The sequence below is a fragment of the Pezoporus flaviventris genome, unplaced genomic scaffold (genome assembly GCF_033815535.1).
Source record: "Pezoporus flaviventris isolate CSIRO_AGI_PZ_B2104156 unplaced genomic scaffold, CSIRO_AGI_Pfla_v1 ptg000007l, whole genome shotgun sequence".
NCBI classification, from domain to species: Eukaryota; Metazoa; Chordata; class Aves; order Psittaciformes; family Psittacidae; genus Pezoporus; species Pezoporus flaviventris.
The window spans coordinates 67041364-67185542 of record NW_026892555.1 but is presented as its reverse complement, the minus strand read 5'-3'; the positions used below and the strand labels follow the sequence as shown (position 1 = coordinate 67185542).

Below are 144179 nucleotides of genomic sequence, written 5' to 3'. Positions count from 1 at the left end.
CTGTGTGCTCTCCCTTTTCACACACACAGAATGGTTTGAGTTGGATGGACCTTAAAGCTCATCCAGTTCCAACCCTCCTGCCATGGACTGGGACACCTTCCACTAGACCAGTTTGCTCCAAGCTCCATCCAATATGGCCTTGAACATTTCCAGGGATGGGACAGCCACAGCTTTTCTGGGCAACCTGTGCCAGGCCCTCACCACTCTCACAGGGCAGAATTTTTTTTGCTAATATCTAATGTAAAACTTTCCTCTTTCTTTTTAAAGCCATTCCGCTTCGTCCTGTTACTACATGCCCTTGTAAAAAGTCCCTCTCCAGTTTTCTTGTAAGCCTCCTTTAGGTGTTGAAAGACTATATATGCACTATATATATATGCTATATGTGTTTTTAAAGCATACATATGTGTATATATATATATATATATATGTTGCTTTCTTGTTGAATTGCTACAGTTGATTTACCCCCATAGTACTTCTGGGACAAGAGACAGGATCATTGTCTGCATTTCACAGGCAAGCTAAGCATCTGCGCAAGGTCATGCACAAAGTCAGGGCTAAGAGCTCAACCTGGGCATAAAAACAACCTTTGCCTGTTGAGGGAAACCCCAAAATGTTCATTTTCTACCTCTTAGTGAGGAACAGGTGTTTCACTAATGTAGATTTGATAGAGCAATCTATGCCAGGAATTACAATAAGATTGAGATCCAGGCCAGGACAAATCGTGTCCTGCTTACAGCTGTCAAGGTAACAATAGCCTTAGGCATTCTAGCTACAGAGGAGCATTGGTAACTCCAAATTCTTCCCTTGAGGAAGTACTTCTTGGCTGTTTTACTCTCACTGTCCCAGGTGAGTGGCTCTGTGGTATTTAGTTGCCAGCTGGGGTTAAATCACAACATTCACACTGTGATGTACTCATTGATCCTGCTCTGAAGACACTAAGTATGTTCAATATGCCAAAGAAAAGCAGCCCTGTTGGGAAACAGCTCACAGAACCTATAGCATAACTCAAATACCCTACACGCTGAAGTGAAGAGTTACATGTATATTTGAGAAGCAGCACAAATGAATTCTGAAGCCTCTCCTAGTCCTAGCACTGCCCTCTGTTTCATTTCTCATCCCATGACACAGACTCAGCAGGACACAGATCAAACAGTAGCTAGGACAGAGCCGGGCTACAGCACTGCTATTAACCCTGCAGCAAGATAAAACAAGACCAGGGCTGACTGTGGGATGATGGTGCTCATGCATAACACCTTGTTCATCCAAACCACATGGAGTATGGGAGAGGTCTACATCACAGATAGGGCAGTTCATAAGAAACAGGTTTTATTCAGAAACTGCCATACCCCACGTTCCCTGACACCCATACAATGAGACAGGACAGTGATGCTACTGGAGAAGAGCAGTGGTTTTCTAGGTCTGTTACTCTCCAACGGGTAGTATTTTCTTATTTTTCTTTTCTTTTAAATTATTATTTTTTTTATTTTTAAACTCACTGCATTCACCAGAGAGAGAAAATGAATTTCACTTCTGTTTCCACCTACTGTCAACATACAGTCAGCCCCCTTTGTGCTTTGGGTTTTCACACAATCCAGGGACATGCCTGCATATTTTGTTTATCTTAAAATGAGATCTTTTTTTCCCACCATCAGGCTTAATATTTTTTACAGCTTATTTATACAAGTTGTTAACGATGGGTGAGATCTAAGCTGACAGTGTCTCCTTAAGCTAAGGCTAGTTAATTCTACAGTCTAATAAACTTCAGCATTCCTATAAATATATGAACGTCTCCTTCATGCCAAGACTACTTTGACTTTGACAGTCTTTGAGAGAAGGTCATCAAGTCCCGTCACAAAGCTGATACAGGAATGAAGAGCCATACAAAAGCTGGACCACACTTTGAAGGGGATTTCACTAATATGATGAAAAGCAGCTGCTTTCAACTCACATCAGTATGAATGTCTCCTCCTCTATTGCCAATGCAATGGTAGTAATGCTAGTAATAACATTCTTTAAATGGACATAGCTCAGCAGACCAACAGGGAAACTGCTGAAACAAAACTGGCTTAAGATCTAGCAAGATGCTGACTGATTAGGCATACAGTTACCAAGATAGAGCTGCTGTTTAAATATGCCTAAAGACAAACTTTCTGGGAAATACCTTTATACTGCTTTCTGTTAACAGGCTCTTAGTTTACGACCATCATCACTAGCAATGGCATTATTACATTCATCCTTCATCCATGCACCTTTGACAGAGGAAGAAACTGAGACAGATGGGTCATTCAAGGCCAGCATCAGCAATATAAACAGCCTAAGTACCTTGTGTCTTCACTCTGTTCTCCATCTGCCTGGTTCACACTAAGCCTCAGGTAAGTGCAAATAGGAGCCTGAGTCGGGTGGAGGGTGCATTGCCTTTCTTTGCATCCAGTCACAAAGAGTAGAAAAGCTACCAGGCAAATATCAAGATGCCCTCCTTGGTTATTTGGGCATAAACGGTTCAGGTGACAGTGCTCTTTGGCTGAGACCTGGTGTTTTTGCATTCTTACCTGTCATTCCAGTCTAAATCTTATGTGCAGCTGCCTACTTCAGAATGAATGGTGTATTTTAACTTTCCAAAAATAAGTATTCACATCCTTTAAAAACATCTAAGCTGTTTGCCCTGCCAAGGACTTTCCCTGTCTCCTTGACATGTCTTCCTGCATTGGGATGTAAGATGAAATTCTCTGCTCCTTAGAAAGGACTGGAAAGAGCTAAAATGCAAGGAGAGGAAAGGGAGTTTCATCTTTTTGCTTTAAAGGAGTGCCCCCCAAGTGTCTGTAATTTGTCCTCTGGTCTGTCCTTGCTCTTTGCTTCCAGTCCCCTCTGGCTTTAGCAGAGCTCTTCTGGAGAGCTTCCAATCATTACAGGAATGAAAAGTTTAAAAATAAAATAGGAGCTTTCATCAAGAAAGAAGTTCAGCTAGGGAGGAAAAAGGGAAATACAAGCACTGACAGCTCAGGCAGAAAGCAAAGCAAATGCAGGTTCATTATGAGCTGACAGACATTTCTATGCCTGCTTGCAAAGCCAAAACCTTCCCTGCTTCTTCAAAATGCTCTGCAGACATTAACAGTGAAAAAATAAGTTTTGTTTTCACCTCTGGCTTTTCTCTATGTGCTATCATCCTTTGCTTTTTTCTTGTTGCAAAACGTTATTTTGCAGGAGCTGCCAACTGTAGCAAACTGTGTATGTGCGTGCACATGTATGTGTATACACACATGCACTACAAGCATCAGTTCTTCAATTTCTGTTTGTTCATAGCCAATTCTCCCTCCCTCTCTTCCATATATTTATTTCTTGGTTTGCAATATCCATACAAGCTGCTGCTAATGAAGATATCTCTTCACAATTTTTTATTACAAAGGAGGTAACAAAGCCAACATGAGAAGTCAGAGTACGAGCCTCCTCCCAAGTTTTTCATGATACACACAACCTAGCACATTTTGGATGACAAATTCTAAACGCCCAAAGCAACCCCCCTCCAAGCATCTTGTTTGTGTTTTAGAAAAAGACTGAAAAAGGCTGCTCAATGCATGCAGTCTGCTTCATTCAAGACCTCCAGAAAAAACAACCAGTGCGCAGGGTATAAAATCACTGCCACATCAATTAAAAGCACAAGCGAATCAGAGGAATATTTTCCACAAAGTCCTACAACTACAGGGCTCATGTGACTAATTCTTTTTTTTTCTTTCCTTTTTTTTTTCCTTTCTTTTTCCTTTTCCTGTCTTAGAAATTGTTTTTTGATATTGAAAGGCATAAAGCACACATAATCCAAAATGAACACACTGCCTTTCAGAGTCCTGGTCTTGAGACCCTGGAAGGGTGCCCTTTCTTCAACTTCAAACATATGATTTGAACTGTGATTAATTTTATGCTTAGCTTTGTTTTTTTTTTACATCGCAATGAGAAATTTAAGTTACAAGAAAGCAAAACTATGGCAAAAATATCAAAGAAAGCAACTACAGATGCTGGAAGCAGGCGCTTTTGAGCAAAACCACATTTCCATTTTGACAATTACCTTTATACCCCAAAGCAAACTCTTGTTACTCCATATGTAAATTAAGTCAAAAATTACATGTGCCTGCTCTGTACTATGTATTTGGGGAAAAAAAAAAAAGTTAATTATTGTGGAAGCATAATCTATTTACATAGTTCAATATTTGCTATTTTAAAATCCCTGCACGCATACATATGGATGAAGGGACACAGAGTTCTGTGTTTTAAAAGCAGAAATGGCCACTAGATCATTCACTTCTATGTGCTATACAATAAAAGTCCATCAAGCCTGCTTCAACCCAACCACTTACATTCTGCTATGATACATCTTGCAACAAGGCATCAAATTCTTTCCTGAAAACTTCAAGAGCCTGTCAGTTTATCCCAGCAGTTAATCACTCTCCCTGTTAAAAACATGTGCATTGTTTCTCAAACTCAACCAGTTCTCTCTAGAACAGAGTTTATTTGGCTTTAACTTCCAGCTTCTTGTAATGCTTCTCTCTGCAAGATTAAAGGGCCTTTTAAGAATCCAGCATTTTCTTCTCATAAAAGTACTTGTGAATTTCACTCATCTGGTCAGCTGTCTGCACAATAAAGCTAAGTGAATGGAGCTCTGGAAGTCCTTCACCAGAAGATGTATCTTATAGTTTTCCCTTTGTGCTTTCTCCGCTTTCTTAATGTCATTCATGAAGTGTACACAGAAGAACCAAGCAGGCCATAACAATCATCTGAGTATTAAGCCATTATAATCGTCCATATGCCAATACAATCCCACCTATTTTAAAAGTGAAAAAATGAAGTCACTGTACAGGATTGGCTCAACTCTTCAGAGAAAGTATTAGAATCAGGATACAAGAATAATCTGCTCACAGACCTGATTTTCATACTTTTTATATATCTAAACTCATGTCTCTTCTACAGCAGCTACCAGGTAATCAGGTACAGTAGTGCTTTCCAGCATTTCATGGGTCTGTATTATGGATGGTAGCAAAGCACTCACTGAAATAAAGAGTGAATGACTTTCTCTCCTTACTTGGCTGCTCAACAGAAAAATGAGAGACCAGCTACACTGAGCTGGAGTTCAGGAGCAGTTAAAACAGGCAGTTAAAACCAGTACTTTATTCCATCCTCCAGCAGGTGCCAGTCTCCAGCCTTCCCCTTCTTGTGCACTGCTGAGGAGATCCTCAGCATCTCCAACTTCCTGCTCCCCCAGAGCAGGATAAGACACACCACCCTGTCACATTCATCTTCGTACCTAGACCCCACCAGATTTAGTCACCTATATTTAATCAAGAGACAACCTCAAAACACAATGAAAGCAAGCCACTTTCAAGGAGATTTGAATGGCAGTCATTCAAATCTCACTCTTATCTCAATTTTTCACACAGTACAGAGGAAGTTTTCCTAATAAAAACGCAACTAAATGACTTATAATTCAAATATCAGAAAAATACCAAGTAGGAGGGAGGAAATTGTGAATGGGAAAACTCCAGCCTAACTAAGTATCCATTATAGATAAAAGCGAGGGAGTCGCAAAACACATCACAGACTGTCATTAGGCTCAACTCTATTGGGTCTAATTAAGATTAAGGTAACAAGGAAACTCCGTATGTGTAGACAGTTGCAGGCAATCCTGCTTACTGCCTGTATGTGACCATCCAAGGCCTGGTTACATCCACATGCTGTTTCTGTTTGGATCTGGTGGCTTCCACAGGAGACTGGAGGTCTGCTAGAGGAAGCTCTCCCAGCTGAAGGACACTACCCAGCTCCTGCACAGTGTTACATAGGGTCACTAATGCAGCATGTCAGATTCCTAGGGCAATAACACTTGATTTTTCATGGCTTTCCTTCAGCAGAAAATGATATTCAAAGGTAACAGTGCCCTGGTGCAGGAATAGCCAGTACATGCACCCACTGCACTGGTGCTCTCATTTTCCAACAGAAGTGATCACACCAAACAGAAATTAATTGCCAACCAAGTATGTGCTTGCTGGCTACAATATTAATTCCTGAAGCTGAGCATCCTTAATACTGGTGGGGTTGCTTGGTGTTTGGGTTTAAAAACAAACAAACAAATGAAAAAAAACCACACTTGGCCAAGTTTTCATTCCATAACCAATAACACGAGAACGTACATAATATTCTCACTACCTTTTTGCTACAGGCACTCACAGCCTGTGTTGGTATTTGTGGCTGTAGTCCAGAAATTGCTCCTTCAGCCTAACCATCCAGCTCCACAGAGAGCCGATATTCAATTTACTTTCAGCTCACCCTGGAGGATTCTTTACTTATAGCTATAGTAATTGCTGTGTGAAAGCTAGAATGGATCTTTGCCTCCCTAGATGTCTACTCCACCCTTCCCCATCTCTCTGGCACATAGAGAACATGGCTGAATCCTGCAATTCAGAAAATGTTGACATGGGCTGTAGATTTTGGGGTGTTTTTTATGGAAGTGCATCTGAGGGGTGGAGATAAAGGCATTTAGAAGACCATTAGCTTCCTCTTCCCTTTAGAAGTCACAGAATCATAGGAAAGAGTCTTGGGAGTTCATTACTTGCAACCCTGCGATGGGACCAGCACTCCAGGATAGCAATAAACATATTTGTAAGGCAGTGCAAGCCATGAAAATTCAACCTTCTGTCAAATGATGTGTGAGAAATATTTTCTTAGGGGTCTTCAGAGAAGAAAGTAAAGCATGAAGCAGAATATGCCACTGCAACATGCTACTCGGCCTCTGAGAAGCAAAAGACAACCCATTAAAAAGAATGTCATGACCATAATGATGTTTCAGTTGAAAGTTCACCGTTTAAGACCTCTCTCTGGTTGTTCTGACCTCATTGGTACTTGTTCACAGGGTTCAGTAGTCATAATATTCGATGGAAGAAAACAAAATCCTTCAAATGTGTTTGAAATTACCTCCCCATATAACTGCCTCTAGCCTAGGAAGGAAGCCATGTATTCTTTCCCAATGTACACTACAGACCTGTATAAAGGCCTCTGCAGAGCTCATGGCACTTACACAAATAAAGGCTTGTATCTGTAGGCCAAGCCTACAGACCTGCATATGCTACTAGTCTGTGTGTGTGCACTGCTCCAGCCACCATGCTACACCTTGCCAGAAACTGAAGCTATTGTTTATGTTACAGCGTTCAAAAATATGCTGGCCACCAGAATCCCTAAACTTAGAACCGAAGTTTAGAGATACATCCTCCATGGGCACCCCACACATGAGAGAGAAACCCTGATCTGCTACCATAGTTATGTTAGCTCAAGCGACAGAAGCCTAGGTCAGCTATGCTGTGGGAAAACATGGCATGTTCTCCTAAAACCAAGGGCTGTGACTATGCAAGTTGATCCATGTTGGAGTAAAGATTGTACAAGTAACATTTCCTCTTGCATTCACAGTGTTCAACTATAAAATTTCAATGTTCTTTGAAAAGTTATGATGTTGTCCCAAGGACACAGGTAATCACCTCAGAGCCAAGTGTTTATGCTTCACCTATTGGATTAAATTGTATTTCCATTTAGGCCAGGTAGTGACATGTGGATGCAGTATATTTTCTCTGTCTCAAAACTAGCTCTTCCTTGCACCTTGCAGTAATTAGCAGACTCAGCAGAAGAGACCAGACCTACATGGACCATGAAGATTAAACTAATTAGTGCTCCTAAGAAAATTCTGTAATCTTTCTCTTCCCAAAAGGCATGCTTACACATTTGTGGATGAGAGAAACTCTTCTAGCTAATCTTTTTCCACAGCGCTATCCAAAGGACAGCTCTTACCAGCATTACATCCATACTGTTAAATAAAAAGGAACAAGTGGTGGTGTGTGCAAGAATTGTCATTAGTGCAAGAAGGATATTATCTTCTAATTTTTAAACCATATAACAAACAGAGCTGCACAGTAGCTGGCAGCCAAATTACTCAAGGAGTATTATTCTGCGGCTTGAAGTTACATAAAGAAGTTCTCAAAAGTTCTGGAGGTGTCCTAGAGCAGCTGCAGAGACATCCTGATGAGATCTGATTAGCCAGAATCAAAAAAGAGAGACCATTACAGGATGTAACTGTCACAAAATACATTGACTAGTAGAGATATATGCCGATGTTGCAGGTTCACCTTATTTTTAAATTCACTGCAGAAAGCTTTTGAAAAAAAGAAAATTTTGCCCACCAAAAACATCTGACTGATGTCAGGCTTTGTTTCATCCGTAAGATCAACAAAAGACAAATCATAGAATCATAGAATAGTTGGGGTTGGAAAGGACCTTAAGATCATCTAGTTCCAATCCCCCTGCCATGGCCAGGGACAACACACACTAAACCATATCACCCAAAGATCTGTCCAACCTGACCTTGAACACTGCCAGGGATGGAGCATTCACAACTTCCCTGGGCAACCCATTCCAGTGCCTCACCACCCTTACAGTAAGGAACTTCCTCCTTATATCTATATCTAATCTAAACTTCCCCTGTTTAATGTTGAACCTGTTATCCCTTGTCCTGTCACTACAGTCCCTAATGAAGAGTCCCTCCCCAGCATCCCTATAGGCCCCCTTCAGATACTGGAAGGCTGCTATGAGGTCTCCACACAGCCTTCTCTTCCCCAGGCTGAACAGCCCCAACTTTCTCAGCCTGTCTTCATACAGGAGGTGCTCCAGTCCCCTGATCATCCTCGTGGCCCTTCTCTGGACTTGTTCCAACAGTTCCATGTCCTTTTTATGTTGAGGACACCAGAACTGCACACAATACTCCAGGTGAGGTCTCACAAGAGCAGAGTAGAGGGGCAGGATCACCTCCTTCGACCTGCTGGTCACGCTCCTTTTGATGCAGCCCAGGATACGGTTGGCTTTCGGGGCTGCAGGTGCACACTGAAGCTGGCTCATGTTCATTTTCTCATCAACCAACACCCCCAAGTCCTTCTCCACAGGACTGCTCTGAATCTCTTCTCTGCCCAACCTGTAGCTGTGCCTGGGATTGCTCCGACCCAGGTGTAGGACCTTGCACTTGGCATGGTTAAACTTCATGAGGTTGGCATCAGCCCACCTCACAAGCGTGTCAAGGTCCCTCTGGATGGCATTCCTTCCCTCCAGTGTATCAGCCAAACCACACAGCTTGGTGTCATCGGCAAACTTGCTGAGGGTGCACTCAATCCCACTGTCAGCAACAAAGACATTGAACAAGACCGGTCCCAACACCGATCCCTGAGGGACACCACTCCTTACTGGTCTCCAGCTGGACATTGAGCCATTGACCACAACTCTTTGTGTGCAGCCATCCAGCGAGTTCTTTATCCACCGAGTGGTCCATCCATCAAATTGATGTCTCCCCAGTTTAGAGACAAGGATGTCGTGTGGGACAGTGTTGAATGCTTTGCACAAGTCCAGGTAGATGGAAAAACAACAACTGCTTGTTGTTTTTCATGTGCCTTAGCATGCCTTCCAGAAGAATCTGCTCCAAGATTTTGCCAGGCACAGAGGTGAGACTGACTGGTCTGTAATTCCTCGGGCCATCCAATTTCCCCTTCTTGAAAATGGGGGTTACATTTCCTTTTCTCCAGTGGTTGGGAACTTCACCTGACTGCCATGATTTTTCAAATATGATGGACAGTGGCTTAGCAACTTCATTCACCAGCTAAATATATTAGCTGAGTAAATATATTCAGCTTTCTTTCCAGAAAGTTAGCTGTAATAAAAAAAAACCAAACAAACAAAATCCACCACTGTAGATGAACTGCCATGTTTTAACCTAATTTATTTCTATGGTCCCTAACCGTAAGTTAGACTATCTTCCATCCCACCACTGATCTTTTTCAGCCTGAAGTACTCCAAAGCCTGTGGCTGTTGTTTTGTATTTAATCTATTACTTAAGTTGCAAGGTGGCAGTGAAAACAGAGAAGTTACATTTCTGCTTCAGGTACAAATTGCTTATTGATGTCGCAACACTTCCAGTACATTCATAACTGCTCTGAGGTAGACATGATTTAGACATGAAGTTCATTATCTCACTTCCATTCAACTAAAAGTAAGTATGTGAGAAAAATCAGCGTACTTCAATGGATGATTGGTGAGTGGTTCACTAAGGGTTGTTGCAGTTAAATTGCAAAAGCGCCAACTTAGATTTGCACACGACAATTCAGAAAGTAAACAATATTGATTTTAGCTCAGTATCTTCTTTCCATCAAAGAACAGAGAGGAGTGAGACTTGAAAGATTCTGACCAAATCAATTCAATGCAATTAGCCCTGAAACATCTCTTTGCCGTCACAATTGTGTCGCGATCGTGGGAAAATAAGACTGTAAACTAAAAGGATATTAGAGGAAAAGGTGGTCATGAAATACAGATACGTCCATCACAAGTAGATATAGCACTCGAGTATGCACTTTTAAACAGCCACATAGTTATCTCATCTACCTGTCTGTCCTCTCCAGAATAGGGTCAGAAATACCTTTGAAGACAGTACAAAAATATCTGCAGAGTGTTTGCAAAAAATTGATGCTTCACCCATCAGATTTGCCAAATGCTGGAAATAAATACTCCTGCACATCTCTTTAAAAATGTATGATAATAATCTATGTCCCTCATTCTGACCTTGCCATAAGAATAATGCTCCAGACTGCAATAGAAAGTGAGGGGGGACAAAAAAGGATTTATTTTTATTGATCTCTAATTTAAGTATGTTAAGACCAAACTAATACACAAGTCCAAATACACATGCATGATAAACTGTGCATTCATCTTCATTAGAAAAGTCTGTCACTGATCACTTGTCTTCCCCCTCACTTGCTAATATTGCTCTCCATGCTTTCCAATCATGCATGTCATCCCAGTATCCAAGTGTAAATGCTGCATGCAAAGAACCTAATCCTAACGGTCAGTGTGGCAGAAGCTGGGTTGCTGAAGGAGGAAACTTAAGGCCAAGTCTGTCCATAATGATTCTTAACTTTTGCCACATATCTTCAGAGCAGCAGCAGGCTCGACATTCAGATGTGAAGGTATGGGGGTGCTGGAAGAGCCTGGCACACAGCTCCTGCTGTTGAGCATGCTACTGTCTGCAGAGCCGCACTCTGAGTCACTGCCCTCACAGAGGCAGAGCCCTTCTGAACAGACAGACATTACAGCCATGTGTTCACACAGGGCAAACATGCCCATTTCTCCCAGCTGAGCTTCTGAAGCCGAATTTGCAGTCACAGAGGGACAGCAGCAGCTTTTTTCCTGTCAAGGGGAGGATCACCCTGATGACAGCACTGCTTGCAGGCTCCAAGAGAGGTACTTAAAGACACAGCTGATGACAGAGATTGCTGTTTGGTTAAATATTCTCTTTCTTCACATTCACCGCAGTGCAAAATCACTTCCCCTTGCCTTAAGCTCTTTTATCAAGTGTTTCCCTAAGGAAATATTTCTAATTTCCCAAATCAATATCTACTGAAGTGGATTTAAGAACTTTGAAGGCCTTGATGTTTGCTATTAACAACTTCTATAGCTACTCTGTTAAATGCATATGCTTTCAGCAAGAGTCTGTGTGGCCTGGCTAGCGAATTTATTTTTCATCAGAATATTCTGTACCAGCTTCTAGAAGGTGTCACTGAATTGTCACTGTGGCAGAGAATTGTTTTATTAGTATCTAAAGTGTTTGCCTGAAAGCATTAGGCTTCTTTCACCTACCCTCTACCATCACCCTGAGACTCCTATCTACTTTTGAGATGGTGGCATAAGTAAATCATCCACACTGCCTACTGGATCATCATGAAGAATTGAGAATAAAGAAGAAAGTCACAAACATTTTACATAAGGTAAATATCACATCTTTCTACATTTCAAATGAAGAAATACCTCAGAGACCTCTGAAAATGTACACTTTTTTTCTTTGTAAGCTTCTGTTTACCTGACAAACTGGATTTGTGCCTACATTTTCTCAAAAAAAAAAATAAAAAGAACATTTTGAAGAATGTACACTCAAAACCAGTATGCCTATTAACTCTGCAAACTTACAGTAATAATACACAACATCACTAATACCTAACTCTAAAGTCATTTCCCATAAGATGCACGCTGTGTTCACACCTTCATGCATCTTTCTTCATCAATGAAAAGACCTAGCCGCAGAGAGCATGACCTAAAATCTGAACACTCCTGGCTGCTACTGAACTCCTATGATTGCAGTGCTCAACATTTCACAGAACTGAGATCTACATCTATATCAATGGTTTTAACAAAACAAATGCATCTGCAACAAGGCATCAAGGACTAGCTATATACAGGCAAGCACACACTGAGGCCATTCTATAGCTAGGAAAACTTTATTAAGCTATATACATGAATAAATACTACTTAAAGTATATATTAAGAGGTTTTTTTGTTGCTTGTGACTGTACTGTGCCCTTTTCTTCTCCCATCAAAGGTAATAAAGCAGGCTGGATGAAGAGGCAACCCTCTTAGTTACAAAAGGACTACCATGCTCATTTATCTCTACATCACGTATCCTAGGCAAAGGTGTCTCTGAAGAAAGTAGCTCATGACTGAACCAAGGCATTTTTCCTTTCTTACCAGTTTCATAATATAATCTCTAGTGAAGGGATATTTATAACTTACACATAAAAGACTCTCAAAGCTAAAATCTTTAAATAGAAAAATCTCAACACAAATGTTATCTAGATGGAACTTCAATAACTTAAAATCAGGAACAAAATATTCTTCTTCAATTGCATTGATCTGTTCCTTCACTTCAAAACCTGTTCTAAATGAAGAGTCGGGCTACCCAGTAAACAGGTTAAGAGAAAATAACAAAGATCCTGACTGCAAAAACACAATTTCTTATATCAACAGTTAGCTCCCAAGAGAAAGAAAAATCTGGAGTGATTGTGGATGATTCACACACCACCCTCTGGAGAAGCAGCCAAGATTGAAGTACCTTTCAGCTGACATTTTGTCAGGCAGCATGTAACTTGGTTAGTCCTACAACCACAAACTGCATTCTTATATTCCAAAAACCTAAGCTCTTCAATATCCTGATTCAGAGGGATGATTACAAATAAGCAGTTATAGGCACCAGCTGCATTCACTGAAATGGAAAAATTTGCAGATGTTTGACAAACACACAGATGTAGTTATCACTTCAGATTTTTCAGCTCAACCTGAAGAAATTCTTTACGGTCTCTGAAATGCAGGCACAGATACACAATAGCTCTGATATTCCTTGGACGCTGCCCTCTGCTCATCTAATACAAAAAATTACTTTATTATTTTGGATAAACATACCTGATACTTAAAAATTGTCTTCTCATCTATTTCACTGCAAATAATGCAAAAAAGAATAATCTAATCCGTGTTGTTCTTAGATTTCTTGCAGTACCATAACAAGGCAAGAGAAAAACAAAAGGAATTAACATATGTTTCTATTGAGTTCACCTTTGTTCCACACCTCAGAACACCCCTTCACTGAAGTACAGGCTGAATTCTATCTTTTCTGAAAGCAGTACTGAGACCTCAAGATTACCATACAGAAAGGATATATGTTAGCAGCAAAAAGCCAACTCTCACATACAGTTATAAACATACACATACAGCATACCACACAGTTCTTAAATAACAGCACTAGGACTTCATGGGGAATGTTGCAAGCAGTATTTAGAAAAGTTAGAAATTTTAAACTTTCACACTACTAAAATCTAACTATTACAAAGCAAATCCAGTGGTTTCTTAAATTTTCCTCTTTATTCTTGTTAAAACAGAAATTACAATGCAAAGTTACTGCATAAAGCATCTACATTTCTGTGGTTTGCTATCCCTGCAAAATATACTTTCCCTCTGTTTTTTCCAAAGGTAACACCTGAGGGCTCAGACATGCAACCAAATTACCATGGGTCCTATAAGCACTAAAAATAGCTGATGGGCATGCTCTAATACCAGGGAATATGCAAGGTAAAGCAACTCTGCTGAAACACCTTTTATTGAATCAACTTCCCTTGCATTTGCCCAGGGCTAAAAGCACACATGGAGACATACAGAAATGTCATAAATTGGTCCTAACCCTGAATGCTTGGCCTTGACTGTGTGACTATCAAACAGCACCATGTTAACTGGAATCAGAGACTGAGAAAAAAGGCATATATCTCTATTCCTGCCCTCCACCTACAACCCCATCAGCAAACAGGCTGGGGTCTCTGTAGGTACAGCATTTCTTTACTGCTTAAAGTAATCGTTGGAGAGAAAAAGCCAAAATCTGTAGCCTGTGTCTAAAGCAGAGAAGGACCACAGTACCTACCTGCACAAAAACTTCTCCCATACTGTTAGGCTCAAGCACAGAGTAGGACTCTGCTCAGGGTTAGGAAAAGCAATGGTTGAAGAGCACTTCCCTTTTCTCTAGTGGATCTTCCTTTAGGGATACATCTGAACATGCAGACAACGTCACCTTTTATATTTCCTTCTTATAAATCCGATTAAATCACATTTAGACATGTACAATCTTGCTCTGACTTACTTTCCTGAGAGGGCCATCTATAGCTTCTGGAATCCTAACTGGTCTTCCTCGGGACACAGCTAAGCTCTCCAAAGGTCATCCCAGACAGGACACTATTCAAAAGAAATTTCTCTGTATCATTTCAAAAACACCTACTAAGCAGTTCATGTCTTCTCTCCTTTGCATCTGTTCCTTTCTTCCGGGCAAAGACAAGACAGACAGTATAAAACAAAGCAGTAAAAAGTTGCAGCAACACCCAAAATTCCAATGAGAACTTCAACAGTTAAGCAACCTTTCTGTGACAGACTTAATGAAACTGGCAACAGTGTCACATTTTCTATGAAAAATGTGCAACTTGGGGCAGAAATGTTCAGTTGCCAAGGGAATATATGTGTCTATATGAAAAGCTGTACAAGAGTAGACTGAACAGCTGCCAGCTCCATTATGTACGTGAAAGCCATAGGTTAGATTTTTAAAATACTTTTATTAAGACGAGAAATAAAAAATTACTCAAATGCATGCCAGCATTATCTGTTAAATGCTAAAGCTTTCCAGTGACCTTTACTTTTAGATGTTAATTATGCACCGGAAAACACAGTCTCCCAAGTTCCTGCTAAGACAAAGCAAATCAATACAGATACTTTCCCCAAGAATAACAGCCTCACTTTACAACAGTGTAAGTTTGCTGACAGCACTGCATACTAAATTCTGAAATAATCCACTGGAAGTAGCAGTTTCTCCAACACTGTTGGCTTAAGAGTTAGCCAGTAATTGAACCTGATGAGGGTAGCATACTCAGCTGTTCCCAGGAGGAAACTACTTGCTGACACTAAGGATCATGAGATTATTAGCAGTATTTATCAAGTGGCAGTAAGATAAAACTGTAATATATGCAAATACAACACATCTCTCCCAAAGTATTTACAGTACACATTAGAAAGATAATACCACAGTGAATAATTAGATAAACTCACTTCAAATCAGGATCTTTTCCTGGGGAGTCACTGTTTGTTCTAAAAATGCAGACACCAGTCTTGCAAACCACACTTCTCCTGAACCAAAGGAAATACTTTTATTTTCTAAGGTCACTTATAGAAGTATATTAAATATATAGTAGACTTGGAAATTCCTAGCTTGGTAGACTACTACAATGAAGAGTATATTCAAATTGTTTCTTGTTTTTTTCCAAATAATCTATTTGTCAGCTAAGGATAAGAGCAATAGCAATACCTTTACGCAAAAATAAACCTGTTTACAAAGTTCAATGCCTATTTGTTGCTTTGCTGATCCAGTATCTTTTCGATTCCAAGATTATGTTGGTTTCCCCTGCAGCACAGTTCTGTTAAGGAGAAAAATATACCACAACTGCAAACTAAGGTAGCTTTTGATTAATGCTATCAGAAAGTGATAATACTGACTGGCAGTAAGGACTGTGAATGTGAAACACAAGCCTTAAGAGGATTCTTACAACATCACTTGTATCTGGTTTTATTTACTGAAGTCTCTGCATATTTCTCAATCTACATTTCTATAATCAATCACATTACATACACCATTTCATATCAAACATTCAGTTCTTAAAAGGGGCCTATAAAGAAAGATGGGGAAAGTCTTTTTAGCAGGACCTGTTGAAACAGGACAAGGGGTAATGGTTTTAAACTAAAAGAGGGGAGATTCAGGCTGGATGCAAGGAAGAGATTTTTTGCAATGAGAGTGGTAAAATCCTGGCACAGGCTGCCCAGAGAGGTGGTGGAGGCACCACCCCTGGGGACACTCAAGGCCAGGCTGGATGTGGTTCTGGGCAACCTGATCTAGCTGAAGATGTCCCTGATCATTGCAGGAGGGTTAGACCAGATGATCTTTGAATGTCCCTTCCAACCCATTTTATTCCATTCCATTCTATTCATTGCACTAATCATATGCTGCGCTTACAACCTTTGCTTACAAGAAACTCCACCTAACACACATAACTATTCATATTTAATTTGTAATTAATTTATTTTAACAGTTCACCTAAATACTTCTTTTAGCTACTGTTCCAGGCTGGTATGGAAAGGAAGGCAGTCTTGAATGAATTTGCTGATTTATAAGCATATTTTAACTCTTTCTTTACTTGACCACGCAGTATTAGCCTAGGTCAAAATTATCAAGGTGGAGTAAAGCAAGCACAGAGTCTTGAAATTTCCTTCTTTCTTCAGAGTCTGCTTTAGATTGTCATTTAAGTATGAAGCTGTATGTAGAGCATCTCTCACATGGTCAACAGCCACTATAGCAATACACAGTACCTCTGCCTAGTGCTGGCACTGGTACTGCTCCTCTGGCTTAGAGGAATACTCCTCTAATGGAGTCATCTTAAGGATACACAAAGTAGTCTGAAGATAAACAGACCCAGAATAATCCCTAGGATCTTCCTTACCACAAAGGACTTTCCACAGCAGAATCAATGAGAGGTTTGACTTTCCGCTTCATGAAAGAAGCAGCATACTAAGAAACACTCTTCCACGTCTGAAGGGGGCCTACAAGGATGCTGGAGAGGGGAGAGGGACTCTTCACTAGGGACTGTAGTGACAGGACAAGGGGTAATGGGTTAAAACTTAAATAGGGGAAGTTCAGGGTAGATACAAGGAAGAAATTCTTTACTGTGAGGTTGGTGAGGCACTGGAATGGGTTGCCCAGGGAGCTTGTGAATGCTCCAAACCTGGCAGTGCTCAAGACCAGGTTGGATGGAGTCTTGGATGATATGGTCTAGTGTGAGGTGTCCCTGCCCATGGCAGGGGGGTTCGTCCTTTCTAACCCTACACATTCTATGATTCTATGATCTTTTTTCTGTTGTTGAACATAAGACAATATGTATATTTTAATCTGTTATGCCCCACAGCATAGCAGTGGTATATTTTTCTTTGCTGGACTTCTCTGTTTATTCTCCAATGTCCTCTGAACTTGGGATAACCAAAAATTATCCTCTAAGAAACTTCTTAACTGTTGTAACTGTTTGGGTTTTCCCTCCTCCCCAACAGGAACATGAGAATTCCCAGTAAAGATTTCAGATACCTGATGAGGAATATTCAGTTATGGGTTCAATGATAATTATGGGTTCAACACAAATATAACTTCAATATTCAGCTTGAAGAAAAAAAAGTAATTCCAAAAATCAATGACAGATGAAAGCAAGTTTTAATTTAGTTTTCAGTAAAAACACATTTTTGTTTGGCCATTCCTGGTGGAAAATGTTTACATTTTCACTTTGTGCTGTTTTCCTTTGGTTTCACTTCCTGTTTCAATTAGAACTTCATCTTGAAACATCTAAATTCTTTGCAAAAGCATCATTTATTCTAAAGAACTGCAGTTCCTAGAAAGAACACAGTCATCAGCACAGCTGCAAACAGGACCATTAGAACCTGTTAAACAGAAAGGTCTTGACAAGTTTTTGCTACAGAAGTTGCCAAGCAGATCTTCATTAGGAATTTAATTTTAAGCTGTGCAGCCTCACCCCACTATAAGAGGTTTTAGAGGTTTAAATAGGGTATGCTGCACAGCCACGGCTACCATGCCATTGCTTTTTTGGAGAAACAGCTATTACTTGAAGAGCAGCATCTGCTTTTCATGAAGTTTTATCCCATTCAGGAACCTACTAAGCAGATATTCTGGAAATGGCAAGTTAAATGGACAACTGCAGATTTCAGAGTCACACCCTTCGAGGTATTTTCTTCCATTCTCCAACGCAGACAGACATACTCCGAACAGTACCTACTGGATGTTCATGGCAAAGATGTGTTTTACATTTATTTTCACTGGTGCTTAAGCACCCTTGCTTGGCACCACTGGGGCAACAATATCTGGTTTAGGATTAAAAGCTTGGGACCTTCATCTAAAACCTCATTTCTGATGGAGACCAGCAAGGAATAACTCTTTTGTTCTCAAGCAGCCAAAATGAAGAGGGTTGTATCCAGCCCCATTTTACCCAACTGTCAAGGTTTTGAAGACCTGGCTGAGAGGGTTCAGTACTCTTTTCTGCCTGAAACTAAAATGTTACTCTTTCCTCCTCACTGCCGTCTCCATCTAGAACTGTGAAGGCTGAAGCTGTTCTGTTGCAAACTGAATATTTAAATAGCAATTAAATCAGAGCAAGCAGCAGCAGCCTCTAACCTAGGTATAAAAATAAGTCCACTTACTTTATGTGAGGTTGCTACCAGAGCAGCAGCAAGCAATTAGGATCCTCTTCCACACAGGCTGCTCTCAGGAAGACGTGCAAGCTGAACTTGCATCCCAAGTGAATATTTAGGCCACCGGGCTAATTTACAAGCAGAAAAAATCCTGTATCTAATGCTGATATGGGCTGAGCTTTACAATACTATGGTAGTCATTTCTCTGCTGGACCAGGAGCCCAAACCCAGACACGTAGAGTAGGTCTACTGAGAGTACGTGCACTTAACAGATGCAGAGGAACAACACCTAGCTACAGGCTCAGGAGAGCTCAGGTACACCTCTGTTTCTGAGACGGGTTTCTAGGCTCACCCAAGAACACAGTAATAAAACCAGTAATCCTACAAAATTTAGCTACCCAGAGGATTAAAATGAAATGAACAGTTCAGCATAGCAATTATGATATTTGGCATATAAATCCCAGCTCCCTTTCCATAGCTGACCTTTAGCCTGTGCCTCCATTCTGTGTCCGTGTGAGTTGTGTGTATCAACACACAAATAACAGCTTCCAACACACAGATCGCAGCTTCCCTTGCTAGTCGGTGTTTTATACTTGTTGGCACTCAAACATGAAGGGTTGCCTGGAAAGAGGAACAAAACCGAAAACATAATTAACACCAGCAGTGGTCAGAACCTCCAGCAGCTGAAGAAACCCTGATGCAGCAATAGGACTTCCAGCACCATCAGCAGAGCCATCATTACATTTTAGCCTTTCAGTGGGGAAAAGGCAGCTGCAAATGCAACCTGCAGTGAGCAGCAAAGGATATTCAGTAGTTTACAACCGATGTGAACTTTTAACAAGCTCACAGAAATCACAAGGTCACCCATTGAGCCAAGAGATGAATCCAGATCAAACCCAGGAGGGGTATATCTGCTTCCCGCAGGCAGCTCGGGCTCCACAGAGGAGAATGCCGCAGGGAGGCAAGCAGACAGGGAACAGGAGGCAGCCTGGTACCCTTCATCACCCACTGGGACCCCTCTCCCCTCATCTACACACCCCACACAGTGATAACACCTCAGGCCCCCGTGCCCTCACTAAACCTGAAAAGGCTTTAGTCCAAATAATCCAACTGAAAACTAATTAGAAAGTTAACTAGCCATTAGTTGAGGCAGTGCAAAGCTTCCAGGAGGGCAAGGCAGGCCCCCAGGGCAGAGGGAGGGCATGGGAAGCACCTCCAGCCACGCACACCTCAGGGGAGGGAACAGCAAACAGGGACATGGAGGTGGTTGGGCTTGAGACAGAGGCTTCATCCTGTTACAGCTGGTGGGCTCCTACACCCCCAGTAACACCAACACCACTCAGCTTCACCTTCACACAAAGCCACGTTACCTGCTGTTGGAGAGGTAACGTCCCAAAGGATGTTTCAGGTAGGGCAGCTTTGGTGGTAGCAGGTACACACAGATGTAGCAGACACATGATGGACCCTATTTACAGGTAGGGCACATGGGGAAACAGAATCCTTGATTCCTTTTACTGGCTTTCTTGTTCTTCAGTGCAAACCACGCAGAGTGAGGGGTTTCAGAATCACTTGGTACATTGGTTTGACTCAGCTGCCACTGAAGTATCCAGTTAAACTCCATGGTTTGTAGTGAAAGCACAGTTAGATCAGCTCTGTTTATCCCACCCAGAATTTCCCACCACCTCGCTTTATCTGTGAATAATAAACAAGCAATTATCAACAGTCTCCCAGTTCTCAGTAGGCCAAGATCTGTTAACAAGTTACCCAAACAACCTCCTTTGGAAAGAAGTAAAAGAACTGTCTGGCAATAGGAATAGCCATCATTTTTCATTAAGAACTCCATCCATCAGCAAAAATATTCTTTTTATATATATGTATATAGAATACTGGGATTATGAGGGGAAAAATGTTTTTAAATATTAAAAATTACTCATAAGCAAACAGGACATGAAAAGAGTCAATCTCCTTACAAACATAGCACCAATGCCTTGCTATCACTTAACTACGGTAAAGAGACTGCAGCCAGCAACAGTTTACCCAGTTCCTCTTCTGAACTGGATTTCATAGGGATAGAAACACCAAAGCCAACAACAAAAAAAGCAGTCAGTGCCAGTGGGACTTTCCTGTACTTTCACCAACTCAGCAAAGCTGCAAGGTCATTCTTGAGCACCCTCAGGCATTATGGATTAGCTTGCTCCTCTACTAAAGAGCAATTAATACTCAGAGGATAAGTGGGCACTACATGCCGTTCCAGAAAATGTACTGACTCTGGAACGAAATGAAGAAGCACTAAGCAAGAAAACTTGTCAGCATTTTCCAGCACCAAACGTTACTGCTAAGAGAGATCAAGGCCAGGCATCGTTTTGTTAAAAGCAAGGCAAAAAAAGCAGGATGTTTTTTCACTCAGCTTCACAGATACTTATTTGGAAAACGTCAGTCAACAAGCTAACATCAAAGTAAAAGCACACAGGGCTGAAAAATTCAGCCGGTTTCAACATGGCTCGTGAACCCATTTCCACTCCTAAATCCCCAGTAAAATGCCTTTTTGCATCCACCATTTTTGTGTTATAATAAAAAGACGCATTAAAGGACAAAGATCAGTAGAATGTAAGGAACACGAAATGTCAGGTGCTGGTCTCACAGCTGGCAAGACAGCAGGTTTTGCTTATCTTTGCAGACAACTACAGATGCTTTAACTACATGAAGGGGTTTAACAGAATGAAACGTTTCCTATTTCAAGTATTCACAGAATTTCGTGACAAAGGGATTGTCCTACCCTGTATTTTCCATCCTACACAAGAGAGACCATTGGATTTTTTCATTCAGAAACTCAGCTGCCCTAGACGGTGCAATGAATTATTTTAAATCCTCAAGGATGATTAATACCTTCGTCAGTGAGATTCTTCCGTTGGTTAAAAAGTGTTAAAACATGTGCCTTAACTATAGAGCAAATTTGTTTAGAAACAACTTCCAGCCATCTGATTCTGACAACTTTTTCCTACTTGAAAGGAGAATCCTTTGATTTTTAAATTTGCTTTCCTTAGTTTGATCAATCCACCATCAATAACCCCTTTCTTGGCTAAAACGCAAAGACGGGGTTTCTTTAATCTTTCATTAGAAGGAAGATTCGTCAGGCCTGAATGACCCTTTTCTCTCATTTCAGAACTTTTTCTACTATCCAAAATCCTTTTCCTGAGCCTCAGGACTAGCCTGATTATTTTATCAGTTCTTGTATTAATGTCACAGACATATACCTGGTGCTATCTTTTTACACATCCCACGATCGTATTTGTTTTAACCCTCACCCAACAGCAGGAATTTTCATCCTGTCAGATATCTAAGCTAAACCATAAATGCTTTAAGGAACATTATAATCCTCATAGCAGATGTATAATTCTGAATGCACCACCTTGCATTTGGCTGTATTAACATGTACATTGTTAAAATGAGACCAGTTTGACAAGTAACCAAGATTTCTGAGGATTTCCTACTTGTCATTGCAAATGCTGAGGCTTATTACATTTAACCTTCAAATAATTACAATTTTTCTTCCTATCTTGATATACATCAGCAATACTGTGACAGACCAAGAACAGTTTTTCACAGGAACATACTGCAATGCTGTCTAGAACAAGTATTCTCATTTATGCTTTCTGCAGGCACTTGACTAGTTTATAATCTAAGTTTTCACTTCTGTGTGTTACCAATTTCTCAATCTTGATGTTATTTTGACACGGTGTTTATCAGCTCTCACAGGAGCCTACCAGATCAACAAAATTCTTCACGGTCCATATAAATGGAAGTATTTCCTTCGCTAAGACCTGCTGTGTGCATGACTGCCCAGAACCCAGGAATCCCCTTTATCAAGGGAATGCTTCTGTTTAGCTAGGGAATGATTTTTCATGTTTTATTTAATTCTTAAGAACATTCAGAACTCTTCTAATTCGAAGGATAGGACATAACTGTAGAAATAAGCTGCTGTATCTAGGAAGAAGTGAGTGTCTTTGCTCTGTGGCCACAGATACGAAGGGTTTTTCCCAGCTGGAAGAACTTAACCTTCAAACAATTTTCTTCAAGTGTGTATTCCTGAGAGATAAAGAAAGTAACATTTGAAAGTGCACTGAGAAGTCTCTGTTTAGCTGCTTAATAACTACCAGTGCAAGGTAGCTCACTCTGACCAGAAAATTAGATATATTGGAAGACTGTCACCACAGGACATTCATTTGCTCTCATAAGAGAGCAGAAGTGCTTTGAAGGCAAGCTTTCTAATGCTTGTAAACCAGTGGTGATGGCAGGCAGAGGTCAGATTAATTGCCATCTCCACAGTTTTATTAGGAACCCATACGATTCATGCTTTCTCAGATAAATTTGGCTAGGAGAATTTATAGGACTTCATCAATTTGCAATAATTGGCAATAGTCAAAAGAGAAAAACCAAATCTATTTCATCCTTGAGACAAAAACATCTTTAGTTTAAATTTCCACAAAGAAATTGACTTTACAGCATAGAGGCATCTTATAATTTGTCAGGATGTATCAAAAACTGGGAGTAGAATAACCACCACTAAAATGATTGCAATAGTACAGCAATGACGGTCTAGCTACAACTATCTGCTAACTGTATTTCATAAAGCAAAGAAATAACTTATTACACGTCAGTTACAGATCACCGAGAAGCATACAAGAAAATACTTGACATTCCTAGTGTGTAAGCTTCTGAATTCCCCTGCCACTGTCTCAGGTCTTAAAAGGATACAGCAAAACCAGCATCTGATGAAAGCCAGCAGCCTTGCTCTTCACTGAACAGAATTTCTTTGAAAAATTCTGCAGATTATTAAGCTGAAAGGAAAAAAAAAAATCTATCTAAAGAAAGTCTGACATTGCTGCCTCCTGATGGGGATGGATTCTGCTTATAGGCTTTTACTCAGACATTTGAGCAGGAAGCCGTGGTTTTCTACCCAGTTGAATTGAAATGAGTAGAACTGAATGTCATGACTAAGAAAAAGTTCCAGAACACCTCAGGGAAAGATGACTTTTTATAGACCCCTTCTTTGACAGGGATCTAAGCAACTATTTCCTTTGATAAAAATCAGATCTAGATTCCCTTTCTGAATTGTACAAGCTGGTTTTTTGGAATGCACCACATTTAAGCAAAATCTGATAACAGTAACACAGTTCTCTTGGAACATCATACTGTTCTCACTGCAAGACCAATACCGCTCTTGGCACAAAGTACTGCAGCAAACTCCCAAACAGCTAACATAAGATAAAGTTACCCTTTAACTATCAGTCAGCATGACTTAAATCTTTTGCCCTATTTTCGGAAATCCACAGACCCATGACCTGCATGTGGACACTATTTGGGAAATGCTAAGCCTTGGACACATGTTATCTTGACATTTAGCCTATAAACCCTTCCTCTCATCAGTCCTATACCAACATCCCTGGGATGGTTCTGGCTGCCAGGGCTGCCATCTTCTGGCTTTGCCACCATTAATTCGAGCTCTAAAGCTACTAAGGGTAGGTCAGTTCTTGAAAATAGTCCTAGTTTGATAAACCTACCTGGACAAAGTCTCCCTTAAATAGTAATTATACACATAAACATCGTTACAACTCATTGACTATGCTATCTTAGAAAAGATTAATGATTTTAACTACAACAGGCCAGTTACCTGTGTTGGTAAAACAGAGGCAGTAGAGAATTACATGGAAATACTTCTTTGCTACAGTGCTTCTTGTTAATCAGGTGATTATTAACCTGTTTGTGCCGTTCGGTACTCATTCATTTCTAAATCAAATTGAAGATTCAATTCTGTATCTTCATATTGAATGCTCTTAGCCTTTCAATCTGTAATCCCAGACTGGGGGCAGCAAATTTAATTCACCAGCATAAGGGTGAATGCCCTAAGAAACTGCTAAATTTCAAGCAAGCCCAAATTACCCATGTATGTCTTTTCTAAAGAAGCCCAGCTACATTCACAGCCATTACAATGAATCTTTCTCTTCTGAAAACTAGAGACACAGATTAAGACACAAAACTTGCAACCGAACCTCTCTCCAGTTCTTAGAGCAATCACTTTGTGGTCAGCAACAGCAGTGCTTCAAAAAGGATGCGCTCTGGAAGGTCATGCAAAGGTTTTACATTCAACCTTTTCCCGCATTAAAAAAAGAGAAAAGGCCTTAATTCAAGCCAGCCAAGGCCATGTGTGAGTTTCCCTAAAACCTGTCAGACAACTTCATGTGAAAGATACTTACCAACAGATTATGAAATCATCAAAGGTTAAGTTTTATCACAATGGGCTTTTCTCTGCTGTTCATCTTCTGAAGTAAACAAAAGCAGGTGTTTGCCCAATGTAATTTTGGTTTTATTTTTAATTATTAAAAAAAAAATAGCTTCTGGTAAGAAAGGCAAAATGAAAGCAAACAGCCTGTTCTAGTTATCTAAGTCAAGAACACAAGTGTGTGCACTGTTCTAGGTCTACAAGAAAGAAAACTCCACAAACCCTACCCCACACAGTAGGGGCTTTGCTTGCTTAGGGGAGTTGCCTGTTTAAGACAGGCAGTTTCAGCCCTAAATGAGGCTGTGCAGTCCACTGCCACCAGTAAATCAGTAACCCTTGTGGCTGGGTGTAACTTTCAGAAAGAAATACACCCCTCTTGTGTTGAGCAGAGCCATGAATTCACTGTTTCCTACCACTGGGCACCTGTTAAATGCATTTTTTGTGCCTTCCTTAAGCCATCTTCCACACACCAACCCGACCAAAATGCTTCCCAGTGAGCACGCTCAGATCATCAGGAGAGTGGAACGAGGTCCTCCAAGAAGCTGTTAGGATCTATCACAGCACAAATAACAGCATTAATACAGTAATTTCAAAGATTACCTCATATGAAGTAAAAAAAAAGAAAGGAACTACATGCTATGATAGGAAATGTGAACTTCCTTGTGAAGAGTGATTCACTTGGAGCAGCCCTGATATAGGATGGTAGAAGAAAGGTATTCATTATTTCATACAAAGCCATGTCAAAGGATTTCAATATCCTACAGTCAAAGGTAAGAATAAACTTAATGTTTCATTTGGAAGCTCAATTCATTTTACATTTGATATGTTAGGATTACATTATGTATTTCAGTTGCAGCATGAAATTCTATACTGCAGCATGAGATACCATCTCAGTGTTCTTTTGAACTGCTTTCATTTTTCATACTACTTTCTTTGATATCATTCACTGTGTGAGCAGATTTCTGTCAACTAGATACACTTGAATGTCTAGGGTATTTTTTTTTCTCAAAAAGCCAATTGCTATTTTTGTGAGTGGCAAAGCCAAAAGACTGCAATTGCCTTGTGAACAAGGGACTTTACTGATCATGAGATTAAAAATAAATGATCTTACCAAATATTACTTTTCAGAGCTGTTTAATTAAAAAGCAAAACTTAATTGTATCACTACAGTCTTCTGAAGCGGTAAGAATAAAAACAATTGAAAGGAATCTTTGGTTTCAGTGAAAATTTCTGTTTTTTCCAGACAAAAGGCATTGGCTGTATGTAGTCACTGTCTAGGAAGACATTCCAACCTTACAAAGCAGACATCTCCACAGCTAACTGCCCAGGCCTGGAGCTTCATAAAACTGTCTCTTACATCATCAATCTACTCAAAACAAATGCACCTGAACTGTATACTTTTGACTGTACGTACACATAAACATCCATAAGCATACAAGAGAGTGCATTTTGATATAGGCAGACATGGCATTTACTACAGCAGTTGTTGGCTTTGGCCTCACCCAACAGGGAGAGGGAAGTCATGCGTTAACTGCTCATCTGGAGAATTTTAAAAAGATCAGAAACCAAACTAAAATAAAACTTTGTTCCAATTTATAACACATGCAACAATAATTATTTCAGAATACGTGAAGAAATGTAATCTATGGTAAAGACTACTCTTCCGGTTTTAGTTTCTACCAGTTCCAAAAACCTGACAGATTTATCTTGCAAGTAGAAACCAGCTACTTGCCACAGATTTCTCTTCACATTTTAAATGTTAACAGCAGAAACCATCTGATGGAGGGGCTTTCACCACCCTTTTGCCAGCAAGATATTTTAACACGCTAAACAAATTGCAGCAAGCAGAACTGAGGAGAGAATGGAGGTGTAAGGCCTTTAGTGTCTTACATATATTCAGTGACAAAGTGACTCCTCAAAAGCGACAAAGGAGTTTAACAAACACTGCAGCCCCGAGCAGTCAAAGTTGACTCCGCTCTGAGACTAAAGGAGAGTTGTAAGGTTTATTTCTTTTTAAAAGAAGGCCATCAGGAAGATAAAGAAATTAATCTCAAAAAAAATCTACTACAGAATAAGTATCTGTACCAGAAACACCTTTGCTTAGATTAACAAGTCAAATGAATTCCCCAAAGAATAAATTTGTAGTCTGGAAGTCATGATATCTTACAATGAAACAATTATCTTTTAAATTAGATCTCTCGTCATGCTCAAAATACATAGGTAGTGTAATTCTTTCAGTACATTTTTTGCCTGTGTATCTCCCAGTAACCCTTTTGTACCCTTCCACCCCCTAAATATTAATGATCTACATTGTACATGCAACCTCCTGAAGAAATAGTTGAGACTGAGCAAACAGGCTTCACTGGTGCTACATCCTTATAAAGCTTTATCTGCTGTGGGTGCTGAACAACTACCCATTTTCTATTAATAAAAACACTGTATCTGCACATTAAAACCACTAAACCACCCAAATGAGAGCAAAGGAGTTCTCACAGAAGCACACGTGCTTTGAGCTGTCTCATCGCAAATGCATTTACTTTGGTTCCAACTTTAGAGGAATTCTGAGCATCTTGGAAGACCAAGATTGCCTGATACGGAGAAATTTTAAAAGAAAAAAAGTTTAAAAAGAAAAAAAAAATTATGCTACTGGCATTAATTGCTGAACCTCCCCCAGCATGGATGCACTAAGCAAGGTTTGATCCCTTTGGAGAATGAAAGGTATGTTAGCTAAAATTGACTGTGCTGTATGAATCATTTCAAGGCGATGAGCCTGGTCATAGAACAGTGAGAGGGAGGAAAAGCTGAACATCAGCCATTTATCTCTCAAAAGGTGTGAGCATTCATGCAGGGAGGATTTGATCACTTTTGCTTTATAGTCAATAGAACGATCTAAAATTATGCTCACACACTAAACAAGCATTTCCATTTCAGAGAGTAACCCATAATGGAAGTAACTTGAATTACCTACAGCTGCCTCAAGTAAGCTTTTGCAGGGTATGAATGCATGGCTGTGGTCCTGCAGGCAGTGTAGCCAGTAGCCAGATGTCAGCTGAACTATAATTACTGTTGAGGCCCATGCCCTTCCTTACCCGGTGGGAAACAGCTTCTCTCAGGGAAGTAAGTTACACACACATTTGTACTTTGTCTGCAGCAAACCTGTTATTTCACCAGATTAGCTGCAGCCTTTGCGGTTCATTCAAAAGATCCCATCATTCAAATTAAAGCCAGTTTTCTTTACATTAACAGCATTTTATTTCAAAATATATTAAACATTCTGTGCTTACAAAGGACTGCCGTGTGAATACAATATTAAGTTAAAAGCTTCTCAGACCTGCTACAAAAAAATGTTTTTATTAGGAAGAGGACTGTGCATACAATCAAAATTATTTAGTTTAAATACCTCTGCAGTCCACACAAGCACTTCTCAATTTTAACTCACACGTTTTTTCCTGCCACAGATGGACACAGGGGTTATATTTTCAATATTATACATGCAAAACCAGGTACCATACCAAAACTAATTATGATAACACCAATTTTGAACACAGTTCCACTCTGAAGATATATCACATGTACAATTTAAAACAAAATTTGTGTCAACAAACAGTGGAAGTTACTGCTCCAGATTCCCACAGGTCCTGGGTTGGAATGCACGCTTTAGAACAACCCACGCTCTGTAATGCAAAAGATCTGCTGCTGGGTTTGAGTAGGGTCTAGCCAGTCTTAGGACGTGGTGTCAAAGCTTTCTTTGGATTTGGTTTGGTGAGATTTACCAAAGGGAAAAAACCTTCTCTATTATTATGAACAAAACATCAAACACCAGTTAACATATATATGTATCTGTATAGGCAAACACCTAACTATTAGTATAAAAAGTTGGTTTCCAACAATCATTGAAGCATAGAAAACTCGTTTTAAAGGTAACAAATCTGAACAAATTGTATGCTTGCAGAACATACCAGTGATGACAGATGTTAGAAACTGAAAACATTGATGAACACAGCCAGGAAGTTATAAACACCACAAAAATATTTTTTACTGATACTTCCTGAAAAAGCTTCAGTTTCCAGCAGAGACTGGCAGAAAGGGACCCAAAATGTGGATTTTAAGTCCCCCCAACCCCTACCTTTATGGCCTGGATGTCAGTTTTTAAGCTTTGTGAACTTTTGTTCTGTGGCTGCTTTTTGGCTTTCTGATTCCTCTTGCATTCGATCTACTCCAATATCATAAAAAGTTACTCTGACTTTAGGTCCTCATTGGATCATTGTATGTAACAGTCAAGTGACAAAAATTGAGTCTAGGAAAAGAAATTAACCTTTTTGCTTCACACCATCATGATGAAAATTCTTCTGATATATGTGGATTTTAGAGCACTCACTCTGTCTTTATGAGCTTACAAATGCTTCCTGCTGCAAGCAGACATACTTTGCTTCTAACCCAACTCTAGCTTTGGTATCATCAGTGCTATATTCAAAGAATAATCTCCAATTCAATGCAACGTGAATTACGTTTATCCAAGTCCATCAAAGATGCATTTACTTGCCAATTAGCAATTCCTTCCTGAACTGGACGTACCATTTCAGTATGGACATTCAAAGCATGCTTTTCAGGTCCTGGAATCCATCCCAACAGAGGATGAAGCAATACTCTCATATACTTGCATTAAAACAGATTTGAAACAGAATACTAGACTAGGTGTGGAAGAGCTTAAAAGAATAATGACCCATAAAGAATAATTTCATGACCCATAAATTTTGGCAGCTCTTTAGCAGATGTGTGCAAATACTTCCAGGAAGAGTAATCACTTAGCAATGTACTACTACACGTAACAACAGCTTTTCCCAACTTTGTATTAACTACAACAGTTCAAGTCACCTTACCAATATTTGATTTGCTTCCCCCAACCTTTATCACGTATCCATTAAGAAAAATGTTGCTTGTTTTCACTATATACAGGCACTATTTTGTTCTCAGATATCTTAAAAGAAGATAAAACAAAATTTCAGTTGTCCGAATAGGCTAGAGATTGCTCATATTTATGTAATGCTGTATATCAATATATACATTTACAGACCTAATGTAGAATCCCTGGATATGCTCATCATTTCTGACTGTTTGTTAACAGTCAATTCTAGTTTTGTATAAATATAAATGAGAAGAGAATTGCCAAAGTACACTTTACAAAAAGTGTAAGAAATAATGGTATGGGGAAACCCTTTGAAATACAAGCCAAGACAGTTTATAAAAATGATGCATCCATGAATTTACGAGATGTCAGCTGTCACTCAATAAACGTTATTCAACTGGGAAATCAATTTTCTCCTGTAAAACTGAAAACTTCAAGGAAAACAACTGCATCTCTAGAAGAAGAATGCTACCTCCACTATTGGACATAATGAATACTAACTCCAATTCTAACACCTTTCAGCACCTTCTAAAGGAGGTTGTGGCTGTTTTCAGATGTAGTGTCCACAAAGGTGGTGCTCTCTGCAGTGACAAACTTAAGCCACGAAAACATGAACAGAATGTGTGAATAAAGGCAGTTATGGGACCATCTTCTACCCCTGATACAAAGCTACAAAGTCAGTAGAATAATGGTATTTTCCCACCCTTAATCTATGAGGTCCATATGGGAAGGCAGCACTCTGCAATATTCTGTCACCAGTATAGGGATCAGAAGCACAACAATACTGCTACGGCTTTCACTGGGGAACAATTTTACCCACTTTTGTATTTTTAGGCTTTCTGAAAACAAACATTTAACGCGGCAGCCATACACCTGTTTCAGAAGTTACACTGATACCCACAAAGTACAATACTGGAGATAGCATCCAATTTTCCTACACAATGCTTTTTTATTATTTTAATTAAACAGATTAAGGATTTCCTAATCTAGTAATCACTGACAAATTATACATATCTTCTCCCCAAAGTTTTCAAGAGAAGCCACAGTCAATGAAATCATCAAGCCTACATGTACCCTAGATGAGCTGCAAATACATACCATTGTACATGAAAGTATCTGACTGTTGTCTCTGTTATTAGGTATGTGGGTATCAATTTATGAAAAAATGTGTGTTGTACGCATAATGTTAAACTTTATTTTTTTTTAAAAAGCAGTCTTCAAAATAAGCCATTACTGCTCCCAACTGGTCGTGGAGCATTTGTGCTGAAAGTTACCATACTGCAGTTATGCTGGCAAAAATAATGTGTGCCAGATTCTCACCCATTATAGTTTGTTGCTTCATGTATGCAATTAAGCCAGCATTTGCAGTGACCCAAAGTTAACATGCTGGGCTGTAAAATGGCACACATGCACTTCTGCTGGTTCTGCTATAGCACAGGAACATTCAATTACGGTACAGGAAGGGGGGGAAGGGTGAACTTTGACTCAGCACACGAGGCAGTTACCACTAGCCCTTTGGCACTCCACTGCTTGCAAGAAGACTGATTTGCTAAAAGACAACGATAAAAACCATCACAGTTGTATTTCACAGTACCGTAAGACCACACTGTCTTGGTTTACCACAAGCATTCCCTTCTGAATTCTAATTGGTTTTGTTCAAATTAGTTTTGTTCAAATGGAATACTAAATATACTAAATACAAGTAAATACCTGCTCCTGGAATGATTCTTTACAGTAAAGCTGAAGGCCACCAACTTCTTGCCTTTAAGCACAATGACAAGATGGTCTCTCCTAAGAAAACTGTAATACCACTGCAGAAAAGGGGATATGAGGAGTTTCCCATCCTTTTTTTTTTTTAAACCCACAAGCCATCTAAAAGCTTATGCCGCAGAGCTGCTGGTTGCTTTTGCAGGTGAAGCAACATAACCAGGAACTGGCATGCTACAATGACCGCAAGTCAAAACGACTGGTTTGATTATTTTCACATTAATCTGTGAAGATCTAAACTAAACTGTTCTTAAAGATGCTAAGTCTTTTCAGAAAAGAATACAGATTGTTAAATATGCAAGGACAAGTTCTTCCATTTCTACTGGTAATTACACACTTAAACCCTTAAATAATCAAGGCATGCTTTTTCATAAGATAGGATTTTGTGGGGTTTGGGTTTTTTGTTTGGGGGTTTTCTTAAAGCATGGCAAAAGCCAATGAATATTTCATATTCTAAGAAGGTATAATTGGTGGTTTTGTTTCTTCTTTATGACAGTATACTGTTACTGTACCACCACTGAACCATACAATCAGTTCCTCCACCAGGCATGGCACATGGCATGAGCTCCTTAAGCTACATTTACTGAGAAAGACTGTACTATGGATGGCTCTTCATGGCAAAACTTAGCAGAATTTGAAACAGGAAGTGTCAATATAAAGCCTCATGGCAAAGGAGGGAAAACTAACAAGACTACATCAGATACAAATTCTCTATACAAAATGGTTTCTCTTTATGTTGGGAAAGGCACATTTCATAACAAGAACATATCTTCTCAGCTGATTTTACTGATTTGCCATTACTAAAGCTGTGTCTGAAATGCCATTTTAAGTTTTCGCAGCAGAGACCCTTCTTTGATTTAAGGAGGTCAGGTGAAGTGGGAGGGACAATAAGAAAATTTAAAAACAAACAAAAGAATGCTTTAAGATGACATTCTTAAATTACTATATTGAGTACTATAGCAATCTGAAAGATTGTCTCAGACATAACTAGGATAGCAAACGTGGACAATACAAATGTCTTGACCAGTGAGCAAAGCGGAGCAATGGAAAACTGGAAATACATTAAAGATGCATATTTCTTGCTAGTAATCTTCTTTAAATGTTGTCTACAAGAAGCTACAGTGAGAACACAACATTTCAGTGCAAAACTGTGAACTACGAAGAAGTAATATAACAAAGAAGTTTCCCAAGTATCACAGTATTCAGGCTGGCTAGAACGTTGCAGAAATACTTAGGGACACCCTTGGGTTCTTTGTCATCCTCCATCCTAGCCAGCAGCAATCATAAGAATGCGTTTCATTGAAGATTCTACATAAGCCACAAAACCAAGGAAATAAATAAGCACCGGACAGTTACTTAGTTCAAGCAATATATCCTTCCTATTCAGTTAGCTGGAATTGATGTGTAGGTCTTTCAGAATTTAAAGTATTAAATGGTATGTTTACATATTTCAATGACTTGAGTCAAACCACTAAATTAAGCCTGAGTCTGTCATCCGAACGCATACCTGCAAGTTTGCAGGTGTAAAATCATCATACTCAAAACCCCTCATTTAAGCATAAAATTTCATCAGCGAAACTGCAGCAGTTAATTTTGAGAACTGTAGGAGTTGGCTGTTTGTGTCTTAATAGGCAGCCTGTTTATTGCAAACCTATAGCAGCCCTTCCTTGCTTAGGAAGTATCAGAGTACTGTCCAATTCCTTTCTATGGCAATGTATTTTCAGAAATAATGAAAAATACATGCAATATCATTAAAATAAGAGCCTTCCAAATCTACCAGCACTTCTGCAACTCAATTAAAACAAACACCCACATTATCAAGAGCTGTTTGTTCACATATCTTAGACATCCTTATCCCTAGATAAGAACAGATTTTTGCTCCAACAGCTGCATTACCATCAACAATAAATGCAAGACTTGCCTGGATCTTGTATAACTCTTTTATCAGTCAAACTCTGACATAAATTGAAAAGACATTACTAAAACTGGAAGGCGGTTCTTTGGTTAAGCATGTGTGTCTGCTACTTTGTACCCATGGCCCTCACTGTATTTGTGGAAAAGCTGTTCAAGTATGAAATTTCTACCAAACCCCCTACTTCCTATTTATAGGAAGGACACATTTATAAAGATCCATTGTGTCAAAGTCTTTCAACAATCAATACAACAGGCCTTAAACGTCTAAAACTGCAATTTAAGCAAAATTACATATGAAAGAAAAGCACTAGAGGAGTTTGATGCTGTGACCTAGGTAACACACCATTTCAGGACTTTAAGAACTCCATTTATTATTGAGATTTGTCTTAATATATAAGATATATCTTATCATGATATTTGGCTAGGGGCCTACAGGGGGAAAAAAAAAACAACTCAAACTAAACTAAACCAAAATTCATGCTCTTTCCCCTTCCTCTTTGGAAATAAATTTGTTTGAAAAGTTTGAACTCTGCCACAGAACTTCAAAACCAACATTCAACAATCCCCATTCAACTTCTTCCTATTATTGGAAGCAGATGTGACTTCCAGATGAACAGATGAGGTACATTACCCCTGCCTGAAACATTTAAGGTCTTTGATTAAGTTTAGCTGACCAGATGACTCCATTGGGATGGTGGGTAAACAGCAAAATACAACAGATTTCACTGCAAATAAGGAAAAGATTCAAACCATTTAAATAAGTCTTCCTATTGCAATATGAGGAAAACTCACATTTAACAATTTGCATGTCTACTAATTTCAGGAAAACATTAGAAATATCAGCCTCTAACAATATTAAATTTCAGTGTGTATAGTGTTATTATGAGTTACAGATGATGGTCAAAGCCTCTAAAGAGAGGAGCAGCAAATAATTATACTCTACTTTTATTTATCAATAGTGGTTTATACCTTTTTTTGCCACCAGATTAACTGAAAATAAATTATTTTGGAATCAGCTTTCTTTAAAGCTACTACAATTTAATAACACAAATAGCCCAATAAATAAAAGCCAAGTTAGTCATTTTTGCAGACAAGATTACTACTCCAGTGGATATACCTGTCCTCTTAACTATTCTTTTTATGAAGACAAAAGTCTTTGAGGCGTTCAACAAGGCAGCTGAACTGTGTGTTGGTATACAAAGCCATGGGAAGTAGACATTCTCTCCTGAGGAGGCAAAGTGCACAATAACATAAGGCCAGCTCAAGAAGTTTAAGTAGTACTTTCTGTTAAAGCCCAAGCTCTGCTGCTGTGCTTCCCTGTGAGCTGCCCCTAGGCACAGCTGGAAAGGGACAGAAGGCCATGACTGTTGGGTACTCCAGACAGAAGACAGTGATTCTCTCATGCTGAAGAGATGCAGCACAGCACCTTCATCACTCTGCAGCCATTTTAATCTCTTCAGGACTCCCTCTAGATGACCTGGGGGGAGGGAGGATAAAGAAAAAATAAAATAAATCCGTTCAGTGATCTGATCTAGTTTCCTAGAAATTAAACAGGAATCAAATACACATGCAATTTTTTCTGTGTACTTTGGGAAGGTCTATCTATGCAATCTTGGAACATAAATTCTACAAGTCAGAGACTACAGATAGGTCCAATTAGTATTTTTCCTCTTAAGTTACTCATATGAAAGATGACAACATTATTCATGTGAATAAAGCAAAGGATCATTTTTGACAAGCACAGAAACCTCTTTAAGATGTATGTATAATGAGCTAACCTATGTAATTGAACAAGACAGTAGAGACACTAAAATGGCTACTGTCATTAATAACTTCACAATATGAATTCCAACTATAATTATTCAACTAGGAGTTTATTCAGCCCATTCCTTAACTGTAGTTTAAAGATATACTTCCATATTCCACATTTGGTAATTTCAATAAAGAGATTAATCAAGACCATACTTTTAATAGAATAATGCAATATAATATTATCTCATTTGTTAAATTCAAGTATGCTTATTTAGATTTTACAGTATTGTACAGTAACAAAAAAATGCAGTATTTATAGGCAGACCTCTTAATAATAACAATGAGTACTAACTACTAGATAGCCATTCAGAACAGTTTTACACAGAAAAAAGGATGTTCTGTTATCTCCTGAACTTTTTGAAAGAGAGTTCCATAAGAAGCTGAGTGACATTAAACAAACATTTCAGGTTTACAAGTTCCAGTGAGTATTTTACTTTACCATAATTTTTATTTCTAGAATATGGGATAGATGAATCCTCTCCAAATACTTCAACAGGCATGTACATGTATATGCACGCTCATATATAAAACTCAGGCACACACTCTCTTTACCTATGTGGACATATGCTGACCCATGTAAAAACGTAACACATACATGTAACACATTTTGTAACTTACCGGTAAATCTGTAATGGCCACGCTGATTGTGATGGAGTGGGCACTGAATTTGTTGGACTCACCAACATGGCGCTATATATGTTGGAAGCAACCACAAGTATACAAAGTAGAATTGGTCCTATGATAGCTCCTTCCAGCCCCAGGTAGTATGCTCCACCAGCTACTGCAAGACCTGTCAGGTAAGGATGGCCACCTCTGGAATGATGGCGCAAAAAGAACAGAATTAAATTAAGAACAACAAACAATACTCTCAATTATGAAATGTGAATTAATCACAAAATTTTATTAAGCTTAGAAAACTACACAGCTAGCTATAGATACCGTAGTTTCACTTATCTGCTGTTTGACTAATAGCACAAATATTCCCAGCTGTATTCTGTGTCCTATTTGCACAACAGATCAAACAGTGCATTGTAGCACATAATGCTGGTAAATATCCACAATGCAGCAGCTACTTTATAGACATCTGCTGAAGAATGTCTGAAGGACTTAATGGCAAAAACATTTCCATTTCGAAAATGGAAAGATGATGATTACAAAGACTGTTCATGCCTTATGGTCAAGAATTGTTAAAGACAGCTAGAAACATGCACTATGAACGCCCCTGAGAAAACACATTAATTTACACTATGATGGCAACTTGCATTGCACCTTTCAAAGAGCAGTGAGCATACATTCTTTAAATACATAGTCATGTCTTCTCATTTTGTTATAAAACACCCTCTCAGACTGTTTGTTATCATTAGGCTTTTAATGTTTTCAGATGAAAAACAAACCCAGATTTTTATGAACATATTTACTGGAAAGCTGGGGCCACTGGAGCTTTTGGTATGAGCTATTATGGCAGCAAGTAAGCCATGCACTGTTCTTTTCCATGTTACCAGTTCGGATGTGCCACATGAATCCTATCAAGAGCAGTTACACAAAACCTGCTCATCATGCTTAATCTTTATAGTTAAACTAATTATGCTAATATGGAATTATATAAGAAAAGGTACAGTTGAAATTTAGCACCCAATTTTCAGGAGCTTGCTCTAAATTCTGAGTGTAATGGAGTGAAAATACCAGCTAGTATAGAGCTACAGCAGTCTCAGCCAGATTCCTACTATGGTCCTGACTTCTATTCAACTCCCACACTGGCAGTCTTTGCCTTCATTGCAATTGTGTGCGGAATGAGACTTGTAACATCATATACACCTCAATCATACCTTACCTAGATCCAATTTAACCTACTGGTAATGCCAGATTGTTTTTCTGAGGGGACCGATTTCTCCAGCAGTAGACACATGATTCGTTTCTAAACTTTACCCAGCCTTTGCATCAGTTTAAACATTCTTCTGGCTAGTTTGCTAAACTAAACAGATCACCCAATGAAATAGGACTACAGTATAAGTTTAATGCATTTGGAAAACCCCGCATAACCTAATTATAGCTATTTAAAATATATTTAATCTAATCTGCAAGACAGCATGATGCTTACTGTTCTGTTTAATGAGAAAAATACAATTTTGCTCCACTGTCAGAAAATCTATTCCTGCCACATGTATTTTCTGGACAGTAAACAGAGCCTGCATCCCCTACAGTCAAAAAATGTATTCTAATAATAATAAGAATTATTATCTGGTTAAATAGCTACTAGTCTAAAATGTACCTACAATTTACTGTCGGAAAAAAAGCCCTAATTTGATTATACTTCATCCGTTAGCTTTAATTCATGCAAAAGAACTAGTGTCATAGCCAATGAAAATAAGTATTAATATTGTACATATTATCATTAGGTCTCTCTGTTCAGTGTAATCATATCTCGTGAACAAAAATACTAGTTTCTAACAACACAGAACTGAAGCACTTAGTGTCCTTATTCTACATTACTGTAATAAAAATCAGCACAAATCATTTGCCAGGACTAGTACTGGCATATAACTAAGTATGGACCACAAAATCCTCAATTCAGTTTACCAGAATTGTTTCTGATGATCAAGGCTGAAGCAGTAACTAGAGGAGTACAACTTTCTATCTATTCTGTACATGGCTGTGAACATGTGTTGCTCTGCACAGTCTGGAGTTTGTTTTTCTGTGCACAATCTCAAAAGCTGAAACCAGGAGACATTTCATGTCAATAGAGGCAGCCAAACACCTAGGAAGATTTTTCAAGCAATCCGTGCCTACATCCCACAACAGGAAAACGGCACTGGCTTCTGTCTCTGTAGAAGCCTGTCTCCAGTTTTGCAATTTTATCTGTCCCAACACATTTAAATATCAATCCATAACCAATAGCCTCTTACACTGGGGTGTGGCGACACAACACAAATGCTGGTTTCAAACAAATCCTCACAATCCAGTCTGAAAAACTGAAGTGTTTTTTCTCAGGTCTCTAATTAGCTCATGAACTTCTTGTTTGTTCTGCAGCATCATCTGGCAATAGGTGAGTTAAAGGAAATACTGCACACCTTTAGTCAATGACTAGATAAATTTCGAAGGCATTCTTAGAATTACTTTGCCAACCAAAGCAGTTGATTTTGCTGACTTTGAGAACAAGTTCACAACTTCAAGTGACAAAGTCCACAGAAAAGAGGTCTGGCAAAGTAAAGGCACTTAGGAAGAAAGACTTCTTACTATATGGTGATTCCTATGCTTGGAGACACCGTCTGCATATTTCAGAAATTAAAGTGTCGATAATCATTAATCATTTTTACAAAAGTAACTTTAAAAAGCCTCCAATGTACTTACCCTGATATATCTGAATAAATTGCTGTATCTACAAAGTAGGTTGGCAAGAGGTGAAAAACCAAGAGTAAAATGGCTTTGCATCCCTGTCCTTGCACAAGCCACAAATCTAGGACTGCAGGGACGGCTGCCCAGTATGTCCCCAGAAACGGCACTGCTCCAAGGATTGCTGCTAATGCTAGAGCACACAGAAGCAAAGGTGAGAAAAAAAACAGAGAAACATATTTCACAAACACATTTATAGTTAAATTCTGATGCTTTTGCCACACTGGTAGTCCCACTTCTATCAACTGTTGTAAGTAAGATACTGAAGGAGTGCTGCGTAAATCTCTTGGTATTTTATAGCTGTTGTTTAAGGAAAAAAAGAAAATTATGCTATTCCCCGTACCAAAAAGCTTTACCAACTGCCAGTCATAAGGAGTTACTTCCAAAAGGGGCACCAATTCAGAAAAAATGACAGCTATACCAGTCATACACATTTCAAACTTTTATACAGTTACAAATTATCAACTGTGTGCAAGAAAACATACAAGCAAAAGTCTCCTTGTACTTACCACATCTCCTGCATTCAACCATAATAATGCAGGTAGGACTGCGAAAAACCACACAAATATAAAATCCATGACACGTATTTCTGTATACACATGTGTACACACAGGAGTATGCCCTTCTAAACATATAAATTATACAAATACCTGTTGAAATCTAAAGTGATGCTGTACTGCTGTCATTCTAATTTAATGCAACAGGAATGAACATAACATAAATAATTAAGAGGTTTTTCCTCTTTTTTGGTCTCATTAACCAGAAAGCAAAAACTTCTAAGATTTCATATGTAGCTGAAAAAAAAGAACAGTTGCCTTCTAAGTAGGTATAACGACAACCAATGCCTTTAAGTAGTTGCACTTTCTAACAGAGCCATTTCTTATTATCCCGGGTTTTGTTGCTTTATGACTTTCCTTCTTGTTCCCTTGTACACAAAGCTACAGCATTTCAAATTTACTATTATTAGATTATTTTTAGTGGAAGAAAAGCAAAAGAGGAACAGAGAAGATTTTTCACTGAAAACTGTTCAGCCATTTCTAAACCTAAGATTAAAGAACAAAAGAAAACCAGAGGCTGATGATACAGTCAGGCAACAGTACTGAGAATAAGCAGCATGCCTCCATAATGCATTTTCATGATACCATGTCCTCCTGAATTTAGGCATCTTGAAAAATCAGCACCTGTCTACTACAGAAGAAACAAAAAACAAGACATGCAGAATGAAGTTAAAACCTGGAAAGACTTGGACTGAACAGAAGGAAGAATTACATCCTGCAAAAGGAACAGACAGAAGTAAAATAGCTGGTAGGGGACGTGCTGTGAAAACAGAAAAAGGCAAGGCACAGGGGTAGGATAGCAATCAGGAACTTCACTCTGCACATGGCTACTCCTAAAAATAACTTCAAGGCTAATCTTATCAGCAATATTTAATCACACTTATCTTGTACAATATGTATGTAATCATATTATCTAAAAATAATTATAATTGTTCAAATTCTTACCAGATGGTATGAAGACTATGTTAATCCCAAATATAGTGTGAGTCAGCCAAGTGTAGAGTCCATAGAACCCAGCCATTTTGAGGGAAGCATCAAACACACCTCTAAAACAATCAAAGAAACTCTGTTAAATTCTATTGGCAATAAGATTCTAGAACTATAAAGATACACACAAGCTGGTTTTGAAAATTGCAAAGCCATTAATGCCACAAATAACACAGCTGACACAAATAACTTCTGCTGCACTAAAGACACGTTTGCTCCCACTAAACCCTTATGCTTTTGTCAAGCCAACTTCCACGGCCTTGTTGGTCTCTTAGATCTTAGACCTGTCCCATAGAAATCCCTTTGCACTATAAAGAAGGTATCTCAATTTCTGAAACTCTTCATTGTTGACACCAAGTTTCCAACACTTTAATGTGACTTGTCAGGTCCTTTCAAAACAAAACCAAAAAGAGAAAAAAACCCGAGCATATCCAGAACAATTTGTTAGAAAGAAGCATTAAATGTACATTTTTGAGTAAATCTTCTTCCTATCAAAAAAAAACAGGAACTGTGGCACAAATACATCTCAGTTGTCAGAAATATATAAACATATCCTTATATGTTATACCCTTAAAATATATAAACCTGTCCTTAAGTATCTCTTTATATTTCCCATAAAGATGTTTTCTCTACTGCAGTTAAATTAACAGGGTCTTAACAACTTCTATGAGAATGCCCCAAAACTACACATCAGCATACAGGAGGTGAAACAGGCCTCTGGCTTGAGGCAGGTAAATGAAGCATCAGCTTCACCTGAAATTAAAATACGTATCTACAATTACAGGAAAGACTTAATCAGTTATTTTAGATTTTCCCCCAGAGACTATAAAAGAAGGGAAGACAGTCTCATTATGGTAACCAAAAGAAAGACAACAACCCCAAAAAAAAGATACCAACAGCCAGAGAAAATTGCTGTGAATTTAACTATGTTAGGGTATAACTGCAAAACTGTCTCTCATTCATAAGAAAACATCCAAAATTGCCTAATTTACAGTTTTCACATTTCATTTCTGACAAGTATCATTTTTTTTTATCCTTAGCTGAATTTTAGTCAATTTTAAATTCAAGTTCTGCCATGTCTTTTGCTGCTGTAGTCATGCAACTTGTAAGAAAATTTTACACTGTTAAGACCATTACTCCTTACAGATGCACTAAGTGAGCAACAAAAAAATTCATCATGAACCATCAGGGATGGCCTGGTTTGATGTCATTCTGCAAGTTGATACATAAAATATTTCAATAGCAAAAAAGCATGTACCTCTGAAAGACGTAGAACAGTACAGCACCTCTCTAGCTCCTTGCATCTAGCACAAACAACTAGTAAGCTGGAAGGAGAAGGCATTACACAGCGCTGAGCAGCTGTGAGGTGCCAGTGGTCAAGCAGAAGTGAGGAGGATATACCTAACATAATTTTCCGCCCCTCTGCACTTTTCTCTGTCTATTCCAACTAGCCAGAAAAAAAAAAGCACAGGGGATTCTAATTTGTGGCGAGTGTGGCCCAAGAGAACTCCCTTAAGTCTCTGAAGACTCATGTTTGTTACTTCTGTAGGAAAAAAATTAAGAACCATCCCTTAAAGTCTCCAGACTGAAAACACTAACCAGAACTTTCATCAACAGCATGCTTCCGCTACTCTGCATCTTCAAGATGATGTAGTATGCTAGTGCAAATGCTAAATGAATTTATTACCCTCTGTAAAATGGAGACCTTCCTGGGGCAATTATGACAGTAAATTCATTCCATCTCTTAATACATTATTGGCATACATGCAGCTTCCTGGTATATACAAGAGTAATTGTATGTTCCAGAAATCAGAAAATCCAATTGCTGCTCACATCTCACTTTGGCACTGTATCTGGATGAAACACTTTACCTGCAGGAACTGTCATCTGCAAATGTGTAATTTATGAGCACTTTGGTGTAAGGCATACTTACACATACATATTCCATTTTACTAAGCTTTGAAAAGCGTATAAATAAAATAATAAAACAACAAAAGAGGACAAGGGTCATACTTCACACTATTCAGGTTAAAAATTAAGAAACTTCTGTAAAATTGCCAAATGTTTCGGCATAGCTGGCCTAAGTATTTTTTGTTGTTAAATTTCTTTCTACTTCATTGAGGAGCTAGGGAATTTTCCTGTGGATTTCAAAAGGGAAAGCACCACCTCTTCATTTTATGGGTTTTGTGAGTTTTAGTGGATTTTTTCCCCTCTTTACTGATCTCCCATAAAAAGTCTACAGCTTCCCCTCTGCTCCTACTGAAGTTTACATTCATCTGTGTCTACCTGAATTCAGGTTCACTTCACAGAGTCTGCAGGCAAGGTCTGTTCATCATCAGCAACACAGTGAAATTTCAAAAATTCCAACCCAATGCTGCAAGAAGCCCAGGTGAAAGGAGCTCTTCAACTTACAGTATTCATTTTTTGACCTCAGAGTTAATCTGATTTTCTGCATCTCTCTGTTCTCTAGAGCAATGGAGAAAAGCAAAGCATATGGGCTTAAATGATAAGAACTGGAGTTTCCAGAAAGATTAGAGTAAGCATATCATAAGTTCAGAAGAGAGTTACTGGTTACTATGCGAAATTTATAATGAAGGCATATTGACCCTGGCTGCTGAATAGGCATTAGAGTAAAAACTAGTCAAAAGTGGTATTTATCTTTGGAAATGTTTGCAAAAATTAACGTTTCCCTAAATACCCTACAAAACACTTCACAAGCCACACAGCAGTTTACAGTCCAATTAAAAGACAAGTCTGGTAACAGGAACACTCTAGGCCAAAAATTCTATTAGAAAAGACAATTTCACTTTTTTGTCACCTTCTTTACACAAGTCATGTTTGTTATTCTCCCATGTTCTCTAAGTAGACATCACAAGGATTGTACCACATCCTTGTTGCAAAGTCTTCCTGTATACAGAGCTAACTAATTTGAATTGATGCTGTAAGCAACTCCATTCAACTTCTTTTGAAAATCATAGAATCACAGAATCATATAGTAGGGAATCATTATAGTTAGGGTTGGAAAGGACCTTAAGATCACCTAGAATAAAACCCTTACATCTTAAAAGTAGAGGGTTCAACATATAAGGGCAAACGCAGTGTGTTCCAAACTTCACAGCACAGTTTCACAATTTATTTCAAATCAGGTTAATTCAAAACTGCCACAAGAAAAGAGCTCTCCCATTCCCCTGTTCTTGAGCATTCATTTCTGCCTCAGATCACCCTTCCTCTGCGACCTGACAGCATGATCTCCTTTACATGCCATGATGTTATTTACAATGAATTCACCTAATAATTGTTTTTTGCTGGGTTAGTTTTAACTAACCAGCTCAGCTCTCTACTACCCATCCAGCTCCTAGATCAGTGGTATAAATAGCTGTGCTCCCGCCAGGAAAGAAGTTGGCACATTTGCAGCTGGAGGGCAGGGACTCATCCGTGGACAATAGCGTTGCCTTATTCTAACTGAAACTAACCACCATAACTTCAAATCCAAGTAACTCATTTTCTTCCTTCAGACACCACCAAAATCCACTGCAAAGATGAGCTGCCACTGACAATCAAAGGACAGCTATTATCTCAAAAAGGACTGAAGTATTCCTCTACAATGATCCCCCCAAATTTCAAGCAATCACTGGGAGAATGCCAACAAATTAAATGACTCAAAAGAGTCCTTTTGCAAAAAAACCCTTAAGCTCTTGATTCTCTTTACGGGTTCTGTTCTTTCAGGAATAAAAAAGACCCTCATTATTTTTCAGTTTCAAACCATACAGGAAAAAAACAAAGGGCACTAGACATATTCCAGCTATGAATAAAGCAGAAGTAAGTGTTTCTTGACAGAGCAGGACCATCTCAGGAGCAATATAAATATGCAAATAATTCTCAGAGATGACTCCATGACAAGATTTCAACAGTTTTGCTGTTGAAATTAATTTCTCCTTAGGAACAATACAACTGAACAAAGACAGGTAACAGCTCCAACATACAGAGGCCAGCACTAACACTAATCAGATCAAGTGATACAGTCTTGAACAGAGCATAGATCCTTGAGATGCTGTAAATGATACAAATATTGCACCTCTCAAGGAAAGACAGGGCTCCAGTGAATGTACAAAAACTTTAGACCTTTGCCCTTTGGCTAGTCCAAAGGACACAGCAGCAAACAGGCTTGCTTCTCTAACAGAGAAACATCTACATTCTCTGAAAAAGAACAATTAACATTTAGTCCAAATTGTAAGAAATTCTACATTTGATTATTTTTTTGCAATTCAATTGCATTTGATCTCTTTTTATTCATACTATCTGTAATTATTTTTAATGACTATTTGAGCCTGTTGCAGTCACACAGACCACATAAACTTATAATTATTCTTCTGAGGAGCGTGTTTGAAAGCATTAGTTATTTCTGAATCAACTGTTTCTAACATTTCCAGTTTGTTACCACGAGCAGACCATAGTGCTTACTAAGTGAAACACCTAACTATTCTTTAAATGGTTCTTGGAACATAAGGTATGAAAAACCAAACTAGTTCAGACCAATGGTCTGTCCAGTCAGCATTCCATCTCTAGTAGAGATCAGAAGCAGACATTAAGGCAACAAAATAGGACAAACATATTGAACAATCCCCCTGACCATTTTCCAGACACTTATTTCCACCTCAGAGGTATCATAAAACCTATGCAGACTGCCTGAATCATAGAATAGTTAGGGCTGGAAAGGACGTTGAGATCATCTAGTTCCAAACCCCCTGCCATAGGCATAGACACCTCACACTAAACCATGTCACTCAAGGCTCTGTCCAACCTGGTCTTGAACACTGCCAGGGACAGAGCATTATTCTTAGCCCTGTCCAATTCTGCAAGTTGCTGCAACTTCAGCATTCTTTGGCAGGACCTTCCCCATGTCACAGAATCATAGAATAGTTCGGGTTGGAAAGGACCTTAAGATCACCTAGTTCCAAACCCCCTGCCATGGGCAGGGACAACACACAATAAAACATGTCACCCAAGGCTCTGTCCAACCTGGCCTTAAACACTGCCAGGGATGGAGCATTCACAACTTCCCTGGGCAACTCATTCCAGTGCCTCACCACCCTTACATGAAAGAATTTCCTTCTTATATCCAATCTAAACTTCCCCTGTTTAAGTTTTAACCCATTACCAATTGTCCTATCACTACAGTCCCTAATGAAGAGTCCCTCCCCAGCATCCCTATAGGCCCCCTTCAGATACTGGAAGGCTGCTATGAGGTCTCCACACAGCCTTCTCCTCTCCAGGCTGAACAGCCCCAACTTTCTCAGCCTGTCTTCATACAGGAGGTGCTCCAGATCATCCTCGTGGCCCTCCTCTGGACTTGTTCCAACAGTTCCATGTCCTTTTTATGTTGAGGACACCAGAACTGCACACAATACTCCAGGTGAGGTCCCACAAGAGCAGAGTAGAGGGGCAGGATCACCTCCTTCGACCTGCTGGTCACGCTCCTTTTGATGCAGCCCAGGATACGGTTGGCTTTCTGGGCTGCGAGCGCACACTGCCGGCCCATGTTCATTTTCTCATCAACCAACACCCCCAAGTCCTTCTCCGCAGGGCTGCTCTGAATCTCTTCTCTGCCCAACCTGTAGCTGTGCCTGGGATTGCTCCGACCCAGGTGTAGGACCTTGCACTTGCCATGGTTAAACTTCATGAGGTTGGCATCAGCCCACCTCACAAGCGGGTCAAGGTCCCTCTGGATGGCATTCCTTCCCTCCAGCCTATCAAGCGAACCACACAGCTTGGTGTCATCGGCAAACTTGCTGAGAGCACACTCAATCCCACTGTACATGTGAGAGACGAAGATGTTGAACAAGACCGGTCCCAACACTGATCCCTGAGGGACACCACTTGTTACTGGTCTCCAGCTGGACACTGAACCATTGAACGCAACTCTTTGTGTGCGGCCATCCAGCCAGTTCTTTATCCACCAAGAGGTCCATCTATCAAATTGATGTCTTTCCAATTTAGAGACAAGGATGTCGTGTGGGACAGTGTCGAACGCTTTGCACAAGTCCAGATAGATGACATCAACAGCTCTACCCCTATCCATCAGTTCTGTAGCCCCATCATGGAAGGCCAGCAAATTGGTCAGGCAGGATTTCCCCTTAGTGAAGATACACTGGCTGTCACCAAAAAAAAAAAAAAAATAAAATAAAATCTGGAGCCAGAGTTCAGAAAAATAGTTGTGGGAGTAAACTCTATTCACAAAAATAGTCTAAAACAATGCAAAATAGTTTCTAGTTCAGCAAGGCAAAACATATGTTTGTGCTGCTTCTGTCCATCATTTCATGAGTGTGGCTACCGCTTTGGCTTATGCTCAGTAATACCTTACTCGCCAGGTAGGCCTATTGAAAACTGTGAGACAATGTGGGGAATAGCATTCTCAGTATTAGCAGCAGCAGAGAGGCTGTCCCTTTGTCAGTCACCTATAATCTGTGCTTTTATTAAAAGTAGTTTGAAGAGTTGATAGCTGCACTGACAGTGTCCAGCCCCGGTGCAGCAAACCATTCGGTTTTAATGTTAAGTGCCTGTTGCATGAACCAACACACTTTTCTGATTTTTTAAACCTTGCCTTTAGTGATCCCAAGATTTTATGCTGGAAGAGACCATGAGGAGTCATTCTTTTCATCCTTTCATCCTCAGTCATCCTTTTCACACTGGTTCTGATCTTGCAAACCTCATTTATGTAACACTTTTTCCAGGCTGAAGAGTCCTAATCAGCTCAGTCATTCCTCATACTGAAACTGATGCTTATCTTCATTCTTCTAACCGGTTATGCTACACTCTTAAGCTTTCTGAGATGCAAGAATCAGAATGGCATACAGTAATTCAGGGGACAGACAAACCACAGATTCACACAATGAAAGTAATATTGTGTATTTCTGTTGTCTGAGTCTGTTGTAAGAAATCTTAATGATTAATATACCTGCAGAGGTCTTTTAAGTATAACCAGGCATTGAGCCAGCATGCCTACCTGAAAATACAGCTCCCAGGTGGTAACAAGACAGCACAGAGGCCATCTGTTTATGTGTGAAGTTAGGCTTGGTTTTCACCCTCATTCATCACTTGGTATTTCATAAGTCATTTTATCCCCCAGCAGAAGACACTGCTGTCTTCTAACTGAATTTATCTATAATCCTGCTGCAATTCCACAATCAACCCTTATCTTTACTAGCTCAAACTAGTTTACCAGCACCAGTGAGGCATCCCTCGCTATTTCTCTCCCAAGGCAATTATGGATAGATGCAATAGCAGAGGTCCTTACCTCTGATGTCCTTACCTCAACATCACCATTTACTCCCTCTGTTTCTTATATTTTAAATGATTATTTATCCCTGAAGAAACCTTCCCTGTTATCTCATCACTACTTAATTTCCTTGAAAGTCTTTGGAAAGAGATGTTGTAAAATGCCTTTATGAAACTTCAGTAGAACATAACAGACAGATCAACTTCTTAGTGGTCTTGCTTGCTGACCTCTTAAAAAACCATGAAGAGTAAGGCAGACTTCTCTCTGTGGAAACTCCAACTAAATCATATTCACCAGGTGCTGGTATGTCCTTAACTTTAGTGCTTACTGAGTTGCACTGTACTGATGTTCAGCTGACATGTCTGTACTTCCCAGGCAGAAAAAGAACATTGCGTTTTTTAATTTTGGCCCTGAGCTTAGCTGGGTGAGTCAGTCTCATCCACTCTCAGTAATTTCCTATTGTGCATTTTCTGTCTGTTTCTTCTACAACCTCTTATACAGCCACTTTAATTTCCGATTCTGCTGCAGCTGGCCATAAGAAGGCTTTTACAATGTGACTCCCTCCACTCACCTTCACAGCAACAAACAACACAGCATCCATTTACCTCCCCCCTGCAACAGGCTGCAACAGCCCTGTGGTTGCTGAGTATTCTTGTCATCCCTCAACCCCCGAATGCTTCTGGCTCCTGCTGCATATGGAAAAAGGTGTTTCGGTTTAACAGCATTTTGTGGAGCTTTCAGCAACTGGATCACCTCCCCCCTGCCCTCAGCCTATTTTTATTTGCTAAAGTTGATGATCCGTTTTCTTTATTTAGCTAAAATGGCAGCTTTTTAAAGGGTAGCTTCTCATTTCCTTGGCCTCTGTTACTCTGCTGTTCAGCTATATAGTCAGTCTTCCCTCTTGCCTTGCTCAAGCCTTTCTCAGCTTTCAGCATGCGCTGGGCACAGTACATTGAACATTTATTATTCTCCACACTGCTTGTAAGGATGCGATTCTTTTAGATCCCCATTTCAGCCTGAAAAGTGCATGAATGAGAGAAACAGCTACCTGGACTCAATAAAACTCAAGATCCATTTCAGTCTTATCTTAAGAAACTCCCAGTCTGTTCAGACTTTTGCTATTATAAGATTATGAATCACAGGCATAGAGAAGAGCGCATTCTGATTGCTTATGCTGGTGGAGTGAATAAATAATGGATTGACCTTATAATTTGTCATAATATGACAAAAAAGTGAAAAGCTAAAGCTGTGATGTTAAATCTTTAAAATGTCAGGAAATCCTGCAGTTTTATACTGGCCTCCATGCTGCTTTTTTACATTACAATAAATCTGTATTTTAAATAGCAGAAATCTAACCAAGGTTATAATAATATATATTCCAATCTTACATACACACAAAAAGAGTTTTTTGATATGTGAGCACAGAATTCTGCAATATATTATACTAAAAATAAATCTCATAGTATCCCTTTATTGTTAGAAAGGCCTGGTAGAAGACCTCTTCCCTATAAATCTAACAATTATTTCAGCAACCTTTGTCTTTCCAGCCCTCCCAGTTACCTTCTAGGCCTGCCTTAGAAGCAAAGAGAGAAACAAACTGGCTGAACTGAATCTGCGATGCAAATTAAGTGTCACTGGTTTTGCTGATACAGTCTATGTCACACCAACTAAGCTTTAATTTAAATACAGATTGTAAGTTCTGACATACAAATAACTGTTTTAAAAAGTTGGGTGCTGCAGAAGCAGCAGCATACCTATGTAATTCATAAGTGCAATATGTAATTAAAGGACTAGTTATCTAAGACACTATGTAGTTACATTATTTGTAAAGAGTGTGGGCAAATGTGCACATACACAGCCAACCCACATCCTCTATGTGTTTACAGACACCTTCAGTCAAACAAACTGGACAGTCACAGAATTACAAACTACAAAAATGCACTGACAGAAACTGCTGTTAGAATATACAGAATGCGCCATCTGGAATATGAAAGAAGTGAACAGCAGAATATTGGCACTGCCTCATATAAAACAAGGAAGCCCTCAATATCCTGTCAATGTGTTTGAAAATACACTTGCTATATACAATGTGCATGGCACAGAGAACAGACTGTTTGTTACAGCATCTGATTATGCACTTACATAATCTCATGAATCAAGAGTAATAAACTGTAAAATTCCTACAGACTTTGTGATACCCTTGACCCAAATTATGTGTGTGCAATAATGAATATTTTTTCACAGTTTCAGGTAAATTTGGAAAAAAAGAGTGACGATTAAGCATGAGCACATCCATTATTTTCTGAAGTATTCTTTGAATTATTCTTTAACTTGTAAAAATCATTTGTATGCAAAGCAATACACAAATACAGATGTGTTTAGTAAGAACAATTCAGTATAAAAGAAAAAGGAAATACCTGTAAAGGCAAATCTTTTTTCTGCACAGGACAATATTTAAGACTAATACAGTGCTACGAGCGAGTCATATGGTTATTGGGTTATTGCTACTAAAACATTCAGCTGATAAATACTACAATCTGTCCCACTAGGATAATAAGGTTACAGTTACTCTCTGGTTCTGCAAATCTACTGAAACATTGCATCATTTCTTCTAGATTTATAGACTACACTCTACCTTTTTTTTTTCTCTCTAGTAGCTCAGTTGAAGCTTTCCTTTCCTCCACGTAATTAAAAAGTATATGTTGTTCCCAGTTTTACACTAGAAAATTATTTCATTAAAGCAGAATAATTTTCATTTCTATTCCCATCTCATAACATATGCAGTAAGTAGAGCTTCTAAAATTTCAGGAAGGTCCTGTTAAATGCATTCCTGTGACAAAGGAGATTTCTGCAAGAGATACTCTTGCTGCTAAAGAACATACAAGGCATGCAAAAGTTCAGTCAAAAAATCCAGTCAGTTAACAGTCGTCTTGGAAAAATTAAGCTGAAAGACATTATTATTCTTGCAGTAAAACAAACAAAATCACACATTTTGCTTTTTCTAAGCATTAGCTTAACATGCTGGAAGATTATTGTTTTGGGAATTGTATCACCACCTCATTTTCTCCACCACTACTGCTGGGGTGCCAGAGCAAACCAGCTAGATGCTTCAACAGCTTTTTTGTTTATTTGCTTGTTTGCATGGTAGTTCATTTTAGATCTCTTTAAATATTAATAAATAAAAGTTGGAAATGCATTAAGAACCTATTTCAGCCATCAAGGCACCATAGGTTTTCTTCATACTGAACCTCTCTTTGACTTTCTGGAAAATTTCAGTTAAGAATATGAATAGTGTGTCCTCTGCAGAAACACCCAATGTTTGAAATTACTTTTACATAACCAATGAAGAATCTAATCAAATTTGAGGTGTATGTGGCAAATGAAGAAAATGAAGCAAATAATGATAACCCTTCTCAAATTGAAAACAAACGGTACTCATCTTCCTGGCATTACAGAACAAACTTCCACTAACACGTGTTTCAAGACATCACTCAAAATACTGATCTCGGTTTAAGACCATTTCTCAGTGTTAACTAGGCCCCACCAAAATTGAAAGCTGCAGTAACTTTAAGCCACAGCCATACCCGTGTGCATGCACTCATGTGAAAGTATCGCACACACTAAATTGCACTGAAGCCGTGAGAACATGCAACTTAGTAATGTGCAATATCTCCACCAGAGCAAGCAGAATGGGAGCTTCAGGGAAGAAGGGTATGGTGCATTCAGGAAGAGAACGACATGCTGCTTGGGGAAAGGAAAATGGTTCAGGCAAAGGTATGCATGCCACTACTTTGGAGACCTGTGAATTGGAGGTTTATAGTGGTTCATACATTCGGGGAGAGAGGGAGGACTCCAGACAAGGGCACCATCTCCCTATTCCCAGGGGTAAAGGACAACAATTTTCCTTCTTACGAAGTGAGGTAGGTGACTTATGAACTAACTTGATTTTACAGAACCTTTCTGAACAAAGCAAATCTAACACTGATATGCCCAGGTAACAGCTCTCCCCTGACCCTCAAAATACTCATTATTCATGCAATAATGAGTATTTTATACTCTCAAATACATATTCAAAATACTTCATTATTCATGCAATTATAATTATCATGAAAATTTTCACTAACTAGTACTGAGAACTAAAATCATCTAAATAAAGTAAACTGGTCCAAGTGCTTCTCACATTTCTAAAGGAAGTCATCTTCCTCACCCTGACTGAGAGTGCTGCTGAAAAAATTCCTGCAACCTACTCTAGGATAACCTTTCTGTGACAGTCACCAGTCCCCCTCCTAACAAAGGGATTTCTTTCCAAATTATCAGTTTCCCTTCAGTGCCAGGTAAAATTAGGGAGGTCATTCTGGGAGTTATTAAAAAATGCCTGAGAGACAATGCAGTCATTCGTTTTTGCCAGCACAGGTTCACAAGGGGAAAGTCCTGTTTAATTGAAAACAAACTCTATGGACTTCCCACAGTGCTGGGTGTTCTCTAAAGTCACCTTGTCCTTCAAGGGCCTCCAAGTGATCTGTCTGTCATTCACTGCTCTGCCCTTGCACCATTAGGCTACCCAAGCAAGTCCTCAGGTCAGGCATGGCATGACTTGCCCTTGCCAAACACCTGTTGGTTTTTACCACTTGACACGTGCTGCTGGCATTTTGACTTCCTCTGTCCTGGATGAACAGATTTCCTATCAAAGGTATTTCATAGGAGGGCATTTCATCCCATGGCTTGGAGCAGGTAATTCTCCTATTCCCGAACTTCTTTAAAACCCCTGCAGTATCACCAACACACTATCACCTTTTTTTCTTCCTCTACTCAAGCACAAATTAACATCTGAGGTACTGTGTCAGATTCAACACCTGGCCCAAAATAGGCTGGAAATCTGTTCTTACCACAGTACAGCTTATAAATCAATCCACGTGCACAGATAACAGTCACTGTCTTTGAAAACTCATCACCAAGGGAATTAGAAAAATATTCATAAAATCTATAGCTATTTATAGTCCAACACAATAAAAATCACAACACAGCTCCAATGACAGAAACTGCAACAGGAAAAGGTCTTGGCTTGATTAGGTACTTCCTAATATAATAGCTTCAAGTTAAGGAATTTTTTGAGTTACAGAAACCATTTGCTGATTGCCCTTCTCTTCTTCCCCTTCTCCATTCTCCTCACAAGTAGAATCATAGAATAGTTAGGGTTGGAAAGGACCTTAAGATCATCTAGTTCCACGCCCCCTGCCGTGGGCAGGGACACCTCACACTAAAACATGTTACCCAAGGCTTCGTCCAACCTGGCCTTGAACACTGCCAGGGATGGAGCATTCACAACTTCCCTGGGCAACTCATTCCAGTGCCTCACCACCCTTACAGAAAAGAATTTCTTCCTTATATCTACCCTAAACTTCCCCTGTTTAGGTTTTAACCCATTACCAATTGTCCTATCACTACAGTCCCTAATGAAGAGTCCCTCCCCAGCATCCCTATAGGCCACCTTCAGAGACTTGAAGGTTGCTGTGAGGTCTCCACACAGCATTTGCTTCTCCAGGCTGAACAGCCCCAACTTTCTTAGCCTGTCTTCATAGGGAAGGTGCTCCAGTCCCCTGATCATCCTCGTGGCCCTCCTCTGGACTTGTTCCAACAGTTGCATGTCCTTTTTATGTTGAGGACACCAGAACTGCACACAATACTCCAGGTGAGGTCTCACAAGAGCAGAGTAGAGGGGCAGGATCACCTCCTTCGACCTGCTGGTCACGCTCCTTTTGATGCAGCCCGGGATGCAGTTGGCTTTCTGGGCTGCAAGCGCACACTGAAGCTGGCTCATGTTCATTTTCTCATCAACCAGCACCCCCAAATCCTTCTCCACAGGGCTGCTCCGAATCTCTTCTCTGCCCAACCTGTAGCTGTGCCTGGGATTGCTCCGACCCAGGTGTAGGACCTTGCACTTGGCATGGTTAAACTTCATAAGGTTGGCATCAGCCCACCTCACAAGCGTGTCAAGGTCCCTCTGGATGGCATTCCTTCCCTCCAGCCTATCAACCGAACCACACAGCTTGGTGTCATCAGCAAACTTGCTGAGGGTGCACTCAATCCCACTGTCCATGTCACAGAGTAAGTAGGAAAAGACACAAAGAACAGACTTCCTTGACTGTATCCAAATTGCCCAGTGCTTTTCATGAACCCATTTTAAGTAATAGAGCAACAGAAGTAATTGACAACATGGAAGAAGAGTGTTTTCATGTCATGTGGTCCCTAAGAAATAGAGATGTAACTGCATCTCTTCCCAGAAGTATCCCTGCGCTCTGGAGAGGACTAGCTGTCCTAGAAGTAGGACTAATAGCCTTAGCCTTGTGCACATGCTATGTCCTGCTGAAGAGTGATGGGAGTGGAACACAGCTGGTGACATTCAATATTTATAACCTGGTCTTTCTATACTTTTGGTCAATTTGAATGCATCAGTGTTTTGAGGCTGGATTCAGGTTGTGTAATTATGCAACAGTCTAATGATAAAATTGACTACAGAAGGTTCATTATTTGATAATACATGAAGAAACAGCTGGAGCCTCTTCCTCCCATCACATCACCAAGCATTAACATCCATTTTGCATACCTTTTATAGATGAGGTGAGCAAGACATTTTTAGGTTCCTGCCCCTCTAGCAACAACTTATCTTCAAAAACAAAGGATAGCTGCTGCTTTGTGACAAACACAATGGCTTGCAGTGGCAATTGTTTTTCATATGGCACCAAATTCCAATTAGGCACCAAATACAGGCTAACACAAAACAAATAAGAATGAGCGATTCAGGCTACCTTAGTGAACACAGACTGAGTTCTCTTTTATATGACAAGTAGCTTCACATTCCACATTCTCCAGATGCTTGCTTTTTCTTATAGTGCCTGCAGTTGCTGATGCTTGCTGGCTCTTTCCTACTCATTTTCCTGTGGCTTCCCTAACATCCTTTTTTTTCTTTCTATCATTCAGAAGTCTAACAAATATCTTGGGTCACCTGTGTCCCAGACCTATAAACTTAAAATTGCATTTAATACAATCTTCCTTGCAGAGTACCTGCACCCACAGAAGCCATGTCTATTTTTGCCACTGTCCCCCTCTACCAAGGCTAAAAAGAACAATTTTTCAGACAGCTTTAGTTTCTAGATTTGCTTGCATTCTCCAGAAGAGACAGAACTGAGATATTAACCATGTGATCAATAAAAATTCAACAGCAGTCACTCAAGTGAAGGGCTATTAACATTTTGGCAGATTTCCAAATCTGTTGCTTTGAACCTGGATTGCCCCTTCAATTCAACTGACTACAGCAGTTACCATTGTTATTCAAGATCTTTCACAGCATGATATAACCTTCTCATTGTCAAAACATATCCAGAAACAGCTTAATTCCAGTAACAGATAACAACACTTTCTTGTAAAGTGTACCCAAGAACAATGGCGAACATTTGGCAATGAGTTTGGGAAGCAATACATTGTTGGTTTAAAGTCTATTCTTGTTGTGTATGTATATGCAGGAAGACACAGAAAGCAGCAGTGTGAGACAACAGCTGCATAGAATTTAGCATGGAGTCTGCTGTCTTTGCCCAGTCCATCAACTTTTTCAAAAAAGCGACTGATGACTTAAACACCGTATTTAAAATCCATTTATTACGTTACCAACATGTTAGTCTCAAGCTGCTAACAGGTGAAAGCTGACAGGTTCATTCATCTGTGGTGAATGAAACACATTACTGTACCACCCCAAAAATTGCTTTATTGTGAAATCTCAGTGAACCATACTTAAACACACACACACAAAAGTCCTCCTTCAATTACTGTAGTAGTTTAAAGGTGAAACATAAGAATGGCAACTAAGCATGAAACACTGTGGATGCACTCTGGAGGTGTAGTACAGCACTGCTGTAAGGGGGATAAGGACAGCACTCCCCTGTTGTTCCCTTTGGTGTAATTTGGCTCATGGAGATCATGAACTAGATTTCTTTCAGATGAAACAGAACTGGAAAATGCACTCCAGGACCATATTTAATACACTTCAGCTACAATTGGGTACTTAGTCCCCAAGATTAGACTAAAATTAGTTCAAACTAAGTAACTCTGAAATGTGAACAGCACAGATGTCAGGTCTCCGTTTCAACCGTTTTGCTGTATGAATTTGCTCCTACTGAGCTGCGTTAGTTGTTAATGCCACACAGCTGCAAACACACTGTGGTTAGGGATATCATTAAATACTAGCATTCACTAGTACTAGTTTTATGAAACACTAGTATTCACTACAGCACAGACCTCTGAAATTTTTTTAAGCAAGTCCAATCAAATTGCTCTTTTAACAACCAAGGGGTAAAATAACCAACTCTAGGTTCTTGAAAATCTGTCGAGATTGGCAACTCATCTTTGAAACACAAGTTGTTGCAATTCGAAGTATTTATAGGTAAACTTCAAATTTAAAAAAAGCAGTTTTCTGGAAAGGGCAAGAAATCAACAACATACCTTATTGCTTCCTCCACGGATTGACCCACTATATTTGAGGAGGGACCTGGCTGAGACAAAGGTGTCAGGCTAATCACCCACTTTACTGGCTTGTAGTACTCATCACTGGAGCTCAACAAGTAGAACAATGTGGTCAGAAAAATCACCTGCAAAACAAATTGGAGTTTTAAGTTAAAAGGCAATAAACACTTTCCAGAACTACAGTATGCAGCTATGCTTCAAATACTGGACATCCTTTGAAAGCTACAAAACACTATACCACAAAGTTGGATTTAGAAAAACACACAAGAGCTAGAAGAATAATTTTCTCCCCTGCTCCACAAAGGACTTAACAGTTACAACTAAACATTATAAAACTTTCAGCCCTGTTCAGGCTCAAGTCACACGGAGATCAAACAAGTAGAATGCTGCATTTTTTATTATTTTTCCCCAGCATGTTTAGCAGATTGAAGAACTGCTGAAGAGTAAGAACAACAAAAAAATAACAACCCCAAAACCCAAACCAACACAATTAACACCACCACTATCACTACAAAGCCAAATAAATCAGAGTTGTCTCAAGAATCACTACACAGCTGCGTATCAGATATGAATTAAACACAAACTCACAAACAGAAAATCTGTAATATTTATTAGGCTGGCAATCCTGAATATACTCCGTGAGTCTGAAGATGAGTCTCAGCAGAAGTGATGGCAGTTCCACTGTTTCAGTTTAAACACCAAAAAAAATACAATCAGATTTTATTAGCTTCCTGAATGTTGCAGTCCAATATGTTTTCCTTATTTTTCTCTTGGTGGGCTCAGCAACTTCTGGGACTAACCCTACATCAGTGTGTCCATCTTGAAACAGAATACCTCAAACAAGGAAAATCCATTCCATATGCTCTAGTAATAAACTATGGCTTATATTAGGTTCATCTGCAAGCTTTAGATTTTCCTTCTTCCCAAGATTAAAAAGAATTTTTTCACTTGCCTTACTTCCAACCTACTCGTATGCTAGGATAAACTACATCTTAATCTTTTGACAAGCCAAACAGCCTGGCCTTCATAAATCTTATCTTCAAGCTTTTTATCGAGTCTGCAGACACGTCATGCCCTTTTTCTCTCTGAACACACTCGGAAAAAAAACCCATGCAAACACCACAACATGCAGTATTCCATCACCAGTCTCAAGAATGTCATCCACTTGTGTCTGTTTCCAATTCCTTTCTATTCCGTAAAATGTTATTACTGCTTCCCACCATGCTTCTAGCCTTTAACTTGGAAGTCTCACACTGCTGTTCACCTACTCTGACCTCTTTCCAAAATGTCATATACAGGATGAGACTGTATTCCATCTTCCCAGGTGTGTAACTTCTGTCTTGGGTGATAAACCAATCTATGCACTAAAACAAGTCACATGCTACAGATATTACTTCCTACTGAATGTTTGGATGGAAGGTATATTTTTCAAAATGGGGACTCTGAACAAAGTGTCCATTATTTCTATGCTTTAAAGCACATATATTTAAACCACTTATCAACTCAAAATTCACCATTTTAATTTTTACTCAAGATTACTCAAGATGGACTGAAATGCAATCAGCTGAAAAGCTAACCACTTCAAAAATTATCTTGTTGGCAAATTTAAATTAGTTTGTGATGCTTTTAGCTAGTGAAAACCTCTTCTGAAGCAACTTAAGAATCCTACAAAACAAAGACTGCAAGAGTACAATTAAAGCTGGAGCAGTGCTTTCTTTTAAACACAGCTCTACCTAGACAGAATTTAAGCAAGCTCCTTCTGTTTCACATTTAGAAAAAAAAAAAAAAAAGCCTTCCCAAGGTAGCCCATTATCTTTTGTAAGAAGAAAGATCTGGCATTTTCAAGAGAGTCAGCTTTCTCAGCTGACACTGCTGGCTGGACCACAGCAACACACAAAATGTGCTCAAATGCTGCCTACCTAGCTTTAGGGTTGTCTATTCAAAATGTAAAAATTCCATTCCAAACCTCTATTAAAAGACAGGGAGATGGGTAAGGATATTAGGCCAAGCAGCAGTCAAAGATGCAGCAATTAAACTAGATCAAAAACTCTGAAACTATTTGCTTTCACATTCCAAATTAACTCTATACAAAAGCTCTTTCTCCTTACCAAAGAATAGTGAGAGTTCTCCCAGGAAACTCTAAACTTCTTAACTTAAGACTTTCCAAAAAGAGAACTTAAAGAAAAAACGGATTGTTAAAGATACCCATCTTTGGAAATCAAAGTATTGAAAAAACATCTCACTACAGCAAAAGACCTAAGTATGCTTTGAGACCCCAGAAGAACAAGAACTGTTAAGGTCACTTCTGGCCTTCTCCTCCTGACTTGAAGGATGTTTTTCTCTAGCTCCGAAGGAAGGAACATGAATAGCAGGTAAATCTAACAATGATATAATACCAAATGGGATTCGGTAACAACGCGCATGACACTTTAAGAAAGCTGCAGTGATTTATCCTACGGTCACATCTGGATTTTCTTGGCTTATTACATTAAGCTATTGCAACAGGTTAAGAGGAAAAAAAGCCCAAGGAAAAATTAGGAAGCAGTTACATTATTTCTACATGGACTCCATGACAGTTCAGTTAAGCTAACCTAAAAAGTACTTTTAAGATTCAACCAACCAAATTCTCACAGCAACTGGCATTTTCATTTACTTATTGCCCCAAATAACAGACTGCATTATCTTAATTTAGTGCAGGCTATTCACTGAATGTCCTAAATTTACATCCTTTCTCTTTCAGTCATAAGCTGCTAACAAACGCACACTAAATACTATTGAAACAAGTTCCATCAATTTACCTTTTCGTGTTTTAAGAAAATCTGTTTAGATTTTGTAGCAAGATACTTTGAGAAAGACTGTCATAAAGATAAGAAACCATGCCTCTGAATGGACACAACAGCCTATGAAACACATAGTGCAAACAGGACTAAGTTATAGTGCTCTCCCACAACATTAAAGGGTATTAATAACTACTACTTCAATGCAAATTTAAATGTCTTCAAAAGAGGTACCTGATACACTTACAAGAACACCAATACTTAGAGATGACATTTTCTGTGCACAGAAATGGGAGGTAAGCATATCCCATTACCTTGGTGCATTTGAAGTATAGTACAATACAGGACAAACACAATCAGTATTTCTAATTTATTAGTTCTGCTGTTTGCATTTCAAAGACTACCATTATGAAGAATCTACAGAAAGAACCTGAAAAGGTATTAAAACAAACATTTCCTATATATATAAGATCACTTTCATACTCTGCCCAAAAGGAGTGAAAAATGGAAGTCATGGTCAAATCCAAGAGACCAAGAGTACAGTACTGGCATGTTTTGGTGGAGAAAGCTTTACATGATCATTTTAAATAACATGTTCAACCTACAGCAGAAGTAGAGGAAACAGATTAGCCTTTAGGGCATCTAATCTTTAAAAGGATTCCAACACAGTGATATCCCAACTAGCTCTGCTAAACCAGCTGGCTGCACAGTGCCCCAGCAAGTGGCAGAACCCTGCTGACAGACAAAAAGGCAGGATCATGCATCACAAACAGCATGTAATGAACTTGGCGTAAATCATTAGGCATCTAGGGCTAAATTTTGTGTCTGAACAATTAAATGCATTCAAATCATCTACATTTATTATCCAAACTTGTCATTTTTAAGTATACTGACTTCTCAGATACTGTCTTCAATATGTCATCATGGGTGAAGTTGTGGACTAAAGAAGAAAAGAAATTATATATTCCCATGCAATCTTTATTAACTGAGAGATAACTAGAGAACTACAAAATTAAATGGCAGTGATTTTCTTCAGCTCAAGACAGCTGTTCCATTAAGTCTTATTGTGAACCGCTTGTTCTTAAGTATTGAAGACAATCCACACAGCTGCCTTGAAATGTTAAACATGATTTCAATTTTGCAGTTTGGTCTAAAAAGACCTCCCTCCTGAGCAGGCATCAATGAAGGCAATGAAGTCAAACTGGCAAAACACTTTGCTCCCTAACAAATGTTTTTGGATCCTGAATTAAAAACAAGGATGTAGATTTCAGTCAAGCTTCCAAGATTAGTATTCGTTTAGTTAAAACAGGAAGAAGTCACAGGCCAATGTTTTAGATTTTAAGTAGTAGCTGCCACAGTGAATAAGATGAAAGAAGCTACCTCTACCATTATAAATTATTCCAAACAGCTGTGGCATTTAGAAACAAAAGAAACTATAAACTATGTAGCTCCCATAATACACTAAAAAGTAGACTCGTAGAATAGTTAGGGTTGGAAAGGGCCTTAAGATCATCCAGTTCCAACCGCCCTGTCATGGGCAGGGACGCCTCACACTAGACCATGTCACCCAAGGCTCTGTCCAACATGGCCTTGAACACTGCCAGGGATGGAGTATCCACGGCTTCTTTGGGCAACCTGTTCCAGTGCTTCAACACTCTCACAGTAAAAAATTTCTTCCTTGTATCCAATCTAAATCTCCCCTGTTCAAATTGGAACCCATTACCCATAGTCCTATTGCTACAGTCCCTGATAAAAGAGTCCTTCAACATCCTTGTAGGCTCCCTTCAGCTACTGGAAGGCTGCTATGCGGTCTCCATGCAGCTTTTCTCTTTCTCCAGGCTGAACAGCCCCAACTTTCTCAGCCTGTCTTCATATGGGAGGTGCTCCAGCCCCCTGATCATCCTCATGGCCCTCCTCTGGACTTATTCCAACAGTTCCATGTCCTTCATATGTTGCGGACACCAGAAAAGTGTCTGAACCAAGTGTGGCCTCACTAATAACACCCTTTAAAGAAAACACCTTTAACAAAAAGGTTTCAGAGCTACTCTGTGGGCAATAACATTAATAAGAACTTTGTGTATGAAGCATTCTGCTATTAAGAGCTCACAGCGGTTAAATGAAAACAACCCAACAACCCTTTTATACAGATTTGCTGAAGACACTTCACTAAATATAGGATATAAGGAAATCCTTGTAAAATAAATACTTTTGCTGACATTTCCCAGTAATAATTTTTTCCATCTTCTGAGAGTATTGGCTTGTTTATGAAGACATGCCATAAGATTTCAGTGGCTGTGTAGGCTATTGTTGTGGTTTAAATTCCCAGCAACTAAGTACCACACAGCTACTCAGTTACAGCTCAGTATCTTCAAGGCCAGAAACAAAGAGTTTTCCATGAACAGATTGATAGGAAGACTGCAGCTCCTTCATATGGAATTTAAGGACACAAATCTTGTCCTTTGCCTAGAATGCCTCTCAAAGCAGATTTGAAAGTTTCAAAATAGTAAAAGAATTTTGGTGTTAGATAAATTTAGAAGATCTTTTCAATGTTTGTTGTAACATGCACAATTAGGTTCCTTCAGTAAAATGGACCATGTAAACCGATGACATACTACTTACCACTGAAAGCACAAAATTGAGAAGAGCTGTCCCACTATAGAAGAGGATTGTCACTAATGTTGTAACTGTAGTAAACAAGAGGCTCACGTTGCGACTCATCACTATCCACAAAGACTCCAGGATCTGGAAAAGGAACGGAAGTGAAGACAAAGTCAGATATCAATGGTCTTATGAGGAACAGCTGAGGGAGCTGGGGTTGCTGTCTGGAGAAGAGAAGGCTCAGGGGGCACCTTATCACTCCCTACAGCTACCTGAAAGGAGGTTGTAGTGAGGAGGGGATCAGTCTTTATTCCCAAGTAACAAGTTACAGGACCCAAGCTAATGGCCTCAAGCTGCACTAGGGGAGGTTTAGATTGGATATTAGGAAAAATTTCTTCACCAAGAGGGTGCTCAAGCATTGGAACAGGCTGCCCAGGGAAGTGGTGGAATCACCATCCCTGGATGTGTTCAAAAACCGTGTAGATGAGGCCCTCAGTGACATTGTTCAGTGGTGGTCTTGGCAGTTCTGGGGTAATGGCTGGACTTGATGATCTTAAAGGTCTTTTCCAACCTAGCTGTTCTATGAGTTTATGGTACTAACTAGGACAGAAAAATGCTGACAGAGTGATTCATCTCTATCAAGCCATATATACATGATATTTTCTTAAAAAAATCATCTTCCCTCATTCCTAAATCACAGCAGGTAATATCAAGTGAAAATGTCCATTTTACCAGAGACAAGTTTGTAGGCAGACAGTTACAAGGGTTTAGACTTTTTCTCCCAGTGCTCAAATCACTTCATTACGCAAAATCACAAAAAAATCTAGATGTGGTGACACTTGTTTATTGTGATTAACATTGGCATCAAGTGAAAGCAGATCTTGGGAGAGAAAACATCTTTTCAAAAGCAGAAATGCTAAAACACAAAGAACAGGGAGTAACATCACAAGGTAGAAATAAATCTGAAAACAGCTTCAAATCAAATACTAGAATTACTCCTTTAATAAATGTTTTTAAAACGTTTTATGGTAATGAGATATATAATTTTTATGATGCCTGCAGACAACTATACAAGTGGTGATTTGGAGTAGGGATGTATCAGTTAGAGAATTAATTATGGAAGACAAACAACGCTAGACAATCTATTAAATTTTGTACTGGCTTAGGGAACTGATTGCTTATTAGTTACAGACAGTAAAGAGCAGGTTTGAGACATGCCTTTAAATACAGAATACCCACTACAGCCAAATTAGTTTATGTATGGATGCAGGCACATCAATCTGAATAGGGCAGCAACTTCACGAGACATTAAGGACATAAAGGCATGGCACAGTACACCACATGAAGGCATCCTAAAAGCAATGCACAGTTGTTTCACAACAAATACTTCATTCAGAAGGAAAACAGTAAGAACGTATTAGCCAAATTGATTCAAACATATAAAAAAAGCAAGGTTACAGACAAAAAGCCGTACCTTCTTTCAGGCAAACTAACTGGAAAAATTGTAAAAGTTCTGAGACAAAAGCCTTTTCTGCAGGTTTTAAGCTGTAAGTAAAGACTTCAAAACTAGCAACAGTTACTCTTGGTTTAATGAATATCTTATGCTGAAATAAATTAAAAAAAAAAAAAAACCAAAACCAACTAACAACACCCCCTTCCAATAGCTGGCATATATAAAGGGGAGTAAGTGCTGGAATAAGTGAATTGAAACATACAGTAAAACCAGAAAGACCTACTTAGTTCATGCTTCTCACTATTTAATGGAAATTACTAATTTTAAGGCTCATATTTTGAACAGATTTTATTAGCGTCTCTTGAGTTTTCAAGTGAGGTTAGCAGCAAAGAGGATGTTCTTCCACTGGTACGTGTTCCCTTCTATGGATTAAGAACTAAACCTGAGGGTACAGTAGTGGTATAAATTCACACAGCCACCAGGTAACTCCATTAAATGTACAGTACACTATGAGCACTGTAAACACAGAGGACAGTGATTTTTTGGGGGAACAGTCTGCAGTTAAAGCAGAGCCCTTTCAGTTAGCACTCAGTAAAAACAGTACATAGTAACAGGCCATAAGCTGTAGGCTAACTGTGCAAGGCTCCAGTCCAGATGTTTAAGCCTGTTACTAGAACTTGGCATGTGAACAGGAGCTTGGTGCTACACGTCTATTGATATGATGTGGAGTTTAATCAGAGAACAGCAGCAAAAGCCTTGAAAATATGGACACAGATGAAAAACAAAGGCCCCTGAAACACAAGCAGTTCCTTGAGGAAGAAAGCATTGAAGATGTACAATCTTAAGAGCTAGGAAAAAAATGCTTTTCATTTAAGAAAATGCAGCAGCAACTAAGGAAGTTGGGAAGAGAGTAGCAACAAAAGCAGGCAATCAACAGGACTAGGCACCTGCCATGACCCGTAAAAGCAGTGTCTCTCTAAGTGTCACACAGCATGTAGCCCAGGGTAGAGGTCAAGGGGTGGGAGCTGTCCAGAAACAATCAAAAATACAAAAGGACAAGCTCCTTCATTTGAGCAAAGATGTCCATTCCTGTTCCAGCTCTCCAGATTTAAAAGCTCATGAACCTGCTCACTTTGACTTCTGTGACTCAGACCATCAAGGACAGCAGCTACTACCGGTGCCAGCTATTCAGCATCAGCATGATTATAGTCTATCCTCACAGCCCATGTAGGATATGATTGTTAAGTACTGACCACTTTGATAATAATAATAATTACTGGACTGAAAAACAAACAACTAGCATGAAGTGTGCTGTTAATGAAAGTTGGGCTAGTAAGGTGATTTTTTTAAGATTTAAACTGGGCTGATTTATCAGTCTTCTGAATACTAATCACAGCAATCATTAATGCCCTCCCTTGCACACCATTACTTGCAAGGCAACAGCTGAGCAGATGATACTGGTGACAAAGAGAGGGGCTTGTTCTACCTGTTACCAGAGATTGTACATTGACTTGGGGGTGTTGGTCAATGAGAAAATGAACATGAGCCAGCTTCAGTGTGCACTCGCAGCCCAGAAAGCCAACCGTATCCTGGGCTGCATCAAAAGGAGCGTGACCAGCAGGTTCAAGGAGGTGATCCTGCCCCTTTATTCTGCTCTCGTGAGACCTCACTTGGAGTATTGTGTGCAGTTCTGGTGTCCTCAACATAACAAGGACATGGAGCCGTTGGAGCAAGTCCAGAGGAGGGCCATGAGGATGACCAGGGGGCTGGAGCACCTCCCATATGAAGACGGGCTGAGAAAGTTGGGGCTGTTCAGCCTGGAGAAAGAGAAAAGCTGCATGGAGACCTCCTAGCAGCCTTCCAGTAATGGGTTTAAACTTAAACAGGGGAAGTTCAGGTTAGGTATGAGGAAGAAGTTCTTTACTGTAAGGGTGGTGAGGCACTGGAATGGTTTGCCCAAAGAAGTGGTAAATGCTCCATCCCTGGCAGTGTCTAAGGCCAGGCTGGACAGAGCCTTAGGTGGCATGGCCTGGTGTGAGGCACCCCTGCCCATGGCAGGGAGGCTGGAACCAGATGGTCTTAAGGTCCTTTCCAACCCAAACCATTCTATGATTCAGGCTGGGAAAGTTTCCTTCAAAACAGTACGTTCCTCCAGTACAGGCTGTATTTGTTTGACATTTTTCCTAGAAGTTTTAGCCTCAGGAGCTGACAAACCAAGAATATACAACAGCAGTTAGCTTGAATGCAGTTACCAAGTGGCTCAATCAGTATCAGGTTCTCCTAGAAGGACACCCTTGTTAGGTAGAATCACAGATCTGTTGAACTAGTTATCACTAGCATTTGCTTTCAAGTACATCTCTGAATGATTATGTTACTAGGGAAAAATAAAAAGAAAATAAAAAGGGATGGTAGTTGAATTGTTCCTGAAGAATGGAGTGTATAAGCCATAAGTTCAGGAGATAACTTGAAAAAATCCTCAGGCCAGAGAAAACATTAGGAGATGTGGTAACTCAGTGAAATATTTGAGAAATTGACTTGATTTGGGACACATCAATCCTGCTAAAGGCACAGACAGAGAAACCAAACTGAGCTGAAGGTCTCTGTATATGTCTTAATGGAAAGTCTTCTGTCTTCGTGTCTGGGACCTCTCTGAATGAGATCTAGCTGCTGGTGGAATGACGAATATTCTTGTGCAAGAAGTGAAAAGACCAATTTAAGGAGACATTAGCAAGGGATTTCTGAGTCATCATTCACAGATTTAGCCAGCGGTAATTTACTTTTCAAGGTTTCAAGCCTTCAAGAAATGGAGGAAAGTGTATGAATGGAAAAACATGTGAGTGGGGAAGGAATGAGGCTTTACTTTTCAGAAATTAAATCCCAGGAGTCCAGCTATGTATTGCATATTTCAGTCACCAGAAAAACTACCTTGGAGTAGAGCATGGGGTGCAAAGCTTGAGGCATGAGTGAGAATCAACTCTAGTCCTCTCCCCAAACTAAGAATAGGATGAAATGAATCCCACTTCAGAAATACATCACTGAATAACCTGTTTCATAACACCACTGATTCTAAAGAATACTGGAAAACTCTTAAGCTGAAAGGCAGCAGTATTACTAACACCAAAGCTTTTAGGAAAAGAAAAAAAAAAAAAAAAAAAGCAAAAAAAAAAAAGCAAACTGATGATTTAGAAAAGCTCCCCCACAATCCCCACCATAGAGAATACATTTAACCCCAAAAAAATAAATCCCCAAGTCCCACAAAATATAAAAAAGCAAACAAAACCCAGAACAAGTCTGTCAAAGGCACCCACATAATTTAAATTTTAATTTTTAATTTCTATATTTATACTTTAAATTTTTAAATTTAATTTTTATTAACCTTTTCCAATTCAGTATGTCATTCTAATAACCCATCGTTCTTCAAAATACCAAGATAAAGACTTTCATGCTCTGATAAAAGCATAAATCCCAAACAAAGTAAGGTTCCATTGTAACCTAGGGTAGGCAAGCAGTTCTGAAATACCAGACTTCAGTAAAAATCATTCTTATTTTAGAATCATAGAATAGTTAGGGTTGGAAAGGACCTTAAGATCATCTAGTTCCAACCCCCCTGACATGGGCAGGGACACCTCACATTAAACCATCACACCCAAGGCTCTGTCCAACCTGGCCTTGAACGCTGCCAGGGGTGCAGCATTCACAGCCTCCCTGGGCAACCCACTCCAGTGCCTCGCCACCCTAACAGTAAAGAACTTCCTCCTTATATCCAATCTAAACTTCCCCTGTTTAAGTTTTAACCCATTACCCCTTGTCCTATCACTACAGTCCCTAACGAAGAGTCCCTCCCCAGCATCCTTATAGGAGCCCTTCAGATACAGATGATTTTCATCATCTCCAAGTTTTAATGACCTAAACAGGCACAGAAATCAGATTTTCATCAATTTTAATTTGACTTATCAGTGTCAGATTTATGCAAAGCATTGTGGGTGAGCAAGCCAGCAAAGAAAATGCTACCTGGTAAGGATGTGAAATCAGGATTCAGAGGTATGCTGACTGGTTTAGAGACTGTCACTAAGGATATGAGGGTATGGAGAAATAGGACAGGTGTTTCCCTACAGCTGATGAGTAATGAGCTCATGGAAATAAACAGGAAAGCAAGTCAACTGCTGGCACTTTTCTTCCTGAACTTCTAAACCAGATTTCAGCAGTAAAGCAAAGCATGCTAGCTAGATGGAAATTTTAATATTAATGCATTTGTCTTAAATATTTATTCTCTTTACACTATTTCCTGCATTATTCTAGCCTATTTAGATTACAGAAACACGCACAGTTTCTAAGCACTGTGCGGCAATGCTGTAAATTACATGGCTAGCACCTATCGTGTAGTTTCTCCTCCTTCTCTCTCTTGCCTAAAAGAAAACTCTGTATTTATTTTAACTGGTGATGTGCTGTTTATTGTTATAACTCTGCCTCAAGTGCACACAGTCAACTTCAAGAAAGTATTAAGCAAATTTCACTATTAACTGAAAAAAGGTTCAGCACAATAAGAAGTTTTAACTTTTTCTTGACTCACATCTTCTATGATAGAGACTGTAAGCATTTAAGCAGCAGTTAAGGGAGGACAGGAAAAGCACACGTGCCCATCAGCCTAAACAAAGAACTGCCCTGAAACAAACAGTAGCTTTCATTGCATCCACGGAAATGTTACGTTGTGAATTAGGTATAAATAATATTCTTCCAAAACAGACAAATAGTAACCTGAAGATACTTCTAGTTTATGCTAACAGCTCAGATCAAGAGATTAACTGTATCAGGGATTGACTCTGTGTATATTATGTAATTCAGCAATCAACTGATTGACTCTGTGTATATTAGCAATTAAGCAATTCAACATCATTTTTTTTAGGGAAATGTAGTTGCTTCAGTTTGGATTGTTTTCAATGCTTTTTCTTTTTCTCCTCATGAGCTGAAAGGTCCACTGTATTAATTCAGGAACTCATACAGTGTAAAATATTAATTTGATTCTCCACAGAACTTTAATAAAAGAAGAGAGAAATAGGCTGCTTTCAACACAATGAATAATAATTTGAGGAAAAAAATGCAAGACTACCAACAAAATTTTGTTTTCACAGGATCTTGCTCAATAGTTTCCTCAACTATAACCTACACAAATTGGTCTCTATTTTAAAAGAAAAAGACTACATGACAGAAAGTATTTAAAACCAGCTTGCTGGAAAACCTACAGGTAATCCTACAGTAACAGCCTCTCTCAGGAAGTAGTGTGGGAAGGTAGTATTAATGAAGGTGCTGAAATCTGGGGGTTTTCTTCATCACAACCAGTTCTGTTTGTATCCAAAGCAGGACATAAACATCCTAAGCAGGCTTACAATAATTGCTAAGGTAATTCTAAGTAACACCGTTTCCATAATTTTCCATGTACTTGAATCCACAACCTTAGTGATAGTCCAAAGAAGAATTGCTATCAGTTAAAAATGAGACTGATTCCGTAATAAGGGCAAAAAATATACCGAAAGAAATGTTTCGATGTTCTCATGAACAAATGATGCAACATCTTGCCAGTCCAGGATATCACCAAGCCAGCTGTTTTGACGGTTTATGTGCCATTTGTGTCCTTTGTGTCTTCCAGAATGTGTTACATTCTTAAAAAGAGAAACAAAGATGTAAAGAAAACAGACATTTGAATAACTTACAGATGTGAGAAAGCTGAAGACTAATGTTTTCTTAATGATGAACAGATCTAACATGCATCTGAATACTTAGAGCTGTTTTAATTGGCATCCTCAAAAATACCTCGATGTACTCTGTACACTGGAAAAATTGAAATCTGACAGAAAACCATAGTTAATTACCCCATATAATTACAGTTCTGTATATTGTACTGATTCACCTCAGTTAAACATTAGCTTTCCTGCTTGACTGATACAATGGCAGCTATCTTGCTTTTTATGAAAGCACACAAGAAAGAGGTAATTATTTGAGTTACTGCCTACATAATTTACTGTTTGCAACATACAACTTTTCCTAGTACAACCCACAAAGGAAAATGCAAGCAGAAGCCAAAACAAGTAGTTCTCTCACAATTAGTGTCTACTGCTCCACTGGCAATGTTCAGTCATGCAAAAGCTAAAAGTTAACCTGGAAGTATGGTGGGTTTCTTCTGACTAAATAGCTTTGCAGCTGCAGCACAGCAAGACAACAGGAAATGGACATTACCGTAACAGCCAAGTCCTTGAATGGCTTCCCCCTTATGAATTTGGTTATTGTCCAACTGAATCCCACTTGATTACTGTCTAGCACGAGACTGTTTAACTCAGCCTGGGACTGTGACAAGTGTTTCAGAGGATGACAAAATTCTACTGTAAACAAATCTAAGCAAACCCACTGACTACAACAGATCTCACCTTAACCTTTGACAGTAGCAGACTTTAAGTTCTCAACGCTGATGTTTATATAAGCATAACTTCTGTTAGAATTTTCCAAAAGCTTTTAACTGTAACAGCCTGCATTCAAAATGACAGTACCTCTTTTGTCATACATGGCAAGTAGTATTCCAAGTGAAGTCCCTGCACTGGTTTATCTAAGAGCATTACATTTTCTGCTTATTACCAGTTCTCCCTAGATCCACTGTTATACTTTGTCATACATAATTAGCAATGTTCTTTAACAATCCACAGCAACACAGGGATATTGCTTCTGAGCTGGCAATTTATTTAGAGCAGAAACATTACAAGTAGCCAAAAATGTCTCTCCAATATGCCTTTTGTATTTGTAAACCATATCAAGAACCTATTTTGTGCTCATCTAGTTCTATTTTCAAAGGCAGGTCTCACAATTAACTAGCAGAATTAGTTATCATTTGCAAATTTTGTTAACATTCGTTACTCATACACATTTTAAGTTCATTGATATTCAGCAATTGTACTGTTGTAGCACCTAAGGCCTCAGGTGATGATAAATAAGGGATATGAATGGTCAACTGGCTCCTCTTCAAAAAACTCACTAGATCTTAAAAACAAATCCTCACACCTAAATTGACTAGGAAGGGGAGATTCTTCTTCTCAAAAAAGACACCTTGATTACAGAGTTATACCATCATCTTCCAAGTTGTTTATTATTCTGTTACTGTTTTACTTTACTGGGTACATAGATGCAATGTATGTGCATCTATGTTGTTGTGCACATATCTATCGCAACATCTCTAGAACCTATTAAAATGTATACCACTTGCTACCTACTGATCTTCACAGAAAGCAGCAGTTAAACATTGAATTCAGATTCCACCAGCAATTCTTCCTCAATTCTACAGCTTTCGTGGAAGCAAATAACCTGAGCCTGGGCTCTTCAGTCACCTACAGACTAAAGCAAAACCATACAGGCCTCAAAATGAAGTGTGATTATTATGCTCATGCAGCTGAAATAGTGGGGAGCATGAAAGCTGTACTGGGAGAGTCAGATATAGTGCAGATGTCCTCCACACCACACTATCGTCTAGTTTACTAATTTTCAGATAAACTGAAGGATCACACAAGGCTATTGTAATATTACAGAAGGAAATAGCCAGGTGGAAAGCACCAAGATATTTATGTGGATATGGAGTGCAGCAGAAGGAGCAAAACTAGAAATAGACTCTGGAAGCATTACCTGCAACTGGCAGGTAACTGGTTGCAGCCCAGCATGCCAATGGTAACACAGAGTGTCTAGTATGCAAACAACAGCCAGGGAAACAGATTTGAAGATTGTAGGCAACAAGCATCAGTGCATTCCTGGAGCTCTTCCTGCCATTTTGACAGCCAGAAAAGCTGTTTCTTGCCCGACAAGAAGAGCATCTACAAGGAATAAGCCTCACAGTATTCCCTCCAGTAACAGATGCAGGAAAGAAATCACATAATGTAATGAACACAGAGGGAAATTGTGCTGCATACTGCAGCAACAAAAGTACTTCTAAAGCACATGCAGTAACACAGGGCCCTACTGAATGATACAGTGCTACTGACCATCTCACACACAGGTTATACTGGTAAAAAAAAAAACAGGTTTATCAGTATAACTGTATCAAAAGTTAAGTGTTTTTCTTGGTCAAATATTTAACACTGACTATTCCCAAGTGCTTAAGGCCTGCAAAATCTACTGTAGATACAACTTTAATTTCTTACTAGTACTCCCATACTCCTCAACAGCACCATGTTATCTCTCTATATCCTCTTCTACAGCACTCTCTTGTCAGAAAAAGAAACTGATTCTTTCTCCTTCTATTTTGATTACTGTACTGAAACTCTCTCTTCTTTTAACAGAGATCTTCTTGGAACATTAGAGGTACTTTAAAAATAATCGTATGAAGAAAAATGTTAAAATACTGTAATTGCAATTATTTAAATACACAGAAATATGTCAGGGGTATGACTTCTGGATTTTGGTATTTCCATTGCATGATGGCTAATGAATTGCTTTACTCTTTAAAAGGCAAACAGGACTGGCGGCATAAAAATTATTTAACTCTTACAAACTTTTCACAATTCAGTCTGCAGAACCCATTATGGGAAGGCTAGTACAGCTGGCAAAAATGCATGGTAAGAAACATAGTGAGAGGACAATTCCTTTCTCAAAATTTCAAATTAATCAAAGTTACACAAATCATGCAGAATACCAGTTTCCTTTTCCTAGCCCCTCAAAATGACAAAATTTGAGGGAAAAGCTCTGAACTATGAAACACTAAATATAAGAAACAAGGAAAGAATAAATTAAATGTCATACATATACCCAGAGATAACTAAAGTGAAGGATGTAGCTCTGGCTGTACTCACACTGTGACAGCAGAACCATCTTATACACTTGAAATTTTTATTATTATGAGCTTTATTCAGCTATTTGCTTGTCTCTTTCTCATAAGCACATGCTTAGCATAATTATCTCAAAGTACAAAATAACAATTTATATAAATGCCATTTAAATGTTACTCACCTTCACAAACCAAGAGTGATAAAGCCTGTCCCAGAGCTCCAGCACTTGTTTTTCAATCACAGCAGTGTTATTCACTTTTTCTCCTAAAATTTTATGGAGCTAAAACAAATGGAAATCTTTTATTGTACAGGACACAATGAAGCTGGCATCTACTCACCAAGTCCAAGCTAGATGAATCACATAAGACTGTCAGTAAAGGTATGGCTCAAACCCAAATGAAAAGCTGAGTATCAGTATCAAATGCACATTTCAGACAACATGGCTCACAACATGAGCATTTTGTCAGCAGAAAAACATTGCGCTGCACTGAGGACTTCCTTCTGCACTGAAAAACAAATGTTACCTCTAAAATGCTTAATCCACATCCCTTGATCATCCTTAGGGTAAATATTTCAAATAATTTGAGATGTGCACTAGGTATCAAATGAATCTTGTCAAATTCTCCTGAAGAAAGTTAACTTAAATAATTATTAAAAAAAAAAAAATCCAATCTACCACACAGCCCACACAGAAATGAGAACGCTGGTGGGGAAAAATAGTTAAAAATAAATAAAGTCTTCATTGTCTACAATTGAGGAGCTAAAGCTAGATGAAAAAATTAGTCATCTTTATCTGATGTGTTTTCACTGGCAATCTTACTAAAAGCGATGACAGATTTTTCTGTTCTTAAAAATGAATACCCCTCTGAGCAGAAAAGACTACTGAAATCATTCCCACCCTTCCTTCAACCCCCAAAACTAGAGTGAATAGATCTGTCAACAAAACAGTTAACCACATAGAAAAGAATTGCTGACAAACATATTTTTCTTTCTCCTTACTTTTATGAAACACAAGAAATGAAAACGTTAAAAAAGTTGGGGGAACTCATGCTTACCTTATGTGTAATCCATTCTCGGCCATATTGGTATACATTATTAACTGCTGAATTGAGTGCCTTCTGAATAACCTGGGCTTCTGGGAGCCAGCTGATTTTTTTGTTTTCAAAGGAGGAAAACAAAGTTAAATGCTCTGTAGTTTACTCGTCTCATTACACCCAAAACACATTACAAATTAACATTCTGAAACAACAACAAAAGCATTTAAGTTACATATAAACTAACTACAACTAGAATATTTTCTCTTACATATGAGAAAAGCTGTTCCTTGATAAGCAAATCACAATTAAATCTAAGGCAAGTCATTGCATTCGGAATTCTCCAAAGTTCCTGAAACCTTAGTAAAATTGGTGTCTCAACCTTTCCAAAGAGATCTGCTCTTTAATCTGTATGCATGCTATTCACACCACATTCTTAGAAATTTTCCTAGTGTTCTAGTTCTGAAAATACTATATGAAACAGTCTCATTTTAGCTGCAAACACAACCTTCTGAATTACGAGCTGAATGTAAATTGTTAACATAGTTTCCCTGAAAAAGCGACCAGATGAAGCAACATGTTTTAAGTTGATTTTCTCTATATGCACTTCTCAAAATCTTCTCAACCCCTTGATAGCTGCCTTGGTGTTTGCTTTAATCATTACATAGACTGCAACTAAGAAATTTCCCACACTATACAGATAAGATTCACTTAATAGGAACAGCCCTTTCCAGCTGATTAATACCAAACTCTCCCCATCCACCATTCTTCTTTCCACTCGTGAAATGTTCTTCAGTTCACTCCAAAAACATTTTCTTCAGCTCCTATTCCCTCAAAGGAATTCTGCAGCCAGCTCTCCTCATTAACAAAATATCTCAGCTCTCATCTTGCAACCTCCTACAGACAGCTAATTTGCCATTACTTTACTTTCACAGGTAAAAGGGAAAATAATGTTGACCCCTCTGCTCTCTGCACTGTTAAGTTTTCCATCCAAAACTGAAACTAGAGAAGTTTATACAGCTGTACTTTGTCACCAAAGTCCAACTAGTCCTCAAATGAGATACTACACTGACAGTCCTCCACAGTAATCCATAACACTACTGCTGCCTGAGAGTTTAGCTTTTACATCTGCCTGTAACTGTCACTCCCATTTTTGTTCAGCTAAGGGATCTTTATATTAAAAATTATACATAAGAGCACCTGGAAACTTGTTCACCCACCCTATACTATTCACTTAACTTCAGCATTCTTACTTTGCCCATTCTGGGTGACTGGCTACTGTCTCATTGATCAAGCTGCTTGTGACTTGAATCATGTGAACACTCTCTTGATGTACCTAAATTAAATATAGAAAGGAGAAATGTTACATAATGCAAACAGGAACTCTTCCTACATTCAGAGAGACTTCTTTTTTTTCCCCCCTTTTTTTCTTGGAGGGGGAGGGAGGGTGGGAAGGAGGAACACCACCAGTTTGTACATTTCAGGAAGAATTCTTCCACCACAGAATTGGAAGTTGGAAGTTTGGTTAACCCAATGAAAGAGTAGGTGCCATTAACCCCAATAAAGCAGCCAATACCATAATCATCAGTCTGTTCTGACAATTTTGGTCACACACTGTGTGACTAGCAATAGCAAATGGAAATTTAAATTTTATCAGTGGAAAAAAATTTACCAATACAGCAGTACAGTCAAGGGAAGCACTAAAAAATACAAAGCACAGTTTCAGATATACCCTTTTAAGCCATGGATCAAAGAAATGTAAAAGTTAATAAATGCTCAGCTCTAACATGACCAACCATGCTATGAAGCGCTTCACCAAATTAATTCTTCAATAAGAATGATGAAAGACACCTTTTATAAATACATTAATGTTCCTTTTATGAATATAAGGAAGCTTTAGGCAGGAATGTTTGCACAACTTTTAAAGCTTTCAATTTTAAGTACTCAACATTATATAAGCCTACATTTTGGAAAAAGGAGGCTGCATCAGAGCCCATTGATTTTTTGTTCTGCAACTGTATTCACGTCAAACTTCCCACTCTTCACTGACTGCTTCAAGTATGAAACAGCCCCATTAAAAAAAAAAAAAAACAAAAAACACAAGGAGGAAAAAAAGAAGTACATGAGTGACCTCTTCTGGTGAGCAAAAAAAAACCAACCCATCACCCAAAACCCAACCACAAACCAAAAATCAACTTCAGAGAATATGCGATCATAAACCTCAGCACATTTAAACTCAGAACAGGATACCATGAGGTTATTACAGGCAATTACACAAACAAATTGATAAATAAACCTTAAGCATTTTGCAAATATATTTCTGATCAAGGGAAATTAAAAAGAAAAATCTAAGTAACTCTGTTGTTGACATGGAAAGTGTAACAATGCAAACCAAATCTGTTCCTATAACATATAAGCTAGTATTTCTTTTACTAGAATAAATTTCATATTTCAAAATGCCTATATTTACATATATGACAAAGCGAGTATAAACATAAAAATACAATATAGAGATTTTTATATGTAAGAAATCTTGGAACGGTAACGCCTTCTACTACAAAGCATTTAGTTGCTAAATCACAAAAAAAGTCCTCAAGCTACAAAATTTTGCATAAACATCAGTAACCTTCATTCAGCATTTAAAATGAACTCACATGATTATGTTACTTAGCACACAGTACCTTTGCAGTAAGGAGCAGGGCTAGCAGAAGGGTTCCTATTACTAGCAAAAATATTATGAAAATGCTGATAATTTTATCTAGCATTTTCTCCAACCACACGATCATCTGTGCAGAAAAAAGAAAAACCAAATCATAGCATATAAATCAATCTTTCATGAAAGCAATGCCATACGCTACATGACAGTATTGTTATCTTTATTTACAATCACAGTGCAAAATCAGGCTCTAAACAAACCGCATTTATGCCCAAGCTCGGAGATGAACAATTAACAAGCGATGTTAGCATGATTAAGGTCATGGTGTGACAAGTGATTTTGCAAACGACATTTACACATTACCACAAGACATAGCAAGCTCTCTGCAAAGCAAGCAAATAATTCAACATCTACTTAATAGACCTAAAGAAACTAGCATTCATGTCAGCTATGAACTTCGAAACTTGTCTTTGTTTCTTGTCCTTCAGCAACTTGGAAACTCACGGACACTATCTGCACAGGACTTGAAATCTATCAAGGTATGCTGTAAAGCACAACTTTGACTTTCAAATCTGACTAGCTTAGATATATCTAAACAAAAAAAAAAAAAGGGTATTTCTAAAAGTAACCAATTTTTTAAAGCTGCCTATTACCTTCTGAACTGGAATGGGGCTAGAGGTTTTCTACATTACTGAACATCAAGCCAATTATTAAGCACCAACTATTACTATCCACTTTTAATCTCAAAAAGGATGCTCAGCATTGAACATGCCTCAGCTAAACCTACTGATACAGGAAACAGGCATGTATGTTGTTCCGTTAGTGTATGGAAAGGCCCATTCTATATATGTCCACAAACAAACTGGTATACCACTTGAGACTGGAGAAATTCTGGTAGTATTATTCAAAACAACAAACCTGCACTGCCAGCACTCTGCAGAGGGCTTTGGAATAGTGCAAGACGAGCTTCATCTTGTACAAACTGGCCGTTTACATAAAAAGCTGTGAAAGCCCAAGCAAGTATCATCAAATACAATTTTCTAGCTTCTATGGTTAAAATACCAAAGTTCTTTCTACTCCATCTGACGTTACTGCAGGAAAAAGCAGCAGGACAGCTGTAAAACTTGTGCTTTAAGAGAACTGAGGTCAAAGCCAATGTGCAGTAGATAAAAGTATTTCCGAGTGACTACAAGTCCTATATTCGGTCATTAGGCTGGTAACTTTTTAGTTAGAGAGCTTACAAAACTATTAACACACTTGAAGATGGTTTACACTGGTTCTTTCGTATCTACCCTATCCCCACATGTGCAATTGGCCCAGGAACTTCTGCAGACTGCTGTAAAAGAGTTGAGCTAGCTAACCATGAAGTTCTATCTCCTACTTGGAAAAAATAAAAGGCAAGGATTTGGTTTTTGGTGCTCATCCTGTAGCATCTCAGCAGTTAATATATATTAAGCAATTATTTTTAAACTTCTTTTACAACTAGCTCCTTGTTGATCCAAATTAACATGAAGAGTATATTCAGCATTTTAGAACTGCTGTTCAAATCCAAGAAAGCTGGAACAAAATCCTTTTAAAAGAAACAAGGTGTTGAGCCAGCAAATTTCTGTAACAAAACCTGCACCGTGTTATGACCTGCAGAAAGGAATTCAGAGAACCTGACAGAATCTGCAAAATCTTTTCTTTGCTATTTGGCATTGCTGAGATATTTCAGCCATCAGAAATGCTCTGCCAGTGCTAGAGGGAGCTTACCTGCCTACAGCAGTACTACAGCTTTCTGAAAAATTCTGAGTAGCCTCTACATGAAGCACTTTAGAAATAAGACTGTAAACAGGATTTGTTGTGCCCTTCCAAGCCCCACATATATCTAAGGATTATGCAAGAGAAGCAAGAAATAAAAGGCCCTGCTTTAAAGGTCAGAAATCAAAAATATCACTGAAAAACACTGGATGGCCTAGGGATGGAAATTTTACAGCATGGACTTCAAAATGAAGCTATAAAAAATTAAAGCTGCCCTTGTTATTTCCTCGTTAACAAAGTTCAAACTAATTGCTATTTAGCTTCTAGGTTAGAGATAAAAGAAATCCACTAGCTAGTCTTGCATATAGCACCTTATTCAGACTCACTGAATGCAAGAAATGGAGGTAGTGTCAGAGATTTCAAACAATGCTAGCCTCAATGTTTGCGTGAATAGTTATGCAACAGCTGAAATCCCAGCACAGCTAAAGCTGTATGGCTTAGGTGTTTCACCATGGTAGCAACTACTAGAAGATCAAGCACCAAAAGATTAGGATGAGGACTCTCTCTGAACTAGAGCATGATGAACAGGGGATCTTTCCTTGACACCCCTTACTGTGGGCTGGAGTATGCCTACACTGCTATTGAGGTGCAGGTGCGGCACATGTGAAGCCCAAATTACCTTTAAACTAGTTAGTAAAGTAATGGCAGCTCTGATGTACTAACTAGTACATGTCTCAGCCATGCAGGCACACCTTAAGTTTATTTACTTGGGCAGGTAGCCCAAGCAAGCCAGATGAAAGCCAGCTCTGGTATGCCTACAGGTACTGCAACTACATCTCTCACTGCAGTCCTAAGGAGATCCAGGTTACGTGACTGGTACATACATATCACAGAAGACTGAACTGGACCGAGTATTGTATAAGTAAAAGCAGATGCACAACATTCATTTAGGGCTATATTTACCATTCCTTTAATTTGTTTGCTATTAAGCCTCCCTTCCTTCCTCTACACTTACCCATAATACTTTCTTCAGAAGAACTCACATTTGCACACTCATGCTAAATACTGCATAGGTGCTATGTTACTGCAGGTAAGCTAGTCTGCTAAATCCCTGTGTGCTTGTACTTACCACTGAAGCAGGTCCAGACTTTGTCCTTACCCCAAACCTGCCAGACCTCCCTTTACATCCTCCCTGTAAACCATGGGCATGCACACAAAGACAAACATATACTGACTAAGCACCAGTCATTAGCCAAAGATCATGAAGTTTTAAATTCAGTTCCAAGCTTCTAATCTAAAGGTTAGTCAACAGCAGAAAGCTCATGTTGCTGTATCATCCAAAATTACACAAAGGTAAAGGAAAGACAGGCTCCTAAGCTACAGAAGGTCACACTTGTAAAACCAACTGAAATGTTCCTTATTTGTGATGTCCACAAAAAAAAACTATCCTTAATTGTCACAGTTTTAGAAGAGAAAGGTAACAATTTTTAATATTTTTTTTAATTAAGCTCACTGTAAAAAAATGTTTTTGAGTTGCATTCCATTAAAATGCTTCTCAATAATTTCCAAATACTCCCTGCTTTCAGCTTTTAGGTGATGATACAAAATCGTATGTAATACAACTGACTATAATACCACTACAGTTCATGCTTAACAATCGGAAATCCTGCTATCTAGACAGATTCTCCATGCTATGTGTATAAGAATTCATGTTTCCATCTTTCACACTGCATAGCCATCAGAGCACTAGTTTTTCTAGCATGTTTTATTTACTGCATTATCCACATGGTGAAGCATACCTAGACATCCACTTCATTTTCAATTAAATCTACATAAAATTGCCAAAATACACTATTTTCTTTCTTCAGACAGCTTCACTATCTATCAGGATATCTATCTAAGCCATTTCTTAGACTTGCTGACATTTCCTTTTAGCTCAGTTAATATTTGAAGGTATCATCTTATTAATATCATCTGATGAGAATAAGGGGAGGCCTGTAAACAGGACACATCTCAGGGTTCCGTTGAAATGAGTCACATTAGTAGGCAAATTAAAAAAGATAGAGAACAGGCTATATAAGGTCTCGGCCTACTTACACCAGTGTCCCCCCAACAGCTACAACAGAATCTGGCAATTCTCTCCAAAGACTTGAGCCGTAAACAATGTTATAAAGAACAAATCATGCTAGCCCAAGTGAATCTATTGTATGTTTTGGGCTACGTATACCTTGCTAAACTATTTGAGCATATACTATTCTTGTTTGCCAGAATAATAATTAAAAAAAAAAGTTTTAAGCAACTCTGACAGAAACTCTTAGAACAGGAAGAAAAGAAAGGGTTTCTCACTATCAATCATAATCAGCCATCATTCCAAGCTGCAGTCTCTAGGTGGTGTATTTTTACTTTCTTGGTAGAGTAACAGAAATTTGTCTTGGTGTTCTCACAGTACTTCACTTCAGAGACCAGCAAGAAGGAAAAAGGTACAAAGGAATCAACCTTTTAACTGCATCCAGTGCTCTGTATTACAAATCTTCTTTCTTTGCCTCTGTCAAACTACGACTGTATTTTTTAATTTAATCTAGGTTGTTTGGTTTTCAGGTTTTTTTTTTTTTTAAGAAAGAAAAAAACAAACCCATAAGAACCTGATACAGTTTGCTTAGCATTTTTTTTGCCTTTTTTTTTTGCGGGGGGGGAGAGGGGGGCTGGTTGTTTTGGAATTTTTGTTGGGGGGGTTTTCCCCTCATCTTGATTATAATATTATTACTACTCGCTCATGCAACAGAAGTCAGCATTGCATGAAACACTATAGGACCTTCAGGACCTCTTCCTATGATATAACATAGAACAATAGTTTTTAAAAACAGCTCCTAGGAATCAATAAATAACTCTGGTAAGAAACTGTATCCACAGGGTTTTGCCTAGTAATGCAAATAGCAGCTCAAAATCCAGACATTTTAGACTTCAAAGCAATTACAGTGAAATTATTTTTGCAATCTATCAATATTAATTAAAAAAAAAAATTAAAATCCACATTAATGAATTTTCAAACAAGAAAATTACAAACTCAGAGCCAGAAAAAAGGAGACTAAACTTTCACCTGCGGCTCACTGAACTCAGCTCTTCACCTAAACCGTGCCAACAAACCAATACCGAATAAAAAAAAATTTTATGTAGGGTTATGGTTGCACATGTTTGCTAATCGTAACTCACTCCCATAACACAAACGCTTCCAAGTCAGGAAATAAAAATGTCATCTTAAAACAACAAAACATTCAAAAAATCCCCTCTTAATAGACAGATACGACTGTATCATGAACTGAATTCACCATTTAAATACAACTCAATGATGAAGTGAGCAACTCTTAAGTTCTTGTTCAGGAACACAAAAAGCCCTCCCCTTCCCCCTCCCATCTCATAATGCTGAATTCCCTCATCAAATTCACTGAGTTTAATGAAGATCAAACCTTCTAAATTCATTATAGCTGCTCAGCCTGGACACTACAGGCCGCATTCTTGCCCATCTGCCACCCACAGCAGTAACAGCTGTGCAGCCCCATTTCATTGTTTTCAAGAAATTTTTAGAGAGTTGTGTCAATGGCCCCATGCTATACTCTGTTCCTTTTCTTTTCAACACTGTTCAGAATGACAGTATTTTTGGTGTCTTCCACAACATGCAAGGCAGATCTATAGTTTCTATTGTACTAGCTACTGAATGGCAAGGACGGGTTGCTGCTTATAAAACCATAGCAACTATTCTGACTTTCCCACTAATACTGATGTGGTGAGGATAAAAGTTGGTGCTGGAAACATAACTCATTTCCAGATACTGTATTTGATTTTTTTCTCTTTCACTTAATTACTTTGTTCCCATATATTTTATCACATCCTAGTCTTTTCACCTTTAAAACTCTGAGGTCTTACAAATATACATGTTACAGGCATCGTTCCCCAGCTCTGTGCTTGCTTGAAGCAATGACACTGCCTAAGTCCCAGGGAAGTATCACTGCATTGAGTTGTCCAGATTTCAATTACATGTGAGGCCAAACATGGACTGAATCAGTTTTAACTTCTGTTGAGATGAGAGAGGAGAGATTTAGATTAGATATTAGAAAAAAATTCTTCACTGTGAGGGTGGTGAGGCACTGGAACAGGCTGTCCAGGGATGTTGCGGCTGCTCCATCCCTGGCAATGCTCAAGGCCAGGCTGGACAGGGCTTTGAGCAACCTGGTCTAGTGGAAGGTGTCCCTGCCCATGGCAGGGGGGGTTGGAACTGAGTGAGCTTTAAGGCCTCTTCCAACAGAGACCATTCTATGGTTCTATGTCAGTTCTCAAAAATAGAGCAGTTAACCCTAGTTGGCTCAGGTGAACCATGGGAACCAAGGAGTATATTTCTTATAAAACACATCACACTTTTAAAGCCACACAAAAGGAAAAAAATATTTTACCTGTACTAACTCCTTTATTTTTTTTCTTTGCTAGCCCTCACTTCCCTTAGAACTGTCCTTAGATCCAACAGTTCTGAGACTGTCCGTATTCTCATTTTGCTCCTGCTACACTGAATATCACTGAGCATACAGGACAGTTTGACACTTCAAAAGTGAAAAATTAACAGCACTGACTGAAGCCAGCCAATGCACTATTGTGATCACTTACATTCACTGCTTTACAGCTGCACTTCACCTTCATCACTCCCATGTAAATTCAGTTAACTGACGCTTTCTCCAAGTAGCGGACAGCTCTCCAGTCCAGGAAGGAACTGGAGTTGTCATGCATACAAGTGGGGAGCAGGTGGGGATCAACTGTTCGTAAATAAAAGCGCCACTAAATCAAACTGCTGCTTGAAATGCTAATGCAATATTCTGCTGTACAAAACGTTTAACTATGTGCATTCATTTTACAAGACAAGAGATCACGTAGAATTATGACCTTCAGTAGCTTATATCAAGAGCTGGATGAGACACTTGGGAGAGAAAACTAAAAAGCAAGGCACGTTAAGTAGTGTTCATGCTGCAAAAACACCAAAAAGCCAAAGAACTCCCCAAAACCACAGAATCCATTAGTTGGAATCACAAGTTTTCTGTTTATTTACCTTCTTATTAAGCCAGTGCCACAGCTTGTCAGTGGCAGGGGGGGAGACGGAAGAAAAAGAAAAAAAAAAGACAAGAACACAGTGGAAAATTATTGAAAAATGCAGTAATAGAAAAGGGGGAAAAAAGCAATGAGAGGCAGGCAAAGTCATTGACAATGAAAATGAAATTGTTCCAGACACAAAAGGTAAATTGCAATAGGAAAAGATCACAACTTCTAATGCAAGAGTCTAGATTTTACTATTAACATGCACTATTTGAAACAAAGAGGGATAGAACAAATAACAATTCATATTTAATGGTATTAACAGAGCCATCAGCATAATCTGGGCAATTCCAGTTTAATTATACTAAGAGCTAACATTTCAAATTTCAGAGCAGGACCTGTAAACATACTCTGAGAAGGGCACTTTAGCGAAACATGAAGACTTAACATGAGATACTTGTTTATTTCATTAGTGCTCCCATTCAGGCTCTTTCCTGTGTATTTCAAAACACTCCTATTATGTCATCTACAATTAGACAAATTTTGGCTGGCTTTTTTAGTACCACGTTTATTACAACATTCACATTCAATGACAACATCAAATATGTAATTAAATCTGATATACACAGCACATTCTAGATCAAATAAATACATGGATTTCACCTAACTTTACTGGTCATGCAGAAGGCTCTTTGCACTTCTCAACAGTCAATTTCTAGTTTTGTACTACAGTTATTTTTCTTTACTAATTCTTACCCATATTGCTCAAGTACACTCATTTTAGGAACTACTTTATGTAGGGCTATACTGTTAATTCTAGCCATTAGTATTCAGTTAGCAGCAAAATCAAAACTGTGAAAAGCTTTAATATTGTTAATCATCTGTGTTAGAGGTTAAGATCAAGCAATTTGTTTCTCCCTGAAAACAAGATCATTGAATGCTCAATAAATCTAGTACTTTCACCAGTTGCCAGAAATGACATTACCTCCCAATGAAAACAAAATGTAGGAACATTTCAAATTAAAAAAAAAAAACTCAGAAAGTTAATTAAGTTATATCAGAAGCAAGAAGCAGATTTACAAAGAAACATGAACATCAGGAAACATGAGAACAAAATGTTACAGAGCACCCACTTTCATTAGCTTTTACTACTCATGGAAAGAATCAGTCATGGAAAGCAATGACAAAGCTTCAAAAGCTTTAAACTGATACTGCAGAATTTGTTTCTATTTTACCTCTTCACCTACGGAATAATTTATCAGCGAAAAAAGGTGAAGTTTTTCACCAATTCAATAATCTACTTTTGCCTTTAACTTTACTTCTGCGTATTAAAAGCCACTATGCATTAGGTTCATTTGGGGAAAAACGTAGATCTCATAGCCAAGTACCTCCACTTTGAAAGTCCAATGCAACAAAAGCTAGAGCTCTATTGTTAGCCTGAGATTTTAGCAGAATATGAATAGAAATCTTTGGTATTTTTCTAGAATTTCAGGCTCCTCAAATCAGATGATAAATACAGTAACTATGAAACAACATTATATGTCAAAAATATTTTTTTATTAATGTTTAAGACAATATCTGGGAGGCTCTACCTGACTGCTATCTTACCAATACTGGTGTAAAAATAAAATTCCAGTACACTATACCTAGAAAAAGCATATAATAATTACAAGATTCACTGAAGTCTACCAGAAAGCATGCATGCAAAATACTAGCACATTCTAATTAATAAAATGTCTAGTGCTTGCACTTGAGCAACTGCCTGTGCTGCTGAACTCCCTCACAAACCCTAATCAAAATAAAGCTACTGTCACCATATGAAAAGTCTTCTTTAAAAAAAAAAAATAAATATTAGTGAAGCAAATTATTTGCTCCTGACTGTTGTAAGAACATGCACAATGCCGTATCTATTAAGTTTTAAGATGAGTGATGGATGACAACAGAAACCTCTCTACTCTTTCCCCAGGAAGTCTCTCATATCTGAACTGTTCTGTCTGCTGGCTCCACGGCACTAATGCACCACTAGGGACTTAAGAACATCCTATTTCCATACTCCATATTTAAAGCAGGCCTGCACATATAGGCAGGCACAGCTTGACACACTGCCTATACAGAAAATTAAAAGGAATGCCCTACTTTCTTTCCTCTTGATCAGAACTTCAGTTCAAATTTTTCTGCATTTCCAAGATAACCATAGGCTGATAAGTAGTGGGAAAGAACATTCTTTTGTTCATGCTTTTATTTAAGAAACATAACCAGCAAAACTCAAAGATTGGCATGAGCAGTACTCTCCCATTTCTCACAATGGATTATTTTCCAGACCATCTACACTAGCTTCCTGAGCTTCAAGAAGTCATGCTACTCTAAGAGGTCTTCTTGATTCTCACTATCTTTTACTCAAAACCGGAGCTATTTCTTAATCAGGCATACCACTTTAGAAAGATCAAGTAGTACCACCAAATATGTGTGACACAGACCTTTGTCAATGCCTTGTTGTACTTAGCAAAAAGCCCCAATACCTTCTGATGCTGAGATTCAACCTCCAGTTAACTCGGTATACAAAGACCAAAACCAAAAGCAGACTCAGTTCAGGAAAAAAAAAAAAAAATATATATATATAAAAAATAAATATTCAATTGCAAAGGAAATAATCTTTCAATCTTGGTTTCTCTCACGCACAAGCATAAAATGTAATCTGTAACAATTTACTCCATGGATTTCTACTTTGTGTTTGTATATTTTTTACTGCTTCTTTAACAGTGCCTACTGAAGCCAAAACGTTTGGTAACCCAACTTCAATACACAGCTCATTCTAAAAAACTCCCTAAAAAAAAACCTTCCTACAGCTTCCTAAAAAAACTGGCAAGGATGCTACTTTCTTTCCTCTCCTTTCCCCGTCCCTGCAAATATCACAACTGACAATATCCCATGGGATTGCTTCCCAAATTCTCACAAGGTAAGATTCATCCATGATCCTACAATGCACAGAATAAGCATATCCAATAGAACTTTGAAGATATGAAAGCATTAGTGTGATAAGCTTTGGATAAGTTCACCCATGCTAAAGCCAGGTGAACTGTAATTACAATAGGCACAAGCAAGTAGAATCATGCAGACTATCAAATGTCTTTATAATGGCTAGAAGAGCTTGAGTTGCTTTAATACACACAGCACAGACTCAGAAGGCATATGACTGTCACCTAAAAAATGGGGAGGGGGTATATGGAGAAGCGAGTTGTGCCAACACTGTTCTTTTGTTTAGACAGGAACAACACGGATATAAACTGACCTTAAATACATTTAAACTGAACAGTGGGAAGTTCTGTTGCCATTATGACAAAAGCCCTACCTTCTTTAAGGAGAAAAGACTTGGTGGTATTAGGAAGGATATGGCACTGCTTAATTATGCAATACAATGATGCTAAACAACTAATGAAATACATACAATATTGTGTCTAGAAAGTCTTATTACTTACAAAATATTTTCATGAAAAGCTTTGTATAATGTAAACCTTTATCCCCACGTTAATACTTCCCACTACCTTTAGAAACCCCTTTTATCTTGTTCATAGCTGTATTCTGTAAGGCTTTTCCTTTTTCAAATTCTTCAATGAATGCTGTGAGATCGTTACTTATTTCCTACAGCCATTTTAACCCTTTTGTTGACCTTTTGACATCCATTTACCGATTAGATTTGGGCTTAAACTCTTCCTTTTCTTGTAGAAATTCAAAGCTATAATCTGCTGATGGATCTGCCAAGATACAGATGCTCTGACAAATGTACTTCCAGGGTTCAGCTCTTCAGTTATAGAAACTCTGAGGTAACAGCTTTTTCTAAAGCAGAGAATACTTCAACACACAGTTACAGAAAGCACATTCTTGCACACTGACATAGTTATTACAAACAAAATAATCTATCAGGTTAAGGCAAAGCTCACAATCCTAAATGGAGGAGTCTTCTTAAATTTTATGGAGCCTTCCAGCTCTGCAATTTACAGTGCAAATGTGGGTGCATTTTGAGTGGGGGAGAGGGGAGGGGAGGACACAAGCTTTATTCTGTGGTACCTCCCAAATACCTTACGCAACATATTTCTTCTTTTACAAAGGAAAGCCTTCCTTCTGTATCAACATGCCACTGTGTTCAACAACTATAATTCTACACAGTATAAACAAGTGTTTGATCTAGCTCAGGCCCTACTTACAGAATAAAATGGCTTGGTTTTTTAGATTACATTTTCACAACAGAAGTAGGAACATCTCATCTTCCAGATTAAAGCTCATCAAACTTAACTTCAGTGTTTTCTGTAATCAGGTAAGATGTCTGAACCACAAGAAGTTTGCCTTGCTCAGATATGAAATCTCCAAAAACTAACTCAGCCTTTAAAAAGTGACTTCTGTCAAGCTTTGCATGTAGTCATTTAACAAATTTTAAACGTGTACTTTAAGAGTTAACAGTGACAGAAGAGACATGGTTTAAAACACACCATAAAACAGATACAGTTTCACATGAGAGACGTGTCCATTAGTGACAGACATTTATTTTTAGAATTAAAATATCTCAGCACAGACTGAACAGAGAATAAAAAAAATAAAAAAATCAAGTTGCTTAATGAAGTAAGTGGAAATACCTTACTGTCAAGCTTTAACATGACTCTTCCAAGCCCTCTGATGGGCCGTGGAGCAAGGGCTTCCTGACGTTCCTTCACAAAATTTTCAATAAGTTGCCACCAACTTTTGCAATGGTTTGCCATGAAGTTCAGAACTCCAAAATGAACCACGAGCTTTTTAAGTGCCCAAACTGTAACCACAAGAAGGAAATTAAGTATTAAGAGATTTCAGAGGAGCACATCACAAGAACTATAAAAAGAAAAAAGGATTCTTGAGTTTTAGTTCCCATTAGGAACCACTTTCAAAATTTTCAAGTGGTTTTAGTACTACTCTCTTCACACACTTTACAACCATACTTGTCCATATGGAATCTGGATGACACCAGAAGAAAGGTGCCTGCACACTACCTATTACACAGTTAACACATTTGAGCAAGGCCTGGGATAAGCAGGTATCATGCCAGGATTCCAGTTCAGTGGATTTATTGTATCTTCACACATACAACAACACCTCAGATGACTACACATCAAATACCACATTCAGAACTTAATGGTTTATTACACATATAATAAAATTTTCAGCCTCAATTCTTACATTCTAGGCCTTCTATACAGCTCAAGCTGTATCTTTCCTTTAAGAACTGACAGTAGATTGTGTGTCATTTCACAGTAGTGTTCATTTAAACCTTCAACTACTGAAATACAACTACTGATTAATTTTGCTTTTAAACATCAAAAATATTATTTTGAGATCAGCCTTTTATCTTGGCTTGAAGATGATCACACAAAGCTTCAGAAAAAATCCACACTGATCCTCAAAAACAGATAGACAACACAAGAAATATTTACAACTTCTCCCCCAAAAGAAGAATTTTGTTACCAGAAAGAGATTTCTCCAACACTTCTAATAAATCCACTCGAAAATAGTTTCTCAACAACACTACAAATGTCTAGCCTTATATTTACAGAAATATACAGCTCATGTCTGCTTAGCTGTCATGAAATAAAGCCCAGAGAGATTTTCGCATAAGGCTCGCGATTCCAATTTTGCGGTGGCAATGCGCTCGCTTGCTTACTGAGCGTATGTGCAAAACTTGTGAATCATCACAATCAGGAATGTAAAAGCAGAACAGCATGATACATATGAAACTTCCCTTGGAAGCTAACAGACCTTTAACAGTCATGAAATATTTGCCATATTCTTTTTTTATTCAATAAAATGTTACACCTCTCAAATTATCTACCTTCTCATCACTGAGAAGAAAACAGTAATCTTCCGAAGATACTAGCATATTTAACATCAGAACACAGGAGTTAATTCACATAATAAACAAAGATTTGTATTACAGCTGATTTCACTGAAGTATTGATGCAAACATACCAGTCACAAAAAATTACAAGATACATAAAGGATTACGAGATTACAGGATAACAGACTAGAAAGTCTCATAACCCAGTCCTGCCATTAACTGATACACAAATCTTTAAACAAAATTATGCCACATCCCCAAACAGTGAAAACTATGGTTCTAAAGGAAAACAAAGTGAAATTACTAGCCACAGAATCATGTAATTCTCCAAATTTCTCCCCATTTTTTCTTAAATCAGAATTTAGTAACAGTGCATTTATTAAAGTTCCCCACGAGCCTATTATCTGTAAGCCACTTGTGCAATATTTCACCTTCTTGTTCATAGAGAGCCCATGCAACAATTTGCGAACGCATGGTTTACTTACCCTCTGGCACCACCATGTGGCAAATATGCGATTTATTCTTTTGAAGAAATACTATTATTATAATACTCTTTCTCCTAAAGATCATGTTGCAAACGTACAAAATAGAAGAAAATAATAACGTGTGCCAGCACCTAAGTTACAGCTTGAAGTTTTATATGATGAAATCCAACTCATGGTAAATACACAAACTGCTGCTCACCAAAACAGGGCAAGCTTGCACTTTACAAGGTGAACAACATTCCTTAAATGGCTTTCTAACCTTCTGCTATTGTTTAAAAGAATTTAAATAATATCTTCTAAAATAACTGAGTGTGCACTCGTTGCAAAGGTGACGTCAGGAGGCGCACCAATCAATCACACAGTCATAATTACGTCAGGTTAAAAAGGGGAAGAGCGAAAAAGCTAAAGGAGGACTGTTATTACAAGGTTGTGAGCAAAAGAGGAAGGCTGCATAAGACATTCCAAACATCTCCAGGAAGCAGAAAATTACCTGAAGACAAACACAGAATTAACAGTATGAGGCAACAGAACAAGCAAAGTAGTAAATGAAAGCTCTTAAAAAGAGACAGTACCAGGATTCCCAACCTCACACCACTGAACAAAATACTACAAATGTTCCACAACCTAGCTTATTGCTTAATTTTTGAATTCAAAAGTCATTGTTTCACCATTTCATTTTATGATATAATTATGGTATACTTTTTCCACGCTCTACATAAAGCAATTTTGAAAGAGCTTCTAATTCTACCAAAGTACAAATGCATTCAAGGAAAATTGTTAATGGTACCAAGATATTTCTAATAATCTAAATTCTACTTCATGTAAGTCCTGTCTACAGACATAAGGAATTCTGGTGAAACTAATACTTTTTTATTTAAGGTTTTAGAGAGTTATTTTATTTACATTCTAGAAGCATTATCCTTAATGTCTCAGAAGACCTTAAAGTTACTAGTGTCCTTAAAGCTTGAACAGCTGCAAGGAAACTTGCTTTATAAGCTTTCCTATTTTCCACTACTAAGTATTTTTAACGCCACCTCTCTTTTAACAATCCATCTTATCATCATTTCATTCACCTTCTGACACTTAATGTGTTCCCTCTCCTAAATCTGTATTCATCATTATACTGCCTTTTAATACTATTTTTGTGATGATCTAGCTATATTCAGGTATATGCCAAGAAAAAGCACTTAATGGTCCAGTGTCACGGCTAAGGCAACAACTCATAAATATTCTCATAATCAATTTCTATACTGGCTTTATTGTTTGGGTAGCTATTTTAGACCTAATGAATGGCACAGCAGTATTCATCCATTTCAGTTACAGATGTGCACTTTCATCTATACTCATCTGGCTCAAGATTAAAACCATTCACTGTTGTCTGCCTAACTGCAAAACTATTGCATCCATTTTTTTCTCCCACCCAAGTAGGTGTTTTCAAACAGTGGCAGGTCATAGAATCATAGAATCACTCCTTGACTTTTCTCTTCAATAAAGTTACATAAGCTCTACTTCTAGAAACACTAAAATTTATTTTCTAATCCGTTTATCATTTTATGATTTATTTATGAGCTACATCCAACCTGCCATCACCATTTCCCATGATGTTCAGACAGCAAAATCAGGCAGTTTCTTCTGTAGCAACTACACTGGAATGAAACAAAGCTCAAACCTCTCTCTCCTCTTGCCTGCATTCAGTCACTTATACGCCTAACCATCATACTACCCTTTAGCTGCTGCTATAGTGCGACAGCCGAACATACAGTTGGTCCTTTCACCATGCCTCTTAAGAGTTAACAGCACCTCAAACCTGTAAGCATGGCCCCACAGAAATTATTTCCATATGCACAACTAAACAATAATGTCTTTGTGTATTGGGTGTAAATCACAAGGTTTTGGTAGCAGGATGGCCACTGAGGTGGCCTCTATGGGGAAACACCAGGAGCTGTCTTGTGCCAGACACAACTAGTCCAGATGGCTCCACAATGGACCCACCACAGGCCAAAGCTGAGTCTATCAGGCACTGAAGTGGTGCCTCCGTGAAAATAACACATTTAAGAAAGGGCAGAAAACAGTACAGCAGAAAAAGAGGACAGAACACAGAAAGAACAAGTGAGTAGAGAACAAAAAGGAACAGAAGGAATAAAAAGGCCAAGGGAGTAGAAATGCTCCATGGTGGATCAGGTACACCCCTCAGAGGAACTATGTCCTATGGAGGAGCCATGCTGGAGCAGGTACACCTCTCAAAGGGACTGCGGCTTAGGGATGAGGAGGCACCCAAGCTGGTACCTCCTCAAAGGAGGTGCAGTCATGAATTAGTCCACACCAGAAGACAGCAAAAGACTGGCTGGGTCTGCAGGTACTTGGCTTCTAGCTGGGGACAGCCCTTGGTAAAATGGAAAATATCTACATTTAATGTTAAATACATTTAAAATGCTGAAAATTAGCATTTTAACTGAAGCTTAGAGAAAATTCAAGCAAATTAGGAAACTCATTTTGTTTACAGGAGTGGGAAAGGAGGAAATGCCTTCAGATTCTTATTAGCTCATGTGTATTTCCAGAGTTCCCATCTTCTCTATTCATCCTCCAAAACAGTATTGGAAAAAGTGCCATTCAGTTTTAAAATAACCTCTTTAGATAGCTACCATAACTATTACCTTCTTGCTTGATATATAAAAAAGCAGATATATGTAGATGTAGATGTGAAGCAAATAAGCTAATCAACCTCAGAGTTAGAATTAGAAACAAATTTATCTTGTGACTTGTCCACAGAGCCTAGCAACCCATTTTTAATGGAAATTATAAGTTAGCATGAGCTGTACTTCACTACTAAATAACAGCCAAAATATTCTCCGTCCATAGGTGCAAAGCTGTGAAAGACATGACGTCAAGCGCAAGAAAACCAAAGCAATCTAAACCAAATTATTCTTACAATGTATGTCACTAAGTTATTCCAGGTAATTACAACAGTCAACACACAAAGCAATTTTACAGAGTTGTCCTCCAGATGGTAGCAGACAGTGCACATCCATCTTCCTGCTTGAAGCTACAATTCATCTTAACAAAAAGTTGTGGAAAAGTTTTACATTAAAACTCATAAGCTTACAAGCCTTTCCTTCTACCTTATTTAACACAAAGCCTAAGGCTATCCAAAATCATCATTAAACATACATTTCTAATAACTGAATTATTACCTGCAAAAGGCACCGGCAACAGCTGCACAATCCAGAAGTTTAGCCAGATCTGGACAATGACAATGGCCCACACAAGTGTAACAAAGTAAATATCACTAGTTTTCTTTTTTCTAAGGAAAGATCCAATCTCAGCTCTTTGTCTGCTCCCAGAAGAGGATGAAGAGGATGAAGAGGAGGAGACAGATGATGAAGCTTGTGGAAGCTGATCACCTTCTGTTGTTCCTAAAACGAACAAATGCAAACAAAGAAGTGGAAATGATCACATTAATGTTCACCACAGGACAGAACATGCTCCCTAGTGGCAAATCAACCTCTTTCTTTTTTTATTTCTTTTTTGGTTGGGCTTTGGAGTTTCTTCTGGCAATTTATTTAAAAGGTAGGGACAACCTGGGCACTGATCTCAATTTTGAAAAGCTAGTATTGGGCTGTGTAAGTTCTCCCATATCATTCAACACCATATCAAGCAATGCTGGGAGGAGAAGAAAAGATGCTACAGCCTCTAAGAGGCCTCCTGTCACTGCAAGTAAATTACAAGCCAAATATTTTATCAAAGATACATAAAACCCTGAAAAAAACACTACTAAATGAAATCTAAAGTCTTGAAAGAAATCTTTGATTTCTCTTTACTACAAATACTCAAAAAGAAATCTTAGATTTTCTCAAAGTTCATTTAAACAAAACATACAGCATACATTGACAAATTTCTTATTTTGCTTTTCAGTTTTCTGAACACTCGCATTACAAACATAACACACTGTGATTATATTTTAGTAACAACAGAAAGCATAAATTAGTGGGTAATAAATCTCATTCTGTTATTCATAAGTTAGTAAACATGAAATCCAATTCAAGAATGTGAACTGATGCATTAAAGTCAGTTTGAAATAAATAGTCATTTCAGGCAAAAAAATTATGTCCAAATTGAAGTTCTTGTATGATAACATACAGTTTATTTAATTGTTTAGCTGGTAAATCCATCTAGTATGGGTGACACCAAATCCATTTTCAGTTGCTTTATTCAGAATCTCTTCCTAAGAACACTAGCGTTAATGTTACTGAGGCCCCATGCTGGTGGCAAAATGCACAAACTTCCCACACACCATTACTTGAGAAAAATTTGCAGCCATGGTGGAAGAACGTACATGCAAGAAAATCTGAAAAGTTTTCAGGTTGATGAAAGAATATGCTGAAGAATAAAAGGCAATTTGTCATGTTGGTACATACTACAGCAATAAAAACAACTCTTTTTCTGGTCTTGTGTCACATCAACACCAACCACCTTCCTCCTACAAAGGAAAACTGCTGTAAAAACTGTATTACAACATACTACATGCACATCACTCATGTTCCACACTTGTGATTTTAGCTAAAGCCATTCCTACCCTAAAGCAAGACAGCTAGAATGTACAGAAAGACAAGACAGATTTGTCATACGTGTACAATCGTGGTAAGTGACAAAGTCTGCAGCTTCAGACACTGGATGAACACTCTTCTTTTGTTGTTGAAGTCTGCACTGGTGCTCTACAAGTAAGTGGAACTATTTTTAGAGATTATAAACTCTTCCCCCACCACACTAGTACAATAATGCAGAACTATCGATTCACCCTGATACAGAGGGTTGACCATTGTACAGGGGGGTTGTACAAGGGGGTTGTACAGGGGGGTTAGAGGAATTTGTTGAAACAAAAGGACTATCTGTTGTAAATGCCTGCTAAGCAGAACAGAGATCTCCGGTCCTGTTAATAAGCAGACACCTGAATCTACTGATAAAGGGGAGAAGCAGAGGATTTACAGCTGGGACACTGATCAAACTCTACTGATAAAGGGGAGAAGTAGAGGATTTACGGCTGGGACACTGACCAAACTCTAAGGCCACACGTAAAGACTAAAAAAGGTGAAAAGTGCAAGAAGAGGAAGACTCATTTACTTCATCTTGAAGACCCCTACCCAGAGGAGGAAGACTCATTTACTTCATCTTGAGACCCCTGCCCATGACCAGAGGGGGCACTGCGCAGGCGCAGAGGACCTTCTGGCTCATTATAATATGAAGCGGGGATAGGACATGAATATGTATAGGCGTATTGTGCAACCTTACGAATATATATAACTTTAGAGAATAAATGTAGAGGGAAACAACACTGAGGTACGCATGACTTTGAGGAATTATCCCCGTGCGTCTCAGCGCTGAATAAAAAGCATACCTACTTTACAACTTTTAACGAGTTGTGGAGTCAATCCGCGCATCAACCCAATTGATAGACACTGGGATGACACAGAAACATCAGCTTGTTGCTAGTAAGGTATCTGGTGGAACTTCAGAATACCCCCAAGAGGAATTAGAGCATGCATCCTGAAAGAAGATCTCTGCAAGCAGCTAAACACAACAGAAGCTTCAGGTGGAATGCTTCTTGGCAAATCAGTTCATGTCTCAAAGGGATGAAGAGCCAGCCCTATCATACAAACTAAATTTTGAAGAAAAAGATACGAGTTATTTTTTCGTAAGGGGAGAGAAAGTTACCTGTAAACAGAAGTTTTCCTAAAGGATGAAGTGGTTTTGTCATAATAGAGGTTCTATCATTCCCCTGTACTGCTCAGTCTTTTTTAAAACAAACTAGAAGAGTACTAATAGAAACAAATGGATCCAGCTTACAGTGTGCTAAGGAATACAAATTTGAAAGCAGTATATAGTGACTCCAGGTTCTGTAAAACCACAGGTAGTGTGCTTTACGATATTTTTGGTGATGAAATCTAAAAAAAACTGTCTTCCAAATAATGAAAGTATGACAGTCTTTCCCAAATGGCTAACACAATAACTGATACAGAATTCTAGCAAAATCAATATGTATAGTACTTATTCAAACATCGTAACAACAACAAAAAAAAGATTATTTTCCAGGCCATCTTAAGACACTTTTTTTTCTTTATATAGTATGTTCTCTATCAAGTCAAATTCTTGCTGGCATAGCATTCGGAATTATTCTCCTCCTCTTTTTTTAATTAAAAGGAGAAGGAACAACAGCATAAACAGGGAGGCAAGTGTCTGCATCCCTGTGGAGAAGGTATAAGAATAAAATCTTCAGAGTTAGATGAAACAGTGATTTTATCATTATTAATTAAAAAGTCCTTCAGAACACCAGGATGAAAGTACACCTTTCACAAATAACCACATCTTTCTCTAATTTCAAGATTAAAAGTGGATTTTTTAGAGAAAGAAAAAAAACAGCCAAAAATCACCGCAAAGGAAAACCAAGTGCTGTAGCTTCTTAACCTGGCAGGTAAAATCTTTTCTATATAAGAATAATGTTCCATTACCATTCACACCATTCCAAACCGAAGATGACCAAAAGGATACTCCACACGTACCACAGAATAGAATGCTAATTCCTAACAGATTGTTGGAAAATCATTTGAACTACTGGTTGGAGTAAGCAAGAAACTCCATATTTGTTCTTTTCCCGCTGTGAAAGAAAACAACACAATTTGCAAGACAAAAAAGCCATCCATTTGACAGTCTCAAGAAAATAAGTCAAAACCACTTTCACTACAAAAGACACCTTTGTAAAACCAGTGCAGTTTTCTTTTGGCCAATAAAAGTTAGAACATGAAAACTGGACAAAATAAAATGAAGGAAAAAAAAATAACTGACAAGTTAAAAAGACAAAAAAGGGGGCAACAAACAAGAACACAACCACTAACAGCACATTTGTGGAAGAGTGCTGCTTGACCGAATGCTCAAAAATCCAGCTAAAATAATAATCTCATTTCCAAAATTAGAGTCAGTGATGTAAGAGAACTGTCACCATGATGCTCCGCTCTCACATTTCAGGACATACATCCATAGGGTTTTATATTTGCTTTGATGATAGTCAAAATTTTTATATTGATACGTTAAAATGCAGAAGATAAGAAAAGAATAAGTTGTCTAAAGCTGCCTTTTTTATATTTAAAAATTAATTTTTGTAAGTTCACATTCCGTCAAGTTTAATGACCTGGTTTGTCTACTTGCGGCGAACAGATGAAATCTTTCAATTTCCAGAGATCTCCATAATAGTTTATTTCTCTAGTGTAGAATTCCATCAAAGGCCTACCCAGAAAAATGATGGTAGCATACAAATCCAGTGATGGCCACCAAAACAATTTTTTTGTAACTCTTTCCAGCCATCTCTTACAGACTTCTAGTTGTGTTACTGCAAGTGAAAGTATTGTGATTCAAGCTACGGTGTCAAGTAAACTCACTACAGGAAAAGACTTTGATCATGCCGTAGCTGAACAAAGAGGAGCTTTGTCACTGTGATGTACACAAAAATCATTCCAGTCTGTCTGTACCCAGTCCAGAAGTCAAGTTATATCTTTTAACTACCAACAAATAAAAAAAAAAAGACTAGGAAAAATAAAAACACTAACAACAAAAAAAAAAAGATACTCTCATTCTAACAAGAAAAAAAAAACAACAAAACAAAAAACGAACCAATGACCAGCAAATCTCAAACCAAAACAATGAAACATAAAAAAATCCTTCTAATCAAGCCTTCTAAATGTACAGACAGCCATGTAAACTATCATTTGCAAGACAGCTTTTCTATTATTGTCATCTCAACATTTTAAAAACAGATAAACCTGTTTCACAAGGTAAGTATACGTGTGCTGTTTTGGACAGGATGAAGAGGATAGGGACTAGTTTGAAATTTGTTCTTAATTCCCTCCAATTTCATGCCTTTAGAGCAAATTCAAATGTTTCTTACAGAGTATTCAGTCACCTGAGGGTTTTGAGGAATGTTCACTACCAGACATGTCTTCTGTCATTGAAATAGCCATGGCAATTGTTGAAGCAGCAATGGAAATCATCTGACCAGGAAGTTCTGCCCCTGTAAAATACACACATGTACGCAAAAAAAGAAAAACTTAAGTCTCAAAATGAATCCACTGAAACTGTCAAGCAACAGAATTATATGCATAAACACTGTCAGTTTTTAACATATATGATACACAGTCAATATAATCAAACAGGAAAGAGTGTTACTCACTATTACAATATACCAGGAGCCAAAAACAACAAAACCCATTGTTTACTTAGCATTTTCCTTGATAATAGACTACTACTAGCCAAGTCACTCACAGTTGCTGGCAGTCTGATTAATCTAAAAATCTCTGTACCAGATCATCACTTTTACTAAACAAGATTATGATGATTTTCAAGAAAACTAAAACAGCAAGACAGGAAGCTTCCCAAAATAATCACACAAGTAGTACTCAAAAGGAACACCTGACATTTGTTTTTATGTAAAACTGACTCACAACAGGCAGAATATGTTTTTTCTCAAAGTCTAAACACAAATCATAATATTAAAAATGTGGTATTTTAAAAACAAATGACTGGATACAAGAAACTTGCTGGATACAGTTGTCTCAGTTTCTCTCATACTCAATCTTACGGAAGCTACTAAACCCATATTGCTCATTTCTGATTTCAAATTCCCTGGGCTTGCTTGATGCTTGAAACTACATACAGGATTATGTAAACTTAAGCTACTGGGCTTGACAATGAGAGTCCTTACTTTGTTATGGAAAAGAAACATCCGTCCATTGCAACAAATTTCTGCAGAGTCAAAAGCTTCATTTCAGCATGAGAAATGCACTACAACTCTTACCATCAATTCTCGCAATCAGTATGATATTGAACTTATAGTCCAGAATTTTTTACTTGACTTTACAAAACTTTTGCCTCCAACAATAAAAGAAACAGTGTCTCATTTCTTACCAGAGGACTCCTTTCCATTCTGTTGTTCATACAACATGCCTACAGTCATCAGAAAAACTATAACCAGAAACACAGGAATTCTCCAGGAACCTGCCACAGAAGCTGAAAGACACAGGGTTGGGTTTTATTTAGGTTTTTGGTTGGCTTTTTTAAAGAAAAATTATGCTGTTAATAAACTCTACATTTAGCAAAACCAAGAGAGGCACCACATCAATCACATCAAGAACAATCTGGACAGAAACTGTCATAAAGCAAGCTAGTTTTTTTACATTCACAGAAAGGAAGACTAGAAAACACAGGTGAACAAGTTTCTCAATTAATACACCAAGATGTTACCATTCCTAACTTCAGTGACTTTAAACCATGCTGATCTAGAGAACAATTTTAAAATCCACATGCAAAATTACATGAAAATACGCATAAAATAAAAGCATTTAAACACGGCGGGGGGGTGGAACTAGATGATCTTAAGATTCATCATGATTCTATGATTCTATGTCAGATATCAGAGGCAAATCAAATTCCCACCTCCAACAATCTACATTTATGTTAAATCTCCACATAATAGCATCAAGCAGTGACTTCTTGAGTTTTGGCTTTCCAGCTAGTACTTCCAGCAAATACACAACTGCCAAAATGTAAGCAAATGCAAAACCAGTATGTGCAGCTTAAAACCTCATGTTGCCACATGGTCAGAACAACCCTTGAAACCTGCTGCTAAAGCAAAGTTAATCATGAAGTATACTGTGAAACCTTTTATCATGATGTTCTTCTATTATTTGCATCATACTTCCATCATAAACTGATATGATAATATAATCTGACAATTCCGTATTAAATACTTAATATTACTAACTATAGCCTTCTATTTGTATTAGCAGATCATATAGATTACTGGCAAATTTATTTGACTGTTGATATCACACTGTATGCTTGTTAACTACTGATAGAAACTTTTTTTTCTTCTGTTACTACTAATAAATATATTTTACAGCTTCAGTCTCAATTAATGGAAGGCTCTCAAAAAATAATAACACTAAAAATCACCACAAGGGAAAGTCTAAATCCACCCACATGTGACCCTAGCCCTTCTTTACTGCTAGTAAGTACAAGGTCTATGAGCCAAATAAGGGAAAGCCATGAGAAGTACAAAATGGGCAGGAGCAGTGGAAGACACATGCTGCTTTCTTCATGCTTTCCCATTTCCTGCTCCAACACTCCCTGCTGGACACATGCAGCCAGAATTACTGAGCAGAGAAAACAGCCTGCAGATCCCAGCTGCAGAAAACAGCTCAGCTAAGAGCCCATTATGAAGAGCAAGGAAGTAGCTTTGTCTGCAAGATAAAAGAATCCCAGTGGACATATTAGGGTAATAACTTCTTGTTACTCACCTAAGTGAAAGAGCAGCATAATCCAGACAGGGACAGAGACTGCTTTTAAGTAACGTTCAGTGCTTATATTCCACTTGAATGAAACCATCAGCAGGTAACCAACCACCAAGGTCCATATCTTTAAGAGAACGATACACACAGGTATGGATACACGCATGAGTACAACAGAACTATATTTTGGTCCATGTGTATATGCATGCACCCCAAGCCATCGTATCAAGAAAACTGAAGTTGGGTTCTAATTCTTTAAGAAGCCCACATTTCACAACTGTCAATTCTGAAACAGGAGGTTTTGCTCCATGTAAGAGAAACATTAAGTCTGCCCAAAGTCTAAGGACAGGCTATATATACCTCCGGTATGGTTCTCATGTGAAACAGGACTGTACACGCTTTGCTGGACACAAACCCTAAAGGAAGATGTTTCTGCACCTGAGACCAAGCAAGTATTCTGGAACTGTTACCAAAAGGTGAGAACCTAAACAAAATAGAGCCACCAGTGGGGCCACAGGGAGACAGCGCCAGCAAGGCAGCACTTACTCAGCACAGAGCAGCTTGTCAGCTCCTGTGTTCCAGCCCAAAGAGACAAAAAGGGCAGTGGGGGGGGAAATGAAAGATAGCCATTAGGATGCACAACAAAAAATGATGTTCCTCAGCAGTGCTGGACCACAAAACAGTCATGCCTTTAAATATCTTGTGACATACAATTTTATCAAATATTTACCTAAAACCATTACAGAGACAGAAAAATGTCTGTGACAACATACAAAGAGGAAGATGTGGTCATTTTGGTTTTGCGGCTTCTAACTGCTTTCTACAATCCTGCTCCTCAGATAAACCATAACACAGAATTCTAATTAAGAATACTGAGATGAAGAATTTGAGCTTGAAAATGCTGAAAAAAGAGCAGAAACCAGAAGAGGCAACAGGAGGTTAAAAGCCGCTACTCAGTAGAAGATGTGAAATAAAAGAAGTATGAAGACCTGTTAACTGTGCTGCATCTTTAAAATAAAAATATTAATAAATCAATAAATATATTCCTGGCCCAAATTCAACAAACATTCCCTATCCATAAGCAGTTACAGGCACCTTCAAATTTACACTTACAAACCCATAAAACCCAATGAACTTTAAACATAACTTCTATCACAAACATTTACTGAATCAGATGTCACTGTAACAAGAAAGAGTACACCGGCAGAGACACAGAATGAGGCATTGGACAGGACACACCAAAAGGGCTTTCACCTCTTTACTCTGCGCTGTATGACCCAGGCTGAAGAAGCAACAGTCCCTGTGAAAAGCAGGTTTTGTGTCTATTCCCATGTACCTATTTGGCGTAGAAAAAAATCTTAACTGTACTGAATTCAGCAGAGAAGCACTGATGGGCCCTGTCAGCTTCAGGGGGAATGCTCATACACACAAGGCAATTTAAAAAATGCCTAAGAAATGGTAACAAATGCCTAGATACCCTTTTCATACTAATCTTTCTTATCAAAGCTGATCAGTCCAATTTTTCACTGCTATTTACCTCCAGTTTTGCATCAACAGAGCTTGCTTATGGCCATATGTGGACTCAAGACAAATCTCTAACACAGCCCTTAGATATTAAGACCCTTAGATATTAAAACCCCTCGATATTAAGTCATCAACGGATAAGCAAAACATGGATAAGCAAAACATTATCTGAAAGGCACGTCAGCACTTCTTGAACAGCATAGGTTTGTAACTCATTCGCTCACAAGGCATATTACAACACAACTGTAACTGCAAGGGATAACTCAGCATGAAGATGCCATCCTACTTGCCACACAGCATCTTCTTTATGATAAATGTCCCAGCATCAAGCCAATTTCACTCTTTTGCTTTTGAATTTAATGGTAAATTACAAACTCAATAAATTAAACTTTCTGATTCGAAATATGCCAAAAGTAGGAGGCTAACAGGGCATAAACGTATGTTTGCCAGCCAACAAAGCAAAACTTTTTGCACTGCTTTCAACCGTGCATGTAACCAAATTAATAGCTAGCATTTCAGGGTTTAGGTATTCAATATTTTTTTTGTGTTGTAAGTTACAACAACTCATCAATTCCCATTTCTAAAAGCTTAGCAAATTACCCAAATAAAAGTATTTATTTCTGCTGAATGGAGAGAAATAACTAATTTTAAAATAAACAAGCTAATCACACTTACAGACATGCACAAATCCCATACAGTGCAATTTTAGGATGGTTTAATCCTGTACTTTCCTCCTTCTTCCTTGCCTTACTTACCTTGTCTGAACAGACAGCAAAGAGCTCATTTCTCACATCTCCTTTGCATTTTGTAGTAAGCCTCACAAATTGAAAATGTTGGTTTCCCTTTAGACATATAATTTAAAACTGACCTTAATAAATAGCTGTTAAGAGTGCAGTGCAACTTCATGGATTTCAGTATCCTCTTTTGAGTTACAGTGGCCAGATTTAGATGTATCTAGATTTCAGTTTTCTTTACCTTACCAACTGGAGGCAAAATTACAGCATAGAAAGATGCAGCTTTTACGTTAAGCTCAAAAGCGTCTGCTTCAGTGTTTTTCCTTTTACATTTCAGTGTTGGAAAGTCCAGAATTTATCAGCATGACAGTACCACCAATGTTACTGAAAGTCTGTTTCCAGTGCCAGTTAAAAATTGAAATAAACGGAAAATCTAAAACATTCTTTTGGCTTTGGCATAATTATTTTTTTTTTTTTTAGAATGAACTCTTTCTTACTATTGAAGTCGTAGTGACATTTATATTGACTTATACTGAAGAGCAAAATTCCTTATTTGCACAGTTCACACCCTTTATTTCCTATCAGCAAGCTGATCTCTAAGGGAGAGGTTTTATAAATGAACTCATTTAATAGGTCACTGCTTCTAAGAGTAGTAGTTCATTCTCTCCCACTGCCAGTCAGGCAGTCCCACCTCTTCTGCACAGCAGCTTCAACGGTCCCCAGCAAGGAGAAGCTCCTTAAACTGACAAAAAACTATCCAGAAAAAAATCCCATGGTACTTTACTTATAATCTAATTCAGTTATAGCTGAACAGGCTCACAGAGATAAGACAGGCATCAACAACAGGGCAACTGAAGCATATGCCTGGAGTGGAGTACGTAAGAAGAGCTCCTCACCAATAGTAAAGCTCTCAGAAAAACTCAGCCTCCCTAGAACTGCACATCCAGCAATAAACACATTTCCTACCATGTAAACCACCCCATTTTATACACAACAGTGAAGACTGAGCAGAATAACCAACAGCTACTTCTTTTGATATAAGCCCTGCCAGCCTTCCAAAAGTTTACAGCTTTTAACAAGTCAGGATCTACCAAATGGTGCATTTCAACTCTTTCATTTTCTAGTTGCCGATCTACCCTCTCCCTTTGCTATTGTGGTGTTTTTTTCCCAGGCTGCTCTCTTCAACTTGGAAATCACACAGAAAAGGTGGTTTTGGTTTTGTTTGGAGTTTTTGTTTGTTTGAGGCTTTTTAGTTTTGTTTGAAAAGGGACACAAGGCATCAAATGTATCACTTAAAAGCCAACCTGTGCTTGCCATCATGATCGCCACAGGGAGGCAGGTGAGGAATTATGAAAATGTCACTCTGATTCCAGTTTTCCAAACTGAAATTAATTCCACATGGTTTTACTGTATATTCCTAAGTGCACAAGAGGAAAAAAGTCCCACAATATGCAGAGTTTGGCAGAACAATGAAAGTGTAACTGCCCTTCAGTTAGCATGGAGACAGTCTTGGTCAAACAGACACAAATACAAACCAAAAATCCACACAAAAAAAAAAAAAAAAAACAAAACCACAAAACCCAAAACCTAACCAAAACAAACAAAACCACACACACAAAAAAACAACAAACCAACTGAGCACACCTGTAATACTACTGCTCATCTCAGAGTAAACTGAACCCCCTCTTGCCTTCATTAAGGCAGCCATCATTTACCCCGGCAGGTAAATGACATCCTGATATCTTTCCTAAGTGAATACAAGTAAGCATAAACCTGACAGACTGGGTTATTCCTTCTACTAAGTCCAAACGGCTAGAACAGTACCTAGCTGTTTCTTCTAGAATCCCCAGCAGTGGCACTTATCAATATGCTTGGAATTAACATAGACTGCTAAATAACGTGAAACAGAAATCTAGTGTTTAGTAAGCCTCCCTTCTTTTGAAGGGACAACAGTACAAACTTGTAACTAGAATCCTGGGGCAGGGGAGAACTGACCATCAAAATCAATACTGTCACACACAGGTTAAAAGTATTTTCAATGTGTCCTGCAACACTTCCTGTGCTGTGAAGTTAAGGAAATCCATTAAACCTCAGATATCCAGACTGCAGCTATGGATGTTGAAGATTACCCTCCTTTAGTTCACTCTTCCTGTCTTAAAACAAGTTATTTGAGAAACTCAGTTAATAAAAATGCTATTCAGAAATCAAACTTTTCAAGATTCACTTGTGAAAAGAAGTTTTTTCAGAGAACATCAAGTTTTCTCCCTGCATACAGAGTACCACTCCTCTGACATGCTTCATGGTGACTTTCAGAAGAAAAGGCTCCTCAACATACGCAGCTTCTTCACCTTCTTGCTTTATTATACAGACCACAGCTAAAATTTTGCTGGACAGTTCCCTAACAGCCGCTCATTTCAGAAGTGGTAGGAAAAGAAATATCACTGCATTCAAATAACACATATAAATACAAAAAGTAAGTAACATTATGTAGCGTCCTGTTTCATTCACCTCAAGGCTAGCAGTCAGCCTAGTGCCTGGAGCTGCAGTTCTTGCATGTGAACCTAAACAAGCTCCTAAGCCTTTTCAAGAAAGGTACCTCACAGCAGGATCTGCCAAAAATTAGGGTGGGTGTGGAAGGGAAAAACAAAGGTGGAAAAGAAAACACTACCAACATCTCAGACTTTCCCTGCCCCTCCCCATCATGTTTTTAAATAGGCTACATTCGGTGCCTACGGCGTTGATCACTACCAAGTTGTGAAAACAAACCAAAGCCTGTGGTTTTGGCAAGATGTGTTTACAGTCAGTACCTGTCTGTGAGATTTATAAGCCATGATACCAAATAATGAAAGGATTATTATAAACAGCAGAGAGAATACTTACGGGCTTATTTAGGTGGTAGAGGTTGGGGGTGGGGTGTTGTTTTTGGTTTTGTTTGGCTTTTGGGGGTTATGCTGGGCAAGTTTTAGAAACCTGCAAGCCTACTCTAAGAAGAAAGGGAAAAAAAATAAAGAAACCTCAAAAAAAGAGAAATTATATGAACCTCAAAAATCGTAACTGTGTTTTGTTCATTTATAGTTATTCCCACTTTATAATCAAACTTAACCTTTTCCTTTGCTAAAAGAGAAACTGCCCTATCAGGTGAACCTTGTACAGTGAATAGGACTGTGGAATCCAAGCTTCTTGGAGCCTGTGACCCAAAATATTTGCCAAGAAGCCTGTTTCAGAATGTCAGTCTTCAAGTTACTTCAGGGACTGCTGACATGTAGTGCCACCACAAATGGAAGTTTCCCTCGTGGATGTCTTTGAGAGCTTCCCTGGCAGGGAGCAAACAGCTGAGTGGCTAAACCAGGAAATATCTACTTTGACAATATTCCAATGTAGTGGTCACAGCAAATGGTGTTTCCAAATTTGCCCAACATTGCAATGAGGAAAGGACCGATCAGGTCTTCTAACTACATGCTAACCAGTGGAACAACATGAGTTGTACCTACTACAGAGATATAAATACACTCTGGCACACACACAGTTCTGACCCCGACCAGTAACTTGTGGCAAAACCAAGCAAGAAAGTCTGGCCACCTGAGAGCAACTGATAATCCTGTAAGCAAGTTAAGTCTAGAGAATTCTGACAATTATATCAGATTTAATTTACTAACATGAACTTCAGAATCAATGTAGAGCAGCTGTATAATCAATTTCATCTGTCAGGATCTACAAACTACCCATTTTCTAAATAAATATGACCATGTGAACCCTGCTGAACAAAAAAAAAATAAAAAACACAACCAAAAGCTGGCATTTCCTGTGTATTGCTGCAAGTGTAAAATGTCAGGCTAAAGTAGTCTGAACTCATGTTGAAAAGAAAGAATTTCCCATACCTTTGATACAGTGCTGGATACAAGCATATTTCTATATGTCTAAAACTAGGACAACAAGGCAATCCAAGATTAATCTTCAGCACGTATGCTAACCATGCTGAAACTGATGACACATATAAGGGTATATTCAATCTGCTATAGGACAAACTCTTGTCCAAGAAAAAAAAGTACAGAAGAACATTCCCCTTCCCTATTATACACCACTGAAGTTCATGTAGAGTGCATGTCCTTTCTGATACACTTCTGCAAATAACTCATAGAGAAGTCTGGAGTCAGAGCAAAGAACTCATCTGGAATATAAAACCAGCTCCTACGTCTGTTGCGCAAGTTTCTTCAAAGATGACGCAGGAACTGTAAAGCATGAAGGAAAAGGAGACCGTGGGAACAAGATGCTTGTAGACTAGCCTAAGATCTTGGACTTATCCCTCAAATGCAGTGTTTTGCCATCATCTATCACAAGGTCCCATCATGGAGGTATCTAGGATTCCTAATTCCGAAATTGCAGATGTTACTTAAGAACCATTGACAGGAACATAACCATTTCCAAATCTTCACTCATCAACTCCAGGAATGGCTTTCCCAGATTTGAAGACAGGAAAGCTCTCTAACATACTGGTGCCAAGATTCGGCTTCCTATGTCATCATCATATGCAATTGCTGCATTTGGAGAACATTTCTGGGTCAGAAGAGAATTTCTGTCTCTTTATCATGGCTAAGTAGACACCAAAAAATACCTTTAGTTACCTTTAGAGAACACCAAATTGATGTCCCAAAAAGCCATCATTGTTCTCACTCAAATTCCTCACTTCTCTAGTACAGCAGAGGGAAGCAAAAACAGAGAAGACAACCATGCATGTTCTTTCTCTCTGTAAGCAGCAGCACCATCTAGGTGAGGCAAAGTTCCAAATAAAAATAAATGCACCATACACCTCTGCAGCCCGAGGCAGGTTCAGTTGCTGGGGCACAGATATTCATAGTTCACAAGATGAAAATTACCATAAACAAATGTACTATGCTAATCAGATACTAGTCTCACACTTGAAACACACCATGCTTGTTCATCTCTTTTATGCTTTTAATGAATTATTTATATACCTGCCATGTTCTTGGCAAGAAAGTATTTCTTGCTGTCTAATGGGAAAATTTACTTATGTTAATTAAATTTTTTCCATAGCAAAATATTTCAAAATACAAAAATCTAGACTGGCTTAGTGGGCTGCTAAAAGAAACTGTGCAAGAAATGTAATCACCATTCCAGTTGCTTATCAAATAGAATATCTACAAACAAAACCAGTTGTAATCTTCCTGCAAGATAACATACAGAAGGAACCTGTAAGAGTCAGGTCCCAGAGAAGAACAGTACAATGGAGCAAGCTGACTTGTAATAAGCACAACTCCTGTGCAGCTAGCAGGCAGAACTTACACATGCAAACAGAGTCTTGCAATATAACGTGGCAATTAAACAGCTTTAAAATGCATAACTGAAGTTAGATACTATTAACTGATCTAGCTCAAGGCTCCTCAAAAACATGAATAAAATTAAGTTATCCTGCTACATATCTGAGAAAGCACAAATCAACTTCACAGCAAAATTTGGAAAACTGGAATAGGAAAACACTGTAAAGCATTATAGATGATGCCATGCGGAGTTGAGCGTATTTACAAAGGAATGCCTACCGTTTGTTTCTCATATAGGGCCCCAGAAAGAGGCACAGGCAGTTTGCTTAGAAAGCTACAGCAACTGGTTTTCTTATGGAAGCCCATGGTCAGTTATTCTGACACAAAGCCAAACATCTTGCCAAGGAACACAAGTCAAAAGAGTTCTGGGAGCTTAGTGTCTTTTGCCCAGCTAAAACCCTACAGAACTTCAGTGAACACAAGTGCTGTATCAGAAACACTGGTGCAAAACAAGCGTCAGACACCGCTAAACAAAACTGCACTGAGCATGCACAGACATCCAGCAGTGCATTACAACCATAGTTATGAGGTCAAATCAGTGCAGCTTCCTTTACCCCCCTTCTACTTACACAGTGTAACGAATTCTGAATAAAGGACTGGACTTAGCCAAGTCAGCTAGTGTAGCAAGACTGCCAACTTGTTAAAAAGAAAACGGGTAAGCCAATGCAAGGAGAAGTCTTAAGCTGATCAAATAAATTGTGCGGCAAGAAATCTCGACTTCCCATCAGTACCAAGCCAATGCTTAGATTCTTTCCCCACTCAGTGCCTCTTTATAAAAATACAGTATGTCTCTATCTACTCAGTCTTTATTATACTTCTGAGACAGAGCAGACCAGAAACAGATCTGCCCCGACATTTTTCAGTATTTAACAACACTTTAGACTAGAAAGCCAACAAAATCACTTCTTCCAATGTTTACTTTTAAGAGACAAACACATTCTCCAGTCTACCCTATTCAAGCTAGAAATAGCGCACAACATCCTTGGTCAGTACATTCAGAAGAACTATTACTTTTTTGTTCCTGGTATACACCTCCAAAGTTGTGTTTGAGATATCAGCATTCGCCAGCTCCACCAAAGAGATAAAACTAGTATACAAAATCAGAAGCCTGGACAAGCTTATTAGAGTTTTGGCGGTGGTGGTTTTGGTTTCTTGCCCATGTACGATCAGTTTTAAGTAGTTCTTCAGTTTTATCTCCACATATATCCCCATTAAACCAACTGAGAATGTAATTTCCCCACTAAGAGGGGAGCGGTGCTGTTTTGTTTAAAAAACTAGAACAGCTTAAAAAATGAGTCTTTGGCACCAAGCAATCTAAGAATGTCAACTGCACATCAGATTTAATAAAAGTATAACTTACTGATCTTCTGTGTTTTCATACATGCATTCACTTCACATCTCTAGTACCTTTTTGCATTTTCAATTACCACTAACAAAATGAAAATTAGTTATGCCAGAAGTTTTACTTAGTCTCTATACATTGAAGACAACATAAGGAAAAGCAGTCTCCAGTCTCTTTATTAGTGTAAGTAACATTTGTAAGCTTTCGCCCGAAGTCACCTGGGGAGCTCAGCTGCTAGTTTACAGCACTTCATGCACACTTTACAGCTCCACAAGAGCCGATGTTTGCGCAAGACCTCGCTTGAGACGCTGCTAAGCCAGAGGTAATTCAAACCTGGAGCATGGCTAAACTACCAATAGTAAATATCAACAGAGGGAGCGTGTCCGCTCCTCCTTCCCCGCCCCGCCAGCCCCCTGCCGCCGTGCAACAAGTGAGATGGCGGCCGCCCCCCGGGGTAGCCCAAAGCCACATTCCCCCCCCCCCCCCCCCCCCCCGGTGAAACGCCGAGGCAGTGCGGGGGAAGCTGGAGCCCGCAGCCCCGCGTACCCCCCACAGGAGTTCGGCCACCCGCGGCGCCCGTTCCCGCCGAGGCGGGCACTCACCCACTGGCTGCTGAAGTAGTCCAGCCCCTGGCAGATGAGGCGGCCGGCCTGGGCCAGCAGCACCTGCACGCCCAGGGAGCTGCCCAGGCAGTAGAGTCCGTAGAGCAGCGGCCCCCCGGCGCCCAGGAGCAGCAGGAGCCGCCGCCGCCGCAGCACCTGCTCACCCAGCGCCTCCACGCCGTAGTTGGCGAAGCAGATGGGGAGGAGGAGGGCGGCCAGCAGGACGGGCGTGCGGGAGCGCTGCAGGCGGCCGAGCCAGCGGCGGCCCAGCGCCGTCAACGAGCTCTTGAAGGGGTGCAGGAAGGTGCCGCAGAGCACAGCCCAGAGCAGCGGCCGCAGGAAGGCCTCCAGGATAAAGTAGACCAGGACGGCGGCTCCGCAGCACAGCCCCGCGAACAGCAGCGCCCCGGTGTTGTAGAAGGCCTGTTTGATCGGCTTCTCCAGCCTTGGCAGCGACATCCCCGCCGCCCCGCCTGGGCTGCCCAACGGCAGCCGCGGCATGGCCGCCGCTCCCTCCGCCCCGGCGGTACCCACGCTGGGGGAGCCACCCGGCCGCCGCTCCTGCGCCGGCGAGCCCGGAGGGGCCACGGCCGGAGCCTCCGAGGGCTTTCCGCTGTCAGCCATGGCGCCGCCGCGCCGCGCAGCGCCGGGCTCGGCTGCCGCTGACAGCGGGCGAAGCGGACCTACTACCACCACCACCGCCGCCGCCACAGGCGAGGGCGCGGAAGGGTGGCCGGGGCTCCCGGGCGCTGTAGTGCCGCCCCGCGGCTCCGGGTGCGGGCGTAGGCCCAGCCCGGCGGGGAAGGGGAGGTGCCGGTGGGGAAGGGTGCTGGGAAATGTAGTTCCGCTCCCCACACCCGCGGTACGGGGTGTCCCGGGGGTCCTTTATCCGACCCCTCCGGCTTCAGTTGCTGCCGAGCTCGGGCTGAGGCTCCCCACTGCTGCCCTTGCTTCTCCTCAAGAAGGCTGCTGGAGGTTGAGAGCCCAGCAGCTTGCTTCATGTCCTCGCCCCCATCCCAGCAGCGGAGCCTTGTCGCTGCTCTCTCGTCCCTACTGTAGTTTCTGAAGGCAGAAAACGCTCTGAAATTGCAGTGTCATTGTACGGAGGAGAGCAACACTGGTTAAACCGGCTGCAGAATTTTGTCTTGTCTGAACGTGTTCTGGCATCAAGTTATTTAACAAGGAAGGAAGGAACAAGGAAGCATCTGCGCTTTTACTGGAAATTAGGCCTACTGAGGAAGTAATTTTCTATGGGTTTTTAGACCTGACACTTCTAACACTATGTTGCATGAAATGTTTTCCACAATCAATCTAGTGAGGACTGATTTCTTGCATCTGCCATCCACGCCTGAGGGTGACAGCTAACATTTTACAGATGATCCAGATGCCTCTATAATAAATAGGCTTGGACTGAGCAAGTTTTGAGAGCTGGAATCCACAACATTTGAACTAGCTGGCAGTACGCTGCTGAAACAGTTTTCTTTCCACAGCCGAATACAACCCTTCAGCGAGTACTAAAGCTATTGTAATGCCACCATAAAACCACAAGAGGGTTCTTCCTCTTCCGAAAGAGGGGCAGCATAGCCTCTACAACTTACTACAGAGGTTGCATACCAATAAACATGTAAAAAATGCAGAGGTAGGGGATTTTTTTCTTTATTTTCCGTTTTAGGATTTACATGCAAGTTTGAAATTTAGCGTTATGTGACTTCATGGTAGATTTCTGACCAGCAGGACTTTGGTGGAGCATTTCTTGTGCAATGCGGATGTCTAAAAGTTGAGATTCCCCTGAACCGAATTCTTTTTAACTTGTAAAGTGGAAACACAACTGTTCATAAACCAGATTTTAAAGGCAGAACAATACAAAGACAACAGACTATAGCAGAGACCTATCCCTATCATCATCCCAAGGAGGAAAGGTAGAGATTTCTCTACATGCTTCCTGTAACCCACACTGCATCCTACCCATCCAGTTTCCTAGAGTTTTTGTGCACAGTCCCAACTTGTTGGTGCTGCAAAACCTTTCCTGTCTGTTACGCACACATTCATGCTTATAAAGGTCACTCTTGGCTCCTGCAACTCCTTATTTTCCTCTTCTGAACAGGTCTCGTGTAGGTTTGACAGGGTACTTTCCTTTCTTGCAATGAAGGTATTTATAGACCTACAAGTACCTCGTTTGATCCTGGTGGTGATGAGGCATTACAAGCAGTTGTCTGTATGAGAAGCTTTTATTGCACCTTAAAATGATGCTGCCACTCACTGCTCTTTGATCAGATAGATCTGCCTCCTGGCAGGGTGCTGAAATAGGTAACAAGGGCACATCACTACCTGAACCTTATGGAGGAAGCATGCCAAAGAGACTCTAATGGCTCATTATAATACATTTACTGCATTAAAGTTCAATTAGTAAGTGTCAATTAAGATTTACACGGGGGGAAGTTAAATAAACAGATGGCAGCAAATCAAACCTTCAAAGCACGCCCTTATTCCTTGCATTTTTCTTAACAGACTCTGGCAGTCATGTTCTTCAGGAACAGAAATTAATGGCACCTCTTTGACTTAAGTGATATTGATTTACATAAGCTAAGGATTTGGTCCCTGCTGTAGAAAACCTTTCCGTTTCAATTCTTTTACTCTTCATTATAAATAACTAAACATATCAGAAATAAAATAATAAAACAAACAAACAAACAAAACCAAATCCACAATGCAATGAAATAAAGATTTCTAACTCATGTACGACCACAACATGAACACTTAAGAACAGGACATGACCATAAACATCAGAAAACAAGTTCTGAGGTGACTGTTGAGGGACAATGCATGGTCTTCACAAGGCACACCTCAAGCTCTGAAAACTTATTTCCACAACAGATTTCAAACAACTGCATCCTTAACAGCTGGTTTTATTCAAGCTTTGAAGCATTATGTGACTGTAGATTAGATGCCCATCTAGGGGTATATTGCACTGATAAATCATGGTTTAAATGTTTTATGGCCGTAGATAAGAAGTATACCCCAGGGTCCTATACTTCCAGAAATCCTCAGTCCTTTTGGATGTATTTTTGCTATTCGTAATGCTTCAATAGCGAAGAGGGCAGGAAAGGAATGCTTTTGTGTCACTGCAGAAAACATGCATGTGCCTAAAAGTACACATATGGTAAGTAATGGTAGTCTTCAGTGTTCTTCTATGGAAAGGAAAATATAAAATGAGGTATTAGCTAGTAAGAGAGAAGCTTGTAACTTCTGTCTGCTGCTGCTGCATTAGGATTCATGATTTTGTGCACTGAACTGAAACTTTCCAAGTCCCCTTCAAGAAAAAACAGACACTCCTAGTTCTTATTCATATTTTGTGCAGTTAACACAGCCCGAAGTTACAAGCTGTCTTACACATGATAGTAAAATACTGGGTACTGAGGTAGCTGTGAAGCGAAGAAGACAACACTGGCAACAGCAAGTTAATCATGATTTATGCCCGAAATAACCACATGAAACTATGAAATTATTCAATAACGAAGCCACAAGGTGTCAGCACTGGCCTGTGTAGTTAGGAAACAACTCTTTATCCCTTGTTTGTTATAACCTCTTATTGAACATTTGTGAATGTTCAGTTGAGGTGCATTAATGAAACGAAATTAACCTCAGTTTAATGACAAAATGATATCCTTTTCAGAAAATGCCTTAACAATCTGTCAAATGTTACATAGTACAAGACAATATAATTTCAGACCCTCTTTTGAATATATTTAAGGCATCTATTGATCATGGTCACTTGGATAGTGCACAAGCGGCTGACACACGAGAGCCATCTTTTCTTGCAGCCTGCAGCTACAGGATAGCAATACTAGAAACACAATAAACGGAGCACATGGTGTAAAAGCAATACATTTTTTGATCCCTTGAGCTAACTCTTCTGCTCAGTCCACCAGCAAGGAATTAAAACACCTGCTCAAACCTGTGAGAGCTCCAAAATTGAAGCATCTCTGACACTTCTGCAGGTGCTTTTGCTTGCCGAGTGTCACAGGACTTCCTCTCTGTTGCCAGTCTCTAACCATTTGATTTCTTTTCTGCAGAAGCCTGTTCTCACTGCTTCAGGAGCTGCTCTGTGTGGCCAAGCAACAGGGCAGTGATGACAGCAAATAATGAACACCAAAATTTCTAATATTGGCAACTTTATAGTTGCATCAAATACATTACAAAAACACAGCATAGGCATCACCACAGAAACCTCTACATTCCTCTTACTTATAGCAAGTGACAATAGGGTTAATTCTTTGTTAAAATGCAGGTGACTACATTTATTTGCAGCTTCATTGTGATTCTGATGGTAAAAGAAAAATGTAGTCCCCCACATTTGTTAATTTGCTACTGTGATCAGCCTCACTGACTTTAGTGCAATTACTGAGAGTAATAAATCCAAGCCCACGGCACAGAAAGGAATTTTTAACACAAGGCAGCAGAAAAGACTTCTTTAGCCTCACACAGACTTTTTCCTCCCATTTTATAAATGCCATACCACACATTTTCTTAGACTAAAAAGGCATTTATTATAACAGGTTTATAAATGTTTTTGTCTGTCACCATCAAATAGCTAACAAGGCTCACTTGAACACGAACATTTAGTATAAAACAGATGTTACAAAGCAGTATTTTAGGGCATGCACTGATTGTAAGGTAATCCCATAGGTCACCATAATTTCATTATGTATTCATTCAGTGTTATTTTTCTGAAAAGACTAGTGCTTAAATACAAAGACGTTTGATGGTTACTTCTGGACTGGAAAACCCCAGTTCTGCACTCCTACCCAACCAGATGCTCATTGACTTCACATGAATGCTAGGTACTGGCATACAGAACTGAGCCTAGCATAAAGAATGTAGATCACCACTTAACACTATAGTTACAAGTTGCCTATTTGTATGTTTTATCTATGGATTAGTCTTGAGAATGCTAACAGATAGATAAAGATAGAGATGACATTTCAGGTTCAACCATGAAACTTCTTGTAATACAAAACAAGTGGCAAGAGTTAACATAGTTATGACAGTCTGCTTACTTGCAAAGAAGTTAAAGCAAACTCAGAATATATTAATCAGAAATACCAAGGCATACCAGGCATCTCTTTTAACCTAAACAGAACTCATGATGCTTCAAATATGCTAACAAAAGTGTATTTGTCTACATAAAGCATGGGGACATCACACACAAGTATTAGGGTCCCACCATTTCATTTTTCTAATGAGCTAATCAGTTTAGAATTTCATCTTCGGCTCTCTGTGTCAAGACTTGAATGACAGATACTTCCAGCTTTAGAGAAGATCTCTTGTGGCAGTTTTTTCTATTTCAGTGTTTATCAATTGTTTCAGATCGCTGAAAACAACTGAAAAGAAATCACTGCTTTATACATGAGTAGTCCAATATTTCAGAAACAGATACTATATTTGGGGTTTCAATACTAAAATATTTTTCCGCCTGGATTTAAATATGATATTTGTGCTTCCTTTCCTATTATACTAATACTCTACATGGCAATATTTTCTTGACTTATCAAACTTATCCTTTTTTCATCTTGTTTGGGGAAAAAATTTAAAAATAATACTGTAAAAAGACTAATGTGAGGCTTCATTTTGTACCCAAGAAAGTGACAGGTTAGCATATAAAACCCACAAACATAATACTGTAGCAGGTAACTTCTCAGCTTCCTATATATCTATTCTGCCTCCCCAAAATCAGCTAGGAGTCAGGGAACATGTAGATTTGTGTTTTGTCTTCTTTTGTTTCTGAAGAGGAGTCTATCCTTTTGGTTTTAAACTCTCTTGCATAATTCTCAGAGTTACACACACATAAATACCTTCAGCAAAACTGCATTACCCACATATTAATTCTGGGAAGTATATTTTTTATTAAACTTTGCAGATTACTGTTATGAGAAATCAGCAAGAATATTTTTATTCCTTGGCATACAACTCAAGTTTCGTTATTTAGTCTTCTGCTAATACCATCTTATGAAATTGAGCCGAATGATGTCAAGCTTAAAGGGGAGATGTGAAAATAAATCAGGCAAAATGCTGCAATCACTAGTTGGCATAAAATATTCACTGCCCTGTGCAGGCATTGGAGCCATAAAAGATTGGCACCTGCCTGGCACTTTTGAAAATCCAATTACTTGTTTAAAAGTGTAAACATAGATTTGAGTAAATATCATTTAGAAACAGCTCAGAGAAGAGCTGCTACCAAGTAATTCTTCAACTCTCTAAAGAGCACAACTTCGCAGAAAGTTTAAGAAACATGAAAGTTCACCTTGTATGGACATTCCTAAACAGCCTCTAATTGCAGATCAAAACAAGCCTACACAGAGCAGCAGCTGTTCTAAAATACAGGCTATGAAGGCCTGCACGTATCCCAACCTCACATCGGTTTAAAAGAACATTCCTATTTAGATAAGAACTGCAGAAGTAGGGTAAAAGCAACAGTTGTGAATGACTCTGCAGCTGGTCAGGGAAAGTTCCAATTGGCTATTAGGAGAGGGTGGTTGGTCACCGGCACAGGCTCCCCAGGAAAGTGGTCACACCACCAAGCCTGTCAGAGTTCAAGGAGTGTCAATGATGCTCTTAATCACATGGGTTAGTTTTAGGCAGTCCTGCATGGAGCAGGGAGTGGGACTAAATGATCATTATGGGTCCCTTCAAGCTTGAGATAATCTGTAAGTGCAATTCAAACTATTTGGCAATCCAAGAGGAAAAAAAAATCTGCCCCTTTCCTTACAGCAGATTCATTGCTATTGCCAAGTCAAGTCACAGATTTTCAAAGCAAGTAATGTCTTTTAAGACTGCTTTTTCACACCTATCAACTCCACAAGCTGCACACATCCTCCCTGACATTTCAAAATTGCACTGGTTTTGCCTCACTATCTGAGCCCAAATTAGATAAGTTAAATAACCAAGTTCAAGCATACATAATTTTACCAAACCTATTGTAAAAATCAAAGGAATAAAATGAAAAATACCAAAGTGATTATTTCATACTAATAAGATAGGTTTAGAAAAGGAAGGTTTACCTAGAACTTACTCTCTATCTGCAAAAAATCAGATACCTTGACATATAAATTCCACAGAAATAGCTACAGAAAAAATAAAATTTAAAAAAAAAAAAAGAAAAGTTGACATATGGTTAAAAAAATAGGTATTTTTTAATTATTTTTTTTTACTCAGGAAATTGAGATCTTCTTTAAAACCTTCCAGTTTGATCCATGTCTGTGCTGGGCAGGCTGTGGGAGTGCTGTACTAAATCCTAACGCACTGCTACAGAAATAGCAATAATGAAAATTTAACTAGAGAAGATAGATACTGAACAACAACAGCTGTTAAGAAAAAGATTTATAGCTCCCATCTTTTGACACTCAGACTGCTGTGAGAAGTGTGTAAAATAGCCAGTGAGCAGGTACTTCCCACAGCACCTGACTGCCACCACTGCCTATGGGTTCTGGGCAGGCTTCTGCCATGTAAACTCATGCAAAAATAGGAAGTGTGTCCAAACCATTAGCCCTTCCTTGTCGTTCAGCCTTACTATCAGTCTCTCCACTCTTCTGTCTCATATTATTTGAGGTCACCAAATAATGCTACCTCTCTGTGTAGCACTCAGACTGCTTTGCCCATTCCTTACACACTGTGGAGCTAGGGTTGAAACAGGATGCCAATTCATGCAAAGTTATGCACAGCTTCATGAAGCACTGAAACAACTGTAGTGTTTAAATGTGTTTCCACTTCTATCATAAATCTAAGGCTCTATACAAAGTTGTGCTTTGTATAAAATACTGGTACTTTCACAGTAGGGATCTCTGAAAATAAGTGTTATTAGAACTTTTGTAATTCTGCAAAACGCACATTTCCTTTTCCTAAAGGTATTACCCAATACTTTTCCTTTGGAAAACTGTTTGGAAATGTTAAAAAATGTTGCAACACATCAGTGTGGTGAAACAGCAAAAGCAGAGTTACAAAGTGTAATTTAAATGCTAATTAAGGTTATGAAGTTGGCACATAGATTTTAATTCTTCCTCTAGAGTATGGCACATGCAAACTTCCAGTGAACACAGAAGAGATCAGAAAGACAAGACAGAGGGTCTACTGTCTAAAAGGAGAGTAACTTGCTTCTTTGTAAATGTCTGATGTATTGGAGGGATTACAAAGTAAGGAGAAGACGGCAAAAAAAGTAGGGAGACCTCTGTCTTCCCTTAGGTTTATAGCAGTCATTTATTTACAGACAACTGGAGTATCAACAACACAAATTTCTAACTGTGACCTGGATAATCATCAAGACAGCTGTGTGTCAGTCTTCTTTACCCACTAATTCCTCTTCACAGCTGGGCTGACTTCTCACTATTACTTCACTAAATAACAGAAGGCATATGCAGAAACAGGAACAGGACACAAGTTACTGACAAGGAGCATGGTACTCGCAATAAGAACACCATCCACAGTTTGGCAAAAGAATCATAGAATGGGTTGAGTTGGAAGAGGCCTTAAAGATCATTTAGTTCCAACTAGCTCTTCTTCTTGGTTCAGACCCAATATGGTGTCCCAAGCAAGCTTCAAGTCCACTGTCTGGAGGGCTTGCTGATGTAGACCATGCTCCAGTTATTCTCTAATCGCTGTGCTGAAGACTGTAAGACTCGGTGCCAAACATAGCTTTGACAACTTTTAACCCAATCTGCATGTTTCCTCAGATTATGGAGGCCACAAGTGTTTATTTTCTTTCTATCCAAGTGATGCAAAGCTAATCAGAAGGGACAAGAAGGCCACATAGAGATTTCAAACTTATCTCAGTATGTTCCCTTTCAAAACCAGAGCACTCCCTTTACAGCAATGGAATTTTGAAGCAAGCATCACCCTGTATCCAATGACATTATCAAATCAGCTATAAAATCAAATCAAACCATTATCAGGCTTTTTTTTTTTTATTTGGGGGGCTAGGGCAAACGGGTGGAAAAAAGCAGGGGATCAAATAGTGTCTAGGAGTATCTCACCTATACATAAAATTGCACACAGTTATTTGATTGCAGCAAAGAAAAAAATTACTTTCTGAAAGCCTGACCTCTCCACTTATTATTCTTTCTTTCCTATCCTACTTATCAATGTAATTTCAGGCCTAGCTTAGTATTTGTAGCAGGGTACCAGTTAGACACTACAGTCAAAATACAAGGTCCCTTTGCAATAGGCACTGTCACAAATATAAGCACCTAATTTCAGCTCCAAGTAATGTACAGACTTTAAGTATAAAACATTCTAGACAAGATGGACAGAGCGAGCAGAGGATGATAATACAGTTAATGTAACAAGCAATGGGCACAACTGAATTTAGCTGTGCATGGAAAGAACCTATTAAGAGGATGTTAATTAATATCTTGTGGTCATCGCCAGTATTGTCTTTCTTATTAATAATCAAAAGTGAGTTTCAAAAGGACACCATACTCTAAATATGCACTTTCAAAACTCTATGCTTCTGTATTAGGTCACCCTGCAGCAAGTAATCCTCAAAATAAAAAGAGCATATTGCTAAAGCGCTTAACAGCTGCTTGCTAGTAGTCACCATAAAAAACCTAAAACCTATTTGATTTGGAGAAGGAAACGTCTGCCTCCTTTTCCAGAAGTGGCCTTTCCCTCTACTTTATATTGGTAACTGTTAATTAGAAAAAACAAAAAAATATTTGAAATGTAATAATCACGTCAAAATTACTTTTAGGGAAGTTACTTTATAGTAACTTTCTATAACAGAGACAAATCCTGGGTTTCAATACTGAAAAGAAAAAAATCCACCCAAACATATGAAAACCAAAACACCTTCCATGATGTTACTATGCCCACTCAAGACTTAACAAATATCATACAAAATTAAATAGTACTGAGTTAAAACCTTTTCATTTCTTGTATGCCTTTTTCTTTTCATACTTTTTCTGAACTAGAAATTTCTACCTTCTTCATTTATCAACTTGAATATCATATTCCTGCTTTTCCTACTCGGAAGATCAACTCTCAGAAACTCAGTTCTAAACTCAACCATCAGCTGAAATGCCAAATAAAGTGTTTTGCTGCTTGTTGTGGCATTTTATTTCCATCCATTTGATTATAAATACTTAATTGGTGCTAATTAAGTACTTCAAAGCTTGGGTGAAAGTTTTTAGAGAAATGCACATTTTTCATAATACTTCAACAGAAAAATGATGACAAAACCACCAGACAGACACTGACAAGTAAACGGAAAAAGGAAAAAAACCCAAACAAGCAAATGTATCTTCTGCTCTACTTTAGAACACCGATACAACTGAAGACAGTATAATTTTTACATTGCAGCAGACATATCCTTAAGCAGCTCTGTCTCTGCTCTGAATTCACTGTTGATTTAGAGCCTGAACTTTAACCATGTCTGACTCCATGTAAGCGGAAAGCAGTTCTATGGGTGTTGCACATGTATCTTGCTGTTAGCATTGTCATCATTAATGTACCTCTGCACTCAGGTCCAATCAGGTTATCCTAAATCCATCACTGTATTAAAGAAAAGAGGAACCAAAATGGGTTTCTATCCTGTTTCAGTACCTTACAGTTATTAGATTAGCCCTTTAGTGGGTAATCAGGTAAATGCCTGACATTAAAATAGTAAATACAAGGCCATAAACTAAAGAAACCCTGAGGCTACTTTAAATAGTTCAGTTCCTTCTCAGAGATCACAGTTATCTCAGCTGTCTACAAATTAGCACAAAGGAGAAGGAATTTGCCCTAGTAATTTCTTCACTTTACCTGGTTGCTGAATATAAAACTCTTTATCGAGGCTTCAGCTATCTGCTTCAGCCAGACTTAAGGCTAAAGTTTACAGCCATCATGGACCAAAGTAGACCTTCCTTATTGTCTCTGCTACAGATTTCATCAGACGACAAGCATGTTATCCTACTTGAGAGAAGTAATTTATACTAAATAAAGCTATTACATTTACTTGTAAAATTCACTTCATTCCGATTTTTTCTTCCCTCTCCTAAACTCTAGTCCAGTAATTTTAAATGAACAAATCCTTAAAGACATCAATGTAAGTAGGTATTGCTAGGCAATCTTTCTTCTGAAAATGGAATAAAGTGTTTGTGATGGAGATAAATTCATTTTCAATTGAATTTATATACTTTAAGCATAGGTTTGAAGAATGCTGAGTCTAAAAAAATGTTAGTCTACAAACTTCAGTCTGTGAATAATGATGCAAGCCCAGCAAAGCTAGTTAATTTTTTTACACTGTATGCAGCAATGATAATAGAAAGGAGGTCCATCACATACTGTACCAGATTCTATGTCGCAGAGTCCTTGGGCGTACCATATTCATTAGAACTTTGGCACAATTTAAATTTTAATTCTATTTAAATAGAATTTAATGCAAGTTGGGAAGTGAATGAACAACTTTAAACATATTTGACTGCTACATGTAGATGTGTCATACACTTCCTATTAGGTGAAAACCAGAAAGTCTCCACAAGAACTCAGAGTTTTTCATAACATTCTGTGGCTCATAATTACATTTAGCATTCACCTTCATAATATTTAGCATTCATCTTCATAATACTTATTAGTGATAAAAAAATCTAATGTATTTCCTCTTTACCTCACCTTTTTCCATAGTAACTACATCTTAGCAATGGTTTGGTGAAACTAAAGCTACTGCTCTTCTTATTAATCCCTATCTTTCCTTATGAATAATCACAATTTTATTTCCATTTCTATGTAAGTTAACACCAGCTGCTCATATTCAACCTTAACATGAACAGGATATACAGGCATACAACACAGAAAAACAGATTTCTTCATACTATTACATGACTGCTTAAAAACATATTTACATGTCAGCAAAATCACTGTTTGGTTTTGTTTGGGTTTTTTTCATAAAAAGAGAAAAATTGATTTAATCTATTGGGATTTAATCTATGGCTTGTGGGGAACTTCTATATTCTGTGTGTTTTACAGGTGGTTCGCCTAGGTGTGGAAAATTTTCATTACTGTATTCTCCCTTCCCCTTGTTTAAATAACTTTATATCACTCAGAAAAGAAGTAGCCATTTCTTTCAAGAAGGCTGTTTAAACACTATTATAATAAAGAAAGACATTCGTCACCTTTTTTCCATTGAAAAATATCATGTTAATGCTTGATTATGCAAGTTTAGTTTTGTAAAGTACCAGGTCACGTGAACCTTGACAGATATAAAAAGCACCTGGGAGAACTGTCCATTACTGAAGGGCAAGTTTTATACTGATGTGTCGGTATTCAGATCTCAGGTTCGGAAAACGCATTTGGAGTTGTGCTGTCTGCTCCAGAAGTACCAAATAGCATTATAAGGTTTTCCCAAATTCGCTTTTGGGAGCAATTTGGATGGCAATTTTGTTATGTGATAAGATGTCCATCACTAAATTCTCCTAAACACGCATACAGACACCCCTCCCAAGCACACATACACACACGCACATTGATTTCACAAGTCTCCTTTTCTTTAAGCAAGTAGTCACAACACTGAAAATATTCTCCTATGTGTTCACTGATTATTCTTAAATTATTTGTCACCACTTTGCCACTCAAAGGAGATGGTTATTTCATTCTTCTGAGAAGCTAACTATGTTCAAAAGCAGCTAGATGAGGATGGTGGTGTGATATAAATTCCAATAGAAAAATGCATTGTCCATCCATATAGCCGTCCATCCTGAGAAACTTCCACTGACAAATTCTTGCTGTTTTCCATCAGTCATGGAGTTCCCATCAATAAATAAAAGGTCAGTGCAACAATGAGGAGCAAGCAGAATGGAGAAGAGAAGGTCTGATAGGCAGCTGATGGCATGAAAATATCTTCATACTTGTAAATACTGACAACGTGCTCTGATACAGGTGGTGAGTCTATATCATGACGGGTTATAGAACCTTTAACAGGTAAGGGCAGAAAGAAATAACATCAGATGCATTTTTTCTATAACTCTAACAAAGAAACAGGTAGACAGCCAAGTAATTCTCAAACCCAAAGCATGCAATATTACAGTGAGCTGGGTCATTTATATGTTTTCAGAAATTAAACATCTGAATAAAACAAATGAAATTCAACTAAACGATAAACATCGTTCAAAGGAATTCAGAATTTCTAGTTATGAAGTTCTTTTAAATTTAGCTTTGGGGAATGGGGGTAATAACTATATAGTCAAGAAAACATGACAGGTAGGACTCTGTTACTTACCTTGTCTTCCTTTTTATCTATTTTCAAGCCTCATGGTGCCAGAATTTTAGTTCATTAACAAAAAGGGGATCTAGTAAGAATAATGTAACTAAAAGACATTTATCAGTTTTGGCACCTCAGTGCTGCCAGTAACACAGAAATCAACTTACCTTGAATTGCTGGACCCCAAGCAAACAGATAGTACCAACTCAAGTGCAGATCTACAATGGTTTCCTCTCGGGGAACATACACCGGACGCTTGAATCGACATGTCACACGATTGTTTTCAAAAACCCCTTCTTCATCTCTAGCAGGATTCCTCTGGATTTCTTTAGCCCACTGACCGACATTATAGAAGTGCTGTATTCGGACTCTTCCATTATCATCATGAACACAAGCCATGACATCATCTCCTCCCTACATGGTACGTATTGGTAGAAGAAAAACAGAAGTGTCACAAAGCATTTCCTCATATACATACATAATTTTAATTATTTAAAACTCATCAAGACCTGGGGCTCTCATTCCCTCTAAGTTATATTACACCAATACTTGTTTCCTTAACCATGGGTCTTTGGTCAGATTGAAAGACGCAAAGTGAATAGTAATACTTACTTACCCTTACTATCCAGGTATCAGTGCCATATTAAATACAGACCCTACTTCTCCAATATTAATCTTTCTAATGTGTCATGCTGATGATACATATGATGCTTGCTAGTGTGATCATCTCTCAGTTCTTTTGTATCGGGAAAGGAGAGGAAAAGGGTGTATTTCATCAATTTGGGAATATTTCTATGTGGATTTGTGAAAGATGTGCCAAAAGTGAAGGAAAAAGGGGACAACTAGTTAAAACACATGCTCAAACATTTTCTGCACCTCAATCTTTCTAGCTTCTGTCTGGAGCCTATCCTTACCCTCCATAACTTTCTCAGGTTTAAGCTTTATACATCTGAGCACAAATCCTTCATTCTTAAGTACAAAGAGGAAAAAATAAATCTGTTTTCAATAGGAAAAAAAAAAAAAAAACAAAACTAAAAGGCAAGAAAAAAGTATTCTGAATCTCAGCTAACAGAATGACATTACAAAATCCTGCCTGGGCACAAAATCCTGCAAGTGGAAAAGCATAACGTTATCTGAGACGAAGAAATAAATCTATTAAGGACACAAAATAGGTTTTTTTTCCTGAATTCCTGTAGCTATCCAGGCCACACCATTTTGATTAGGGCCTCCAAAGCACAGCCCACTTCCCACAGCTTTTGACCCAGTGTCATTTTACCATTAAAGCCTGCACATCCGAGGATACCAAACCATCCTGGAAATTATGAAAAAGGATGAAGTCATCAGGGCGAAAAGACAGGAAGACAGATGCTAGTTGTTTTAGTCCAGCTGACTGATGGGCATTAGACCACATAGGCAGCAAATTTGGAAGCAAAACCTTTTACTTTACACTTACTTTATTCTTCTTACCAGAAGCTGAGACTTAACATACTGGTTGTTGTGTCTGGGACAAAAGAAATACCTGCTTTCCAAGTGGCTGGTGAGATGCAGGCAGTGAGAACCTGGATCTGCTGCAGGTGTTATCAGTTACAAACTGGTTACACAATCTCTGATGGCATGGGGAAAAATACTTAAAGGTGTTGAGCTGCTTTGAAAACCCTGTTGTGTACTTGCATTTCCAGGCATCTGAAATCTTCCCAAAATTTGGCTGTAAAACTGTTCCTCACGACATTAAAAACATGAACTGCTTCTTGCGACATGAATCGTTCTTCATGACACAATAGACTTCTACCTTTATTTTGCTTATTTACAGTCTCATAATAAAACATATATTGTAAGGACTGAAAAGCACCTGCCCTCACAGTGTTTTTCTGACTACTGCTTACAACTGTGCAAGAAACAGTCCTGTCCTCTGACTTGTGATTTAGGACATAGACTCAATATTGTTTTATATACTCAGTAGTGTTTCTGTATACGAGCACCTACATTATGAACTGCATTTTAATTCTAAATATTTTACCAAGGATCATAGACAAAACATCTTTGCCTAAGTTGTCTATTGCTCACATTGTTAAAGTTCAGACAGTACAAGCTTCTGTTTTGCTTACTGAAACACAAAGAAAAGTGAAGCTTTTGAATGACCAAGTAAGTACAGGAATAAGCATAAAACCAAACCACATAAAATTCAGGAGAGACAAAAGAGATTTTAACAAGACTGTTTTCTAGAGTACCTATGTTTAAATTAGCAGGAATCATTTTGTGACACATTTGTAGCTTCCCTGGAACAACACACAGGTAAACAAAAGAAACAAAAAAAAACAAAGAAACAAAATTATTTTTCCAGAGCTTAACAAGCAAAAGTCACATTTATACCACTGAAAGTCCCCTGATGTACTGAAGAACAAAATTATTTGCTATTTAGTTTCTGATGTGCCTTTTGTCCAAGTAACACTGATATAAAGCAGGACAGGTTATTTCCACATGAAATAGTTTATCCCTGGGGACTTTTCTAATAAAAAGGTAAAAATCTAGTAACATTCAGACATCCAGAGCTGAACTGAAATACTGAGCAGCACTACTGAATGTTGTACTTCTCAGAGAAGAGGGAAAGGACATTTTAGGAAGCATGTGGCAATTTTCTGGGAAGCAGTAGGCCTGGCTTCTGCTCCCAGGGTGTCTACCAAACAGTGCTTTGTTTTCAGTAAGTCTATTTTTCTTTATATGCTCTGTTTCTAACAGATCAAATAAAAACCATTTATATCCTAGCAAATAAAAGCATGCACACTGTCAACAGCAAGAACTGTACGCGTCTTACCATTTTCTTGTCTGAAGAAAATCCCACCGCCACCCAGCCATCAGTATCAGCACTCAACTCAAATTCAACATCAGCTCCTATTCTACGGTAACTTAGAAAGTAGTCACAAGTCTCCGCATTGCATCCAGGTTTACCATACCTAAACAGAATTGGAAATACATGTCACTTTTCCTCACAATTTTCTGCTATGCAATTTAATTACACTTGTGTAAGAAAATAAAAGAATGCATTCTGGTATAATGGCAGTAAAATATGTTATATTATGCTAAACACAAAGTACCATTAATTGTTTGCAATTTTTACTCCTTTATTGTAAGACTGTGTAGTATTTAAACAGCATGGCAAGCCATTAGTTACAGGCTCTATTACTCTGTTGACCTTCCTAGCCCCAGTTTTGTAAGTGCTTCATGAAAACACAAGAAACATGTAACAGCTGTAGGTCCATAAGTATGATGTATATCCTTAAATAATAGAGTTTCCTCAAATAATATCGTCTATTTCTACAAAATATGCTCTTAAGTAATAAACATTTATTAAAATTAAGATGGAACATTTACCAAAGTCTCCAATGCAATCGGTCAGCATTTGCACACATTAAGGTATCCGCACTCTGATCATAGAATCTCAGACTGACCTGAAGCATCCCTTGGTTTTTCCACAGTCATCTACTCTGATCTTTGCAAATGGATCCACAGGAGGAGCAGTAGGGAAAGGGTAACCTGCATAATCAGAATAAATCATTGCTAAATAAAATGAAAGGAACAAAAAGTAATAATACTAAAGAGAAAGGCTTTCAACAGCATTTACTTTGTCTGCTGAACACTGAACTGTTCAGATGAGGGACCATTTTGTCACATGCACAGTCCTTAGCTCAGATGGCCCTGGATCCAGGTACCAAAGTAACACTGATAACTGAAAATAAAAATTTTTCTCAGATTTCCTACATTTGTCAAGAAGGGACAAGGATGCTAGAGCATGGCTTTGCTACAGTTAAGGAAGCAGAAACAGAGTAGGGCAGTCAACTAACAATGAGAGATCTCCAATTTGCTTTTTGTGCACTCTTAGTCATTGAATCATAGAATCAACTAGGCTGTAAAAGACCTTTAAGATCTCCAAGTCCAACCAAAAGCAGACCTTTAAGATCACCAAGATCATTAAGTCCCCCTAGGAAATCCATAATGGCACTCAATCTGAGGCCTTAGCCATAAAATGACAGTATTAAGTATAAATGCAAGGGACCAGAGTCAGACCTGTAGGAATGGATACTGAAATGACCTTACAGCACATCTTCCACTAGGAAGTAAAATCAAACACACACTGCAATAAAAGGTAAAGGAGTATCAAAACTGGGAATTGCCTGCCATTGCTTGTGAAGGAAGACCCAGAAAAAACAGACAATCAGAGCTATGATTCCAAGCAATCCCCTGTCTGATGTATAATAGCAGGCCAAAGAGAAAGCGTTGAACATTTGCAAACAGACCTTTTCTGTCTTGGCCTGTAGAAGGTTGTCTGTTGCATGAACACAGGTATTTTAACAGGATGTTCTTTTACTTAGCCAACTGAAAACGAAAATCCTAGTTGTGAAACTAGAAAGTCCTCTGAAAGTGTTTCACTAAATAGGGAATAAATACTGTGGTTAGCTACAGCATCTACAAACAAACATTTAAACGACAGGTTTAGGCATTTGGGAGCCTTGATTCACTTTCCTAGATTTCTGACAATGCCAATGGAGACAGAAAGTATGCTGTAAATTACAGCCTCCATGAACTGCATCAGGGGCCTGGGAAAATTATGCAGCATAAATATATTAAGTTGTCAAAATTTTGCAGCAGCCTGTAGCAGAGCATTACTGAAAGCATAGCCACGGGACATTTTACCCTCTCACTTCTTTGTCAGATACACTGAACAATTGGTTTTCAGTGCAGCACAGCCACAAAACCGGAGTTTTAGGACTCTGCCATTTGCAAATTCAAAAGAAACCCACCGCAAAACCCACGACTACCGCGTTTGCTGTCACTCAGGACATCACACAGCATTCTGAACCCACAGAACCCAGGACTCCTCTCAGCTAAGCAGCCCGGAAAGCTTTTCAGGAGGGGGTTTGCACCCCGAAAGGCGAGACCTTGCCGGCTGGCCCCGCACAGAGGAAAGCAGAAAGAGCCTGGCCCCCAGTCGCCGGCATCCAGACCCCAGTCCCGGGCCGCCTCCCGTGCTCCTGCCACAGCCCCGCAGCCCGCGGCTCTGCCGCCCGGCCTGAACTGCCCAGCACCCGCCCGGGGAGACAAGATGCCTGGGCCCGGGGGTGCCGCTGCGCCGCAGCCCAGCGGGGAGCGAGCCACTAGCCCTGCGGAGGACCCGGCCGTAGGGTAAGGCACCCAGGTCTGCCCTCCGGTGCCGTTCTTGGACCCGGTGCCCGAGCGGCAGGGCTGACGGCCGACCGGGCGGAAGATGGCGGCGGGCGCTGGCCTTCGTGCTGAACAACGTGCCGCCACCACTACTCGCCCCAGCCCGGCCTTCCCTCCCCGCGCCGGGCTCGCCCGCCCGCCGCCTGCCCCCGCCCGCCGCACCTTCTTCGGAGAGGTAGCGCAGGTCGTAGAACTCGCTGGCGAAGGTGCCGTACGAGGAGTCGTGATGAGACCGCGCCGCCTCCTCGCCGTGCTCCCCGCCGCCCGCCTCCCGCCGCCCGCCGCCCTCCTCCGCCGGGCTGGCGGCAGAGCCGGCCAGGAGCAGCAGCAGCAACAGCCGCCGCCAAGCGCCGCGGCTCCGCACCGCCATGGCGGCGGCGGCGGCGACGGCGGCGGGGAGGCGACGGCCGAGCGAGCTTCCTGCGCGGCCGCCCGGGGGCTGCTGCGCGGCTGCCGGCGGCGGAGCGGAGTGGAGTGGAGAGGAGCGGGGGAGGCGGCGCGGGGAGCCGGCCCCGGGGACGGGCGGTGCCGGAGGGACTGCGGGGTGCGAGAGGGGACGGAGCGGGAGGGTGTTTGGGGATGAGGTAGGGGAGCAGTGCGTGGGGGCTGTGGTGAGGGTCGTCCCCAGCCCCGTCCCGGGCAGAGCCGTGGCAGCACTGAGCCCTCCCGCTGGGACCACCGCCAAAGGGATGCGCGGTGGCCTGCCCCGCTTGCGGCTTCCCGCGACCCCCGGCCCTAGCCCCACGCAGGGACCACCCCACAGCTGACAGCCCACAGATACAGCTCACAGCCCACAGCTCACAGGTTACAGCTCACACCCCGCAGCTCACAGGCTGTAGCCCACAGTTCACAGCCCATAGCTCACAGCCCACAGCTCACACCCCATAGCCCATAGCTCACAGGTCACAGCTCACAGCCCACAGCCCATAACACACAGTTCACAGTTCACAGCCCACAGCTCACAGCTGTAGTCCACAGCTACAGCCCGCAGTTCACAGCCCATATCTCACAGTCCACAGCTCACACCCCATAGCTCACCCCCATAGACCACAGCTCACAGCCCACCTCGCAGCAAGCCGCCATTGAGATGCCTTCTCCCTCCCCCAGGCTTGTGCACATCTCCCAAGGGCTGCACAGGCCCTCCACAGCCACCCCCATGGCCTCAATTCACCAAAATGTCTCAACATGAGCTTCAAGAGGACGTGGCAAACCCTGCTTCGTAATTGCTGGGCGAATGTCTCCCATCTCTTTATTTTTAATGACTTCTGAGATGGGACTGGAGGCACAGCGCAACTTACCATTCGTTTCAGGTAAAACCCCATGCTAGTGAGCATTTGCTATCTGGTGGCGCGTTCTTGCTTTTGTATTTTATGCAATGTAACCACAGCAATGCAGATATGCTGAAAACCTGGCAGAAGTGAAGGAAACCCCTTCTTGGGCTCCCTAAGCTTGCTTGGACTTTTGTAATTGACACTGGATTTGCAGCAGAGCATTAAGGATAGGTTTGTGTTCTTGCTGTGCTGTGGTATCTATGGGATGATGCTGGAAAAGTGACATTTCATCCCCCATCTTCACCAGAATGGCTTTTCTCTTGGGTTTGGGTTGGTCTTCCGGTTATAACTATAATTTCTTTTTTATGTTGTTCTGCATGGTTACAATCCCTCCTCTGAGAGCCCGGTAGAAAATTGAGCGAAACATCAGGGGGGAGGGAGGGAGAGATAAGACACAGCAGTCAGCAATATTCTGAAAACTGAAAGAACCCTCAGTTTAAATATTTTCTTTTTTAGTATCAATGACTGAACTGAGTTACTTTTTGATGGGGCAATGTGCCTGCCCAAAACCTAGGCTGCTAGGGAGAATTTCATTCCCTTGGGCTGAGTGGTTGCTTGCTACACTGCAGTGTGCTCAGCTCCGTCAAGTGGAGTACATTTATTCGCATCTCCACACTTCAGTCTGGCAGAGTAGCATGCTCTCTGTCCCTGCAAAGAGAGGAACAGCCACACTGAGGTAAAAAGTAAGTTGCAAAAGAAATTCTGATTGCATGCAATTCCAATGTTGTCTATAGAAGTGTATGGAAAAAGCGGAGGGAGAGCAACACCAAGCTCAAGTACAAAATAATGAGCCCCTTCTTCCCACCTCGCTGAGCTTGCCAAACTTTGACAAGACAGTGGAAAACAAGCAAACAAATGGCAATAGAAAAAGCCTTATAAATCAGGCTAAGGGGAAAATAAGGCTGCAGCTTATTCTTTCTGGCAATAATCAACTCTGATGAAGGCCCCCTGTCTCCTTTTTGAAATAGCTAGCCCAGGGTGGCAGTGCCTGTGAAGAAGCATTTGCTCAGCAAGGGAACAGCTGTCAGCTGCATGCTGGTTTTCCTCCCTGGAAAAAGGCTCTAGCGCACTGCAATACAGGCAGTGCTTTGCAGTCATAGTAAACACTTAGGATATTTATTGTGAGTTGTTTGTACCTACATGACACCTATCGGTTTGAATCTGACAGCTAAGATAACTATGATTTACAGTGGAGCCGTGCTGGTTTTCTAAGGTGAAGACATAGATTCATAGAATCATAGAATAGTTAGGGTTGGAAACGACCTTAACATCATCTAGTTCAAACTCCCCTGCTATGGGGACACCTCACACTAAACCATGTCACCCATGGCTTCGCCCAAGCTGGCCTTGAAGACCGCCAGGGATGGAGCATTCACAGCTTCCTTGGGCAACCCATTCCAGTGCCTCACCACCCTCACAGTAAAGAACTTCTTCCTTATATCCAATCTAAACTTCCTCTGTTTAAGTCTGAACCTGTTACCCCTTGTCCTATCACTACAGTCTCTAATGAATAGTCCATTCCCAGCACCCCTATAGCCCCCCTTCAGATACCGGAAGGCTGCTATGAGTTCTCCACGCAGCCTTCTCTTCTCCAACAACCCCAACTTTCTCAACCTAAGATGGGAGACTGACATAGCTGAGAGACTGACCACATTGCCTGTGCCTCCCTCTTAATAAATCCTTAAAAATTAAAATACTCCTGACACATTTTTTTTTTCTTAGTAGAACTTCCTGTGTTTGCTTGAAGGTTGTCCCTATCACAAAAATGGGTTGCTTACAGGAAACAATCTCAATCGCACATTGAAACTGGTGGAGCACTAATGAGTACCTTCAATTTTCAGCAGACAGAAAGGGCTACACTGCAACTAACAGCACTGACTGTTCACAGCAGTTCTGTAGGGAAGATCCTTATCTGATCAAATAATTAAGGCTGCCATCAAAAACCCTTTAGCAGAAGGAGTCCAAACTGCTGTTGCATGAGCAGCCTTAGTCCTCAAATACCTAAACTTTCTGAATGCCAGATTTCACAGCTTGCATGTGCTGGTGATGCCTTTCTTAGAATATATGCATCCCACGTGTGAACAGCGGGTTGGAAGGCATTACCGTACTCTGACAGCAGAAGTCACAGAGACACAGAATGGTCTGTCTTGGAAGGGACCTTAAAGATCATCCATTTCCAGCCACCCTGCCATGGGCAGGGAAACCTTCCACTAGACCAGGTTGCTCAAAGATGCATCCAACACGACCTTGAACACTTCCAGGGATCGCACATGCACTTCTCTGGGCAACCTCAGAGTGTTCAGTGCCTCACCACCCTCACAGTAAATAATTTCTTCCTAATATCTAATTTAAATCTACCCTCTTTCAGGGGCAGGGTAGATTTACTGTTACCCCTTGTCTGATCACCACTGGCTCTTATGAAAAGTCCTTCTCTCAAGAGTCCTCTTGATTTGGGTGAATTAGAGATGAAGTAATTTCTGTTGATTCTTGCACCATCATCTGCTGCCTCAGGGGTATCCAGCAGTCAAATTCCTTGCATGATCAATTGCCCTAGCTTGGGCAGTTCTCTGGTGTTAGCAGTCTAGAGGTGTTTTCCTAGGGCTGGAGACTGGGATTATCCCCAGCCACCCCTTGAGGCCTATCCTGACTTTTGTCTTGGCTCTGCCTCTCAAAGTACACCTTTTCCCTGGAGGCTTATTCTTTTCAGGGCATCTGAACTAAAAATTAAAGCTTTGGGAATAAGCCATAGTTTACATAACATTAAGGGAAAAATGATGTCTCAGAGTCTCTGGTTGCATTATTCAGGAGTGACTGCAGCTCCTGTACTGGTGGGGGAGAGGGTAAAACCTCACTAGTCACATAAAAGCATGGCCTGACCAATGAAGAGAGAAGTGGGGAATGGCCAGTGATGTTGGCAGACCATTAGGCTACATAAACCCCTCATACAATGTCTTTTGTGCCCACTCCTCCTTTGGGACCACTCATGTCAAACACATTCATCACAGTCCCCTCCTGCTATGGCCAGTTAGGCTGGATCCTGCCCAATCCAGTTGCTTTTCTGCTCCTGTGCATGATTTAGTGTGATTTCACCTCTTAAAAGAGGCTCAACTTCCTTGCTCAGCTTTTCATAAGTTATTGCTGTTCCCAGGTCACCCCAAAAAGCTGAAGCTGGTTAAGTTCATACCACCCTGCCTCTTCCCAGCTACTTCTTCAGTATGTCCACACCTCAAGAACAGCACCTTAAAGTTTAGTGCTCCTGGTTATTTCCATCACATCAATGAGTATTAAAAGAAATCAGTTCATATCCACTAGTGCCAAGTAACAAAATGACTACTGACACAGCAGTTTTCTTACAATAACTCTGCAGTAACCTGAACCAGAATTTGTAATTCATACACAGTTTTCTCAAACCCTTACCACAATATTGTTCAATGTGGTAAATGTATCTACCAGCAATTTATCTTGGGCTTTCATTTATTAAACAATAATAAAAATTGTAGAAATTGAGAAATCACCCTGATTTCATTAATAGTCATTCATTCCATGCGGTATTTAACTACCTGTGACTCTATGGAAACATGCTTCCTGTGTTAGTTACTTGGACTAAGATACGGGAGAAAATATGCTAGGAATTTCCTGCAAACAGAGCTTTTACACTGTGTGCAAAACTGATTGACAAAGGAAAAAATGTCAAATGCCAAATCATTAAGAATATCTCATGTGAGAAAAGTAAAAACTAAGAAAACCCAAAACACTATGGAGGAAAAAGATGAAAGCTACTCACAACAAAGATGAGTGAACTTTTTGGAGGCATGGTACTGCTTTGGGTCTTCTGGAGAAAGGCAAGAAAATATAAACTCTAAATATGTTACCATCCAAATAAAAAATGCATTAAATCATTAGATCATCTCTTTCTCAGCACTGGTAAATCTTTCTGCTGCCATTGAGCTGTGTATCTGGTCTTGCTCCAAGGGCAATCATGCCTCTGCTGCCAATACTGCTCACAACAGCACTCTTTCTATAAAATTAATCTAATGTAGGAAAATAAGAGATGTCTCCAAGCTCTTTTCCACAAGTGTAACATGCACCAATCTAAAGCCTAAGTCCAGCAGTCTTAGACAGTAAATCAGCATGACTTTTTGCTTCAGTAAGCACTATGGACACTTCCCAAAGTATACTTACACTGTGCAGCTTTTATTTTTGTGTTGCTTTACATCAGGCAGCTTATGCCTTTCCTTCCAAGATTGTGGGTTTTTTTTACCTGTTTGGCACTCTTTGCTTCCTCAGTGTGAATGCAGTGCTGGGAGGTGAGGCTACCCTGAAAGCCGGATCTGCCAGATGGTGGCACAATGTGCACCAGGAGGGTCTGGAGCAAAACTTTTCCCATTTGAAAAAAAAGTCCATGTTACAAAGAAGTTATTTATAGTGTTATTCCAATAAGGAGCCAAAACAGAGCAGCCTTTTATTAGAACTCACAATAGAGGGCATTGCATTGAGGCCTCCCTGTGCATGAGTACCATTTACTTTTGTGGAAAAATTGGCCCTGAGAGCTGCAAAATTCAGCTCGCATTAGCAGAGAGCTTATTTAGGTAAGAATGTTTTAAAGAGTTTAAGCAGTACTAGCAGAATTCAATTAATTTCTTGTGTTACAATGTCATTTCATCCTAATTAGTTAAGAGCTCAGAAATAATAAAAGGGAAAAAAAAAAAAGAGAAAACCCTGTTCCCTCATGAGACTTCATCTGAAGAGTTATGATAAAAGTTCTGTAAGTTTGCCTTCTGGAAAGCAGTCAGCTAAAACAGACTTTTCTCAGCCCTAACTCAGACACCTCTGAGTCCAAATAATTATTAAGATTATTATAATAATATTAATGATAATTATAATAATGTTAATGATAATCATCAAATGTTTTTGGTTGGTGGGGACCTTAAAAATCATCTAGTTCCAACACCTGACGACAGGCAGGGACACCTTTCTCTAGACCAGGTTGCTCAAAGCCCTGTCCAGCCTGGCCTTGGACACTTCCAGGGATGGGGCATCCGCAACATCTCTGGGCAACCTGTTCCAGTGCCTCACCATAATGACAATAGAAACAACAGAATAATGATAAGAAAAATGATGCCCTTATCTGCCAGGGAAATGTAAATGGGCAGGAGAAATCAGCAGAGCAGCTCCTCCTGGCTTGCCCCTCTGCAGTGAAGGTGCTTCTGTCAAGGAACTGGGCCTTGTCTCCCCTCCCAGGTGAAGGCTATAGGAGGGGATGCTTTGCTTCAAATAGACCAGGGGAAAATGCCTGGATCAGGGGGATTTTCTCTTTCTCCTTGGGATGCTGGAACCCAGGTGAAGGGCAGCCCCCAGGAACAGGCTTCAAGCCTGGCTTTGGGCCAGAGCACGCTAGCTCTGTTTGCTGCCCGCCCCCCCCCCGCACTGCTTACCCCAAATGTCTCATGCACACCTGCTTGGGTTTGGGATGCAGGTGATTTCTCTCACCCTCAAATGCAATGGCGCATTACCTTACACTTACAAGTACAGCTTGTTGTTCGAGGAAGGGGGAAGGAGAGCAAGGGAGGCTAGAGAAAAGAGCAGGGAGAAACAGCCAAGTTTCTCCCGGATGCATTCCGTACTCATCCCTACGCTGCCGGGGAAGCTGCTGCCAGCCGCTGACCGGGGCTGCACTCCTGCATCCCCCTATATCTCTTTCCCCCTGCTCCCTTCTGCCCCTGTGCACACTTCACCACTGCCTCCCCCGTCCACTCCCGGGAATCGGCCGGTTTGGCAGTAGCAGCCGCCCGCCGCCGAGGGGCACCAAGCCACCGGAGCGCGGCGCGGTGCCTGAGAAGCTCGCGCTCGCAGCGGCGGACAGGGGGGAAAAGGGCCTTCCTGAGGTACCCAGCCCGAGATGTGACACCCCGCAGCCGGCCTGGGGGAGCCAGAGCCATCCCGGCGCATCCCTGCCTCTTACGGTCCTGCATGCATACGCGCAAAGTGATGTGTGGGAACCATCAGTGTTGAAGGGACGGGCTGAGCAAGGCTTACACGCAAATGACTGGAAAACTGCAAAAGTGGGTCTGCAAAAGTCACTTTTCGGGCTGTAGAGGGAGTTACATGGCACTGTGGGGGAATTCACAGCGCAAATCACGGGTTTTCTCTCGAGTGTCCCTCGTCATCTAAAGGCACGTCCGTGCTCGTTATGACAGTCAGGCACACAAGTGGCTTCACTGACTTTAAAATAATTTGTTCTCTTATTCACCTCTAAAACAAGTGAAAGTCAGCTATTTTGAAGGCTTTGGGTACCAAAGAGGTACACAAATGGAGAGTTATGCTCTTTGCAGGCTTTGCTAACCTCCGTAACCTGCATTAAGAGTCTTTGAACCTTGGCTGTGTGGATGAACTAAGCATAAAACAACTTACTGTGATGTAGAAAAGATTCCATACATCTGCTAATGGCATAACAGCAAGCAGTTTTAGAGAACTTGGATATATTGTTTTGAAATGCTTGTAAATGAAATTAAAAGAGAAATTTTTAGTATTTTAATTTACTTAAGTTGTTACTGATATTTACATTAGTGACATCAGGTTTATTCCCATAACACAAATGAAATCAGAGTCCAGTGTAGGTTATTTACCCAGAGATGCTAGAATACAGGCATGTTTTATAAAACAGTGTTACTGAACAGAATAGAACATTGTGTAATGGCCAGGATTCACTTTCACCACTTATACCAGATTCACTTACAGCACTTATACCAGTTAGTGTGGGGATAAAACTGTCATATTTGACTTATTTAGAGGATGAGTTGCCTCCTTGAGAGAGAATCTCTAACCAGAGTCACATCTCTTGTTTCTGTTAACCAAAATATTGTAGAGTTGATAAATGATTGGGATTTTCTCATTGAGATCTTCATGTGACACCAGCAATAAGTAATACGAAACTTACATTTTCTTGTTTCTACGGTGCAGCTACATAATATAGCCTAAGGTTACTTCAATGTTTTTCATACAGATGTTTACAAGGATAAACCTAATTAAAGAACAAGTATTTAAGCAGCTTATCTTCATTTGGCAGTCAACATGTGCATGGAGGAAAGGTTCCCAACAGCCTAAGGTGTATGCTGTGCAACAAGCCCTTCCCTTACTTCAAATAAATGAGAGCCTATTATGAATTCTGAAGCCATTTCAGTATGTCGTTAAATCAATGCTTTTGAGTTTTCTTCTGATGCTGTTGCTGTGCCAATTTGAGACAGGAAAATAGTCTCTAAGCGTTTACTGAACGGTGCTCATAGATGGGAGGGGGAGAAAACAGGGGGTGGGAAATCTAGACATCAGTCTGTCACTTGGAGAGAAATCCAGACTCACCTGTTCCAATGGCCACTTCTCCCACATGTCCACAGAGACCTCTTCCTGCCACTGTAAAATATTCACATATGTCAACACCCTCAAAATGTAGCAGCTGAGAGCAAAAGAGCACTAAGTTGAGGCTTTCTTACCATTCCTCACAGGCAGTCGTAGTATTACTGTGCCGGCACTCAGCAGCTTTTCTAAGCTCAGGCCACAATGGGGCAAGGTCCTTTTTGTACAGCCATCAGACGTGCACAAACCCTGAAACCACACACAGAAAAAGCAGTTAAGCTGGTATTTGCTGCATGAGGTAGGCACTTTAAATCCTCCATCTGCATTCTCTTCTGGGCATCTCCGAGAGAGATTAGTTGGCTCTTTTGTACCCGGATCATGCGCTGAGGAGAGATATCCTAGGTGGATTGGGATATTTGACTGGATGAGGAGGGGCCTTGATTTAATTGTGCAGCCTCCAGGCAAAATAGTAACTTCCAGGCAGGGGTGGGATCCTGCTGTAGTCCCAGCTCCAGGTAGCCCCTCAAAGATGAGTCGGTGAGTCTGGTGGCACTAGTGCTTGTGAAGCAGCACAGCTTTTTCCATCCATAGTAAACAGTGCTTCTTCCCATTAAATGTCCTAGCATGTAGTTGGAGTATTTTTAGAATCACTCATTTGCTAAAACAACACAAAGCAAAAAACCTCCAACTTACCAGAACTCTCATTTGTAGCAAGGTATCAATATTGGTAATATTTTCAAAGTGAAAGTCAAGAGCAATATTTCATTTTTCTTATTTTCTTCAGGGAATCAGAGTTCTTGTTGATTCTCCATTTTGTTCAAACTCATGACGTCTTACTGTGCTTGCTATAGTCATATTAATTTTGTTTGCAGAAAACTGCTACTTTGGATCTTTTGTTTGGTTTTATCCATGGGACATTTTTGCTTTTCATTCTCAGTTAAAAGGAAGTTCTCAAAACACAAGGAACTCCTGCTTCTGACCAGCAAGAAGGTCAAAGTTAAGGTTGGCAGCAGTACCTGCAGCCCCTCCACCCTGTTCCCTGCCCTCGCACAATGACTCAACTTCTAATGACACAATCACACTTGATTTTTTCTGCAGCACCTGTCCCATTTGACAGCTTACAATGAAGGAGAGGGCTGAGTGATGTTTATTTTTATCTGCTCTTTTCAAATATGAGCTCTGCTTTGGGGACAACTGTCAAAAGCTTATTTAACCACTTCACCACCACTACCAGTTGTGGTCCCGTGCTTATGAAATTGACTTCCAGAACTACTGCTATGCAAAGTCACTATTTCTTAGTAGAAGACTGTTTTGCTTTTCTGATTTTATTAAAGAAGGGACCCAGTAGCATTTTGCACTTCTCATAAGGGAACTTAGAGACCTGCATAGGCTTGAGATGCAGGTTTGGTATTTCAACTTCAAGGGGAGAAGGAATCTCTTCCAGCTCTTCCACAGCACCATAGTTTTAATAGAGTCATACATCCCCATTTCACAGAGGAACACTGTTAACAAGTATTGCATGTAAAACATTTAGCAAGGTAGCTAGCCACAGGCTGAAGGGATGCTCACAGGAACAACAGGGGCTGTGCTGACAAGTGCTAGCTAAAGAAGTGTGAAGGCAGAACAGCAAAAATAAACATTTCTGGTGCTTCTTTGATCCTTGTTTGAGCAATCAGCCTCACAACACTTCTGCTGTTCTTCACTCATTGTCCTCTGTTGTCAGAGGTCTCATTGTCTTGTGCTGCTTTCCTTCTAACAGCGCTCATGCTGGGAGTGTTTGACAGGTACCTGATCCCAAACAGGGACTGACAGAAGGCCTGAACAGATACTGGGTGCTCTCTGTAAAGCCTCAGAACCTCTTGTTATCCCACAAAATTTTCCTCTTCAGTCCTGGCTGTTCTTCCCCTGCAACCTGCACCTCCTCCCACTGCTAGGCATCTGCAGGCAGGAAACCTTTGGCTGCACACTACCATGACAGGCAGCAGCTCAGCCAGCTGCCTACTCCAGCTCATCGGGTGTGCTGCTCAGGCAACAGAAACAGCAAAGTGCATACCCTTCTGGTATTAGAAACTTACAGTGAAACCTTTGCTGAGTAACACCTGCATAGACAAGAGCAGGAGCATTTTGATCCATTTGTCAAGTGCTTTTAATTCTCCTTTTTCCAAGAGGAGCAAATATGATGTGTCTAGGGGCTGTGCATGGGAAGAACCTTCACCTTTGTGCACTCTAGAATAACAATTCCCGTTTGCTCGCATCAACCCCAGTTTACGGATTAGTCCTGCAAACCTCTGTGACTGTGCAGTAAAGGAGCAGTCCAACTACAGAGGACAGTATCATTCATTAGCCCTGACCAGGCTCACTGCTTTCACTGGAAGGATTGGGTGAGCAGGTTGGCAGTTTGTTAACACACACAAGTACCTGTGGTCTGTATTTGTACAGGTGTGTATCCCTCTGGTGAGCTGCTTGCCTAACCTTCGGTGTTCCAGGTGATGCATCCGCATGGATGGTACAGGTACCTGCTGCAGGGCTGGTACTGAAATGAGGCAGCAAATCACAGAGAGCTTTGAAATACTGCCCCTGGCTGCTAGCTCAAGGTTCAGATAAGCCAACGGAGCTCCCTAGAGGGTGACATTACCAAAATCTCTCAGTGAGCTGACTCCACAGGCTAGAAGGGAAAAATAATATGTCAAATAAGTGGACTGGCAGAGTTCAAAGGGATAATAAGCATTTAAATTCAACATGAAAGACATCATCCTCAGCAGAGCTTACAGATGGAATGTAGCCAGGCAAATAAACTATTTAAAAGCTCCTTTAATCAAGACTATTAACATGGAGATTTTTGTCTTAATTAAAAACATCCCCTTATTCAGTCATATGAAAGTGATACAAATTGTAATTTATTTTTTATTTGAATTTTTTAAAAAAGGACAGTAAAACATTTTTCCTTGCAGAGAATCAAGTCATCATTAAAAGTTCTATTTGAGGGAAGATTCATTTAATCTATTCCATCGCTCACATTTTAACTTGAACTGTTGCCCAAATATTTCAATGGAAAAGGTAGAAAGCAAAAGTTTTTTGGCTTTCCAAATGTTTAATTATCTGGCCATAAGTGATAGTGAGACAACATAAAAGGAAAACTTTTCTTCTCACAAATGTTCTGGGATCTCAAAAGGTGCTGTAAAAAAATACAATGCTTGCTCAGTATAAAGCACACTTTTTTGTGTGTGTGCTTTTGGAAGCAAATTTTATTAAAAAGAGCCTATCCATTCTGCAGATGACAAAGCAGCCAGAATATTACCATGCACTTGTATTCAGCAAAGCCTGTTAGTGAGCACCATAAAGGGAAGACGATACTTCGGGAGGGAGGGAGGAGTACCAATGCATCTCCCTCCTTTCCTCAATTAGTGCCTCAAAGTCCCACCTGCCGCTGGGCTCCCCTCTTCCCTCCAAAATAGCTGCCATCTATTTAGATCATAATGACACAGAACAAGAGAAAAATGAGTAGGACCAGAGATGTCCTTGTAGAGCAGTCACAGCAGGGATGCTTCACCTGGAAACGTGGCATCTGAATGGAAATAGACAGTCCTTAGCAAGTCAAGGGTGGCTATTCACTTCATTTTCAGGCAGATTTGTAGACCTGTGTGGTTACAGGGGGACAGAAAGTGTGTGAAACCTTTCTGAGCCTCCCACACAGCACTAAGCCTGCCGGCTAAGAAACCTAACCCTGGGAAGGGAAAATATCACCATCTGATGGTGCTTTGCCACTGTGAAACAGCATTTCTCACACACTGACAAGCAGTTCAGTGGGACAGCTGTGATGAACCTGAGGCATACTCTGTTGGTGTTACCAGACCTGAGGAGGTTGCAGGATCAATTGCTCATCAAGCTCCTCTTGCTTTGCAGTCCTCTGACTTTTAGGTAACACCTTTACTGTGAATTCATATTCCTTCCCAAGCTGACTAAACTGGCAGATCTAGAAAAAGGATCATATATGGCAACAGATGAGATAGATACACAATGCAATGCTACATCTTGTTTATAGCTGAGTTAGCACTTGGTTGTGCTATGTTGCTTTGACTGTGGAACTTGGTTGGCCAGCTTCTGCAAAAACCCTTTTGCCAAACTGCAGAAAACCTAAAAATAGCTTTGAAAATGCCACATTTTCTCTGTGATGTCTTGATCAGTGCAATGTCAAGGAGCATATTACCCTTTCGTGGTGCCCAAGATGATAAAACATCCCTTTCCCTGAACTGAGCAATGCTGAAGCAGCAGCATAACCAAACATCTGCTTGGTAAGGTCCCCACACAATCACTATCTGTAAAGCCTTGTTCTTCTGCACCCTCCTCAAGCCCTATCATGCTTTGCAAGGCTATCTTCAAATGGCAAACCTTTCAGTTTTGCTGTCTTGCAACAATCACACTAACTTGGTCCTTGTATGGCTGCCTTGTTTGGGCAGGAGAACATACACTGGATGGCAACTGCATTCTGAGGTTGCTGCCTGACAGGGCTCTTCAAAGACCAAGGCTGCTCCCTGAAGCTCACTAGAAATATTGTATGTGTGTATCTTGCCCTAAGGATCAGTATGGGTACAGAGCAGCATCTACCTTTCTACAGGGAAGGAGCATCTACATCACCATAGCTACGTACAAGTTTAGTGTAATCTTTCCCAAGCAGGTCTAAGGTACAGACATTATCTTCCTTTACTTGGCAGCTTAGTCCTCTATCATAGCCCTTCAGAAACTTGCTAATTTCCACCAGGCTCTATTTTCTCCCATTTCTTAGAAGGTACTTGTGCAGGCCTCAAGCTGAGTAGAGCTGTGCCAGCTTATGGCAGCAGGCAATTGGCCTGTACCCTCTTGTAAGCTATAGTAAGATTTGCTTACTAAGCTCTGAGTATTGCTGTGTTCTGCCTCGTGCATTACAGACTACCTTTCCTTGAGGAGGAACAGAAAAGGCAGGATCTGCCTGAAGGGTCTAGACAGTTCCTAGGCATTAAATCTATTTAGCTGCTATTGAAACTAAATCCATTTGAGGCTTGTTCAATGATTTAGTTAATTAATCAGGTTTTTATTTGATGATGGTTACTCTTCCATTCAATGAAAAAAAGATTATTTCCAGTATTGTCTCTTCAGATAGGAAGAATTAGCTGCTTTTTCTGATACAATCACCCGTTAGTAAGTATCCAAGAAAGATTGCCTCTTGAAGCTAAAGAAATGTCAAAGGTATTAAAACATTGACATTTTGTTGCAGTGAGATCTGTGAGATCAGCCAGACAGCTGCCTCAAGGCAAGATCCAAGATTACTCATCCGATTTTGTTGCTGTGGTATGGTATTGTGACATACCATTGCCGTGACTCACTCCCTCCCCTGTCGAGCTCTACACAAATGGCTTTGCCCCATTTGTTGTGTTATAATGGACTCAAAAGGGCCAGAACTACAAACCCAGAGCTTCTTGAGAGGTTGATTTTGATAATGAAGTAAGAGCTTCCTAGAACCTGTATTTCTTTTACCAGTGCAAATTGAAATGCTGCATGTGACCTTATCAGCAGATGCTGAAAAAAAACAGTATTAAATCCTTTGGGCCCAGGCAGATTGGGTAGCTTGGCAATGTCTAAAAAGAAAAGATTATTTCTTCTAAATGACTCTCCTTCCTTCCTTCTACCTTTGCTGGTCCTATTTTCATTTTATTGCAGTCCTTTCAAAGAGCACTGAGAAGACAAGATGAAAAAGCCTGGCTTGATGAAAAGAGCTCACCTGCCTGTGTGTGCAAAATGCTCGTTCTTCTTGGTCACATACTGTGGACTCTGGCTACTGTCCAGCTATAGCTCTGTCCTTCAAACTTGTGCTGGTGCCTTTAAACTTACCATTGACCATGTTTTTGATCTTGCTCAAATTAGACTGTACAAAGGCAGCCTCAGTTTCTCTGTCTATTGGCCAGGACAGTCTGTGGGATGCCCTCGGCTTAGTTCACTAGTTTTTCAGGCTGCCTGAAGCTGTCAGAGGTCACAGTGGGACAGCCATTTCTCCAGGACATTCCCTTTCTCTGAGTATATGTTTTAGAGACACTGAATATACTTTTAAGCATCACTCTTTTTCATGGAAGAAACTATGGTGAATAGCTTTTTTGAACAGCTTGAAAAAAAGCAGATGTACTTTTCTCCATTTCTTTGTTAAAGGAGGTGGTAAGAGATGTGCTCTCGCAGGACAGCAATCTGATTCAGGTGGCAGTCCTTCCTTCTTCCCTAACCAACAATCTGGCTGGGCACGTAAACCAGTGCGAAAACAGAGGCCTGAGTAACACTAGGAAATACCTTTCCTCAAAATGCCCTCTTTTGAGTTAGAATGGATTTTAAGATCAAAACTCCCACTATCATGATCGCTGCAGTCTTCACAGGGTAAGGAAAATCTACCCAAGCTACAGCAAGACCTTCCTGCCTTCTCACCAACCCTCTTCTTGGCATTGATGTTTCCACTGCATTTGGTGCACAGCTCAGTGCAGTAAATAAAGTCCAGGAAAGAACTTTTACTCACCTGGATATTTCTTAAGTCTCACCTATTTCTTAAAAGTTTTGAAGTCCAACCCACAGGATCATGGTACATATACAGATTATGGCTGTGTGGTTTTTTCCTAATCCTGTTAGTAACAGATATTCTCAGGGTTTCTCTCTCTCCCCCTAGTACACAAAGTCTTGTCTCCATAGTTATAGTACAAGTTAAATGGGAAGACAGTTTATTGTTTTCATCCCCAAGGGGGCCCAAAACTCCATCCCTGAGCCTGACCTCAAGGAAGAAGTTATCACTATTTGTGCCTGAGGTCTTGTGGTTGCCTTTTCTTCTCTTGTATTTCTGCCTTTGTCTTTGTATTTACAGACCATGGTAGCTCCGGAGAAAAGTGAACTTTAAACCTTCCTCAGCAGGATGGGTGAGCAACCCCACCTTGCTGGCTTTCACATGGAGCAGAGAGCTCTGCCCACAAAAGGGCGTTATTCTTTTGCGTGTTTACCCCGCATGAGGCACAGCCATTGTGCAGAAAAAAAATCAATTAACCTCAGAAATGCCAGTGAACTATCACTTGCTACCTTTGTGAGGTACAAAGCAGAGCAGGCTGAGGGTAAACCTTTTGGGCAGAAAGGAAGTCCATAGATTAGAGAATACAGGCACAACTATGCATAAAGCCTTTTAAAAAGAGCTTGGAATGCCACCAAAACAAATAAGCCCAGTTATTTATTTCTCACTGGTATTGTACAGGTTTCTTTCTGGGTGTGGGCATGAGCATTTATTCATGTGTGGAGAGTTATCCTAATTCCACCCTTTTTTTTTCCTAGGGATTTAGTTTTTCTACTGTTTTCCCTCTTTAAGCATTTCTGAAACACACTGGTGTTGCTGTGGTATGAGCCCCCGTAGCTACTGCAAACCCTCCAGTCTTCTTTCTCAGAAGAAGCGAGATCTGTCAGTTTTGAGTGGTGGGGTTTCTTCAGAGTGGAGCCAATGCTAAATTCCTCTCAGCTCCTGAACAAGCCTGGCAGCTGCAGAGCGTATCATGTACCCACAGGAGAGGGATTTATATCCATCTACATCCCCCTGGAGCCATTCAGCTGAGGAAACCCTGCCAGGATGTAACCTCCTCACCTCCCTTCAGTCTGTGGGTGCCTCTGCACATGTTACTAAGAGCTCCTGTCCATTTTAGAGTGTTTTTCAGTGGTGAGCTCTCTTCCCGCCTCTTGAGAGCTCAAAGGCAAAGAAAGCTTGTTCAACAGGGCTGCCCTGACTGTGGGTTTCAGCCTGTTTTGGAGAGATCCTGTGTTAATCACCAGCCTTTGCCTTTGGAAGGATCCTCAACACTTCAACACCAATACACCCTGCTTATGTATCTCTTCCCAGTGCTATGTCTGGGCTCTCTGCAGCCAATCTATCTCCAGACAATGCGAGCTGAACCAGCATGCTGGGGTTTTAGACCTTGCTGGTATTTTACCCAGTGGAAATTCTGTTGACCAACTGCAGCTTTCACATTTTCACAACTTCAGGAAAGATTCATCATGCTGGCAAACCAGGGTTTTTCAAGGTTCACTATTTAGACATCATCTCCTGTGGTGGCAGCCCAATTGCTCCAGACTGGACCACAACTGTACTGTTGTGAGGCAGCTGCTGCATTTTCCTAATGTCTTTCCACTGAGGAGTGCCTGTACCAGGATTTTCTTCAGATTTCTCATCTCCCCTTCTTTTTTTTGAGGTCTGACACTTCTTTGGGTCCAATGTGCAGTTAACATTTACATGTGCATTGATTGTCCTTCTGAAGTGATCCCATTTCCATGTACATGCCTGCGATGAAATTCCACTGTTTAAAGTTTACTTCTGTTACAACCATGTACACACAAACCCCAGAACACAAAAATAAATCAAGTATGGCAGCATAACTGCAAGCCAAAAGCTATTTTTTATTGCAGAAAAAGGCCTGGAGGAGTATTTCTATTGTCTCTCAAGTCCATTTCAACTTGCCAACACACACTTTTAGAGTATTGTATTAATAAATAGTAAAAAGAAAGAATCCCACAATTTAACACAATATGCTGGGCTCATCCATTGGGAGCAACATATAAAAATCACCTATGAATCAACCAAAGTTATCCGCTATCCATGAAGACTTTGGTTCAACTCTTTCCTGCT

At 39.6% G+C, this 144179-nt stretch overlaps 2 protein-coding genes across 5 annotated transcripts; both read right to left on the bottom strand.

The window, feature by feature from the left end:
* Positions 1-32960: 32960 nt before the first annotated feature.
* Positions 32961-109085, bottom strand: TMEM245 (transmembrane protein 245). Of its 4 annotated transcripts, XM_061449080.1 has the most exons (18): positions 108392-109085; positions 98863-98980; positions 97472-97573; positions 96471-96578; positions 91714-91935; positions 86809-86978; positions 82197-82220; positions 75393-75497; positions 73965-74047; positions 72733-72823; positions 71859-71957; positions 68408-68539; positions 61451-61573; positions 56034-56179; positions 40223-40323; positions 38679-38853; positions 35949-36143; positions 32961-34995 (listed from the first exon to the last, which is right to left on the bottom strand). In XM_061449080.1, the coding sequence occupies exons 1-18, from the start codon at positions 109013-109015 to the stop codon at positions 34950-34952; spliced, it is 2664 nt and encodes an 887-aa protein (XP_061305064.1). In that variant the 5' UTR covers positions 109016-109085; the 3' UTR covers positions 32961-34949. The 4 variants fall into 4 exon arrangements, with proteins under 4 accessions (XP_061305064.1, XP_061305066.1, XP_061305065.1 ...); XM_061449082.1 differs by lacking the exon at positions 71859-71957; XM_061449081.1 differs by lacking the exon at positions 82197-82220.
* An 8283-nt stretch (positions 109086-117368) lies between these two features.
* Positions 117369-127209, bottom strand: FRRS1L (ferric chelate reductase 1 like). The gene is made up of 5 exons (XM_061449078.1): positions 126996-127209; positions 125063-125147; positions 124429-124567; positions 121784-122030; positions 117369-121327 (listed from the first exon to the last, which is right to left on the bottom strand). The coding sequence occupies exons 1-5, from the start codon at positions 127201-127203 to the stop codon at positions 121155-121157; spliced, it is 852 nt and encodes a 283-aa protein (XP_061305062.1). The 5' UTR covers positions 127204-127209; the 3' UTR covers positions 117369-121154.
* Positions 127210-144179: the final 16970 nt, after the last annotated feature.

Bases quoted from the DNA above. Each gene is read 5' to 3' on its own strand.
- TMEM245 (XM_061449080.1), bottom strand. From the start codon at position 109,015: ATGGCTGACAGCGGAAAGCCCTCGGAGGCTCCGGCCGTGGCCCCTCCG. The intron at 96,579-97,471 runs GTAAGAAATGAG...TGTATTTTACAG, and splicing joins GAATGGAAAGGAGTCCTCTG to GGGCAGAACTTCCTGGTCAG. The intron at 40,324-56,033 runs GTATGTTGTTGA...TGATTGTTTTAG, and splicing joins TCCGTGGAGGAAGCAATAAG to AGGTGTGTTTGATGCTTCCC.
- FRRS1L (XM_061449078.1), bottom strand. From the start codon at position 127,203: ATGGCGGTGCGGAGCCGCGGCGCTTGGCGGCGGCTGTTGCTGCTGCTG. The intron at 125,148-126,995 runs GTGCGGCGGGCG...CTGATTATGCAG, and splicing joins GCGCTACCTCTCCGAAGAAG to GTTACCCTTTCCCTACTGCT. The intron at 121,328-121,783 runs GTAAGTTGATTT...TACCTGTTAAAG, and splicing joins TTGGGGTCCAGCAATTCAAG to GTTCTATAACCCGTCATGAT.